General features: G+C 42.2%; 1 long non-coding RNA gene across 4 annotated transcripts; it reads right to left on the bottom strand.

The window, feature by feature from the left end:
• Positions 1 to 1,954: 1,954 nt before the first annotated feature.
• LOC138427849 (uncharacterized) lies at positions 1,955 to 72,384 on the bottom strand. Of its 4 annotated transcripts, none has more exons than XR_011252196.1 (5): positions 70,860 to 72,384; positions 65,814 to 66,018; positions 24,902 to 24,987; positions 5,353 to 6,003; positions 1,955 to 4,713 (listed from the first exon to the last, which is right to left on the bottom strand). It is a non-coding gene; the product is annotated as an uncharacterized lncRNA (long non-coding RNA). The 4 variants fall into 4 exon arrangements; XR_011252195.1 differs by lacking the exons at positions 1,955 to 4,713; positions 5,353 to 6,003; positions 24,902 to 24,987 and adding exons at positions 57,065 to 57,385; positions 58,428 to 58,528; positions 58,614 to 58,852; XR_011252194.1 differs by lacking the exon at positions 24,902 to 24,987.
• Positions 72,385 to 121,896: the final 49,512 nt, after the last annotated feature.

The following is a 121,896-nucleotide window of genomic DNA, read 5'->3' as shown; positions in this document are numbered from 1 at the left end:
AATATCTTCCTTAAAACTCCAGCCTTATTTTGATCACAAGCTTCTCTTTTGATGGACTATGGCATGGTGCCAAATAAAGCCAGGAAGAAAATCAGTAATGCCTGATAGAGGAGCCTAGACAGGAAACAAATCAAACCACCTCAATTTGAACAGTATCTGGTCAATCACTTCTAAATGACAGCACTGCAAGAAAGTACAAGCTATTGATTTGGGGCTGGCTTTTATATTTTTTAAAAAAAGTTCCTTTGTCAAACTGGAGTTTCAAAAGACATCTGTCACTGAGATAGAGCAGGTGTCTTTAGATATCACTTGGAAGAGAAGTAGGTGGCAGGGCTTCCCCAGGGGCACAGTGGTAAGGAATCCACCTGCAATGCTTGAGCCTCTGAAGACACAGGTTTGATCCTTAGGTTGGGAAGATCCCCTGGAGCGGGGCATGGCAACCCACTCCAGTACTCTTGCCTGAAGAATTTCATGGACAGAGGAGCCTGGCAGGTTATAGGCCATGGATTTGCAAAAAGTGGGACACAACTAAAGCAACTTACCACGCGTGCACGCGGGTGGCGAACTAAAGATCGTATACAAATATACAATCTTGTATGTGGATCTTGCTATAAATAGGCTATTTTCTTAGCAGTTCCCAAATGTATAATAAAGAAATAAACTAAAATCTGATCTAAATTATTATCAGGATCTGCAGAGCCAGTGGCTAAATCTAGATGCCAATCAAAGTCAAGGCCAGAGAAATAATTATTGCTGTCGTTTAGTCATAGTCATGTCCAGCTCTTTGTGATCCCATGGACTATAGCCCTCCAGGCTCCTCTGTCTATGGGATTTCCCAGGCAAGAATCCTGGAGTGGGTTTACCATTTCCTGCTCCAGGGGGTCTTTCCAACCCAGGGATCGAACCCGAGGCTCCTGCATCACAGGGAGATTCTTTACCACTGAACCACCAAGGAAGCCAAAGAAATAATACGCATACACAAACTTGGTCAAGAGAATAAAGAATGAGTGTCACTGAACCCATGAATGACAAAATACTTTTCTTTGTTTCAAACCTACCTCCAGGTACAGGAATATTCACGATGAATGTAGAGCAGTCTTGCTGAAGATCTTAAGCCATCCAAACCATCAGATGCATGTCACTTCTAGTGAAGGCAACTGAAAACTTAGAATATGCAGCCTTTAATATGAGATCCTTTTCTTCTGCAAGAAAATACCACAATGCCCACCCCTAGACTAAATGGTCAACTAGTGGCCCTACAGAGAGAAACCAAGACCAGTGACTTCAGTAGCCACAAAGAGGTGTAATTATTGTTTGTGAACAATTTAGATTAAACTCTGGCACATCTACAGTTGGGAGAACAAGTAAAAAACTATTTTATCATATGCCTCTACCTTCACAGTCATTTTTAAAATGTTTTGCCTTGTGTTCCTTAAGTAACATATCCCCCCATTCTCATGATCGTCAGGAAGAGAAAATTGGTCCTCGTGGTCTACAAGCCCTGTTTCATAAACAGGAGCCTGTCTTAGCAAGTGCTTTCTCAAGACAACATCATCAAAGAAATATTTATCCTTGAAAATAGAAACATCAATAGAACATAATTAATTAATTTCTTAATTTTTGTCTCCCCTGCTGTGGAAATTAATCTGCATTTGCATTTTAGAAAGAGCTTTGATTTTGCCTAGGGCGGGGGCAGAATCTGCACTGCATCAAGGAGTGGAAGTGGTGGCTCTATAGGAATTATTGGCTGCACAAGGAGCTATGAGGGAGGAGAGCTGGGAAGAGGAAACGAAGCAAGGTGGGACCGGGTCTCTGGGAGGAGGGGGAGGGCTAAGTCCAGCTAAATTCCCCATCCTGCTACATCGGCTTCCCCATTCAGGCTGCATTCTTGGGTTCTAGGTGTTTCCTGAATGTCAAGCTCTGGTCCTTTCCCAAATTCATAGAAAAAAAAAGGTTTTTTTTTTTTTTTTTTTTTAATTTACTAGCAAGTGACAATACTACTTCATAGCAGGTATTTCATATAAGATACTCATGTAGAACTGAGAGTCAGACACACAAAGGAAAACAGAAGGACAAAGAGAGAGGAAGCAGTGTGAGAAGACCTGCCCATAGGCAAAGCCTTCTAAATTATAAAAAAAAAAATAATCAAGGGTAATGAAGACATACATATGGCCAACAGGCACATGGAAAAATATTGTGTGTGAGCGTGCTCAGTTTTGACTCTTTGCAACCCAGTGGACTGTATTCCACATGGGGAATTATTACAGAAATGCAAATCAAAACAACAGTGAGGTACCCCCTCACACTGGTCAGAATAGCCATTATCAAAAAATCTACAAACAACAAACGCTGGAGAGGGTGTGGAGAAAAGGGAACCCTGTTACCCTATTGGTGGGAATGTAAGTTGATACAGTCATTATGGAGAACAGTATGGAGATTCCTTAAGAAAGTAAAAAATAGACTTGCTACATGATCCTGCAATCCCACTCTGGAGAATAGATCTGGAAAAAGATGAAAATTCTAATTCCAAAAGATAACACGCACCACAATGCTTATATTAGCACTATTCACAACAGCTAAGAAATAGTAGTTACCTAAATGTCATTGGAAGAACTGATGCTGAGGCTGAAACTCCAGTACTTTGGACACCTCATGTGAAGAGTTGACTCATTGGAAAAGACTCTGACGCTGGGAGGGATTGGGGGCAGGAAGAGAAGGGGACGACCGAGGATGAGATGGCTGGATGGCATCACTGACTTGATGGACATGAGTTTGGATGAACTCCGGGAGCTGGTGATGGACAGGGAGGCCTGGCGTGCTGCGATTCATGGGGTCGCAAAGAGTCGGACACGACTGAGTGACTGGATTGAACTGAACTGAAGTGTCCACCAACAGAGGAAGGAATAAACAAGATGTGGTGTGTGTGTATACGCCCGCAGTGGAATATTACTCAGCTGTATAAAGAATGAAATAATGTCATTTGCAGCAACACTGATGGACCTAGAGATTATCACACTAAGTGAAGTAAGTCAGAGAAAGACAAACACCATGTACTGATAATATCACTTATGTGTGAATCTAAAAAAATAATAATATAAATCCATTTATTTACAAAACAGAAACAGACTCACAGATATAGAAAACAAACCTAAGGTTACCACAGGGGGAAAGGGAAGAGAGGGACAGATTAGGAGTACAGGAGTAACAGACAGATGCTGCTGTATATAAAATAGATGAACAATGATGATTTATTGTATAGCACAAAGAACAATAATATCTTATAATAACCTATAAAGGAAAAGAATCTGAAGCTGTACACCAGAAACTAAGAGAATACTGTTAATCAAATACAGTTAGTTTTGTAAAATGTTTTAAAAACAATTTCCTCAAGGGCAACATACTATGTTCCCTGTGAATAAATGTGGTTTTACTTTCCCTAAAAAAAAAAAAAAAAAAAACAGGAAGGAAATGAACCTCCACAGCAAAGATGGGCAGAGGAGTGTTGGAGATCCAGCTGGATGGGTTGAGATGGAAGAAGTTCCCACAAGTTGCTGAGATCGCGAACTGGGGCCCTGAGACTGCAGAGAGCAGAGCAAGCTTTGGCCATGATGATTCAGGGTCCAGGAGCAAAGATGGGGAAATAGGATCCAGCCATGGACTGTTCTATGGGGAAACTGGTGGCCTCACCTGGGGGCGACTCATGCAGACACTTGATATGTTCCCCTGTCTAGAGAGGAATGTGAAAAGGGCCGCAGTTTAGCAACTAAACACAAGCCCCACAAGCATAATGAGACTAAAATTAGAGCATGGGAAAGAGAGCACAAAAAGCAGGGAATCAACCTGACGGGAGCAGAGAGCATTTACAGAGAAGGGACCCAAGTGTTCTCATGTACGGGCATCCTGGACATTTGAAGTCAGTTAATCATTTCTGACTCATTAGAAAAGACCCTGATGCTGGGAAAGATTGAAGGAAGGAGGAGAGAAGGGGATGACAGAGGACGAGATCGTTGGATGACGTCAGCGATTCAATGAAAGTGAGTTTGAGCAAGCTCCAAGAGACGGTGAAGGAATTGAAGCCTGGCTGCACTCCATGGGGTCACAAAGAGTCGGACACAACTGAGCAAATGAACCACAACAAATCAGTCCTGAAATTTCTGATCTGGTGGACTTCTCCAGAGGAAGACAGGACCTGTCCTCATCTGTAAGGGTAATAATCTCCTTTGCTGAGTATGTTATTTGCTGTGATCTGATGATATCATATGTGATATGATATAAGTCTGTGCCTCCATCAAACTGCAGCATTAAAATTATGTAAGACTTTGGGGTAGAAGGACAAGTCAAAAGCCACAATTGCTGTATTTACACAACACAGATACATTTCAAAAGGAAATATAAGCAATGCCCTTGCATTTTGCAAAAGCAATCCCATTGAAACATAAAGAAGTTTACACAGTCTTCATCACGCTGCAAGATGTTTTCATCACGCTGCAAGATGTTTTCATTTGTTTGGTCCATGTCCCAAACTGCATTTTGTTTTCAACTTCTGCTCATTCTCTTTTGTTTGTGAAGGGCTATGTCAGGCTGAGTCTCCTTTTCGTCAAACATCCCAGTTCCAAATGAATTATTGATTAGAGAAAGAGGAATGCTATCATCTGGGTGCCTGGCAGTCTTCCTTGGTTCCAGTCGCTTGCTTACCATCAGTTCTTTCTTTTTCTGAAAAGCAAACATATTAAGTTAAAGGAAGGAGGGAGCAGAGTGTGGAATGGTGGGTTTGGAAGGGAAATGGTGAAGGCATAGAGCTGATGGCATCCTATCAAGGTGGTGATATAAGAGGAACTGGCTGTGTCAGTCAGAAAGATCCACTACAATCAAGGGCTTCCATAGGTGATGGCTGGTAAAGTATTGATAGCATCAGAGGTTTTGAAACACGGAAGTCAAAAAGGGCTAGAAGAGTAATCAAAAGAACAGCCCTTGGCTATAAACTTGACTGTGGCTCTGAGCCTAAATAGAAAACCATGCCAAGAGTTTGGGATAATCTGTGTAAGATAGTGTAGGGGAAAAAAAAAAAAAGTAATATATGTTTATGAGTGGGATAAAGTTGGATAAATCTGAAATGCTCCTAGGCTGAGTCACACACCAGGGCAAAGAGGACTAGAACTAACCATAGGAAAGAAACAGGAAGTAGCCTGGAAGAAATCTGAGGCTGAGGAATTTTTCCTTCTGTAGGGCAAGCACACCCAAGGAAACAGATATTTTGCAATAAAGGGGAAGTCCAGAGATGAAATGATATATTCGCAAATCCTGAAACTATTCCAACAACCCTGAGAAGCCCTTATCAGCAGTACTTCTTACCTTAGCAGACCAGGCAGCAGTTTTCCATCTGAGATGGTGCACAGTGAAGGGAAAAGAAAAAGAGCATCCACTGGGGTCTGTGCAAGGTGTCATCCTGGTCATTCTGATCCTAGAAGTACAGTGGCTGATTTTCCCAGTAATAACGAAGACAATAGTTTGGCTTCTTCCTTTCCAAAGATCAGGGGAAGCATTTCTCCCCAGTAAGGAGTCAGGCCATTACAAGTGATACATCAATTATTGTGATGTCGAAGACTCAAATTTCAGCAATGATCTCCAAGATCCTATAGCCAAAGATGCCAGTGATCCAGAACCATCAGGAAAAGCAACATAAGAAGTTTTTATGGGAAAAGCTTCACAGGAAAAGCTGTGAAGTTTCTTAAGTCCACTGGGCCTGGAAAAGGCCCAGCCAGGAAAGCCACATTAGGGAGACAAAGGTAGGAGGTGGACTCCAATGTGGTCCTATAAATTAATCCTAGACAGAGTATTAACCTCATGTATTTCTGAGACCTCTTCAGCTTGCAAAAAAATGCTTCTGTAGGCATTATATCATATAATTTCTGAACTCAAGGGTCCTGTCTTCAAGATCAGGCCCCACCAGTTCTTAGCCATGGTGATCTTGGTCCAGTCACCTCTATTAATTAGTGTTCTTATCTGCAAAACAGGGATGATAAAGCTATTGACTTCCAACATTAACATAAGGATTAAGTGAGATGATATGCAGATGATACCTGAAAAAAAAATAGTAAGTACTCAATATATTTGACCTAGTTTTTAAAGTTATTATTAAACCTCACACTAACGCTCTGAGGTGGCAGGGCAGGTATTACCATCCTCATGTTACAATGAGGAAACATAGGTGCAGAAAATTACTTGCCCAACCCTATGAACGAAATGGCAACCCACTCCAGTATTCTTGCCTGGAAAATCTCATGGATAGAGGAGCCTGGTAGACTACAGTTCATGGGGTTGCAAAGAGTCGGACACGACTGAGCGACTAAACTTTCTAAAACTTTAAACCCTATAATCACATAGCCCCTCAAAGCAAGAGACTAGGAAGCATGTTGCGCAATCAGGAATCAGAGTGCTCAGGGCTTCCCTGGTGGCTCAGTGGTAAAGAATCCACCTGCCAATGCAGGAGACGCAGGTTCAATCCCTGATCCTGGAAGATTCCACATGCCTTGGAGCACCTGAGCCCATGCCCCACAACTACTGAGCCTGTGCTCTAGAGCCCAGGAGCCACAACCCCTGAACCTGAATGCCCTAGAGCCCCTGCTCCACAATGAGAGAAGCCGCCACAATGAAAAGCCCACGCATCACAAGTAGAGAGTTGTCCATATCCTCCTCAACTAGAGAAAAGCCCACATAACAACGTAGACTCAGCGCAGGCAAAAATAAAGTAATTTTTTTTAAATTGTATAAAAGTAAGAGTGCTCAGACAGTGGCTCCTCGCATTGTGTGTCCAGGTGACCCATCTGGGGATGGGTCAGAGGAGAAAATGAGTTTCAGATTTTTAAACCAAAGGAAAATTTGATAGAAAGTCTTCCAGCATTTTCTTTGCCTCTCAGATTCAGGACCATTCTGATTCCCACTGAGGAAGTTTTAAGTTATAGAATCGGGAGGATCTCAGGAGATAGTCAGGTGCCAAAAGGAAAGGGGAGGATGGTACCCACGGGAGGAAGATGTACCACAATCGAAGCCTGGACACCCTCGATCACACATGCGGTGCTGAGGAGGACTTCTTGCCACGAACCAGCAGAGCCACGTGCATGTGGCTGAGTTTGGTCCCATCTCTCAGCTCATACTGTAAAACATCGGGACTTTCTAGAATCCCTGTGGACTGACTCATTGTGGAGAGAACTGAGTACTCCTTAAAGCACCCAAAACTTCTTTAAAAATATATTTCTTATTACCCTTGTAAAGAAAATGTGTTAATAGGTCACAGTTATCTTGGCTTCCTAAGCAGAGTACATTGAAGACAACTCAACCTCTCCTTGACAACTCAAAGACATCACCATGAAAATGAAGTCGTGTCCAACTCTTAGCAACCCCATGGACTGTAGCCCGCCAGGCTCCTCCATCCATGGGATTTTCCAGGCAAGAATACTGGAGTGGGTTCCCATTTCCTTCTCCATGGGTTCTTCCTGACCCTAGGATCAAACCTGGACCTCCCACATTTCAGGCAGACTCTTTACCTGAACATCCATTATTATCCCAGGTTGTATATAGTCATTCTCTTGGGATATTTTGAAGTGTAGTAGAAATGGGTTTCCACCAAGCTAAATAATTCCAGATCACTGTACTTTCTTGGCCCTTCTCTGTGCTTCTTTTAATATTATTTTCGCCTTGTCTCTTAACACCATCTTTTCTTTTGCCTGCCTTTATCTGTCTCTTGTCCTCTCCAAACCCCTTTAACTTGCCTTTTCTCATCTACTAAGACAGCCAAGCTCTATAAAATAGGTTGTAAAGTAAGCACAAATAACACCTTTAAAGGGTAAATTTTATGATATGTGAATTATATCTCAATAAAGCTATTTTAAAAGTGAATTGCAGACTGTAAAATCTTACAAAAGGTGAGATATCACATCATTCTGTTTATATTGATAATAAACCATCTCACTCTTTTATTTAAGCATTAAAAAAGTACGAATAGGCTCCAAGTGAGGACTTAGAATTTTTCCATAAGTAATATGTCTGAGCGTTAAGGTATGGTCCTTCAGCCACCTATTTTTATTTACTTGACATTGGGGCATAGTTCTTAATCCTGTAAGTAAAGCTTATTTTAGAGAGATGTAGTATGACTCTAGATTTTGTTTTATTATTACAGTCTCTCCTCTTTTCCCTTGTTCACTCATTTGACATTTTTAATAGAATGGCCTACTATGTGCTAGGCTCTAGAAATGAAGATAAGTCTCTAAGTGACTCAGATTTTCTTTGTGCGGACTTTAGGTGTAAATCTGTAGGAAGTATGAGTTTTGATCTCTTTGATTTGCAATCTCCTAACATCTCCTTGACTCTCAAATCCATTCAGCCCCCAGGAAACCATCATAACTACCACCTGGGAAGCCAGCCCCCTGCTGGAAATCTGGTGCTGAGTGGGTGTTCTGGATCTGAGGAGAATGCCAAGGAAGTGAACAAGAACTACTTTCCCTTCTTTCTTTCTTTTGGAGATGAGAACTTTTAACACTCCCTTAACACATTTCACATATACAGTACAGTATTTCTGTTGGCTTGTTTTACAGTTTACATTATTTATGTATTTATTTTTAATTGAAGGATAATTGCTTTCGAATATTGTATTGATTTTTTCTGCCATACATCCACATGAATCAGCCAAAGGTATATATATATATATGTCCCCTGCCTCTTGACCCTCCCTCCCACCCCTCTAGGTAGTCACAAGGCCCTGGATTGAGTCTGCATCACACAGCAAATTCTCACTGACCATCTAGTGTACATAGGTAATGCACATGTTTCCATGCTACTTTCTCAATCTGCCCCACCCTCTCCTTTCCCCACTGTGTTTACAAGTCTGGAGAACTACTTTCAACTGTTGCCTTCTCTAGTATTTTTCCATGGAGCAGCACCTAGAACTCTGTTACTCCAAGTATTGTTCAGATCAGCAGCATCAGTGTCACCTGGTAGCGTGTAAGAAATACAGAATCTTAAACTCCACCCAAGACCTATTAAATTAGAATCAGCCCTTTGAAAAGATGCTCAAGTGACTCATATGCTCATTAAAGTTTGAAGAGCACCGAGCTAGGAAATACTGTGCAGAAGCATGCCTGAAACACCTGGCACTTTACCCTCTGCAGTAACCACATTTTTCAGAGCTCTGAATGACAATGCCAAACGTGAGAGGCCACCACTTGACACGGGGGCACATCCCATCAGCCAGAAGGCAGAGATGGTCTGGCTGATGCCGAGCAGATGTTCAGCATATTTCCTGAGCAGTCAGAGACCAATTCTGTTCTCTTCACCATGCCTGTCAGGTTCAATAACTCTTTTCCAGTGACTCATCTCTCCATACATATGTGTTGTAATTTTCTTTAAAGACCAGCTTGTCAGCAGCATTCAAAGCTGGGTGTTTTTCCTTTGTTGCAAAACTTCATCCATATTCCTGGAAACACCCCCCAGCTCAAATTCAGCTCTAGTCTTCCTGACACCATTTCATTCATCCAGTCATTCACTTGAAAAGCACTTACTGAGTGAACTATGTGCCAGGCACTGCCAGCATCTTCTGCATTTTCCATTCGGTGACCACCACGTAAACCATTCTGTTTCCACATCTTATATAAGACTGGGAATATATTTTTGAAGTGTGAAATATGACTCCGATCCTTAATTAACTAGTACGTGCACTGAGTAGGCAAGATTAATAATTTTGAAGTTCGTGGAGAGCAAATTTTCAAGGACACAAATGGATGCTATGTGCTGTGCTGGAAACAGCACTGGGTGTGCCTCAGTCAGAAGACCTGGGACCAGGTTCTGGTTCCTCCATTAACCTACTTCAGAGTCTTCAGCAAGTTTTTCTGCCCCTCTTGTACTCAGTTTTCTCAGTTACTAAAAAGGTGTTGAGTCATCTGATCTAATAAGAATTCCCACTTGTATTCAATACCCAAATGCCCAAGGACGGACCCTAAACTACATACGTGAACTCTGATTGAATTCAAGGTTAGAAAGCCTAGGGTCAACAGGAGGCTATATGTTATCATGATTAAGAGCTCTGACTTTGAACATCCCTGGTGGTCCAGTGCGTAAGAATCCACCTGCTAATTCAGGGGACACAGGTTCGATCCCTGGCCCGGGAAGATTCCATATGCCTTGGTGGAGCTAAGCCCAGGTGCCACAGCTACTGAGCCCATGCCCGAGAGCCTGTACTCCACAAGAGAAGCCATCACAATGAGAATCCCATGCACCACAGCTAGCCCCAGCACAGCGACGAAGACCCAGCACAGACAAAGAAAATAATTTAAAAATTTTTAAGTTCTGGCTTTGATATCAGACAGACCTAGGTTCAAATCCTTGATATGGTATAAGCTTAGTAGCCTTGAGGCCCTTCACAAGTCACTCAATCTCTTTGATCCTCGGTTTTCTCCTTTGTAAAGTGGGGGTAATAATAGTACTCACCTCATAGGATTATCATGAGAATTAAATGGATTAATTCATGGAAAGCCCTAGCACAGAGCCTGGTGTAAAGGATGGGCTAATAGATGATAAGGGTCATGTTGATGGTGATGATGGTGGTATTTTGAGGTTGTTTTGAAGCAGCTGGCCTTTCCAGTAAGGATAAACGTCAAAACTAGGTTGGAAGAACTAACAGGAAATATGGGATAAACTAGAAGGAAACTGACCAGCTGGCAGCATAGAAGAAAAGAACGAGAAGAGGTAGGGAAGATGGGAACACTGGGTTAAGCCGATGGACCACTTTGTTGACCAGAATGGACAGGGAAGACTTGGTTTCATAGAAACAGCTGGATATGATGGGGCATTGCTTAAGTACAGTGACTCTGGCATCTCTGTCCAGACAAGAAGTTGAGAGACTAAAGAAAAGGAGATCAGCTTTGTGCCTACTGGGTGGTCACTCCTGGGTTTAATGCTGACAGCTGGACAATAGGGCAAAAACTCAGGAAGGAAAAGCCATACTCCTCTGTAGCCCACCAAGTGTCTCTTCAAAGAGTCTCCCCAAGAAATTCCTTTCCATCTCCCACACGCACATGTTTAGCATTTCTTCCCGCCCCAATTAACACTGGAGGAAACACAGGACCATGCCCATGTGTGTGAAGGTATGCAAGAAGCTGAGCTCACATCCTGTCTGTGAGTTCTGAGTCAGAGAATCCCGTAAGAGGATATTGAGGGTTACTGAGTAGGCCATGTCACTTTCAGCCTGGCTGTAGTCAGAGATCTAGCTGGATAAGAACAGGAACCAAGCCCTCCAGGCACGGCAGGGCCTTGGCAGCACCATGTGGTTGCTATTACTGAGTCTGAACAGTGAGCTGAGTGCTTGTGGAGGCTGTGTCCCTCCTCCTCTCCTTCAGAGTCTTCACTCCAGGGCTGTCCACGAAGAACAGAGACCGCCCGTCCCAGCCATGGGAGGCAAATCCTGTTCCCTAGAAACACCCCGGAGGTGGAATTAGGAAATAACTTGGCCTAATTACAGACCAAATTGACCCGAACTTAGCTCCTGGGGCTATCACTGATTGTCCCTCGGCATGCTTCACTTGGGTTTGGTGCATTCTAGGGGATCGGCTCTTCTCCACAGCTTCCTGGATGACAAACACCACCGTATACTAGAAACAAAGAAACTACCATGGTGTATACAGAGCTGTGCCTGGAAAGGTAGGACCCCCGAGGGAAGACAGTTAATACCACCATCCCCAACACAGGACCACACTTCACACCGCCCCCACTGGAGTCAAGTTGTACTTCAACTTCCACAACACTAATAATCTTCTGCCGAAGGGAAACAGAAAGTGATGGGAGGTAGAAGCAAGTTCCGAAAGCAATACATGTGGCCTTATACTGAAGGCTATACCCAGGTGAAGAACTGAGGCAATTACTCAAGTAAAGAACGGAATGGTTTCTTTGAGGCCATCACAGGAAGAGCCTCCTCAATCTTTCTCTTAAGTCTTGTATTCAACAAGCAATTACTGAGGGCTGGCTGTATCAGTCTTAGTCCCAGATGCTTTGATGAATTCCACAAAGCTCCCGATAATCTACACAGCAGATGTGGCAGAGGGAGAAACAGAAGACTTCCCCGAGGCAATGATATTTGCATGGAATCTGGAACGATGAGCAGAGTGTCCCGGTCAGAGGAGGAGTTCAGGTGGAGAAAACTGCAACTGGAAAGGCCTAACTGGAGATAGCCCATTGCAGGGGTAGCAGGGGAAGGACGTGCCCGCCTGCAGCCCAGCAAATACAATGTTCCTAGCGAGCAAAGTTCCATCCTTCCAGATCTTAGCTCAGTCTCCCCTTCTCCCACCCTAATGTTCCTGAAGGTATCTTCCACAATCGAGAGTGACTGGTTATCCTTGAAGTGAGCATCTCTTTGTTATTAAATGGATTTCCCTCTCTGTTCTTTGCTGATCCCACCCCTCCCTAGATCACAGCCCTCATAACTAGCAGTAACAGCACTAAAACTTCAGCATTATCATCAGAGAAACTGAGATCTTACTTTCTAAATGGAAACTTAGAATCAGTGGTCCAATTCAGTAGTACACAAAATGACGTGGCCAGAGCCTAAAGGTCCACAGTGATGCCAGAGGGGCTGCCTCAAGAAGCACAGTAAAGACCATGAGGACTTTACCGTGAGCAGCTCTATTCCTATCCCTCTTTTAAACTGTGCTTCTGTGTAAAAATCTCCAAAACAAGGACGGGGCCGAGAAACTATGAATGCATATAGGTTTGAGTGCACACTACACGGTAACACTTGCTATGCTGGGAGGTATGGTTCCCCAAATGGGTAAGGCCCAGATCTTGCCCTCGAAACACACAAAATCAAAAAGACAAACAACGAATTTTTACAGTCTCTAGGGAGGCAGCTACAAAGAAACAAGAACACAGATCCTAAGCCAGGTTATGTAAACGCTAAGACGTGTGGCCAAGGACAAGTTACCTAATTCTCTGGGCCTCTGTTTTTTCACCTATAAAATAGGTGCAATAATTGTACCTCCCTTGTTGGGCAGTAAATACGAACATAGTAAGCAAATATATCTTAGGCACTAGCATGCCTTAGAAAGGAGTGTGACGTGTGTGAGCACTGTGTAATGTTTTAAGAACAATAATGAAGTGAGTGCGTTCATGAGCCAAATGCTAAAGGTGGGAGAGGCACCCAGAAGCAGGAATAATTGATTCTGTTGGGGGAGTCAGTTAAGGCCTAAGGAAGGTGATTAATTGGTTCTAGATCCTGAAGTTTGCTGGGCAGAAGAGCAATGGAAGAGTTCTCTAGGTTTAGGAAACAACGCTGGCAAAGTTCTTCCAAGTCTTGTGTCCTGATTTGAGATGGATTCCTAGTAAAAGTTTTAGAAAGCTGTCGACATTGAATGAGGCTTAGCAGAACATTTCATAAACTATCTTGCAGCAAAGAGTACAGAATTATCCGATATCAGGGCGGTGATAGGCTGGCAAATGTTTAACCGACTGGGAAGTGGGGGAGGCCTGATTTGTAGCATTTGCAAGTTTCTGCAATATAAATACTCCCAACATAGTTGATTTCAAGCTATCAGAGTTGTCAACAGACTCATAAAATTCCTGAAAATGTAACACTCAACTTTCAGAAGCCAGTAGAAGCAGGCTCCAGCACACCACAGCAGTAGAAGCATTGAGAAATACAGGGCTTGAGCCCCCCTTACTCGGCGCCACTGGACAGTGGAGACCTCAGACCTGACCTTCCACTCAGAGTGCAGCAGCAAGTAAAATCTTTTGAAATGGCCAAGCCCTCCTACTCATTCAATGTCGTGACTACTGAATCTGGCACGAGTTTTATTTGCCAGAAACAGAATCCACCCTGGCTCATTTAATTAGGAGGAGGATATTTTGAATTTTATTTTATGAAAAGCAGTTTAGGCATCCAATAGCAACACCCAAGACCAGCATGAGAAAACCCAAGCTCTCAAAGGCAGAAAGTCCCCACTCAGTCCCCATCGCAGGGCCCTTCCACCGGCACCAAAGCCTCTCGTGCATCAGGAATTGAAGACCCCTAGGGAGCTGTCACTTCTGCTGCTGCCTTCACGGAATGCCAGGCACCAGTGCCCAAAGGAAAGGGCCACACTCACACAAGCCCATTTGTTCCTGTGATCCCTGTTCTCTGAATGAATGACTCTACTGGGAGCTTGGGATCTACAGGATTTTGGTCCCACGCTGCCTCTTAGCAGCACTGGAGTCTGGGTGTGAACTCTGAGGCTCCTGGGGTAATAAGACTCAGCAGGAGTATTTCCCCCAGTTGGAATAACTGCACAAAATTTGGCAGGCACAAATTTCCACGAACTCCGCTGAGATTACTTTCAGGTCCTTTTCTGTCTTATACAAAAAGGTTACCCCTGAAACTGTTTTCTGCAAAGGCAAATGTCAAAGGCAAAGGTCACCTGGTACATATTATGACTGCATTCTTGCCTTTCAGACAATAGAAAATAGAAAATTAGGTGTATCCCACTGTTTCTACATAATCACCTACACACAATATTACAAAGTCTAGAGCCATGCTTTGGAATCACAGATCTGGTTCCCTAGCCTTTCTAGGACTCAGTTTTGTCATCTCTCCTGCTGCTGCAGCTGAGTCACTTCAGTCGTGTCCGACTCTGTGTGACCCCATAGACGGCAGCCCACCAGGCTCCCCTGTCCCAGGGATTCTCCAGGCAAGAACACTGGAGTGGATTGCCATTTCCTTCTCCAATGCATGAAAGTGAGAAGTGAAAGTGAAATCGTGTCCGACTCTTAGTGATCCCATGGACTGCAGCCTACCAGGCTCCTCCATCCATGGGATTTTCCAGGCAAGAGTACTGGAGTGGGGTGCCATTGCCTTCCAATATAATAATACGACACCTCTTGGTTGTGGTGAGGATTCAATGAAATCTGCTGCGTTAAGGAACCTGTTATCACAGTGGAGCTGAAAACCTTGTGAAACTTTCTGTAAAGGGGATCATGGTCTAGTGGAATGGGTGTGAACACTGGTGTCAAACAGATCAAGTAAAGGATATGACTTGAGTTCCCATTTTCTCGTCTGTAAGATAAAGCTAATAGTAACTTCTGTCTTATAGAGCTGTTGTGAAGATTACAAATAATGTGCCATGTCTAGCACAAGATCGAGCTTATAATAACTGCTCAATTAATGGCAGTCATTGTCATTATTATTACTATTATTTATGTCATTATATAGCGCAACCTAAGTGAGAACATCAGCTATTCCCAACTTGATTGGCTTCTCAGAAACTAGTGGTAACTTGATTATGAACTTAAGAAGTGGCAGAGTTTTATATATATATATTAAATTGTCATTTGTATCATGCACTCCTGTTTATAAAGCATATTCATTATTTCATCTGCATATAAGGCTTGCCAGTCTTATGAGGCCAGCCAAACATCCCTACGAGATCAGTAGTATTATACTGCTTTGCCCCCATCATCAGAAGAGTCTGCCTCAGAGAAACTAAGTCACTTGTCTAAGTTACACAGTGAATCAGTGATAAAGCCAAGGCCACATGGAGATTTTCTGGGTTTCTGGGAAGTGCTCTTTCCACCACTTCATGCCAGAAACAAACTTTATTCATCTATTTCTCCACTTAATCAACAAACTTTTATTTATTGCCTTTTATGTATCAGTCACTGTGCTAAATAGGTTGTGCTGATCCAAAGATGAATAAAAGAAAGCACTTGGCTTCTAACACAATTTAAGAAAACATCCCCTTCACACACCCAGGGAATTTACAAGAAAATACTTTTAGCAATTATATGACTCTTAATGTTTTTAAAAATTGTATTTGCAAATGAGATGATCAAATTTTCAGTGGTACAACTGCTCTCACTTGAGCCACAGCATATAAAATTAATATAATAACATTAAAAAGCAACATTAAAATCATCACAGTGAGTTTTTTCAAAAAATTACTTTTCAGCTTAAAAGTTGTTTCATTTTTTAAAAATTAACTTTATTGCTAATGAGACCAGCTAATTTGCCAAAAAGAGTCTAAATATGATGCTGGTACATACTGTTTACAACACACAGATTCAAAGAAAAAAAAAAAAACTCTTGGCTTTTTTTGGGTCCAGATCTTAGACAGCTTTCCCTCCAGCTTTGCTTTGAACCCAGCCACTGTGAGAATGTGAGAAGAGGATATAAAGCACTGTGGTTTCCAGAATGTTCTGTCCTTGGAAGATCTCCATTCAGCGTTTTTGGCAAAATGTCCCATTAATTCCCCTTTGACTAAGGCACTTTGGGGTCAGATGAACTTGGGGTCTATGGGGATTACAGAAAAGGGACTGGGTGCAGAGTTCACGCCAAGGCTACATGTTTCTGAAACTTGGGGTGAAGCCAGGCTCAGCTACAGGGATTTAGAAGGGAGTTAGCTCAAGGAAGATTTTCCCTAATAAAAGAATTTTGAAGTTAATATTGTTGTTCTTTTTTTTTTAAACCAATAATAATAGTGCCTGCCACTGACCAAGGAACAAGTATGTATGAGCACTTTATATATACTATTTCTTTTTAAATTTTATTTATTATTTTTTATTGAAGCATAGCTGATCCATAGTATTGTGGTAGTTTCAGGTATACAGCAAAGAGATTCACATAGATATAGATATCCTTTTATATTCTTTTCCATCATGAGTTATTACAAGATGTTGAACACAGTTCCCTGTGCCATACAGCAAATCCTTGTTGTCTAAACATACACGCTTTCTAATCCTTATAAATAATAATGTTGCAAGGTATTATAATTTCTGTTTTACAGATGATAGAACTGAGGCTCAGGAGGTAGGCAATTTTTCAAAAGTCACATAACAAGAGGCAGAAGATGGCATTTAATGCCAAGATCTGCTTACTCCAGTTTTCTCTGTGTCTCTGCTACTTTATCTGACATCTTCTCCACAAAATAACAAGTCTAGTTTTAAATATATATGGCTATACAGGAAATTTCAATTGCTGGTCTAAACATATTTACTAATTATCACCTACACACCCAGCTCTATATGAGGCACTCAGGAATTGAGAAGAATTCCTGTTTTGGCATATTTCTTGACTTAGGAAAAATTTTCCTCTGTATCCTGTTCCCTTATTTTCCTATGATCTGTTTTTCTAGCTACTAGACATAATACAGAAAATTAGAAGCTTCTTTCTATGGCTTGGGAGAGGTAAATGAAAGATTTTGTTTAGTCAAAAATCATAATAATATCAATGGCCCATTTGAATCTCACAGATCTCAAACAACATAATTTGTGTCAAAATAACAATTTTTAAGAAGTATCTCATCCAGAAACTTAAACCACTGTATTTGCATTATTTTTAAAGAATTACCACATCTTCCCCTACTGTATTTAACACTGCAAAGTTTGCTGTTAAACTTCCTAAAAAGAATACCCTGAGACATTTTGCCAGAATTGACAGTAGATTCATATCATCGTGAGCAGGGCATTTGAATTGTGCTGTTCACTTACCCTCAGGCACAGAGTAATGGGTAGAGGGGACAATATGGGAGTGGGCAAGGAATAGTATTTTGAAAAAGCACATTCAATATTTAATACAATATTCTATTTAGAAAGTGAAATATATTGCTTTCATAATACAAACTTAGAAAATGAAGCTTGCCAATAACTTCTTTGCTAGTGGGGTATGAGCATGAAAAAGTTAGCCTGAGAAATGCCACTCCACACATGTAGAGGAACTCTTCAGCTTACCCTTCAGTCTTTTTTCTTTTTTTTTTTTTTCTTGTAAGGCATGCTTTTCATTTATTGTGTTTTCATTTAACATAATGTGTGCCTGGTGCCCTATACATAAATGAACTCATTAACATCAGGCATAATGCTTATTAGTTCTTTTTTAAATGTGCATAAATTTTTTAAAAAATGAAAAAAAGTTTTTAATTTCACTTTTATTTTTTTAACACTAAAAAACATTTTGTATTCAGGTACAGCCAATTAACGATGTTGTGATAGTTTCAGGTGAACAGTGAGGTTACACTTCAGTCTTAATTCCATAGCCAAATTCTCAAATCCATTGCAAAGACTCGTTCCATTTGTAAAACTTTAAGTGGTCATTTTAGTGACTCCATCGTAGATGCTTGTTTGGCTTTGTTTGTTTCATTTTATCTTCTGCACTTAAAGGAGAAATAAACCAAAGCTCTCTTTCCCCTAAATGGCCTGAGAGGGAGAAAATATGTATAAATTATGTTCTAATGGATTATCGAAGATTCCTACACATCCACCTGAATTCCACCCAACTTTCAAAGCAAAAAGCATAGGGTATACCCACTTCATAAAGAAACAGCATCTGGTAAATCGACTTCCGATTTCATGTAATTGAAAATAGGTCCAAGCCACCAACGACACTGGGTCAGTGTGCACTGTTTTTCTCCCCGCCACTTTCTACCTCCATCACTAGGAAGAGTTTCACTTGGCCAACTCACCAGTTTCTAAAGAGTCTTATTCACCAGCTCTGTTAAGAGTAGAGCCTCAGGGGACTTTTAAGATGCTTTCATAGTCTACAACTAGTTTGTTAGACTACTGGCAAAAATCAGTACTGTACTAAAAGGAAGGAAGGAGGGGAAGGAAAGAAGAAGAAGAAGAAGAGGCAAAGGGAGGAAGAGAGGGAGAGAGGACAAGGACCACACAGTTGGCAAGGGGTGTAAATCCAGCTTTCTGATGGCAAAGTGCAATAAATCAGATCCAGAGCAGCAAAAGGATATGAAGTGACCAAAAGCGAAGATATAGCCAAGTAACTGAAGAGCATTAGACTCGGGCCTTATATTGAGGAGAAAACATTTGACATTGTCACCAGTATTGATTTATTCAATAAGCAATTTCAATAAGTCATAGTATTTTTGATTCCCTTTAGCAGTTTCTTATTAATATTTTAATATTAACAAGGGGCATTGTTTAGGGCCATTAATGTGGAAAGGGCGGAGGTATAATTGTAACAAAGAGGTATAGACCACTCGAGATCCAAATACGAAGCAGGAAGCAATTCCAAATCCCAGAAGGAAAATGACTCTTGGAAGAGATGGATGGCCCATTGATGCCTGTGTAATTTTAAGTATGGCACCTTTAAAAATTTTTATTTACTTATTTTTATTTTGGACTGCGTTGGGTCTTCATTGCTGTGCCCAGGCTTCCTCTGGTTGCAGCAAGTGGGAGCTCCTCCCCAGCTGCGGTGTGCAGGCTTCTCATTGCAGGCTCTTGTTGCAGAGCATGGGCTCTAGAATGCGAGCTCAATAATTGTGGTGCATGTCCCAGCCACCCCACAGCATATGGGATCCTCCCAGATCAGGGATCAAACCTGCGTCCCCAAAATTGGAGGGTGGATTCCCAACCACTGAACCACCAGGGACATCCCAACTATGGTTGTTTTATGTGTTTTATGATTACCTAAGACTTTTAACTCTCTTAAATTAACTCTCCACCCAGGACGGACAGGTCATGGTGGAAAGGTCTCACAAAACATGGTCCACTGGAGAAGGGAATGGCAAACCACTTCAGTATTCTTGCCTTGAGAACCCCATGAACAGTATGAAAAGGCAAAAAGATGGGATATTGAAAGATGAACTCCCCAGGTTGGGAGGTGCCCAATATGCTACTGGAGATCAGTGGAGAAATAACTCCAGAGAGAATGAAGAGATGAAGCCAAAGGAAAAACAACACGCAGTTGTGAATATGACTGGTGATGGAAGTAAAGTCCGATACTGTAAAGAACAATATTGCATAGGAACCTGGAATGTCAAGTCCCTGAATCAAGGCAAACTGGAAGTGGTCAAAAGGAGATGGCAAGAGTGAACATTGACATTTTAGGAATCAGTGAACGATAATGGACTAGAATGGGTGAATTTAACTCAGATGACCATTACGTCTACTACTGTGGGTAAGAATCCCTTAGAAGAAAGTAGCCCTCATAGTCAACAGAAGAGTCCAAACTGCAGTACTTGGATGCAATCTCAAAAAAGACAGAATGATCTCTGTTCATTTCCAAGGCAAATCATTCAATATCACGGTAATCCAAGTCTATGCCCCGACCAGCAATGCTGAAGAAGCTGAAGCTGAATGGTTCTGTGAAGATCTACAAGACCTAGAACTAACACCCAAAAAAGACATCCTTTTCACTATAGGGATTGGAATGCAAAAGTAGGAAGCCAAGAGATACCTGGGGTAACAGGCAAATTTGGCCTTGGAGTACAAGACAAAGCAGGTCAAAGACTAACAGAGTTTGGCCAAGAGAATGCACTGGCCATAGCAAACAACCTCTTCCAACCGTACAAGAGAAGGCTACATATGGACATCACCAGACAATCAATGCCAAAATCAGATTGATTACATTCTTTGCAACCAAGATTGAGAAGCTCTATACAGTCAGGAAAAACAAGACTGGAAGCTGACGGTGGCTCAGATCATGAACTCCTTATTGCCAAACGCAGACTTAAATTGGAAAAAAAAATAGGGAAAACCACTAGACCATTCAGGTATGACCTAAATCAAATCCCTTACGATTATACAGTGGGAATGACAAATAGATTCAAGAGATTAGATCTGATAGACAGAGTGCCTGAAGAACTATGGATGGAGGTTCATGACAATGTACAGGAGGGAGGGATCAAGACCATCCCCAAGAAAAAGAAATGCAAAAAAGCAAAATGGTTGTCTGAGGAGGCCTTACAAATAGCTGAGAAAAGAAGAGAAGCTAAAGGCAAAGGAGAAAAGAAAAGATAAAAGGAAAGATATACCCATTTGAATGCAGAGTTCCAGAGAATAGCAAGTAGAGATAAGAAAGCCTTCCTCGGTGATCAATGCAAAGAAATAGAGGAAAACAATAGAATGGGAAAGACTAGAGATCTCTTCAAGAAAATTAGAGATACCGAGGAAATATTTCATACAAAGATGGGCACAATTAAGAACAGACATTGTATGGACCTAACAAAAGCAGAAGATATTAAGAAGAGGTGGCAAGAATACGCAGAAGAACTATACAAAAAAGATCTTCATGACCCAGATAATCACGATGGTGCGATCACTCACCTAGAGCCAGACATCCTGGAATGTGAAGTCAAGTGGGCCTTAGAAAGCATCACTACGAACAAAGCTAGTGGAGGTGATGGAATTCCAGTTGAGCTATTTCAAATCCTAAAAGATGGTGCTGTGAAAGTGCTGCACTCAATATGCCAGAAAATTTGGAAATTCAGCAATGGTCACAAGACTGGAAAAGCTCGGTTTTCATCCCAATCCCAAAGAAAGGCAATGCCAAAGAATGCTCAAACTACCACACAATTACACTCATCTCATACGCTAACAAAGTAATGCTCAAAATTCTCCAAGCCAGGCTTCAGCAATACATGAACAATGAACATTCAGATGTTCAAGCTGGATTTAGAAAGGGCAGAGGAACCAGAGATCAAATTGCCAACATCCGCGGGATCATCGAAAAAGCAAGAGAGTTCCAGAAAAACATCTACTTCTGCTTCATTAACTATGCCAAAACCCTTGACTGTGTGGATCACAACAAACTCTGGAAAATTCTGAAAGAGATGGGAATACCAGAACACCTGACCTGCCTCCTGGGAAATCTGTATGCAGGTCAAGAAGCAACAGTTAGAACTGGACATGGAACAACAGACTGGTTCCAAATAGGAAAAGGAGTACGTCAAGGCTGTATATTGTCACCCTGCTTATTTAACTTCTATGCAGAGTACATCATGAGAAATGCTGGGCTGGATGAAGCACAGCTGGAATCAAGATTGCTGGGAGAAATATCAATAACCTCAGATATGCAGATGACACCACCCTTATGGGAGAAATTGAAGAGGGACTAAAGAGCCTCTTGATGAAAGTGAAAGAGGAGAGTGAAAAATTTGGCTTAAAACTCAACATTCAGAAAACGAAGATCATGATATCTGGCCCCATTACTTCATGGGAAATAGATGGGGAAACAACGGAAACAGTGACAGACTTTATTTTTGGGGGCTCTAAAATCACTGCAGATGGTGACTGCAGCCATGAAATTAAAAGATGCTTGCTCCTTGGAAGAAAAGCTATGACCAACCTAGATAGCATATTAAAAAGCAGAGACATTACTTTGTCAACAAAAGTCTGTCTATTCAAAGCTATTCCAGTATTCATGTATGGATGTGAGAGTTGGACTATAAAGAAAGCTGAGCTCCAAAGAATTGATGCTTTTGAACTGTGGTGTTGGAGAAGACTCTTGAGAGTCCCTTGATGGCAAGAAGATCCAACCAGTCCATCCGAAAGGAAATCAGTCCTGAATATTCATTGGAAGGACTGATGCTGAGGCTGAAACTCCAATACTTTGGCCGCCTAATCTGAAGAACTGACTCATTGGAAAAGACCCTAATGCTAGGAAAGACTGAAGGCAGGAGAAGGGGATGACAGAGGATGAGATGGTAGAACAGCATCAGCAACTTGATGGACATGAGTTTGAGTAACAGTGACTCAATGGACACGAGTTTGAGTAAGTTCTGGGAGTCGCTGATGGGCAGGGAAACCTGGCGTGTTACAGTCCATCGGCTTGCAAAGAGTTGGATATGACTGAGCGACTGAACTGACTGAAGACTTGATTTGAATAAATGTTTCCACTGCTGAAAAGAAACAAAGTTCAAAAATACTACATGAACATCATTACAACAGAACAATCTTCTTCTTGAGAATAATTTTTAAAACTGGATAGAATACTAAAATAAAACATTTCATTAAAAGTATTAAAGAACATACAAAAATAGTACAGATTTCTTAGGACAACATCTAGGATAAGGCAGAACCCAAAAGATAAGCTCAACACTCAAAGTTGCTTAATCCTAAGGGCATTTGCCAAATTTAAAGTAAAAGCTATAAATCCATACTGGAGTTGTGGATTTGCGGGCAAGATAACTAAAAGTCAAAGTGCAGAGCCTTCCTTGTACAGTCTGTGAGGATGTATATTCACGTAGCCATTAGGGAAAATAGTATGGGGGGTGGTTCTCAAAAAATATAAATAGAACTGCCATTTGATCCAGTCATTTCTCTTCTGGAAATACATCCAAAATAAGTGAAATCACTATCTCAATGAGATACTTGCAATCCCATGTTCACTGCAGCATTATTCTCAATAGCCACAATTTGGAAACAATTTATGATATTATTATGAACATAAACAATTTAAAAGAAACTGCATTTAAATCATAAGAATTAATAGTAGGATATGAAATCAACACACACAAAAATTGTAGTTTATAGTCCACCAATAAAAACTAGAAAATAAAGTTATTTAAAGATACCCTGTATGACAGCGTCAAAAACTAAGCACAATTAAGCATCAATTTCCTAAGAATAAATCTAGAAAAAGTGTGTGACCTCTATGGGAAAAACTAGAAATCTTTACTGAGAGTCATTGAAGAAAAGAGATATATGGTCCATGTTCTTAAACGGGAAAACTTACTGCAAAAATGTCAGTTCCCACATTGTTTTGAAAGTCATTGTGATTCCAATCAAAAGTTCAACAAGATATTCTTGTCCTTTTTGACTAGCTTGTTCTGAAGTTTATATGGAAATCCAAAGGAAAAAGAAGAGGAAAAAGCTTAGAACTTTTAGAGGAAGTTTACAACTTTAGAACTTTTAGAACTAGTTAGAACTTTTTAGAGGAAAAACTCTCCAAACTAGTTTTTCTTAGGGAAGAAAAACAAGGTGAGAGAATTAACTCTACCAGTTCCCAAGCCTTATTTTAAAGACGGTGTAGTAACTATAAAAACTGTAGTTAACTAAGAGAGTGTAGTATTGGTCTGAGGATACATAAATGAAACTACAAAACAGGAGAATTCGGGACTAGACACGTGCATATATAGATCTGATGTATGAAAGGCGGTACTGCAGACGAGTGGGAAAAGGGTGGTCTTTTAACAAGTTGTAATGGAACAATTGGGTATTTGTGGAGAAAACTGCCAATGGACCCCTAACTCATGCCATATGTAAAAATCAACTCCCAGAAGATTATAGAGCTAAATGTGAAAGACAAAACTATAAACTTTCAAAAGAAAATAAAAGAGATCTTTGTGACCTTGGGGTAGAGAACGATTTCTTGAACAATATGTGAAAAGCAATACCCATAACGAGTATTAAATGAATAATTACATACATATATACAAAGGGTGTGTGTATATATATATTTCATATATATATACACACACATGCTTAGAACAGTATTTGGCACTTCATAAGCACTCAGTAAAATTAGCTGTCTTAATAATAATTTGCATTATTGTTATTATTAGGCTGGGATTCTTTTCTCCTATTATATCAGAATCAAAAATGCAACCCAAAAAAAGTGTATCAGAAATTACTCAGTGATTACCAGTTAATTCAGCATTTTGTGAGCTTCTGATGACTGTGAATATCCAGGCTAAGTCAGAGGCCCCTGACCCCTAACACCCATTTTCTAAAATGGCAGGTGCTCACTTTGTCCACTACAGAACCATTGAAACTGCAACATTTCAAAGGCAGACAGGCAAACCAAGGATAAAGTTGCAAGCACCTTTCTGTACCACAATCTGTCATGCTCTAATATAAAAGTGCTTTGGGAAGCAACCTAAAAAAGAACACTTTAAATTTTGCAAATGGACGAAGTTTCCAGTGTAATGCTTGAGGTCTCATTCATAATGACCACGGATGGAGACACAGCCACAACGCAGCCTCTACACCTGCCTTCAAAATATACTCATTGGGGTGTCAGACTAGGTGAATGCCAACATCCCTCCTAATCCTAGAATGTCAGAATTCCATTGGCCAATAACACATTTAAAATGTAGGAAGTGAAACTGAAAATAATCGACAAAGATTCAATTAGAGTGTTTACTCAAAACTTTGTAAGGCCTACCCCAGCAATCCAGTGGTTAAGACTTCACCATCCAATGCAGGGGAGATGGTTCAATCCCTAGTTGGGGAGGTAAGATCCCAAGTGCCCTGTGGTCAAAAAGCAAGACATAAAACAGAAGCAATATTGTAACAAATTCAATAAAGACTTTAAAAATGGTCTACATTAAAAAAAAAAAAAGGATGGTCCACATTTTAAAAAAAACAAAAAACTTCATAGTGAGTGTCAACGCTGGAACTCTCTACTCCACGAGCCACTTACTTTGCCTTGATTGGAGGGCTTTCCTCTGATTAACTTTCTTCCAGCACTGACTTGGACTCACTTTCCTGAGAGGGTTTGATTCTTAATTTTCCAGTTTGCTCTAATGAGCTTCTCTGAGCCTGCCTCTCCAAACTAGCTGAACCAAATCTGTGCCTCCTCCTCCTATAGAGATTACATTGCAGTTCAGTTTTTCAGAATCTCCAGCTTTTTCAGATTGCAATTACCAGCTACCCTGGGCCGTCTCCATTTCAATTCCAGCCTCCATTTAAAGAAAAAGAAAGAAGAAGAAGAAGAAAAGAAGGATGATATTCCTTTCAATTAACATTTTGCAAAAGCAATCACTTCACGTCTTCAGTCTGTGTAGGGTTGGGGAATGTGAAGGGGCTCATGACATCATACAGTGGCTAAAATGAAACACTGGGAGTCGTGTCACTAGGGACAGTTCCTGCAAAACCAGAATGTCTAGTCACTTTGACCTACAGCAAAAAGTATCAAATAACTAGGACAGCGCTCGTGCAAACAGCTGATCTAGTCATTGAACCCTAACACGGTCTCTGGGTTCTCTGGAGCCACATTCAAATCAACCAATTAAAGAAGTGATCTGGGACAAGAGAGAAATTCCCTCTTTTAGTGTTTATTTTTCTTTTTTCTCAAAAGGACCTGGGAACATGGTGATGGAAGGGATAGCACTCTGACCAATGTGAGGAATTCCCAACTTAGAAAAATCAGCAGAATCTTTTCTCCCTAAGTAAGGTGAAACCAGGCTTCTCTGGTGGCTCAGATGGTAAAGAATCTGCCCACAACACAGGAGACCTGGGTTCGATCCCTGGGTTGGGAAGATCCCTTGGACAAAGGAATGACAACCCACTCCAGTATTCTTGCCTGGAGAATTCCACGGACAGAGGAGCCTGGTGGGCTATAGTCCTCAGAGTCACAAAGAGTCAGACATGACTAGCAACTAACACTTGCCAATTTTCAGATGAAACCGCTTTATCTCTTGAGCCACTGCTGCAGGAAGACAGACTCATGACAACCTCATGGGAGAGGGCCTCCTTCCTGCCAGGGTGTGGCTGGTTTGCAAAAAGACTATGATAGCATTTTAATGGGCAAAATAAAATCCCTGGTCAACAACCAGACTCCTCCTAGTCTTCTATCAGAACAGTTGTGCCAAAGAGCTGTCAGCAACTAAGGGCTCACCCAGCTGGTCTGGTGAGACCACCAGGTAGAACAAGCTGATGATTAATAAAAATAATACAATTGCTATTATTTTTGCTACTATAACTCAGTGGCAGTTCCTTTACTGAGCACTGTATTAGCTAGTTTAATAGTCCCAGTAACCCTAGAAAGAGCTTTGATGAGTATCCCCATTTTTCAAATAAAGAAACAGAGGCTTCGAGATATTACAAAATTTGCCAAGGTCACAGAACTAGAATACTGCTATGTCTGATCAACAATACATCCACGACACATCCCTCCTATGCAGCATCTCTGCCCAAGCTTTATTTTTTGACCTTCCTTCCTTCTGAATGATTGCATCAAGATGCCCTTATTTATAAGGTGTCTAAGAGTCAAGATCTAAGAACATATCCTCTCTTTATTTGGATAAAATCTCATTATTTAAAAAAATTAACATGTGATCTCTTTGGGCCCCCTACTACACCTTACTGAGCAGGTAAGGCAGGCTTTTTTGTCTGTTTTTAAACTCCCTTTGAAAATCCATTCGGTGACTAAACATTCCCAATGATTAAATTTTTAGAAGTTTCTTGCAAAACAGCAACTGACAAGATAGAGTAAGTTGACAATTTTACCCATTAGCAGAAGGAAAACAGAATTGCCATTTGTTTGGAGCAGTGTCTGAATGTGGCCTGGGAGAGGAAAATGCATTATGAAACCACAGGGACGAGAGCCAGCACCACCCCAAGTAGCTCAGAGACTCTGGGGCACAGGGAATGTTTTTGGGTGTTTTCTCTGCCTTGTCTCTACAGGCTTTTGAAAGCTAAGACCAAATACAATAAGTACTTCAGGAAGAGAGAGCCATTTGGGAAATAGACAATTTTCCTAAATTCCTTCTCTCCTAATTTTTACTCCAATTTCTAAGTAACAACATGTAATGCACGCTCTGCAGGAACTCAGAGGAGTGACCAAATCTCTGCTCCTCTACTCATTAGCTGTAGGACCTATAGGAAGTTACTTTATCAATCTGAGCCTCAGTAATTTCATCTAAAGAATGGGGATATGGGTTGAGAAAATTAAATAAAATAATACATAGAAAAAGCTTGGCATAATTCTTGATAAATATGAAGCACTGAAGGACATACAGAAAACTAAGATCATGGCATCCAGTCCCATCACTTCATGGCAAATAGATGGAGAAACAGTGGAAACAGTGTCAGACTCTATTTTTTGGGTCTCCAAAATCACTGCAGATGGTGACTGCAGCCATGAAATTAAAAGACTCTTACTCCTTGGAAGGAAAGTTATGACCAACCTAGACAGCATATTCAAAAGCAGAGACATTACTTTGTCAACAAGGGTCCATCTAGTCAAGGCTATGGTTTTTCCAATGGTCATGTATGGGTGGAGAGTTGGACTATCAAGAAAGCTGAGTGCAGAATTGGTGTTTTTGAACTCTTGTGTTGGAGAAGACTCTTGAGAGTCCCTTGGACTACAAGGAGATCCAAACCAGTCCATCCTAAAGGAGATCAGGCCTGGGTGTTCATTAGAAGGACTGATGTTGAAGCTGAAGCTCCAATACTTTGGCCACCTATTGTGAAGAGCTGACTCATTTGAAAAGACCCTGATGCTGGGAAAGAGTGAGGGCAGGAGGAGAAGGGGATGACAGAGGATGAGATGGTTGGATGGCATCACCAACTCAATGGACATGGATTTAGGTGGACTCCAGGAGTTGGTGTCTGATGTCTCTCAGACATGACTGAGAGACTGAACCGAACTGAAGGACATAATTCTCATTTCTATCATTTCAGTTCAGGTCAGTTCAGTTGCTCAGTCGTGTCCAACTCTTTGCAACCCCATGAATCGCAACACGCCAGGCCTCCCGGTCCATCACCAACTCCCAGAGTTCACTCAGACTCATGTCCATCGAGTTGGTGATGCCATCCAGCCATCTCATCCTCTGTCGTCCCCTTCTCCTCCTGCCCTCAATCCCTCCCAGCATGAGTCTTTTTCAGTGAGTCAGCTCTTCGCATGAGGTGGCCAAAGTACTGGAGTTTCAGCCTTAGCATCATTCCTTCCAAAGAACACCCAGGACCGATCTTCTTTAGAATGGACTGGTTGGATCTCCTTGCAGTCCAAGGGACTCTCAGGAGTCTTCTCCAACACCACAGTTCAAAAGCATCAATTCTTTGGCGCTCACCTTTCTTCACTGTCCAACTCTCACATCCATACATGACCACTGGAAAAACCATAGCCTTGACTAGATGGACCTTTGTTGGCAAAGTAATGTCTCTGCTTTTGAATATGCTGTCTAGGTTCTAGGTTGGTCATAACTTTCCTTCCAAGGAGTAAGAGTCTTTTAATTTCATGGCTGCAATCACCATCTGCAGTGATTTGGGAGCCCAAAAAATTAAAGTCTGGCACTGTTTCCACTGTTTACCCATCTATTTGCCATGAAGTGATGGGACCAGATGCCATGATCTTGGTTTTCTGAATGTTGAGCTTTAAGCCAAATTTTTCACTCTCCTCTTTCACTTTCATCAACAGGCTTTTTAGTTCCTCTTCACTTTCTATCATAAGGGTGGTGTCATCTACATATCTGAGGTTATTGATATTTCTCCTTCTCCTGGCCATCTTGATTCCAGCTTCTGCTTCTTCCAGCCCAACGTTTCTCATGATGTATTCTGCATATAAGTTAAATAAGCAGGGAGACAATATACAGCCTTGACCTACTCCTTTTCCTATTTGGAACCAGTCTGTTGTTCCATGTCCACTTCTAACTGTTGCTTCCTGACTTGCATATAGGTTTCTCAAGAGGCAGGTCAGGTGGTCTGGTATTCCCATCTCTTTCAGAATTTTCCACAGTTTATTGTGATCGACACAGTCAAAGGCTTTGGCATAGTCAATAAAGCAGAAATAGATCACTAGTAAACTTTAATATTTGATAAAAATTTGTGAATAAGGCATAACTGATACAAACTGTAATACACCACCTTTTCATTAAAGCTGGCATTTTGGTAGCCATATTGCTATAAAAGCTACCACTTACCACCTCTCAATTCTCCACCATGCCAGGTGATAGGAGAGATGTTTTAGACTATGATTTATCCATCTCCCATCATGCAATTCACTCAGTCCTTTTGGTTTGATCTCCGTGATATGGACCGAATCCATCTCGTCTCCCTTTCCACGCCTCCATCATGTCTTGTCAGGAAGTTTGCTGTAGTCTCCCAGGTGACTTTGCTAACTTTCGTACTACACAGTCCATTCCATATTCTGCGCCAGAGTAACCCTCTAAAACACAAATCATGTTACTTCCTGCTAAGAGTCTTTAGTAATCCCATATAATCTGCAGGATAAAGTGGAAACTCTTTAGCATGTATAGGAAGCTCCATCTGATACAAACTCTGGTGAAACTCTTCTGATTTGTTTATTTGTTTTCCCTTCAATAACCTTCTTTTTAAAATGTACAGAATTCCCTAAACACATGTTGTTAAAAGCACATATATATAAGTCTTCCTTTAAAACTCAAAAAACTTTTTTTTTTCTTTTTCCTTTTTTTTTTTTTTGGCCAGGCAGCTTGCAGTATCTTAGTTCCCAGACCAGGGATTGAGTTATGATAGCACACAGTCCTAACCACTGAACCGCCAGGGAATTTCCTCATGAGAACTCTTTGAAGCTTATTATTTTTATAAACTCTTACTAGTCCCTCCTTACTTATAAGGAACCAGGACAAAAGAAAAGGGGGGAAAAAAAAAACAGAAGAAGAAATTGGGTCCCTGGTCAGAACTCTGCACACTGCTTTCACTGCCAAGGTCCTAGATTCAATCCCTGGTCAGGGAACAAAGATCCTCACAAGCCAAAAACAAAGGTAGGAACCAGGGGGACTAGGTCAGGTAACTAACTTGCCCAGGTCACACAGCTTGTTGCATGGTCAAGATCTGAACCAGGCTACACGATCTGTGCTCTCATTCCATCTATCTTCCTCGAGTGCTCTCTACCAGCAGCATTTGACTAACACCTTGACTAACACCTCACATTCACACCTCAACTCAAGAAACACCTCTTATGTGACCCTTCTTCTGGATCCCAGCTCAGAACAGACCGCTCCTGTTATCGTGACTCTTCTGCGGCTTGTATAGTTGTCTGTCCTAGTACCTGTCATTCCCTAGTGTGCAGTTGTATGAATATTTAACATGCCTCTCTCCCTTCCTAGACTATAAATCCTTAAGAATGGGAAGAGTGTTTATTATTCTTTGCACCCTAAATGTTTAGCACAGTGTCAAGCACATAATAGGTGTTTAATAAATGTTTGCAGGATAAATGGTTAAAAGAATGGAGTTGGTGATGGACACGGAGGCCTGGCGTGCTGCGATTCATGGGGTTGCAAATAGTCGGACACGACTGAGCCACTGAACTGAACTGAACAAGTTTACAGTAAGTTAGTTGCTTTAATGGAAACAATGATGTAAAAATAAAATGAGTTTTTAAGGCAATTAAATCAATTTAAATTACTTGGGAACCAAACCCACTCAGTGTATTTTCCCCAAACTTTACCCCTCAGACAAAAGATTCTTTTCTCTTCCTTTTCAGGACCTATTTTATTAAAAAGGTAGCCCGTATTTGCTGCCTCATCAGCAAACCAGAGCTGTTTCATAAAAAAGAACAGAAAGGAATCACTGTACTTTTTCATACTTTTCTTATACTATTTATATCCTGTAATGTGAGATAGCTTTTTCTCTCTCCTTTCCCATTAGATCTGAAGATCTCAAGGAGAAGAGAGACCTTGAGCATAAGTACTTTAACATCTCTGCAGCCTCTACAAAGGAGCCTTCAACATGCTAAGTACTTAATGACTGTTTATCGAATAAGTGAAAGAAATGAAATAAGCAAGTAAACTAGCTACTACCCAATGCCTCCTGAAGCATATTACTGAGATGTACTAGGTTTTAAAATTTTATTTGATGCCAAAGGTTAATGATCCTCTTTAGACTTAAGCTGCTGGAATCATTTAATTTTTCTGTACTTGATCCAGATGTGAAATTCCAACCAACATCAAATGAAAGCTTGATTAAACAGATCAAGAACAACATGTGTGATAGATGTGAATTCCCTCTAGGGTGAGATGTAGGTCTGGAAACCAGAAGACTTGACTCTACAGAGCTCAAAGTTCTTGAAAGAGCCTATGTCCTATGCCTAAAGAAAAACAATGTATACTTCATCTCCCAAAGAAGAAACAGGTCAAGTTCAGAGACACAGAAGTATCTAGATCAAGTCACCAGATTCTGAGTCTTCCTTTCCTCCTTGATATTTCCCATTCCTTAATTTATTTTTCCTCTTAAATTTTGTATTTATTCCCACCACAAGAAAAAATGGAGAATTTAACAGTATTGTGAAAATAGCTCTAAACTAAGGAAGCAAAAGGACAAAGCAGTTTCAGCTTCCAGGATTATTCTATCTTCTCAGAAGCTCTTGCTGCCCTTGAAGCTGGTTTCCTGGAGCAGCGAAGATTCCTGGGATTCTGCAAGCAAGCTCGAGTTATCTGGTGAGTGATCAGAAGGCTCCTGGGAGGAGGCCCAGCTGGGATTTCTTCCAAACCATGTCTGCACCACCTGTAACTCTTCACTGCATATGCTTGCCAGAAGATCGTCCCAAGTCCAGGGGGATGGGGAAAGTTGCCATTCCATAAAGAACCACCAGCCAGCTTTGGCAGAGAAAGGCATCCTTATGCATTGGGAAGGAGTCAGAGCTTCCAGCTAAGGGCACCTCGCCAGCCCTGGTATGCAGTTCTGGGACTTGTGCCCACCAAGCCTGCCCCAACTTGCCCAGGAGAGAGAGAGGCCAGGGAACGATGCAAAAGGTGTTCTCTCCCCAACCCCCTCCAGTTCCAGCCAGCTCCAGGCTCCTTTGAAGTCCTGGGCCAGAAGACATGGCCAGTACTGATGCTGAAGTTTTTTTCCATGAGCCTCTGGTATTTGAGTTCTCTTTCTCTCTGTCTCTGAGTCTGGAAGGCAGACCAATGTAAATCAAAAAGCAGAGGCTTTGGAAGCAGATAAACCTTGATTCAAATCCTGGCTGGGACATGCACTAGGTTTACAAGCCCACCAAAATTATTTGATTTCTCTGAATCTTGGCATTCTTATTTCTGCAATATCATTAATCTAACCCAGAATTTCTCAAACTCAGCACTCTTGACATTTTAGACTGGATACATTTTTGTGGGTTGGGGCAGGGGTGGGGGATGGGGGTCTGTCCTGTGCATTATAAAATGTTTAACAGCATCCCTGACCTACCTATTAGTTACTAGTCACTCTTCGCCTTCTGACTGTGACAATCAAAAACAATTCTAGACTGGCTGATGTAGGGCTAAATTGCCCAGTCAAGAATCAGTCACCTCATCTCATCCTTACGATTGCTGTTTGTATACATATTATTGCAAATATAGAGTATGATTGTTGCGGTTGTTTACTCTCTAAGTTGTGTCTGACTCTTTTGCAAACCATGGACTGTAGCCCGCCAGGCTCCTCTCTCCATGAGATTTTCCAGGCAAGAATACTGGAGTGGGTTGCCATTTCCATCTCCAGGGGATCTTCCCAACCCAGGGATCAAACTTGAGTCCCCTGCACTGGCAGGCAGATTCTTTACCCCACTGAGCCCTCAGGGAAGCCCATAGAGTATGACACCTGTGAATGAGTGAATGAAAAGCACCCCAGAATTACTAACTCCCATAACAGATGTCATCACTGCCCCTCCCAGATCTCCTTAGCATCCACCTCCACACACTGATGGCTGCTTCTAATGATCACCTGGACTCCCTGGCCTTGGGAATATGATTAGTCAGTAAACAGGGCAGCCCTTAACTACTGACAGGCAAGGAGTTGGTGAGATAAACACTCTAGCCTCCGAGTCCTTTAGCTGAGAGAATTGTGTTCTAAATTCCCCAGTGGGCTCAGGCTCCATGGCCAGGGTGGCAGCTGGCTACATAACACATCTCTTCTCTTTCTTCACTTTCTTGCTCTCCCACAGTACCTCTTAGTGTCACTTCCCAAACTCTTTGCACAACTTCTCCCATCTTGCGTGTGTTTCTATATTCCAGTAATTAATATATAAACACTGTGACTATTATTTCTGTAAATGCCCTGCCTTGTTAATTCATTGGACTTCTCATGAGTATTTACTCAGGTCACAGTATTTGAAAAAAAAAAAAAATTTTTTTTTTTAATACTGCAAATAAGCTACTGTCCTTCTCTGGAGACTGCTGAAAATAATGATCAACACATCCCAGACAGTCTCAGTGCAGGTAAAACAATGAGTCTAGGATCGTCACTTCTCACTTGGCCCTGAGCCCGATCTACCCACCACAATGCTGCCACACAGCTTCTTCTGAAATCACATCAGTTCACGTCTGCCATGAGCCCAGCCGTCTCTGCTGCTGTAACATCAGGACCTAAAACCACTTGGCACATGGTGGGTACCCAGGAATACCCACTGAATTACTGAATGAATATGATTCTTGTGCTTACAATCTTTGGATGCCATGTTATCAGTAAAAGACAAAGATCAAATTCTTTGAAACAGTATACAAGGCAGGGTCTTGGTGACTTGGTCTCTGCCTCCCTCTCCAACTTCACTCCTCACCACTTACCCATTCTACTTTACCCCAAAATACACACATGCACTGTTCGTTAGCTGTCCCATACTATCTGCGATTCCTAGAAGGGTATGTTCTTTTTACAGCTGTGCTGCTCTCAACTGGGGATCTCTTTGGGTTTTCTCCCTATAGACACCTTCCGGTTCTTCTTGGGGCTGTTCAACTCTGACTTCCTCAGGGTGGGGAGGTGGAGGGTCTCCCTGATCTTTTTGAGTAAAGATAGCCCTTCTCTCCTCCCATTAGGCTATTGTCCTATGGGGGTCGCTTCTTAATCTGACCCATCAGAGAGAGTACCTTGAAATTCAGGGCCATGTCCTGGATTTGGAGGTATACCCAATGTCTGATATATTTCACATGCTGAGAAAATAAAGTGTGTGCATTAATCAAAGGATTTGATTGTTCTCTGTATTAATAGTCTAAAGAGGCTTTAGTGTGTGAATTAACCAGGATTCTCCAGAGAAGCAGAACCAATAGGATATATATAGATGTATAGAAAGAGATTTATTCTGAGGGATTGGCTCACATGATTATAGAGGCTGAGAAGTCCCACCATCTGCCGTCTGCAAGCTGGAGACCCAGAAAAGCTGGTGGCGTAATTCAAGTCCAAACCCAAAGGCCTGAGAACCAGAGTAAATCCCCCTCTGAGTTGGAAGGCTTGAGAACCAAGAACGCTGATATCTGAAGGCAGGAGAAGATGGATATACTCTCAGAGAGAAAATTCTTTCTGTCACCATTCGGTTCTATTAAGGCCTTCAAATGATTGCATGTGGCCCACTGATATTGGTGGGAGAGATCTTCTTTACTCAGTCTACTGATTCAAATATGTATCTCCTTCCCAATCATCCTCACAGACGCACTCAGAAATAGTATTTTATCAACCATCTGAGCATCTCTTAACTCAGTTGACACATAAAATTAACCATCACAGTATGTAACCTTCATTCCCTTAAATCAGCTACTAATTTCTCCATAGAAAGAATTTTCGATAAATCCCAGGGATTCCCTGACTGCTCACCAGAAAGATAAACCATAGGTACATGAACCACAAATATCTAAGCCTCTTAGAGTTACGATTTAGCTATACTAATAATGGGAAGAAACTACTGCCTTGGCCAAGGAAGAATGTGACCTACCACCCAAGCTTGAGAAGGCTCAGTGTACGAACACACTCCTCCTACACTGTACAAGCAAGTGGGGCCTGTCATAACAGCCCAGGAAAGCTGTTTTGAAGGTGTGCTCTTCACTGAACTGAGCCCTTGCAGCCTAGAAGAACATCTTCAAGATGGGATTCTTACAAATTCCACACCAGAGTTTCTGGTTAGGACTAGTGAGCTGGCTTCATGGAAACAGAAGGTAGAAAATAAGGACAGAAGAAGATGTACTGGGTCTGCTCCAAAGGCCCAATTATCCTCTTTAGAGAGAAGGCTCTAGCTGGGACAAAGTGACCCCTTCCCCGCACCTCCCTATTACAATCTTCCACCCTCACCTTCCCAAAACAAAACTTATTGAATGCTCCAGGCATTTCCTTTCGAAAACAGCCCTGAGACTTGAATAACATTTAATTGTACGAAGAAAAAATCATAATGGCAATGAAGAACATTAGAGGACAGTTTTCATAATATTGATTCAATCATGCAAGCACAAAGTGTCTACTTATGTAACCACCTCATACACTAAGAGGGGCTTCTTTGTCCCTGAAGATAATATTTATAAGGTGTACCAAGACAAAGTCAAATGCTGAATATGGTCTCTAAAAAATGATAGACACTGACATGACATGAAATCTCCTGAATCCTGTCAGTAAGATAACTGAGGTTTCTCTTGCTGAGCTAAGAATCAACCAAATTTATTTTCAACGAAGTAGGAGACACAGGTCTTCTACCATCTTCTACCTGGACCATCTTCAACTATATTTCCAACTTGCTAACCTTTGAATATCCTATTGACATCTTGTTTATTTCAAAAAAGTAGTATTCTACCACTACCTAATGCCCCCAGTTCTCCAAGCCTTTCAATCATCAGACCCTCTCTCTTCCCTTACAGAAACTAAAATGAAATATAAATTTTGTTTTTTCTTCCTCTGTTTCTACTTGACCATCAGTTCAGTTCAGTCACTCAGTTGTGTCTGACTCTTGGCGACCCCATGAATTGCAGCACGCCAGGCCTCCCTGTCCATCACCAACTCCCAGAGTTCACTCAGACTCTCGTCCATCGATCAGTGATGCCATCCAGCCATCTCATCCTCTGCCGTCCCCTTCTACTCCTGCCCCCAATCCCTCCCAGCATCAGAGTCTTTTCCAATGAGTCAACTCTTCGCATGAAGTGGCCAAAGTACTGGAGTTTCAGCTTTAGCATCATTCCTTCCAAAGAAATCCCAGGGCTGATCTCCTTCAGAATGGGCTGGTTGGATCTCCTTGCAGTCCAAGGGACTCTCAAGAGTCTTCTCCAACACCACAGTTCAAAAGCATCAATTCTTCAGCGCTCAGCCTTCTTCATAGTCCAACTCTCACATCCATACATGACCACAGGAAACACCATAGCCTTGACTAGACAGACCTTTGTTGGCAAAGTAATGTCTCTGCTTTTGAATATACTATCTAGGTTGGTCATAACTTTGCTTCCAAGGAGTAAGTGTCTTTTAATTTCATGGCTGCAATCATCATCTGCAGTGATTTTGGAGGCCAAAAAATAAAGTCTGACACTGTTTCCACTGTTTCCCCATCTATTTCCTGTGAAGTGATGGGACCAGATGCCATGATCTTGGTTTTCTGAATGTTGAGCTTTAGGCCAACTTTTTCACTCTCCTCTTTCATTTTCATCAAGAGGCTTTTTAGTTCCTCTTCACTTTCTGCCATAAGGGTGGTGTCATCTGCACATCTGAGGTTATTGATATTTCTCCCGGCAATCTTGATTCCAGCTTGTGCTTCTTCCAGCCCAGTGTTTCTCATGATGTACTCTGCATAGAAGTTAAATAAGCAGGGAGACAATATACAGCCTTGACATACTTCTTTTCCTATTTGGAATCAGTCTGTTGTTCCATGTCCACTTCTAACTGCTGCTTCCTGACCTGCATACAGATTTCTCAAGAGGCAGGTTAGGTGGTCTGATATTCCCATCTCTCTCAGAATTTTCCACAGTTTATTGTGATCCACACAGTCAAAGGTGTTGGCATAGTCAATAAAGCAGAAATAGATGTTTCACATGATAACATATACTATCCCAACTATACTTCCACAGTATAATCTAAGTAGCACAGAGGAGTCTCCTTAATTCAACAGGTAATTATTTATGATCCGTTTCCAGGAGCTAGTCAATTCAAGACCATGAAAGTTCCATGTGGAAATAAGTGCAAAGATTGAAATTTTCTCAGAAAAAAAAAAAAAAATCACCGAACTACCAAATGCCTAAGCTGGAAGAAATCTCCAGATACCACAAAATTAGTTAGCTCACTCAATGGTTGAAGATACTTTCTTAAAAGTCAGGGAAGACATTTGAGATGCTCAAGTCCCAATAACAGAGAAGATGAGCCATGTCAGGACTCAAGTTTCCTGACACTCACACTATGCTCCACAGTACCTGTCATCAAGTCTTCCCATTACTGAATCCCTCAGTTTCCCAAATCAGCTGGCCTGGCACTGGTGGTCCCAAGCATTGCCAATATGTTTTAATCAACAGAAAAGAGACAATCTCCAGGAAGAGTTCAATGTCCTTTTCCTTGCAAGTACTAAATCATCCCTTGTCTCTTGGTTTTATTTTAGTCGCTAAGCTATGTCCAACTCTTTTGCAACCCCATGGACTGGAGCCCACTGGGCTCCTCTGTCCAGGCTCCTCTTGCCTCTGATTTCCCAGGCAAGGATACTAGAGTGGGTTGCCATTCCCTTCTCCAGGGGATCTTCCCAACCCAGGGATCAAACCCACATCTCTTGCATTGGCAGGCAAGTTCTTTACCACTGAGCCACCAAGGCAGCCCTTCTCACGTCTCTTTCCTACCAATACATACATGTGGGCTTTATCAGAATGCTCAAAAAGTTTTTATCCAGAACCATACAGATATTGAATTAAGTAATTAGGGACAGAGTAGAGACTGGATCCCACTTCTCCTGACTCTGTAGAGGATAATTTCCACTCCTTTGAAGTCTCCCATATCCCAATGTTCCTTCAGAGTGATCTCAAAGAGGAAATGATGCACTCCCACATTTGAGATTCAAACTCATCATTCTAAAGCCAAGATGCTATATATTACCCCCTCCTACATGTCTAACATTAGCCAAGACAATCTCCTGGAACCTTCCTGGGACCAACTTTTCCTGCTAAAGACAAACATGAATCTAGCTAAAGTAACTGCTACTGCTGTTATAAAAATATATTATTACTTGTAGGACTCCACAGAATAGGAGGCAATTCTTTTTTTTATGCGCTGTAGTAACAAGGATGGTTAAATGTCATCTTTATTTTGACCATATTTCAGGGGAAGGCATTAATGCCACATTCTACCTAAATAGGTTTTTATGATACCAAAGACCAGTGCCTTTCCCTGTTATTTTCTGTTGATGGACAAAAGGCTCCAAAATGGTTTTAAAAAAATAGTGCAACCAAAATGGGTTTTAAAAAAATAGTGCACTTGAGATTGAGTGCAATCTCAAGGGAAAAACTCAAATTCTGACAAAAAACTATAGGGTAAGGAACTTGGCAAAATTGTATCAATAACACTAGTGATTTAAACTTGGTTTTAACTTTAACTCATGGTTCTGACACTTTCCATCTCAAAAAATCTCCATCCTTGACTAATAACCTCAAATTCTATGTGGTTTTCTTACTCTTTGGAATGTCAGGCCTAGTATGTGATGAATAGCCCAGGCTTTACACAGTTCAGCAGGTGAATTCAGACAAATGGTATGCCCAGAAAGACAGTTCTTTTACCAAAAAGAGAAAATAAAGAAATGTTCCTGCTTATGTTATGCTGGTAAAGAGAGTATGATTCAGCACAGCTTGTTTAGAAAGTACAATGGTGAAACCAAGTCAGAGCCGAAAGACTTTCCATCCCTTTAACAGTCAATTCCAGAAATAACACCTAGAAAGATAGTATTAGTAAGATGTTCATTCCAGTGGAAGCCAGAATGGGGGATAAGGCGGCAGAGGGGTGGTTATACACGTGAGAAAATGAAGATGTCCATTACCCTGTTGACTGAACCAGGAGAAGGGCTGAGCGGCAAAAACTGGGGGGAAAAAACTCCACGCCCAACAATAGAGATGCGATGCAGTAAAACAGTGCCCATTTGATTAATAAGTATAAACAGTAATTATGAAACCTGTGTAGAAACCTAGAAAAATATTTTGAATGAAATACTAGGGAACACAAAGTAGTTATCATCTTAGTCCATTTGGGCTGCTATAGCAAAGTAGTATAGACTGGGTAGCTTTTAGCAACAGAAATTTATTTCGCACAGTAGTCTGAGAAGCCCAAGATCCAGGTGCCAGCATAGTCGTGTTCTGGTGAGAGCCCTCTTTTCCATTCATTGGTGTCACATGGTGAAGGGCTTAGGAATCTCTCTGGAGCCTTTTTGTAAATATGGCACGGGGATTTTTTGTTTTCTCAAGTGGGATATAGTTTCTCGACCAGGGATTGAACTCGAGACTCCTGCATTGAAAGGCGAGTTCTTCTAGACCACCAGGAAAGTCCCCTCTCTGGAGCCTCTTTTATAAGGTCATTCATGGGGGCTCCACCTTTATGGCTTAAGTACCTCCCAAAGGCCCACCTCCTAATACCATCACATCAGGCATTAGGATTTCAACATATGAATTTTAAGGAGCCACAGACACTCAGACCATAGCAAGTATGTATATTTCAATTGCAATAATTTGAAAAACTGCCATTGTCCTGCCTATAAGCTTTCATCACTGGTTCCCTACTGCCACCAAGTTTAGCACATGTCGTGTCCAGCTCTTTTGCAACTCCAGGGGCTGTAGCCAGCCAAGCTCCTCTGTCCATGGGATTTCCCAGGCAAGAATACTGGAGTAGATAGCCATTCCCCTCTCCCGGGGATCTTCCCAACCCAGGGACTGAACCCTCATCTCCTGCACTGGCAAGCAGCTGAGCCATAGCCTCCCTAAAAATGGCTACTAGGTCCTGTTTTGTTTGGTCGCCCCATCCTCTAAGAGCTCTAGTTCTATTTAGAAACCTTTGAAATTGCCCAAACATGTCACTCTTCTGCAATGAGCTGAATCATTACTTCTTCAAGAGGGTTTCATGACCTTCCTTACTAGAAGACTCCCCTTCTCAGCGTTTTCACACTGCACTGCAATTGCCTATGTACGCTTCAGCTACCCCAAGAGGACAGAGAGCTCACTTCTAGAACTGAGGTCTTGTCTCCTTTACTCCCATCTCTATCCCACCACAGTGCCTGGCGTGCAGAGGGGAGATCCACAAATCACACATCTAAGCACACAACAGGTGCATAAAACAAGCTAACAAGCTGAGGAAATATGTTTTATTCCCTTGCCTCAGCTAACAGACCTTCATAATGACCTGGAAGATCAAGTTCAAGTCTCAAACCCCTCAGAGTTCCTCAGTGAGCAAGAGAAGGGGGTCCCTAACCCAAGGCCATACTCCATCTCCTCCAACCCCTGGCTCTCTCCCACATTGCGAGGGGCCTTGTTCACACATACACAGACCCCTCGGACCGTATGTCCAAGCTGTACCCACCGCCCCTGCCACAACTGCCTCTTCAAGCCCCTCAGAACTCAGAGTGTACACCAACATCATGGTGGACTCCTGGGAAGTCAGGCCTAGAGAATAAGCTTGGGTGCAGAAGCGGGTGCAGGGCTATGTGGGCAGGAATTCAGGGTCCTGGCACCTGAAGTACATAGGGGCATGGGCTCTGAATGGAACATAGTTCCTCAGCCCTGCAGAACCCTTGCCCTGCGTGGAGGGGGCACAGTGGAAGGAGGCCCGCACAGGCAGAGCCCAGGTGAGTGCAGTCCCTTCTGAGTGTCACCAGGACCTTTTCAGAGAAGATGCCCAGAAAGAAACCCCTGATGCAATTTCTCCGTGGTCCAGTGGTTAAGGTTCCACACTTCCAATTCAGGAGTGCAGGTTCAGTCCCTGATTGCGGAACTAAGCCATGTAGTGTGGCCAACACATTGTTTAAAAAAATAAAATGAAGCATTTTTAAAGCATTTTAAAAGAAGAAGAAAAAAAAACACCAAGAACATGAGCATACATGTCCCCTCCCTGAAATGTGGGCTTTTCAACTGAAACAGCCCTCCAGACCCACCGAGGATGACCATCCCATAGACTGCCAAGCACCAGGAAGATGCCGCATGACACACTGAGACATCGGGAAGGGCACAACAAGGTGACCCGGGGAGACTTCTCAGCCCTCTCCTGCACTCATTTGGTAAATTAGAGAAGAGAGCGAAAACTGGAAGGGACTCTAGGCTCACATTATCTCTGGATGATTTGCTCCATGTAAATAATAAGAACTTTATGGTAGCAAGCAGATTGTACATTATCATTAGTATGAGTTCAGCCTGCTTTATGGCTCCTCAGCTGGTTGGAAACATATTTTTAGTTCTAATATCAAAATGTGTCAGAATTTGCTTTGCTAAAGCCAACAGAATGATACAGGTCAGATCAATTATTATGAAAAATTCAATTAAGAAAGTGCCATATGTGGCACTATAAAAAAGACCGCAACAGCACATATGGCTGAAAAGAAGCGGTGACATCAACATCATCCTGTCCTTCAGTCCTTGTCACTGTGGCCACTCAGAATGGGAAACCTCCCGCATCCTTCTCCATGCCAGCCTCATCCTCTCCTCCATGTCCCCAAACCTCCTATTTTCTTCCGTCACCCCAAACCAGGCCACCAGGCAACCAGTTTAACTCTGCTGTCTGCAGAGGACTTGGTGAACAGGGCTTTGGTATCTTCCTCTGTGGCTGTGTGTGGAGTTGTTTTTTAGTCACCAAGCCATGTCCAACCCTTTTGTGATCCCGAGGACTACGACCCACCAGGCTCCTCTATACATGGGATTTCGTAGGCAAGAATACCGGGGTGGGTTGCCATTTACTTCTCCAGGGGATCTTCCCAGTCCAGGGATCAAACTCACATCTCCTGCATTTCCTGCATTAGTAGGCCGATTCTTTACCACTGAGCCACCAGGGAAGCCCCATTAGTATCTTCCCTGCATGAGTGGTCAGAGGTTAGGGACACCAGCTCTGGGATCCAACACACTGGATTTCAGTCCCTTTACTACTTCAGGTGACAATGAGGAATTTATTTAATCCCTTTAAGCCTCAATTCTCTTATCTAAAAATGGGGATAATAGCATCAGCTCTCTCTTGTATCTGTTTAGTAAACTAAATGAGATAATGCATGTTAAAGTACTGAGCATGGTGTCTGGCAAATAGTAAACACTCAACCTGTATTACTTATCATGTTTAGTTTTCTGTCATTGACAAGCAGCAGGTGAAGTGGAAAGGTTTCCAGTTTAAGTCAGGAAATCTGGACCTGCCACAAGCTCTAAGACTTTGCGGGTAGTCAGTTCACCTCTCTGGACCTCCATTTCCTCATCAGCAAATGGGAAGTCACCGTACCCATCTAGCAGAGTTGTTTCAGGCTTCAGTGAAATACTGCACAGGGAAAGTGCTTACAAACTATTACGTGATATGGAAGCAGAATTTAATGTAATCATCTCCAAGTTAGCCCTGAGCCTCTGGAAATACTGGGCAGATGCCATCTACACGAGTTTGTTCAGAATATGCACTGTCCAGGCAGTTGAGTAATACCTAAAAGCATCCTGAGTCTAGCAACGCAAAGCAAAAATGAGTCACAGAAACGTGGAAGCCTGAGCTCAGAAGGGTCCGGAGATACACAGCAGAGCCAGATTCAGAAAGGCATTGTCTGACTTCTTGTATTTAATAGCTTGTGCCCACCTGCTTGCTGTCCCTTCAGTCATGTCCGACCCTTTGAGACCCCATGGACTCTAGCCCACCAGGCTCCTCTGTCCATGGGATTCTCCAGGCAAGAATACTGGAGTGGGTTGCCATGCCCTCCTCCAGGGAATCTTCACACTTAATAGCTTAGCATCTTTCAAATAGATATATTTGAAAGTATAATTTTTTTAAAAGGCCCCCAAATTGATATGCAATCATATGGCTTCCTGTCAAGTCTACAGTCTATAATGATTTTGTCCCTTGAAACCAGAACCCAAGAGATAAACCAGTGTGGGGTTACTGTGCCGCACCACAATGGCTGCCGTGCTCAGGCTGGCCAGACCTGGCCTCAGAGTTTTACTGATAGAGGCAGCCAGCAATCTGACCACTTGGCTCAGGCTGTGGAATTTTTCAACCTTCTGGTCCGCAGCTCTTGGCTAACAATTACGCACTCTGCAGGCCCTTCCAGCCTGGTCATTCTCCAAAGCAAAGTGAACTGATTATTTACACACAACTCTTTCTTCTTGGCCTCTGAGGCCTGGGATGTGTTATGCATTTTTTATCCCGAATCTCTTAAGGAAAGCACTGAGGAGGTACAACACAGGACCGTGGAAAGGGGGAAAGAGCTTTGAAGAAAGTGAAAGAAAGGAGGAGGGCAGCCTCTCTGGCCTGACCCTGCTTTGCCTCTTCAGGTGAAGGAAGAGGAAGGGTGGCGTTAAGGTTGCACCAGAGCGGTTCTGAGGAGGAAGCAGTTTGGGGAAGCGGTCGCTGGCAAAGCTCAAGGCAGCTGCCAACTCCTGCAGGAGGCAGCCTCATCCGCCTGGGGATGCTTGGCCTCAACAGGCCACGGAAATGGCGGAGTCCTGCTCCTTTGGTGTCGCCAAGGGCCTGCAGGCGGTGACTCCTGGAGCAGGAGACGCAAGCACAGGCCGAGGGAGACAGGCCCCGCCGGGGTGGCGCTGGAGGCCCAGCCTCTTCTCCTCGCTCTGGTCCCCACCTCGGTTTCCTCTTAGCTGTGGCTAAAGACACAAACCACACGAAACAAAAAAGCCCTCACCTCACATGTGTAACAGCAACATTTTTATTCAGTGTGGGGGGATGAGGGGATTACAGCTAAGCACCTCCGGCCCCTGAGTCTCCTCTTCCCTGTCGGCTCGTGCCTCAGGGTTCTCTCCTCCCGGCCCTCTCCTCCCCACGTGCCCTGTGAGCTGCCGTTCTCCCTTTTGGCCTCTGGCCTCCTGCTGCCCTCTTTTTCCTGTCTCAGACCCTTTCCCTGGAAATCCCTCTCTCTCTGGCCCCCTTTTCTCTCAGTACCCCATTCTCTCTCCAGTGCTTCGTCTATCTTTCCTGCCTCCAGCCCATCCCTTTGAAATGCCCTGATGGGGACTTTCTGACTTCCATGTGTCTGGCTTCTAGGGACTTTAACCCTAGTGTAATCTTACACACGGAGCTGTCAAAAGGCCTTGATACTAGAGGAGAAAGAATAAAGGAGAGGACCGTGGTGGTTCAAGTTTAAATAAAGAAAATGAGTGTCATGATAAAACAATTTTACTAATAAACTTTTAACTTAAATTAATAAATTTATTAATAAACTTTTAAAGAATACTTCTCATATTTCTTTGTAGCCTCCCTGGAGCCTAGCATTGTGCCTAACACATGAAAAACACTAAGTAAATTATTGGTGGAGTAAGTTGACGAAAGAGTTGAAAGAACAAATAGTGAAACAAAATGTGGTTTCATTTCGTTTGAGCATGTACAGCCGTAGTGTCAAGTGAACCAGAGAACTGACATGCCCATCTTTAGAGACTCTTGGAAAACCTCTAATGAAGAAACATATTCACTAATAATTAGCATAAACATTATTAAAATCTAAATGCTGCTGCTAAGGTTTGCCCTCTTCCACAGTTTAACATTTCTCTTGTTTACTAATTTTCTTGGCAAACCCTCTTTTATAAATACACGTAGAATCCCAATTTGCAAGTTCTGTACATAAAGCCTAGGGCTCTGCACTCATCCCATGACAACACCAGGTTACTTTCCATCCCCTCTGCACCCACCTGGTTCATCCACTTGATTGATCTAACTCACCCTTTCAACAAACTTTTTATAGCTTTTTGTTTTGCCAACTTTTATGCTGTGTGCTTTACACATACCAGCTCAATGAATCCATACCACACTCCAAAGAAGGAACAGCTTTTCTCTCTGCTTTTCAGATGAGGAAACTGAGGCTGAAGCTGTTCAAGTAGGTTCACTGACCATCCAAGCTTGCCCACCTCCTTGGGGGTTCCACAACCAAGGGCTTGCAGTTTTCCTACTAGGACGGTCCAGGGCAAGCTGTCCCAGTTTGCTTGGGGCTGCAGAGTTTCCCAGGACATGGGACTCTCAATGCTAAAATGGGACAGCTAAGCTAAGTCACTTTAGTCATGTCCGACTCTGTGCGACCCCATAGACGGCAGCCCACCAGGCTCCCCTGTCCCTGGGAAAGTCTCATGCAAATTGGATGACGTGGACACCTGACCCAAGCCATGTGCTTGAGGTCACACAGCTGCTAAACATTAGAGTAGGATTCCAAGTACCCCTGGTCTGATGTCAAGGCTCTACTTTTACCTACCCTGTTTCATCCAGCCAATCTTTCATTTCTGACTGCTTCTCACAGTCACCTTGTACCCCAAATGTCACCTCACCAAAAATCTCTCTTCCCCTGAAACCAACTGTGCTGATCCCCCTCTACTGAAGTTACCCAAAAGCATCCTGAGTCACTTCCAAATCTCCCCAATTCTCCCCTCCCTTGCTGCTCCCATCACCGCCACCTTCATCATGTCTCCTGCCCCTGAATTCCTGGAGCCAAAAGGCCTCTCTGCCTCCAAGGATCCTCCCTGCACAGAACCCTGAGATGAATTCTCTAGAATGTAGACCTGAAAGAGAATCATGGGACAACCTTGCGTTGGCATGTTGAGCAGCTAAGACAAACAGAATGAAAGGGCAGAGCCCGCTCCAACACCTCATCTTCCTAACCTTTGGTGAGTGTGCCTTCCAAGGCACCTCACCCTGCCTCTCCTGTGCTTCCCCTGGGCCTCCAAGCAAGTCCAAACTGTGTATCTGGAACATTCCAGCCTCCCTGCTCTCTCTGCTCGGATAGGTTGGTCTGGCCCTCGCAGACCTCTGCTCACTTCCACACACTCTGCTCTTGTCCACCCTGCCCTCCCTCCATCACTGAGAAGGTCTTTATTGAGCATCTACCATGAGCGAATCCTCACACTGGGGAACACATCCCCAAGGAGACCCAGCCCCCCCTCAACTAAGTGGCTTGCCTGCTCCCACACATTCACCTCCTCGCAACCCATTCTCCTGACTCCTTTTCCTCATCACTTTCCAGAACACACAGTGTTTATACCGTGACTTTTGTCATTCAGGCTTTTCAGTCTCATTTTCCGTCTGCTCCATGTAGGTGGGTCTTGATTTCTTAATAAGATGGACCAGTTTCAGATGTCATAGTACTGACAAGCCTTTCTTCCTATTCCCCACAATACATCTGGCTTTCTACTGGGTATATGCTTGAGAATGACGCATTGAGCTGAATTAAATTGGTCACAACAGATTCTCTGTCACAGACAACCCTAGGCAGCAATTCTTTTTTCTCTGATTCCAGTTTACACAGCGGTCATTCTGCCAAAGAAAACCTCGACTGGATACTCTTCGCACCGCAGTCCAGGAGGGAAAGGGCTGACATCCAGTTGACCCACTAACACTGCTTTATTCTACCACCACCGGGGAGAAGCCTACCTCCCTGTCATGCTCACCCACCTCCCACAGACAGTTCAAAGAACCTAATCACCTGAATCTTCTGAATCCTCCGCCACCTTCCACCTCCTCAGCAAACGCACATTCCACCTCAAATACTGAACCACAACTTAGATTTTTAAAGTTCAAGAGTTAAGAAGAACTAGCAATTGACTCATTTCTCCTCGACTCAAAGAACTATGTGGGTTCTCTAGAGCAGCCCTGACACCCTTTGTGTGCACCAGTTCACAAAGCCAGGGCAGTCCAAGGGGATTCCTACTTCCCTAACCAAGCTGAACTGAGTACCATAAATTGCACAGCCTTGATGTGTGACCTTGAGCCAGTAAGTCATCTCACTGCTCTGGGCTCAGGAGTCTGCAGCTACAAAGGGAGGGACCGCTTCTCTGCAGGTTCTCCAGGGACCCCTGAGCACACGCATTTTCTGACTCTAATTTCCTTCTCCCTCCTGGGCTGCCTCCCCAGCACAACCTGTTCAGAAAACAACTCCAGCCCCAACAAGTCTCCTGCTACCCGCTCAGCTCTTCCATTGCCAGAATAAAAGGTAGAAAGACATTAAGTTCCAGTCTAAGAAAAGCTCATGAAAACTGCTAGTTACTCCCTCAGTCAAAGGGCAAACAAGCCCCTGGGGTTCTCAGCTGTCCTGTGGATGCTAGGGTACCCAAGGTTGGAGAAAAATGAGAAGACTGAGCAGGAACATGAAAAATGGGGAAAAACGAAAAGAGTGAGCAGGGACATTTGATCAGGTCTGGGCTCAGACACAGGAAGCCTGGCTAACAATGACCTGACACCCTCCCCACCAGAATCTGAGGGCTCTTCCTTGAAGAAGCTGAGCAAGTCGAGTCTTGGCTGCTGGCTGGGAAATGAAAAGTCATCTTCAGGAGAAAAGGCAGCTGCTGGCCACCAAGGGAGCGTGGATGTGCATGCCAAGTGTTCTCGACAGTGAGAGAAACTGACCAGCAGGGTTTGATCAGATGAGGTATGCGTTTCTCTTGATGGTTCAATGCTTTTACATTGAATATTTGGAAATATCTAAAAACCATGGCGCCTCAAAGATGGAAGACAACCTTCCCTTATAAATACAACCCCTGTTAAAGCTATTAGAGTTTGTGAATATATATTAGGAAAAACTGCACCAAGATAAGGAGAGAGCAGGGTTGGATGGTGAGCAAGAACCAAATTCCTGGCAGCCAAAGTATAATCCCATAGAAAAACGGATGCTAGCCATGCAATAGACCCTCCAGTAGACTGTGATTTGGAAAGAAGCAGCGAATGAGGACGGAGAAGGCAATGGCACCCCACTCCAGTACTCTTGCCTGGAAAATCCCATGGACAGAGGAGCCTGGTAGGCTGCAGTCCACGGGGTCTCGAAGAGTCGGACAAGACCGAGCGACTTCACTTTCACTTTTCACTTCCATGCATTGGAGAAGGAAATGGCAGCCCACTCCAGTGTTCTTGCCTGGAGAATCCCAGGGACGGGGGAGCCTGGTGGGCTGCCGTCTATGGGGTCACACAGAGTCGGACACGACTGAAGCGACTTAGCAGCAGCAGCAGCAGCGAATGAGGAGGGGTCCGGCATAACCTCAGACAACCCCTCTAGGCTCTCTGGCTTCTACCTTTCCATGTTTTGTGACTTCATTTTCATTCATTTTTTTTTTCCCCACATGTATTTACTGAACACCCGACACAAGTCAGGCGTTTTTCTCAGAACAGATGAAACAGATAAGGGTCTGCTCGAACAGACTTAAGTCAGACAATAAACAAAGGGAAAGCCCATGAATGAAGGAGATCGTTTTAGATTATACTAAATAGCCTATGAGTAAAAAAAGGCAAAGAATCATTGATGGAGAATGACCTGGTGCAAGGACTGCTTTAAAGAGAGGAGTCAAACTAGACCTCTGCAAGGAAAGCTCGGAGCTAATTTATGAGCACAGAGAAGCCAGACTTGAGAAGATGCTAGAGAAAGGCAACCTGAGCAGAGAGAAGGGAATGCAAAGGGCCCCAGGAAGAGCAGAAGGGCCGAGGGGACCTGGAGCTTGAGGGGTCTGTCTGGATATAGGAGGAGAAGGGTGGAAGCCCCAGGACAGGTCCTGTGGGCCCTTGAGAGCCACAGTGAAGGAAAATCAAAGTGGGCAGCCATCGGGTATAGTGTCACGGAGAGAAGTCTCTTCCCTGAGCTGGGGAGGCTATTTCTCCAAGGAGAGAAACTCTGGCGAGGGAGCTCAGCCCACAGGGATGTAAGCTCAGCACTTACAGTGAAGAACCACCAGATGGCTCCATGAGAAGACTGCCCAGCACCGCCTCCTGCCATTGCTGACGCCTTTCCTGTCTAAGGTAGAAGCACTTTTCCCACCAAACAAAAGCTTCTTTAGCAAACTGCCACTTTGCTTTTTTTTTTTTTCTTTTAAACAAAAGAAACCAATAGCAACCAGTACAACGGAGTGGCTCTGGTGACTTAACATCTCTGCATCCTACTGGCTGAAAGAGGAAGCTCCTACTCACCAGGGGGGCCACTAGATGATTCATTCCCAAGCTCCCACTTTTCAAAGCACTGTGCCCACCCCAACTGGCTAGGTCGCTCTCCTTTCCGGATACACAATCCTAGAAAAAGAGAACTGCCGGTAGCCAGGCCACAGGCCAAGCTCCAACTGTCCAAGAAACAGATTTGCCCAAGAAGTAATGGTTCTAGGCCTTTAGGACCTCCAGTGATGGTGTGCAAGACAACATGGGGCTGGAGGGGGAAGAGGAGCAGAATGTAAAGGCCAGGCAGGATGTTTGCTATATTATTACCAAATTTCCTCTCACTAGTATCTTTTTTTTTTTCAATAAACACAAGAACTGCTGCAGACCTCCTAACAAGCACCAGCCCTAGAAACAGAGTTATGCAATATGAAAGAAAGGGTGTCAGTGACCAGCACGCAGGTCTGGAACCAGGAAGCAAAAGTCTGCAGGACTTATCAGTGAGTCAGCTGAATCCATCAACGGCTCAGGGGCCTCCCAGGAGTGTGAATGGGGAAAAAAACAGTCAGCCTCTGTCTTTAAGAAGCTTACAGTCTAAAGTTGGCATGGGAATTCTCACTCAATGAAATTTTTTTTTTCCCTCTCTATCTGTTGGAACTAGCCTCTCCCACCCTCAATTTCCAATAGTCCTTGGTACACATTATAGTTGTGTTTGACCTATGTCTCTCAATAGATAGGGAGTCCCTGAGTTCAGCCCACATGTCATCCACATCTGTGTCCCCCAGCACCTCCCACACAGACTGAGAGATAAATATGTATAGATAGTGAGAATTTATAGATACAAAGAGAGAGGGAGAATTTGTTTCACAGTATTGTTCTCAAAACTCTGCTCGCCAGCTTTCCCTGACATGGTACACACACACACACACACACACACACACACACACACACACACACATAAAGGATATATGCATCATGGTCTAGCAGCTCATTTTCACAACTCCCATTGGAGCAAATTCAAGATAAAGAAGTGACCCAGGCACATGAAGCTGTATGATGACTTTTCTATCTGCCTGACCCAAAAAAATAAAAAGCCAGGAAGGGCTCTTGATGAATTGCTTTCAGCAGGGAGGAAGAAGGATCTGCTGTGCGAGCCCATCATGCTTCCATGAACAGTCACCAGTGCCCTTTCTCCAGCAACATCTGGAAGGACACTCCTCTATATACAGCTCACAGACGGTCACTGTTGAAAAAATGTTCTTCCTGCCCCTGCTTTACTGGCAGTACAGGGTGTTTGGGGCCAGACTGGCACCCCAAAGAGCCTTGCATGGTAAATTTGTCGCCACTGGCTGCATCTTCCTCTCTCATTGCTCTAATCGCCTATCTCCCCTGGGGGCATGACCCCTTTAAATGGCTACCAGTTTCCAACTTGTTTGGTCAAAATCTGCTAGCCTGGAGGTCAGATCCTCTTCAGCTTAAACTTCCCCTTTCTTGCAATAACTTCCCTGAATTCCCACCATCACGTTTCCATAGTACTCTGAACTTCCAGCCCTTCTCACCCTTATAATTGCTTAATTGAATTTGAATTAAATATTTGTTTATCACCAGAGCAAGACAGCTGAGCCCTCTGTGTGTAGGGAGCAGATCTTTTTTGTTCAAGCACTCAAAGGAGTGGCTGGCACCAAGTAAGTCCTCATGACTCATTTGGAGACTGGCTGACTTGATTACTCTGGCCCCAATTAACCATTTGGGTTTCATCTCCTGACTCCTCCGGATACACACCAATGTTCCGTCTAAATAGACGATTCTTTAAAATCTCTCTTTACTTTCCTATCCCTATGACTTTGGTCATGCAATTTCTTCTTTTTGGATAATGGATATTATTTTCCATCCCACATAAAAAGCAATCAGACAATCAGAAAAAGAAAAAAAAACTTAAGAATACTTTTTACTGAGATACAATTTCACATATCACAAAATCAACTGATGATTTTTATTGTATTCCCAGCCACCATCACCAATTCTAGAACATTGCCATCACCCCAAAAGAAACCTGGTACCCACCCATTGGTATCACTCCCTATTCTTCTCCTCCCCCAGCTTCTGTCAATCACTAATCCACCTTTTGTCTCAACAGATTTGTCTGTCCTAGATATTTCATTTAAATAAAATCATACAATATGTACAGTTTCTTTCACTTATATTATTTTCAACATTCATGCATATCATACTGTAGATCAGTACTTCATTCTTCCTTATGGCTGAATAGTATATACTCCATTGTATGACTACATTATGTTTTATCTATTCATTCATCAATTGATGAACATTTGGGTTGTTTACACTTTGGAGCTATTATGAATAATGCTGCTGTGAATATTTGTGTGCAAGCTTGTGAACATACGTTTTTAATTATCTTGGGTTTATATCTAGGAGTGGAATTGTTGGAGAGTTGACTCATTGGAGAAGACTCTGAGGCTGGGAGGGATTGGGGGCAGGAGGAAAAGGGGATGACAGAGGATGAAATGGCTGGATGGCATCACTGACTCGATGGACATGAGTTTGAGTGAACTCTGGGAGTTGGTGATGGACAGGGAGGCCTGTGTGCTGCAGTTCATGGGGTCACAATGAGTCGGACACTTCTGAGCGAGTGAACTGACTGGCTGATGGTAACTCTGTCTAACTTTGTAAGGAACTGCCAAACTGTTTTTCCAAAGTGGCTGTACCTTTTCTACACTCAACTGCAGGGTATGAAGATTCCTTGCCAACATGTTATCTGTCATTGTTGATTATTATTATCACCCAAACCAGTGAATATGGAGTAGTATCTCACGTGTTTTTTATTTGAATTTCTCTGATAACTAATGATATTGAGTATTTTTTCATGTGCTTATTGGTTAATTGTTTTATTTGGAGAAGTATTTATTCAAGTCCTTTGCTACTGTTAAGTGGGTTATTTTTCTTTTTATTGTTGAGTTGTAAGAATTTTTTATATGTTCTGGATGTGTGAGATCCTTATCAGATCTTTGCAATATGACTTGCAAATATCTACCATTCTGCGGGTTGACTTTTCACTTCCTTGACAGTGTCTTTGAAGCACAAAGGTTGAATTTTACAAAAGCCCAACTTATTCTTTGGTTTCTTGTGCTTAAGGTACCTATCTAAGTATAATTCTAATCCAAGAATTCCCTGTGTAAATCCAAGGTTTCAAGATTTACACCTTACAAGGTGTTTTTCTTTTAAGAGTTTGATAGTCTAGCTCTTATATTTAGGTCTTTGATCAATTTTGAGTTAACTTTCATGTACGGTGTAAGAGGGTCCAGATTAATTCTTTCACATGTGGATATCTAGTCATCTCAGGACCTTTTTTTTTTAAAGACTATTCTTTCCCTACTGAATTGTCTTGGCAAGAAGAAACATTTTGAAATAATCCTGATCTAAAAGTATGCCGTGGTAAAGACAACAACCACTGTAGTCTGAGGGATGATAGTCAGGAATGCAGAGGTTGATTGGGTTATTTTAGGCAGAAATAACTATGTATAAATTCCATAAGCACCATCTCAGTCCACCTCTTTCTATATGTAGTAATGGTTCTTAACCTTGTCTAGGATAAATAAGCCAACAAAATTGCGGGCTTTTGCAAATACGCAACATTCTGCTTAAAATGTTAAGGAGTTCATAGCCCACAAGCCTCCCCACAGACCCTAAGCAAGGAATCTCTGCTCCACTCTCCTTCCCACAAAGTTCATCTACTGCTGAGAACTCCAGCCAACACTCCACGAAGCAACAGACTCACTGTGCTTTTATTGTTCATGTGTATCCTACTCTCTCCTTAGAGCTACACATTTCCACCTAACTCCTAGATATGCACACCACATCACCAAGCATCTCAAATTCAGCACTTTCAACTCGTCATCTTCATCTTCCCTCCCCCAGCCCAGCTCATAGCCCCAGCTTCCCTTTTTCTGGTCACAGAACCATTCTTCCCATCACCCAGGCTCAAACCTCAAAGTCGTCTTCACTTCTTGTTCCCTGCACCAGCCCTCCTCCACCATCCCGTCAGTGTCCAGGTTTGCACAGCTTTCATTCTGAGCACCTATCAGTACTCTGCCTGGTTGTTGCAATATGCCTCTGGCCTTGCTTGTTTCTTTCTCTTTTTTTTTCCCTCCAGTTTTACTGAGATATAATTGACATACAGCACTGTGCTAAGTTCAAGGTGTATAGCATAGTGGTTTGATTCACATACATCATGAAACAAGTATCACAGTAAAGCTTAGTGAACATCCATCATCTCATGTAGACACAACGTTAAAGGAATAGAAATTTTTTTCTTGTGACAAGAACTCAGGATTTACTCTCTTAGCAACTTTCATATATGACATACAGCACTGTTAATTGTGTTAATCATGTATGTTCTATCCCTAGTGCTTATTTATCTTATAATTATTTTTATTCAAAAATATGCTTCAACCCACCTAGTTCTTTGTGGATCCAGTTCATCATAACAGGTTAAGTGGCACAAGAGCTTAAATAAGTCACATGTAAGAATGACTGTCTTCAAGGTGGGGCTAGAATTAATAAATAGATTTTTACCCAGGTCCTTCTAGTTTCCAAGAATTGGAATACAAAGGAACACAGAGATAGAATTCCTGCCCTCAGGGAGCTTACCATTTTAATCACAAAGATCAGGGCCACACACAGCAGACTTGGCCTGGAGATCTGCTAGTCCTCCAGGAACTACATTAGGACTTTTTCAGCCTCTGAGTTTAGGGTTTTTCCAACCTTCTATTCCATCTCCCAGACGACAAAGACATGGAAGCGTAAGGAAGCAGCTTTGGAGTCTGATCACTTCTACCACTGTCTGGAGACTCATAGTCCTCAGACTTCCCACTGACATGAACCAAACACACTCCAGTTCTGCTTTCTCTCTGTCTCAAAAACACTTCAGGATGGGGAAAGGGAGTGATCATAAATAATTGCCATGTGTTCTTCTGCAACCAGAACACAGAAATATGAACTATTGCAGCTATTGCAATCTGCATGGGACCACAAGTACTGTTTTAATTTAGTCCTTGCATTTAAACAGCATTTTTGGATTTGCAGTATTCTTTCACATACACCTTGCAAAGTAGGGGAAGCCTCAATCACTCCGTGGGTAAAGAATCTACCTGCAATGCAGGAGCCTTAGAAGACATGGATTTGATCCCTGGGACAGGAAGATCCCCTGGAGGAGAAAATGGCAACCCACTCCAGTATTCTTGCCGGGAAAATCCTATGGACAGAGGATCCTGGAGGGCCACGGTCCAAAGACTCACAAAGAGTCTGACATAACTGAGCGAACACACATATATGTTTGAGCGGTAGAAATTATTCCTGTTGGTTTATCAGTGAAGAAATGAAACCTCCAAGAGTTTGCATGATTTACCCAAAATCACACAATTTGTGAGGTTCTTTGACAGGGAACTTTAGGGAAGCTCTTTAAAAAGAAGTGGATGGTGAAGGTGGGGAAGGGACACCTTTGCCTTTCTCTTCATCCAGCTTTTTGCCTGGAATTCAGACATTAAAGCTGTAATTCAAGCAGCCGTATTGTAACTTTGAACTTGAAAGCCATGCAAAAAGAATGGCAAAGCAGAAAAACAGAAATAGCCTTGGCCGCTGACATCTTGCAAACATCAGAACTGAACAGCCTTCCATTGTTTTTTTTTTCTTTGTTATGTGTTTAAAATACTATAGTTGGGTCTGTTTCTAACAGCCATAACCATTCTTTGGTGCCTCAGCATTATCTATAATTGGGCAAAACTAGTATCAATCACCAAATGATGTTACATCATTATAATTGTGCCTGGGAGTCACTCTCTTCCCATTCCTAACGGGAACATATACTATCCTTTCCCACTTAAGCCATTAAAATGACAATTGTATAGAATATAGATGCAGATTTCTAAACCTATGATATATCTAATGGCATATAGCCTATGATTGAAATCATGCAAAATGTCTATATATGAAAAGACTAAAATCTAATACCTGAAATAAATATATGATATAAACTTTTTAGTATATAGAAATTAAAATAGAAATTTAAGTTGGCAGAACCCTGGTTAGTTTTTTAAATCCTATTTTCAAAATTATCCTTAATATTGTTGCCTTATCCTTTTAAATAGAGCATTAAAAGATTTTTTTAAATTACCAGATTCTCCAAAGTATCACCTCTGCTATTTAGTTACTACTAAACAAATTTATTTTTGCCCAGGAGGGGTAAGACAATATAGCTTCTGAGTATACGAGGCCATCCTTCCCTATGATGATACATATTTTAGGAATGGGAAGAATTATAATCCATATTCACATTTTTAAAACAAAACTAGAGAATGAAGGGCATCTCCTTGAACTTGGTACACTTCAAAGGTTATCTGAAGAAGGCCCCAGGTGGCTGGGTAGATTCTTGAGGCCTTTGGTGGGATCACATCACACAGGAGTGGCCTTGCCAGCCCACACTTCTACTTCTTCATTCAAGAGCATGTGGGAGATGGGACTAGTTTCTAATGTCTGTCCTTTGATCTCAATTTTTCACTTCCTTTTGGCATGAACCCTCACTGGGGACAGTTCAGGGTTCTGTACACCCACTTTCTCACCTTGATGGTATTTCTGGTCTCCTCAGAGAATGTTACACTTGACACTTGTTTCCTTTCTGAGTTCTTCTATATTATGCAGCTTCTCATGGGATTTACCCTCGCCCTCCTTCATATTAAGCTGCAGGTGATGTGGGGCCATTCATTTCAATGGAGGACTAACCAAGCTTACCTAAGCATTTGAGGAGCAGAAAGGGTGAAGTGGGAAGGAGCGAGGGGGAGGGGGAAATGGGTGTACACTTGTGTTCCATGTAGAGTGTGCTGCACGCCATCCTCTTCCTGAACCTTTACCTACGTCCTTCATCCTACCATGACTTCTTCATGGGGCATGTCATTGAATTATTATCGCTAGTATACAAAGGAGAAAGTTGAGGCTTTTCAAGTTAACCAACTAGACAAGTTAACACAGTTAGAAAATGGCTGCGAAAAATAGGTGAGTTCACAATGTTATGTGCCAGCCTGAATGGGAGAGAGTTTGGGGGGAGAAAGGTTACATACACATGCATGTCTGAGTCCCTTTGCTATTCACCTGAAACTACCACGACATTTTTTATCAGCTATACCCAAATACAAAATAAAAGTTTAAAGTTTGGGGGGAAAAATGAGTTCAACTGTTTAACCTCAAAGTCATTGGTCTTTCTATTACATTTGCAATGGATTTACCAGCCAGCCAAGTGCCCTGAAAACTTTCAATTAATTTTCTAGTTTAGATTACTGACTATTCATGTAAGAAAACACGCTGTATTTAGGTAAAAGTGAAAAAATACCACTTAGCCATAGAAAGCAGCACCACACTCACAGACTACCTCTGATGCTAAATTGTCAGGTTCAAATACAGACCTTGCCACTGTGTGACCTTGGGCAAGTTTCTTAACTTCTCTGTGCCTTGGGCTCTTTATCTGTAAAATGGGAATGAGAATATCCCTACCTATAAGATTGTTATGAGAATTGAATGAGAAGGGAGTTATAACACACATAAACACTATCCTTGAAGGGCAACAAGAGGAACAGATAGGTTCTAGTCCAAAAGTTTGAGGGGTGTGGAAGCTCTGCCATTCTTGGATATTTATAAATCCAAAGTCCCACCTTACAGAACCAGGATTTACTTTTCATAGTACTCTTTCTCCAGGTGTATTTGAGTGAGTAACCCTAATGCTGGAGCAAGTTTTCTGGCTTTGGGGAAGGCTCCTTTAGGAGAGGGGGTATCTGGTACTCAGAAATCCCTCCCCGCCCACAAACCCAGTGCAACAAGCAAGGGGACTTGAGGATGATTTAATCCTGCTACATCTTTTTGCTCAGTGTTTTAAAGAGTCAAGAGGATTTTTTTCCATTGGTAATTTGCATGTCGTTCCCACGATTACATTTTGAAGTAGATGAGTAATATTTAGAAATAGAAGGCTTTCCACTTCTAGTTCCTCTCATTGGTATGTGATGTAGGCAAGTCACACATACTGTTCGGGTTGAGTCTTGCTTTCTACCAGATGGAGAACCATTCATCAAATGAATAATTACTACATCTTTTCAAATACAGTCAATTGCATTTTGCTAAAAATGTCTTGTCCAACCTCCTCTCCCCCCTGCCAAAAAAAAAAAGCAAGAATAATTAACAAACTGAACAACAAGACGTACTTACCTACAATCAAGAACAGAAGACTGAGTAGGTCATTCTGCCCGCGTGGGTGTCCCACCAGCCTTTGAATCTCTGATATATAATTGCCTATGAGGGTTTAGCTGAAAACCAGGAGACTAGGTACTAAAGTTGCATGTGACATAGGTACATAGGAAAAATGGCTACATCTCTAAAAGGATATATTTTCTACTTTAACTAGAAGAAGGTGCCCAGGAGAAAGTAATAAAGTGATTAATCAGGAATCATTGGACCAGGGCTGACTCTGCTATGGAGATTTCATGAAACAGTTTAAAAACAACAACAAAAAAAGTTTTGTTAATGAAAATTACCAACTTTTTTTTTTCAAATAAAAATTACAGAAATGTTGCTATCTACCATCACCACATTCAATAAAGAAAACAGACATTTTACTAACTAATATAGAAATAAGAGGTATTGGGTTGGCCAAAATGTTCCTTTGGGTTTTTCTGTAAGCCAATACTTAATTTTAGACTAAAAGACAGTTCTTAAAATCAAATAAATTTAGTGATGTGAAAACCTCACGACTTTGCCTTACTTTTCTCACTTCCCCATGAATCAGTGAACTCTATCCCTTCCTGGCACCAGTCCAAGAAATAGTATTTGGGAATGACTGCTCTAGTGAAGGGTCTTTCTTCTGGCTCATTCGTGTGACCCAGGGCAAACTACTCTGCTTCCCTGAGGTTCAGTGACCAGCCATGAAATGGAAATAATGTGTGTTTGCCTGGCCTACTTCACAGGATTGCAGTCAGAAAAGACATGGTAACATATACAAAACAGCTCTGGAAATGGTGAAAAACTATACACATGTTCAGGATTGTTATTCTTTTCAACATAAGTTATATACTTATTCCCAAATTCCTGGGATTAGATGATTGCACTATAAGATTGTTCATTTCAGAGACACACCAAATGCCAGACGCTAACACATTTTCTCCACTAAGAAAAGAAAACATGAATTGATAGCTTACCGTGGATACTAGGAACATCATTCAAAAATCATCCAGTATCAAGGGATATTTGTTTAGGTCCATCCTTAAGACTCTAGTGGCTCAGACGGTAAAGCGTCTGTCTGCAATGCAGGAGACCCGGATTCGATCCCTGGGTTGGGAAGATTCCCTGGAGAAGGAAATGGCAGCCCACCCCAGTATTCTTGCCTGGAAAATCCCATGGACCACGGAGCCTGCTGGGTTACCGTCCATGGAGTTGCAAAGAGTTGGACACGACTGAGTGACTTCACTTCACTTTAAGACTGAGCAGATTCATCTAAACCAAGTCACATGAATGGGAGCTTTTACCATTTTAAAGATTTCAACAGAAGTTTCACAGACTCGATTCAATACTTCACAGACAGCATATTTTACTCATCTCTGCATCCACAGAACTGGGAACAACGCTGGGAACAGAACAGGGAATTGGTGAATGCTGGATAAATGAAGAAACCTAGGATCTGGGCCCCAAGAAGGCATTTTCCAATTTATTGCTCTACTGCCCTCACCAATAAACTGGGAAGAAAACTACTAACCCACAAATACAAATAGTTTCTATTAAAGACAATCCAAAAAAAAAAAAAGGTAAAAAAAAAAGTATGTTACTGATGGGGATGTAAAATGGTACAGCCACTTTGGAAAAACAGCTTGGTAGGTTCTTACAAAATTAAAAAGTAGAATTACCATATAACCCAATAGTTCTACTCCTAGATATATACCCAAGAGAAGTGAAAATATTCATTCATACAATGAGTTATAAACAAATGTTCATATCAACATTATTCATAAAAACCAAAAAGTATAAATGACCCCAAAGTCCATCAGATGGTTAATGGATGAAGATAATATGGCATATCCATATAACATATAGTGAAATGTCATTTGGCAATGAAAAATGAAGTGCTGTTATAAGCTACAATATGGATGAACCTTGAAAACATTATGCTAAGTGAAAAAAGCCGGACACGACAGATCACACACAGTATGATTTCATAACATGAAAAGTCCAGAATGGACTAATCCATAAAGACAAAAAATAGATTGGTGGTTGACAAGGGATGAAGGGGTGGGGTTCAAAACTGCTAGTATGTATGGGGTTTCCTTTTAGGGTGATGAAAATATTCTGGAATTAGATAGTTTTTATAATTATACAACATAAGGACTATACTAAAAACCACCAAAGTACACAATTTAAAACAGTTGACTTTTATGTTATATGAATTATATTTCAATGAAAAAGAATATACAAGTATAAAAGGCTACAAGAAACAGGAAAATTAGGAGCAATGAGTGGAATTATATTTTCTCAAATCAGACATAAAGAAATTAGTTCTCAGTTATGTTTCCTGTGCTTAAAAAAAAAGCCCTCATCTGCCAGGGCTATTTATTTGAATTTGTGTCAGTAAATCTGTTCCTCTCACAGCAGCTGGCAGATAATAGGCACTCAATAAATGGTGGATAGATGAACATATATGAGAACCCCACATTCCTCACATTTCCTAATAGACAAGACTTTTTTAATATGTTAATTGTGGGAAATAGCAGGAAATCCTGGCAGACTTTGTTCCCCAAATCAGAAAGAATCAGTATAGTGGCCCTGCTCAGCACCAAACAAGCAACAGAATCCTTGACCAGAGGGTTCTTGAGACTGCTGCTGCTGCTAAGTCGCTTCAGTGGTGTCCGACTCTGTGCAGCCCCATAGACAGCGGCCCACCAGGCTCTGCCGTCCCTGGGATTTCCCTGGCAAGAACACTGGAGTGGGTTGCCATTTCCTTCTCCAATGCAGGAAAGTGAAAAGTGAAAGTGAAGTCGTGTCCGACTCTTTGCGACCCCATGGCCTGCAGCCCACCAGGCTCCTCCATCCATGGGACTGTCCAGGCAAGAGTACTGGAGTGGGGTGCCATTGCGTTCTCCATCTTGAGACTAAAGAAGATCAAGAAAGTTTTACTCAATGAATGAAGCTTGATCAAGAATTCCCAAATTTTTAGATGCCTTTCAGTTATAACAAGAAAAATCTTAAAATCAAAAAGCTCCCCAAATAAAATTTACTAGACTTCCTTACATAGTTATTCTCTATATAACTTATTTAGGTAAAGAAGAGAATAGTACAGAGCAGGTTAATTCTAGCCAGGAATAGAAACTCCAAAAGGATTTGGTGTAACGATATTGAAAAGACTCAATCAGCTGAGACTTGCTGAACCCCCATGAATAGTTCCAATGGCCCAGGGAATTGTATTTCTAATGGATAGCTGATCTGGGACTTCATAACACATATAAACGGAATTCTTCATTTACAAAAGAAGAAACCAAGAACCAGGGACACAATGGGACCAATCTGAGACCACCCTGCTGGTTAGGATCTGAGTTAAACCTAGAACCCAGACATTTTTACTTCTGATTTTGTCTTTTCCTCCTGCTGGAATTCTATACATCATGCTGTTCTCAAACCACGTGGAACACACTGAGAAAATTTTGGAATTTTAATGCGGTGAAGGTAACCATAATGGGTTTCTTCCAGATTCACAAATTTTATAAATATTGTGAGTGAAGGTTTGACCCAAGTTTAAAAGAAAAAAATATTTCCTACTTGCCTATAAGCTTCTCACAGTGGAAGGGATGCTTGGAACTATTTAAAAAGTTGCCATTCTTCCCATAAATTTAGCTATCCCCTTCAGGTGGGCAAATTCATCCCTGGGCAGACAACTTCAGTGAATGCCATTCATGCTTCAAGTTGGTGAGGGGGTGGGAAAAAGCCAGCTTTGACTTCAGGCTTTGCCAAGAACAAGTCATATAATTTATAGCAGAACTAAGGAAGGTATAATCTGCAAATTGGCTGTGTATTTATTTTTCTAAGACATAAGTGAAGTGTTCTTGGGAGGTAACACCACATGGCAAAATATAAGCTCTTTTGGAGGCAGGGGAACTTTAAAAAAACACACTCACACAATTTCATGAGGAGAAGCTGTGGAAGCCAGCGTGGAGAGCAGTGGTTGGTTTTGCCTGCCCAGTACCCATTTGGCCTTCTTTTGACAAAAATGCCCGAGTTGAACTTTGAAGACTATCCACCCCTCTTGTCCCTCTTGGACAGAGCTAAAATTTGCCCCTGACAGTCCTCATCAGCTCAAAGGATGGTCCTGTGATTGATACTCAGGACGTCAGAACATTCTATACCCTATACATGTGATTCAGCCAGGGACGGCCACATGGAAAAGCCAAACCAATGGGACTCTGCAGCAGACTAAGTAGCTTCAGTCATGTCCGACCGACTCTTTTGTGACCCCCATAGACTGTGGCTCGCCAGGCTCCTCTGTCCATGGGGATTCTCCCGGCAGGAACACTGGAGTGGGGTGCCATTCCCTTCTCCAGGGGGTCTTACTGACCCAGGGATGAAATGGCATCTCTTAGGTCTCCTACAAGCTCTTCACCACTAGCACCTCCTGGGAGGCCCAATGAGTCTTGACTGCTGAATTTTTAACAAAACTTTGGAAAAGAAGGCTCTCTTGCCCTTTATTCAGGAAATCAACCCTGAACATTCATTAGAAGGACTGATGCTGAAGCTCCAATACTTTGGCCACCTGATGCAAAGAACTGACTCATTGGAAAAGACCCTGATGCTGGGAAAGATTGAAGGCAGGAGAATGGGATGACAGAAGATGAGATGGTTGGATGTCATCACTGACGCAGCGGACATGAGTTTGAGCAAACTCTAGGAGATGGTGAAGGACAGGGAAGCCTGGCACACTTGCAGTCCGTGGGGTCATTGGACACGTTGAGTGACTGAACAACAACGTGCCACTCAAATCACCAACTGTGAGAAGTACCAGAGGTGACCACATCGAATACGTAATGGTAAGTGAAGGAAACACAGAGCAGAGCAGAGCCAAGATACAGTGATCAAGAACAAGGTGGGCAAGAGGGAAACCTGTTTCCTGCCTTCCTGAAGTGAGAGCTACCTCTGAGCTTTAGTCGCATCACCTTTTTGCTTATACCTAGCAAGTTTGGTTTGCCATTTGCCGCAGAGACAGACAGTACCGTGCAATAGTACGATGCAGGCTCTCGAAATGCAGAAATGAAAGTGTGGATGTCAGTTCAGCCACTTTCTAGTTATGAGACCTTAAGCAAGTTATGTAATCTCTCTAAATGGCAGGTTTCTTATCTACACTATCTGATTCTGGGATCAGTGAGTCAATAGTCTCTCCAAAGCACTTGTTAGAGTTACTGACATGTAATTCATGTACAACAAATGTGAGTTACAATTTTTAACAAACAAACTGTAATAAAAGCAACCCAATGTCTGCTATTACAAGATTAAAGCTACTACAATATTATTTCATTTTCACTGAGCTTCCCAGGTGTCACTAGTGGTTAAAAAAAAAAAAAAAAAAAACAGCCTGCCAATTCTGGAGCCACAAGAGACATGAGTTTGATCTCTGGGTCGGGAAGATCCCCTGGAGGAAGACATGGTAACCCACTCCAGTATTTTTGCTTGGAAAATCCCACGGACAGAGGAGCCTGGAGGGCTACAGTCCACAGGATCACAAAGAGTCGGATATGGCTGATGACTTAGCACAGCACACAAGCTTCACTAGTACATGAGGGAAACCTGACTTTTAAATAGCTTACCACAAGGAAGCATAGAAATGGACCTAAACATCATTTTTATCATATTTTCTCTTATTTCTAAAGAGTTTTAAATAACATGGTAAAAAATGCTTGCAGTAGCATACTGAGAGACTGACTATGGACTGCTTTAATATAACCCATGCTCTATTTGGCAACTACATTAAAAAAAGCAAAACGAAATCTTTAAACCCGTGCACCAGAAATCCTGGAAGAAGTTGCAATAAAACAGGAGAATGAGATAGATATCACCTGATATTTAGACTTTTCCTCTACATTTCTCTATTTTCCCAGTGTATGTCAAAGAACATTGACTGTACTTCTGTTTCGAAGGTTTCACTGTCTACTTGTTCCACAATCACATCATTAGGCTTTTAGAACGTTGGTTTAAGAATTGGAGAATCACAGAGTATTAGACGTGAAACAAACAATAGAGAGCATTTTATCAGATTCTTTCATCTTACAAAAGGGAAAAACTTGTCGAAGATCAAATAGCTAGACACTGGCACCATGGAAATTACAGGCTAACATTCCTACTGATTCAGAAAACTCCTTGAGAGAGACACTATTGATTGACCACATCACCTAGGCTAATTCTGCTAATCTTTTAAGGACTTGTTTAAATATCATTTCCTCCAAAAACCTTTCCCTAGGCATCAACTAGAAGATATTCTCCCAACTTTCAATTCCCAGAGCACCTGATTTTTTTTTACTTTTATTGTCATTATTATTCCACAGATGTGTATGTCTTCTTTATTAGTCAATAAATTCTTTGAAAGAGGATTTGCATCTTTTTCATATCTGTGCCTTCAGCATGTGACACCAGGCTTCGGTACATAGTAACCACTTGATAAATGGTTACTGCAAAACAGGCTATCCTATCGCCTAGGACCTATTGAATCCAAATGGCTTAGTTTGGAAATAGGACTAAATTGCACAGACAAACTCATCACTATGGGATCCTTCCTGAGTAGTAGAAAGATGGTACTTCCTAGCCCCACTGCAATTGGAAGCGACTATATGACTAGTTTTGGCCAGAAGAGAGTAAGCAGAAGTGATGTGTGTTACTCCCATGCTGGCGCAGTGAATAACCCTTGTGAGATCCTTCAGTTTTATGTCCCCTTATCTCAGCATCCCAGAAGCCATATGCTAAGAAGAAGGGGCCATAAAAGGCAGCAGTCATCACATGGAGGGGAGCCACACTTCAGAGTCACTGAGGCTTATTTAGATCAGGCTTTGTGAGTAAAAAAGATGTCTTTGTTACAAGTCACCAAGATCCCAGGGTTACTTTCTTGTTGTTGTATAGTCCAGCTGATCCTAGATAATAGCCAGACTAAAACACAGATCTTGTGACAGGGATTTTTGATGGCAATTCATTATCTCTTTATTCCTTACTAACAGAAGCTGGGGTAATATGCCTAAACTGAAAAATTACATTCTATTACTTTACAGTGCACTATGTTACATACTAGCTACATAGTGGCCAAGAGGATATCTGCTTAGTCACTTAGGCGTGGCCAACTCTTTGCAGTCCCATGGACTATAGCCCATCAGGCTTCTCTGTGTGGAATTTTCCAGTCAAGAATACTGGAGTGGGTTGCCATTTCCTTCTCCAAACAGGATATAAGTAAAAGCTATTAATATGTTTTTCAAGAAGTCTTCCCTTTTGTTTCCTGATAAGAATTTATATGTAATGACTGGAGCTTCAGCAGCCTTCTTAAATCATGAGGAGTCCTTGACAGTAAAAGTCACAAACTAAGGGTGGTGGGGCAGAAAGACAGAATGAGCCTGGATTCCTGATGGCACTGTGGAGTTACAGTATTAAGCAATGACTGCCTTACCTCTGTGTTCTTGTTTAAGAGAACTGAACCCTTAGGCTTCCCTGTTGACTCAATGGTGAACGCAGGAGATATGGGTTCCATCTCTGGTCGGGGAAGGTCCCACATACGGTGGAGCCATGAAGCCCACTGAGCCTGCGCTCTAGAACCCAGGAGACATAACCACTGAGCCCAAGTGCCACAACTGCTAAAGTCTGTGCCTAAAACCCATGCTCCACTAAGAGAAGCCACCGCAGTGAGAAGCCTGCATACGGCAACGATGAGTATCCCCCACTTGCCACAACTAGATAAAAGCCCTCACAGCAATGAAGCCCCAGCATAGCCAAAAATAAATAAATAATTTTTTAAAAAGAGAAAATTAAACCCTTATGTTCTTAAGCACTGTAGCTAAATCTTTGTTACTAGCAAACAAATGTAACTCTTAATTGGCATAGCCCTTACATCACATATTCTAAACTATTAATAGTACCCTTGTACTGAAGAGTAAGAGAGAAGGTAGCAAACAGCACTGCCTAACACCTAACCCAAGTTGGGAAAGAATGGTATTCTATTTGATTTTGCTTTGATCTTCTGAGGAACTGAAAAAGAAAAATGAACTCTCATTAAATCACATCTTTTTAAAAGATACTTTTTTCACATTAGCAAATTCTGAAGGAAACATAACCAAAATTACATTTTCCCAACGTAATCATAAGTCTCTTCACTGTGAAAACATGTGAAGGATGAGGTTTAGTTCATTTTAAAATGAAAAAAAAATTAAAGTAAAAGTGATTTGATATTTCACATTATTAAGAAAAAATTTAAATAGGAGGCATTCTTCTAAGGGAAGCTGAATTTTGAGAGAGCAGGAGAATTTAAATGCTGGAGATTTTAAAAGCTGTTTTGGTGAAGCATTTTTTATTCTTCTTACCACTGGTGATTTTCTCAGGGACTCGTCCACCTTTAATAATGCTTCATTATGTACGTGCCTGCTATTACTGTAACAAGAAGTGTTACAATTGACTCCAAAGAAAAGACTTAATATTCAGGATCACCAAGAGCTTCTTCTTTTCTGCTTTTCTTCCTGGACCAAAATGTTGGCTCACTTCATCTCAGCTACATATGCTTCTCAAAATCTGGATTTTTATAAAACAAAACAAAAACACATTTTTTTTAAAAAGATGCAACCAATATCTCCATCAAGTTTGCATATTCAAATTGACACTAAAAAAATAACATAAAAATCTGTCCCTCTGTTAATGGATACAAACTCCATCTTTCTAAGCTATATGATTCAGATTTTTATAAGATTAGGAGAGGGCTTCTCTCATGGCTCAGTGGTAAAGAATCTGCCTGCCAGTGAAGGAGACATGGGTTTGATCCCTGGTCCTGGAAGATTTTACACGCTGCAGGGCAACTAAAGCCATGGGCAACAACCCTTGAGTTTATGCTCTAGAGCCAGTGAGTTGCAACTACTGACCCCTGCACTCACAGAGTCTGTGCTCCACAGTGAGAAGCCTACGAATCGCAACTAGAAAGTCTCCCCCACCCACCATAACTAGAGAAAGCCCATGAAGCGAAGAAAGCCCAGCACAGCCAAAAATAAGTGGATAAATAAATAAAATTTTAAACAGATCAGGAGACTCTTTTCACCCTTCATGGTCGATGGGGAATCTGAAATGGCAAGTACTTCCAACATCAGGCATTTCAGGCCACCTGAACCAGTGACAACTATAAACACAGGGCAAGGGACACACGCCCCAAAGAAGGATTTCATGGTCTGCCGTGAAATACAGCAGAGCAGAGTACTCCTCTCCCAGTGTGAAATTTCTCAGGAAGTCTTTCACCCATCAGTTTTCCCAGAAAACATTCTCATGAGTTGCCCTTTCACACCCTATCTTCCGAGTTGTCCAGCGCTGGGCTTTCAGGATAGAATGGGAGTATGACGAGGCAGCAGTTATTTTAAATCTGAATATGACAAAGCATCTTTTCAGTGGGAAAACCACGTTGTTTCTAAAATAATCCTCATTTCAATGCAAAGCTTCTTAGACCACAAAGATTACGAGTCCCAGCATTCACCTGAAAATTGGAAGGCTTTAGGTAACCTTACTAGTTTTTATACCCATCCCTGGATTGCATAGAAGGGTTAAAATTCAAGAATAAAATAAAAACAGAAAAGCCCGAATTCCTCTGACTAACACTGCTACCAGCTGTGTAAAATTGGACGAGTTATTAAATCTCTCTTAGCCTCCATTTCTTCGCATGTGAAATGAAAGTGATAGTCCTACCTTAACGGCTGCTGTGAGGGCTGAAGAAGATGATGTGGATAAAGCACTTAATGCAATGCCCAGCACATAGTAAGCACTCAATAAACATTAGATATTGCTAAAGTATTCCTCTTTAGCTGACAGAACTCTGCGAAGAATCACTGAAGGACAAATCCAGAAATTCTTGGAATTATTGCCAGATGCAGAGACGAACTGGGCCTCTGTGGGTTTTGGCCATTCTGAACAGCAGCACTTGGTCCAAGTGGGTAAGCCAGGCACACAGCCTGCAGATCTGGGCTCTAAGATCCACCCACAGGAATTTTAAACTACATTTGGCAAACGGATGCCTATTTTGCGTCTCCATCTACCATGCCGCCCAGAGTGACTAAATCCTTTACAATAAACTGTTCCAGATTGCAACCTTTCTTCCCCCCACTAGACATGCATAAAAATGAATCCATATGTGTATGTGAAGTAGCAGTTCCAAAAATAATGGTGGCTTTAAATACTGTGGGATTATAGGAGAGAGGAAATGGTCCTGAAGTAAGATGGTTAGGAAAGACTTCATTAAGAAAATGAGATTTGATCTGGGTTTTGACGGGTGAGTAGGAGTTAGATGTGTGGAGTAGAAAGAGAGATGACCTTGAGTAGAGTAGAGCATGACAAAGTTACAGAGGTAGCAATGAGCAGGTGGGAACAGTGGGCAATGACCAGAGCTGAGGGGCTGTGTAAAGAAATGTAGGGATGGAGCGGGAGGCCAGCTTGTGCTGATATAAGGAACTGAGGATCACGGAATAAGAAAGGGACCTGATAGGGTCATATTCATCTCTGTGCCATAGAAGAGTGCCTGACAGAGAGTAGTGCCCAATAAATACCCGAGTGAATTAGTGGATGCATATAGGAAATAAAATGGCATTTTGATTTACTTGGCTGAATACATTAGAGGAAAAAGTTGAGTCTTGCAGATTAAGGAGGAAGTTACTACAGATCAGAACCTGAGGTGATAGAGAACTGAACTAAAACAGTGGCCACGAAGAAGAGTTAGGAATCAACAGGAGAAATGTGATGAAAGAAGAATTTCAAGGACCCGGAGATTGGCTGAATAGAGGAAGGAAGGTGAATTGAGGTTTGGAGTGCTTGAGGTTTGGAGCCGTAGTCGTTGGCTAAAATGGCCAGATATCCAATGTCATAAGAAACTAGGGTAAGGGTGAGCAGGGGAAGGTGCAAGAAGTCCAGTTTTGAGTATTTAAGGTGATGCGAGGATGGCCAAGTGCCCTCGTCTTGTCCTCATCTGGAGATGCAAGTCTAGAAACGAGTTAACATCACTGGAACACACTTCCGTCCTACCTTGAATCCTGAAAGGCTGCCTTCCGTGGGTTTTGCCCTACATCAGTCAAGGGGTTAACTCCAGTTCACAGGAACTAACACCTCCCACTCACCTCCCTGTCTGGGTTAGAGCCCTGCTCCGTACCTCTATCTGTCACAGGTGATCACTCCCCTCCCAGTCCTTCTTGCTTCTTATCAGTGTCCCCTCCCAGGACTTAATGCTTCACACTTTTGTTTCCACTACACAAATAAAGGCGTGGTACACAGAGGTTCACTCTATGAGGACAATTTCTTGAATGAATGAACAAGCTCTCTGTCCATCCACTCCGAGATAAATTAGAGTCAGTCTCTGCCTCACTCTCATGTTCTATGAACTCACAGAAGGTACCACAGGCTTCCAGTGGTTCATCCAACTGGCTTTTCTAAAAGCCATCTTCATTGAGGATGAAGGCAAATGACCTGTGTCCCTTAAGCAGGCACTTCAGCTGAGATTCTTTGAATAATGCCCAGCCAAGACTGTGCTGAAAAAATCAGGAGCACCCAGCATAAGTAGTTTTAACTCCCAAGGATGCCTTCCCCTTCTAATTAACTATGTTTCCATCTATTTCATCATTTACGATTGAAGAGCTCTGGCATTGGTGTCAGACAGACAGGTTGGATTCCCTTTCTCACCACTCGTTAGCTATGTGATTTTGGAGCAATATGTCTTGCCCCTCTGAGCCTCAATTCTTTCATCTGTAAAATGGGAATCTGAATAACTATATAACAGTGCTATTGTGAGGTTGAAGTGCCTTGAGATACCTTAAAATGGTATCAAGTGTGCTGTTGCTGCTGCTAAGTCGCTTCAGTCGTGTCCGACTCTATGCGACCCCATAGACGGCAGCCCATGAGGCTTCCCCGTCCCTGGGATTCTCCAGGCAAGAGCACTGGAGTGGGCTGCCATTTCCTTCTCCAGGTATCAAGTGTAAAGGCTGTAATATTGGTGGTGTCTTGTCTTTCACAATAAGAAATAATTATTTCATTGTGATAGGATATTAAAACAGAAATTTTCCCAAGACACATTTAAAAGGGAGGTACTAGATAAAATGTACATGATGAGTTCAAAAAAGTGTAGTGGTTCTTATTCACTACCTGACCCACTAAGTTCATTTCTATTATAAGAATACTAGAGATGTGCTTCACAGGATGCAAAGAAAATGTGCAGATGATGGCTGGACTGTGCTGACTCTTGGTAGAGTGTAGAAAATGATAGAAGGAGTAGATTACAGACCCAGATTTCACACAGAGCCTAGGCAGCCAGCAAGAGAAACGTGTGAGGTATGATTCATGACACAATGCTTCCTGCCACAACGCTGAGAACCCATTTTCAACAGATTCTGTGGGCATAGCATCCACAATGTTCCCTTCTAACCCCAAAACTGGACTCTCAGATGCTGCCTGAGACCGTAAGAGGCCCTTGGACAATTCTTCCACTTAGCACCGGTCTCTTAAATACTCGGTGTTACATGTCATATAAAGCACATTCTCACGGAAGCTGTGAAATAGAAACTTTCAAAAGATAAGCTCATGTTGAACTGCACAACTTGTCTCATTTCATAATTCTAAACTTTCATAACCTGCCTTTCCTGGGTGTAACTGGCATGATGAAAGCCCCATGTGATTTGCTCAACACAGTGCTAGGAAGGACTCAACAAGATTCTTAGGCGAATTGAATCCATCTTTGAAGAACACGCAGAGCTTGATTTGGGATCAGTTTAAGAATTCAGAGGTTTCCTTTCACGTCCTCAAATTTTCCCTTGGCTCTCCATCTCCTCCACCTTCCCCACTCCAGGCTGCCCTGCACCCACCTGCCTCAGAGGACCCCAGCTTATTTTCTACAGCTGGGGACCCTTGGCTATCTCTTATCTCCCATCTCTCTTGTATCTTCAATCAGATTATCTCCCCTATGACCTGGAAAAAGAGCTCAGATCCCCTCTATTCTAAAAATAAAATTAAAGGAAAGCAAAACTACCAAGAAAACTTCTTCAGCCCTCCTCTCCTCTCAAGTGCATCCAATTTCTCAACTCATATCACCTACCAGTGGTTCATAAATGATGCTCTGTGGACTGGCTGCAGTTGAACTATCTGTACCAGTTTCCCAGGTACAACCACTACAAATATGAATCACAGGGTCTGATGTGGGGCCTAGGAATTTTATTTTTCAGGTTCCCTCCAAGTGATGAGGATGTTCAGCCAAATTTTTAAACCACTGGTTTATCCTCACTGTATTTATTTCATCACCACCCACTCCAAACACCCACCAAGCCGACTTGATCACAACTGGTCTCTCGAGTCACTGCTAACTTCTAACCGCCCTGTGCAGTTACACAGTGCTGGGAACTCACCGTTTTCAGGGCTCATTCCTGGCTTTTCTGTGGCAGTCAAGGTGGAAACAAGGCTCCATTTTCCTGAAATTTTCTTCTCCTTTTTCTGTTGTGAACCTTCTCGTGGCACTCTTATCACGGGGGCCAGTACCCCATGTCTTTCACTGCAGCCACTTCCTCCTTCCACCCAACATGTGAGCATAAGCAAGACTGAGAGGATGGCTTCCTGCTGCTCCATATGGGAGACCTCACAGTCCAATCACTTTAACGATCCTTGACACTAACTTCCACATACATTCTCCCGCTCAAGTGATTGCACTCTTGAGCTGGATAGTCACCTTCATCTGTATTTTCCTCCTTCATCTGAGCCGGTCTCAAAGTCACCATTTTCCTCCCAATCATCCTTCCAGAAATCCATGCTTCGGTCAACATCATCGTTCCTCCAATAATCTATCTTCACAATGTTACCATATCTCTCACTTTTCTGTGCCTTGTTCCCACACACTCATGCTTTCTGACTCTTCCTTTGTGATATTCACCATTTTTACTTCTTGCGTATCTGTCCGCCAGCCCCAATCCTTTACCTGAGCCATCTCCTCTGCCCGACATCCCCACCCACCTCTCGTCTCCATGTCTCTCACTTCTAGATGTCCTTTAGATTCCAAACCCAATGCCACCCCTTTCCTGAAGTTTTATGTCATGTCCACTCTAGTAAGGCCATGTCTCCTTCCTCTGATCACCATTAACATTTAACTTCCATTCTGTTCAGGTAGCACTCACTACTTGCTACCCAGTGATACTATTTCTTGCTCATATTTTGTTCCTACCCCTGGATAATGAGAGTTTGGGGGTGGCAAAGACTCTGCCTTATTATCTCTTAAAACCCCATCTTATAGTACTATTCCTATGTTTTATAAATTTTAATGACCACAATAATAGAAACAAAAGACTTTTGCTGCCTCAAGCAAGAATAAGCCTAGTCATTTGCATGAAAGGTGAAAGGCTAAAGGACTGAATTCCATTCAGCAACTAGAGAAGCTCGTGCATCCACCGCCCTGTTGGCACAATATATGTGAGTACTCCTCCCTTTATCCCAGGCTAGTGTGTCCAGCCATTATGTCCCAACTCAGCAGAATGGCACCTGGCATCGAGACAAACACCCATCCTGGCTGTGCTGGGAAGCGATGAGTCCTAACATCTCTTATGGCCTTCTCACCTGGCTTAGTCTGCTGTCCTGGAAGGACCCACCCAGCTGGGCAAACCCTTCTTCTCATTTCCATTCTCTGCTGTTCTTCACCAGTGCAGAGCTGAAGGACTAGGTCCCAGTCATTAATTCAAAACAAGTAAACACAGCCCAGAGGAAGGCATGATTGTGTTCCAGGTGCCTCTACAGAGGATCAGAAAGAGTGAATAATAGCTGCTGAATTTTAAGCATTGTCCCAACAGATGGAAACCATGGTCAACAGGTCCAACTGCCTCCAGCACTATAACGTCACTTCCTTATGAACAGGATCTGGTGATGCAAAGCAGGAGTTGGTTTAGCAACAGGATATGTCTGTGCTCCCTCCCACCTCCTCATGACATATCCCTGTGTGTGTGTGTGTGTGTGTGTGCATGCTCACATGTTAGTTGCTCAGTCGTGTCTAACCCTTTGCACCTTTGCAACCCCATGAACTGTAGCCAGTCCTCCTCCGTAACCAGCCAGCCTGTAACAGAGGAGGCTGTCCATGGGATCCTCCAGGCAAGAACACTGGAGTGAGTTGCCATTTCCTTCTTCAGAGGATCTTCCCCTCCCAGGCATCAAACCCAGTTCTCCTGCATTGCAGGAGGAATCTTTACCATCTGAGCCACCAGGGAAGCTCCTTGACAAACCCTTACCCAGGGGCAAAAGAACCAAGCGAAGTTAGTGGTTTGTACTATGGCAACCATGTAAAACAGGTATGTCACAGCCAACCCAATTTCTAATCCTCTTGTAAATTGCAAAAGAGTAACTTTAGGTAAAAGCTTTCTGGTCATCACTATCTAGTCTTTTTCTGTATTTTTTTTTAAATTTTCCTACAATGTTCATGCCTTACCTATGCAATTACAACAAATAATAAAATGCAACTTTTTAATTGGAAAAGAAGCATACATATATAGAGAAATATCTCCAGCCATTAACATCAGTTATCCTTGTTGAGTCAGATGCTCCATTTTGGTTTGGGAAGTCTGCCGACCCTGTAAGGCCAGGCCAACCCATTGCCCTGGGCCCTCGAACTTTCTCTAACCATGAATGCTAGGGAATGAGGTGTTCGGAAACCAGGAGCACAAAATGTCCCAAGCGATTCCCCAGAAAAAGTACTTTCAAACTCAAGTGACTTAAGGCAACTGTGATCCCCTCCAAGACATGTCAAACAGATTGGCTCTGCATGCTGGGCTCATCCTCTCAACCTTAAAATGTCATCTGTGGATGCTTTCTGGAAGGAGACACTCTTCCTAGGGCATGTGTGTGGATGCCTGCCTGTTTTGATACCCTAATTTAGACAGTGATTAGCGGAGAGGAGAGAAATTAGTCAGATACATTTCTAGAGGAGTCCTAAGATATTTAAAAGAATGAAGTGAACCTCTAGGTTACTAATTTGGAAAGATCTTCAAGGCATATTAAGCAGAAATCAATGTGAACATTATGATCCCATTTTTGTTAAAAGAATAAAACTATATTTCTGATATACAAACACAGGGAAAAAGTCAAACATAAAAGAGATTATCTCTTTCTTGGAAAAGGACAACTGCGGCATGGTAAGTGGGAGTGTTCATTTTGCACTGCATGACTTTTTATAAGAAGGATAGAGTAATGGATATGCATAATTCGAAAAATTAAGATATTATTTAAAAGAATATAAGTATCTAGTCAAGGATAATAAATGATCTAGGTAACTTTCTATCTAGGCCTGAAAATGACTAAAATAACTTTTAGGTGGGGAGAAAAAAAATGACTTCAAGTAATTTACCTTATTTATCCAATCCACTAGCAAGTCCATTGGACTTGTCCACAAAATACATGTTGGATTCAAGTGCTGCTCATCACCTCCCCTGCTCCCCTCGTCTAAGCTTCATCATCAGTCACATGCATGATGGCAATGGCTTCCTGACTGTTCTCCTGTCCTTGGACTTGTACAGTCTGTTTTCCATACTCTTCATCCTCTAAGAGACTAAAGGTTTTTCATGTTACTCAGGGGAAAAGCCTAAAGTCTAACTGTGAGGGCAAAGGCCTTTGAGCCTCTGGCTCTCTCTCCAACCCCATCTCCTACCATACTGGCCTCTTTGCTTTTTACTAACCACTCTAGGTACTCTCCTGCCTTTGGGCCTTTGCACTTACTATTTCCTTCACCTAAAATGCTCTCTCCTCAGATTTCCCCACCATCTATCCCTTCACTTCCTTCACGTCTCTGCTCAAATTCCATCCTCAAGGCGCTCCCAGACTGTCCTGAATACTCCCAGTTCATTTTCCTGTTTTATTTTTTGCTATCATCAAACAAACTGCATATTTTATGTCTTATTTGTTTATTGCCTGTCTCTCCTTTTAGACAAGAAAATCTCCTTTCAGATGGAGTTTTCTTGATAGAGGTGGTGCTTTATTTGCTTGATTGTTTGGCTTTCCCCCCAGCTTCATTGAGATGTAATTGACATACAGCATTGTATACATTTAAGGTGTTGGTTTGATACTCATATGCAGCAAGCGATTACCAGCATAGCAATAGTGAACACCTCCACTCTGTCATATAATTACCAATTCTTCTTTGTGGTGGGAACATTTAAAATCTACTCTTTTTATTGACTTGCTTCTTTTTAGTCAGTTTAGTTCACTGCTGTATGTATCCCAGCATCTTGGTCCATCTGTGGCCCTTACGAGGTGTTCACTGATGTTTTGAGGAATGAATAAAGTTTGAACAAGCCTCTTGATTTACATCCTTAACTGGAGATTCAAGCTAGTTTCTTCTCGTGTAGATATAGTGGACATTTTCCCTCTCTCTGTGAATAATGTTAAAAGATGAATGCCTCAAAAAGCCTGAGCTTTCTGCACACTTGTCAGGAAGGTGTCATACAGATGACCACAGCATCTCTTGTGCCGGAGGCCCTTCCCTCTGTAGGCTCTGTCTGTAGGGCCTCAGAGCCTGGCTCACAAATCCACGGTGTCAGGAGCTGCCACCCACACCCACCACCCTAGCAGAGGAAAGAGGCCATGCCCAGGTACAGAGCTGGCCGAACTGTTTCACTCACTACAGAAAGAAAGCCCAGCTCCAGTCAACAGAAGCAGGCTGGCCTGTGGAGCAGCAAGAAGAAAACAGAAACGGTTTAAAAAATATTAGAAAAAGGGAAGGATAATAAAAGCCACTGTACACACAACATTTAGAAAAGACTCCTGCTAGAAAGAACATCTTGAGGGTGAGTGTATCCAAAGTCTCAGAAAGTATCAAATATCCTAAAACCACTCCTTGTCCTCTGCTTGTCACCAACATGAGCAGTGGTGTGTTGTCTAAGCCCAGGCGTGTTGTTTCTCAGACACTCCCGCTCAGGACTCACATGGGGTCTACATACCTGAGGCAGCGTGATGACGTGGACACACGGGGGCCCTGAGTTCAGACATACACTTGCTCCAACCCTGTCTCTATCCCTTTTTTAAGGCAATCTTTGTTCATTCATTTTCGTTTCGGTTGCTCTGCATCTTCGTGAGTGAATTCCGGTTTTCTCTAGTTGTGGCAAGAGGGGGATACTCTCTAGTAGCTGTGCAAAGTCTTTTCATTGTGGTGGCTTCTCTTGTCATGCACAGGCCCTGGGCATACAGGCTTCAGTAGTTGCTCACAGACTTTGTTGTCCCAGTGCATGTGGAATCTTCCCAGACCAGGGATCAAACCCATGTCCCCTGCAGTGGCAGGTAGATTCTTAACCCACTGGACTACCAGGGAAGTCCTTGCCTCTACATTTGCTAATGACTTCACTTTGGACAAGTTGCTTCAACTTTGGGAAACTTCCTTCCCTTGAATATCAAAAGGAATGGGAATAATGTATCTATCTTGCAGGCAGGAAATTTTGTAGATTACAACTTACATATTTTTTATTTGTGCACATATTTGTATACATACACTTATAACATTTATATATACATAATTATTTAGGTATATATTTAATTATTTATTTATGTACAACTGGCAAACAGTGACCCTTCAATAATTAGTAGCAGTGGTCTATCATAATTGTCAGTAGTACCACTAGTGATATGTTAATGATAAATCTTAGCCCTTGCACATACAATTTAAATTTAACCTGGAGTATCCAGGGTTTTGTTTGCTATGTTTTGTTTCCGTTTGTTTTGTTATTTTATTCCTCAGGAGCTATCAGACTGCCTTTGTCCTCACTACATTTAAGGTCTAGTTCTTCCTCAAAGAATCCAAGTGTCTATGGCCAGTGAGCAGGACAATGAAATTAGAAAGTCACTTCCCTGCTGGCTCAGATGGTAAAGAAGCTGCCTGCAATGCTGGAGACCCGGGTTCAATCCCTGGATTGGGAAGATCCCACACAGAAAGAAATGGCAACCCACTCCAGTATTCTTGCCTGGAGAATCCCATGGACAGAGGAGCCTGGAGGGCTACAGTCCATGGGGTGGCAAAGAGTCAGACACGACTCAGCAACTAACATTTTCTCTTTGGCTTCCATGGTCTTTTTTTACTGAGGCTGAATTAAAGGTGAAATCCCGGGGAAGATCTGCGGCCATGTGTCGTCTTGTAAAACTCAAAGGAGGACCTGAAGAGAAATAAGTGAGATGGATAAAAACACTGTTCGATATCACTTATAAAGTGTTAGTCCTTCAATTGGGTTCGACTCTTTTGGACTCCATGGACTGTAACCCACCAGGATCCTCTGTCCACAGAATTATCCAAGCAAGAATACTAGAGTGGGTTGTCATTTCCTTCTCCAGGGTATCTTCCCAAGCAGGGTTTGAATCCAGGTCTCCTGCACGGCAAGCAAATTCTTTACTAAGCCTATCAGACAGGGAATCCTATCGCTTCTATGTGGAATCTAAAAAATACAACAAACTGGTAAAGATGACATAAAAGAAAGAGACTCACAGATATAGAGAACAAACTAGTGGTTATGTGGGGGAACAGGAAGGAGCAAGGTAGCGGTTGGGGAGTGAAAGGTACAAACTACTGGGTGTAAGACAGGTTACAAGGACATGTTGTCATTGTTACAACATGGGGAATACAGCTGATATTCTACATTAACTGTAAATGGAAAGTCATCTTTTAAAATCGTATAAAAATTTTTTCAATTTTAAATAAGAATAAGTATTAAAACTGATTTTTAAAAATTATGTAACCTGTAATAAATGTTAGTCATTCTAGTAGAATAAATAACTCATTATCCTCATGAAAAAAAAAGGGGGGGCAGGACCTGAATCTGATCAAGTCGTTCTTCTTAAAATGCTCAGGCGATCTTCCAGTTGCTCTTTGGACAAAGACTAGGGTCCTTCTCCAGGACCTCCAGGCCTTTCCGATCTGGCCCTTCCTCGTCTCTCCACCCTTCCTGGCTAACCTCTCTCTAGCCACCCTGACCTTCTGCCTCTCTCTTGTCTCCTCTGCCAAGAACAGGCCTTGCTCCCATCTCTTCATGGCCTGACCCCTTCGGGTTCCAACGGAAATGTCATTTTTTAAAAGGAAGATTTCCTGAACCTCCAGACTAGATTAGGCTCCCTCAGGGGCTTATGGAGACCTCTGGTTTCCTTCATAGATGTCATATAGCTATGAACTCATTATTTGTGTGATTCCACTGAATGTCTACCACGCCTAGACACTAAGGTTCTTGAGGGCAGTAACCCTGTCGTCCTTTCTCATGGCTGAAGCAGTCCCCAGAGCTTATCAGGGCTGGTCATAGAAACATGCTTCATAAATATTTGTTGAATGGATGAGTGGAGTCATGCCTGGGTGGATGGATGCTGTTTTAGTCTAGTGGCCCCCAGTTGGGATCTCTGTAAACTCCCTCTGGGGAATGTGGGTCATTCTGAGAGACAGATGGGCTGTAAACAGCAATCCTCTGAAAAGTGGAAGCCAAATAATGTGTACTGATGGAAGGAAGACCTAATCACTACATTCACCGGGCTTGTCAGCCACGAAGCAACTCCATCAACAGAGGACAGACATGCACTGCCAGTGGTGAGTGTGGGAATAGGACCTCTATCACACTTCCTGGGTGGCTCAGCAGTAAAGAATCCCCCTGCCGATGCAGGAGATGTGAGTTCAGTCTCTGGATTGGGAAGATCCTCTGGAGAAGGAAATGGCAACTCACTCCAGTATTCTTGCCTGGGAAATCCTGTGGACAACGGAGTCTGGTGGGCTACAGCCCATGGAGTCACAAAAGAGTTGGACATAACTTAGCAGCTAAACAACAACAACCGAATCCCAGGGCAAGAGCTTCCCTCACAGAGGAGCCCTGCCCTGTCCAATACAGCCTAGGCAATGGCCACATGTGACTAGCAAGCCCTTGGAATGTGGCCCAGGGGACCAAGGAACTGATTTTTAAGTGCTATTTTATTCTGCTGGAGAAGGAAATGGCAACCCACTCCAGTATTCTTGCCTGGAGAATCCCATGGACAGAGGAGCTTGGTGGGCTACAGTCCAGGGGGTCGCAAAGAGTCGGACACAATAACTGACATTTAAACATAAAACTGTTATTAGAAAAAATTTCAGTATATTTGGAACAACTTGGGTAGGTAAAACTACTCTTTTAACTGTAAATTTTAGGCTGTCTAAACAGATTAGATATGTCTTAATGAAAATTTAACATCCCATGTGAAGTGTAACATATACCAAATTTCAAAGACAATACCCTCAAAAGGTGAAATTTCTCATTAATAAGTTGTATATTAATTGCATACTGAAAAATATTTTAGAAAAATTAAAGAAATGCATCTTTAAAATTAATTTTATTGGATTCTTTTTCTCTTCTCAGCGTGGCTGTTTAGAAATGTTTAAATTACCTATGTAGCCTTTATTTCTTTTGGACACTGTTTCTCTAGACTGCTGATTTAAATCAAGAAAAATGAAAAAACATATTCCTTTCAAACCAGAGACCATAAGTACTAAACAGACATCACTGTGGCCCGTATTTGGAAGGAGGACACAACTGAAAGGAGAGTCTCCCTTCTTTAAGTGAAAAAAATTATCATATTAAATCGTGAAATGGTAGACACCTGTGTTACATCAGGCATTGTGAAAAAGAAGCATGATTTATCCTCTTCCACAGAGAGCTGTAATGTTCCTCACTGCAATAGTTTGGACCATGAGGGAGTTGTAGATTGTAGAGACAGCTTCTTTGAGACTGAGCTGCCTGGAATATCAGCTGAACTGGTAATGAAATGATGATGGTGACTATAAATTACTTTGTTCATTTGAAGAACATTTCCTCCATAGATCTCACAGGCTTTCACAAATGCTAATTAAATCTTTCACGATAGTCTACAAGGTCAAAATCTCACCTTGTTTTTTTTTTTTTTGACTGGTGAGAAAGCAGACTGTGGTGATTTGCCTACAGCCACAGAACAAAGTCATCAAGACTAAGGAGGCCAGACACACAGTCACTGAGCTGGGCTGCTCACCCAGCTCACTGCTCCAAAGATGCCAGCCAGTTAATCACAATAATTGTTCCTGCTTCCTGGAGTGCCAACCTCCACTACCTTTGAAACAGCCCCTTCCTCATTTAAAAAGGAGGAAGAGTCTTAGATATGTGACAAAGAAACTGGTTTTATCACACACTTTTTCAGTGGAGAAGAAATGTTAGAAAACAAAGTTTAGGCAGGGTAATTTTTTTACTGTTTCTTTGTAGAAGGGGTGATTTGGAGCCTTTTAGCTCAAAATATGGTCCACTGATCAGCAGAGTTGCCCTCTTGTTAGAAATGCAGAATCTCAGGCCTCACTCCAGAACTACTAAAATGGGCATTTTCACAAGCTCCAAGAGGCATGTGCACGATAGGTTGAAGCCGCTTCACCCGCACACAACGTCTGTCCCTTTCTCAATCTCATTGTTTCTCTCTCTCTCCCTCATACACAACCACAAGCACATCTCTGCAGAATTGCCCCTTTGTAAGGTTCTCAATTTCTCCTCTCCACTGACACCTGTTTGCACATCGATGTCCAACTCAAGGCACCTTCAACTTTAGGCAACCTTAGCACTCCGGTCCTCAACCATTGGACTCGGAGGGTTGTGCAAACTTGAATGCCTACAGAGGCCAGCCGTGTAACGTGGATGAATGTCAAGAGCAATGTTCATTTCAGAAAGGAATCTTGTGTGTGTATGTGTGTGTGTGTAATGTAAAATGATCTAATTTTTTATTTTTTAACCATTTTTTAAAGTATAGTTGATCTACAAAGTTATGTTAGTTTCAGGTGTACAGCAAAGTGATTCAGTTATACATGTATATATGTTCTTTTTCAGATTATTTTCTATTGTATGTTATTACAAGATACTGAATATAGTTCCCTGAGCTATACAGTAGGTCCTTTTTGTTTATTTTATACAAAGAAGTGTGTATCTGTTAATCCCAAGCTCCTCATTTATTTCTCCTGGCCCTGCCGCTATCCCCTTTGGTAACAATAAGCTTGTCTTCAGAAAGGTATCCTAACTTGTATTCTTCTAGTTCAGATGTATTTGGTTTCTTTACTATAAACCACTTAGGGTCATCATTACCATCACAAAGTAATATGTTCATGATCATTTTTTGTAAAACATGGTCTTATCTTTTGCTCTCCATTTTTGATAGAAAGAAAAGGTAAAAGAAATAGTTCATATTTCCCTGAGCACTACTATACCAGCAAACTATACAGACCAACACAGCTTCATTGCTTCTGCCCCCTTTCCCCAGGAGTGGAAGGCCCTGTGTGGATGGAGAGGCAGCTCGTGGGAGGGGGTGAGCCACCACTGCTCCAGCCATTGTCTCCAGGCGGGAATTTGAGGCCATTTTACCAGATCCTCCCATTTCTGAAAGAGAAGCCGGAAATCTGGATTTTTATGTGAAATCTCCCATTTTTTTAATGTTGGCAATTAATTCAATTTCTTTAAACATTGTGCAGGCCAAAAAAAACATCTGCAAGCCAAAATCTACACTCTCTGGACTGTGGTTTCCATGTGTCTTAGAGCAAAGTCTCAAAAAAGAGTGTGTTACTGTTTTAGTTGGGGGTAGATGTCCACTCATGGTCCTATCCAGCGGGGTCAGGGTGTGGAATCAACCACAAGAAGCATAGGCTAAGCCCACCCTTCAACAGGGACTGGGGCCTGGAGGCCAGCTCCCAAGAAGCAGATGTGAGTTGGGTGGTTACCCCAACATGTATGTTAGGTTGATAAATATATAAATAGGAGATTCAGAGTAACAGTCATCCAGACACTTTATTAAAATCAGGCATACGAGGGCTGGTTGCCTCGTGGCTCTGCAGTAAAGAATCCGCCTGCCAAGCAGGAAACGAGGTTCGATCCCTGGATCAGGAAGATCCCCTGGAGAAGTAAATGGCAGCCCACTCCAGTATTCTTGCCTGGAGAATTCCATGGACGGAAGAGCCTAGCAGGCTACAGTCCATAAGTTTTCTGAGAGTCGGATGCAACTGAGCGCATGGTGGATGTGCTCCATCCACTAATATCCCGGGAATAGTGGGATATAAATTCACCCTTTTTAAAGCATGGTTCTATGCATTTTGACATATATACACAGCCTTATAATCATGACCACAATCAAGATACAGAAATGTTCTATCACCCCTAAATTTCCCATGTGCCCCTTTGTGGAGAGCCCCTACTTCTAGCCCCTGGCAACCACTAATCTGTTCTCTGTCCCTTTAGGTCTGCCTTTTTCCAGTATGTCATATAAACAGAATCATACAGCTTATAGCCTTTTGAGTCTGGCTTCTTTCACTCAATATAATGTGTTAGAGATTTAACCATGATGTTACGTGTATCAGTGGCTCATCTCTTTATTGCAGAGTAACTCTACGTTGTACAGATGACCCACAATTTGTTTACTCACTCACCAATTAAAATATTTGGTGATTGCAAATAAAACCACTATAAACATTCACATGGAAATGTCAGTGTCAATATAGCTTTCATTTCTTTTGGGTAACTACCTTGGAGTGGGATTTCTAGGTCTTACGGTAAGCACGTGTGCTGAGTTGCTTAAGTTATGTTCATCTCTGTGAGACCCTATGGACAGCAGCCTGCCAGGCTCTTCTGTCCATGGGATTCTCCAGGCAAAAATACTAGAGTGAGTTGCTGTGTCCTCCTCCAGGGGATCTTCCCAACCCAGGGATCAAATCTGTCTTTCTTATGTCTACCAGCATTGGCAGGTGGCTTCTTTACCACTAGCACCACCTGGGAAGCCCAATGGTAAGGATATGCTTAACTAAATAAGAAATTAAAAAACTGTTTTCCAAAGTGACTGAACCATTTGATAGTCTCAACAGCAATGTTTGAGCGTTCTCATGGTTCTGTATGCTCTCCAGCACTTGTCACTGTCAGCATTTTACTTTGGTTTTATTTTGCTTTGTCTCAGCCCTTCTCGTAGGTGTGTAGCACATACCCATCTTTGATGGATTGTGCCAAGCATGCAGAATATCGTCCTCTAAATCTATGGTCTCAGTATAAACAATTAAAAATTATTTCTGATATCATATCTTATCCTGACACAGACCAACCCATCCATCTTTAGTACCTTCACATGTGTAATAAGGTAAGGGGTTTTTAATTCCTCCAGACGCAAATCCTACCGACACAACTTATGGTCGTTCTGCTACCAAACCTCGAGAGATGATGCATAAGTGCCAAAAAGAAAAGATGACTTTGAACTGCTCTTTCACCACTTAAAAATAATGCTGCAACCAAATGTAAACAGAAAAGAAATGGTCAGATTCAGGTTACATATTAATGGGGTTTGGTCAGGCGGGGCTGAGGCACAGCTGTAGAAAACACTTTTTACTTATCACAGTTTCCAAACCTCCCTACCTGGACAGGAGTTGACTGGATTCACAAGAGAGCTTTTGAAAAGATGCAGAGAAGACAAGCAGCGCCCATTTCCTGGCAATAAATTTTAAAGGTTGCTAGAACATTCCAGAGATTTTCACTTCGCATTCCTCTGGCCAACATATCAGCAATCTGCCAATCCTGGAAAAAAAAAAAATCAGTGTTTTTGCATCTTAATCTCACAAATATCTTTAAAAATACCTTCCCTCATGGCCTCCATGTCAGACAAATTCAATTTTTTCCATTTTTTTAAAACCACAGAAATATAATGTTGCTTAATTCATGCAAGATCGAGTTAACTGGAGTGAAAGTAAATTTTCAGATAGTTTGTTTGGCCCACTCTTCCTTACCAAATGATTCCATTTTTGAAGTGGTCCTGTGATTCTATTCTCTTATTACAGAAGTGTCCAACAAAATAAAGTAACTCAGTTCAGAAATTATATAAAAGCAAAACTATTAGTCTAAAAATAAGGATTTGCTAGATTGTGTCATTAACCCCAATTCCTCACCCATCACTGTATCCATATGCCTTTTGTCACATCTTCCCACAAAGGGGCAAAGCCTAGCTTGCCTCCCATGGACTTGGGTTCAGTCATGTGACAGTCTTTGGCTTCAGCCATGTGATGGTCTTTGGCTCACAGAATGGATCAGAAGTGATGGTGTGCTGAGAAGAGGCTTTCAGAGGCCTCATGTGTTTCTGCTCATCTCCTTGTACCTCTGCCATCACTATGAGATAAGCATGTTCCAAGCAGCCTACTGGCACCAGGAAGACAAGGAGAGAGGCATGGAGCAGAGCTCGGTCAGCTGCTGCAGCCCCAGGTGACCCACAGACCTACATGGAGAATCAGAACTGTCCTGTCAAGTCCAGCCTGTATAAGCTGAACACTCACCAATCTGATATGTGAGCCATAATAAATGTCTTCTCAGCCACTGAGCTCTAGACTGGTTTATCAAGTAGCATCTGGTCCCATCACTTCATGGCAAATAGATGGGGGAAAATGGAAACAGTGAGAGACTTTATTTTCTTGGGGTCCAAAATCACTGCAGATGCTGACAGCAGCCATGAAATTAAAAGACACTTTCTCCTTGGAAGAAAAGCTATGACAAACCTAGACAGCATATTAAAAGGCAGAGACATTACTTTGTCAACAAAGGTCCATATAGTCAAAGCTATGGTTTTTCCAGTAGTAATGTACAGATGTAAGAGTTAGACCATAATGAAGGCTGAGCACTGAAAAATTGATGCTTTTGAACTGTGGTGCTGGAGAAGACTCTTGAGAGTCCCTTAGACTGCAAGATCAAACCAATCACTCCTAAAAGAAATCAACCCTGAAAACTCATTGGAAGGACTGAAGCTGAAGCTCCAATCCTTTGGCCACCTGATGCAAAGAGCCGACTCATTGCAAAAGACTCTGATGCTGGGAAAGATTGAGGGCAGGAGAAAAAGGTGGCAACAGAAGATGAGATAATTGGATGGCATCATGCACTCAATGGACATGAGTTTGAGCAAGTTCCAGGAGACAGTGAAGGACAGGGAAGACTTGCGTGCTGCAGTCCATGGGGTCACAAAGAGTTGGACATGACTGAGCAATCAAACAACAAAAGCCAACTGTTATGAGCACATTTCTAAATTATTAAAGGAAAAATAATACCAGTTACCTAATATCTTTAATGCTGCCTACTTTCCATAAGGGGTCAATTTGTAAAAGGAGAAACTTGGGAGATGTCCCAGGTTGGCTGAAGTCCCTCATAGTTCCATGTAGCCCTATTCAGCGAGCCAGCCAATACTTCCCTTCATTGTTGCTCATGGAAGAGGACAGGATCTGAAGTCCACTGTAGAACCATGGACCATTCATTCCATTTCCAACTCTTCCTCTCGGTTTTGATATCTTTCTACAGCAGTGGTTTTTCAGCAAGGGGTTTTTGCTCTACAAAGGACATCTTGACAACATCTTAGAACATTTTGGCTTGTCACAGCTGGGTAGGGGAGATGGTGATATTAGCATCTAGTGGGTCAAAGGAAGTGCTTCTGTTAAGCCCCATGGCATTACAGAGCAACCCAACAACAAAGAATCATCTGAACCAATATGTCAACAGTGCCAGGTTGAGCTACTCTGTTTTACGGTTTAAGCTAGCATTATTTGATATTTCCCCTTATGAGGGTATATAAGTTTGAGTCTGAGGAACTGTATGGTAAAATTGTATTAAATATGTAAAAATTATCCTTTTTAAAAATTCAAGCCAACTTTTTGTATACAATGTGCACTATATATAAATGCAAACTTTCTTCAAAGTATAAATGACTCTTTTCCATAAATGTCCTGAGCAAATAATAATTGATTGAACAAAACTTTCTTTTGTATATTTCTGACCATCTAGAAATAATTAGTAGTACCTCAATTTAGCAGTCAAGAAAATGCCACTGTATTCCAAATATTTTTGAATAAATAAATAAGCAAAGTATCCATTCCTGATGGGCCCTTCACCCCAACCCTCCAAGGGTGCTAGAGTTTTAAAATGTGGCAGTCACAAGGGTTGGGATACGAGGCCATTTTGAGTGAAATTGCTATATTATGACAATATCTTTTAGTGTTTCAGTAACTAAACCCTCTTAATGACATCCTAGGGAGACCAGCTTATATTGAATTCTAGCCTCAATATTTGGGTCTGTGCCAAGAAAAATAACCCGCTCCTCAGAATCATAGAATTGATGGGGGTCATCAGGCTGGCGAGTCAACTGTGGTTGAAATATAGGTGTGGAATAGTACATATATCTGATGAAAGTCTGTATTTGGCTAGGATGTCTAAAATAATGAAGCTGGTAAAGCTGAGAGAGACTCATGAGGTTAATAACTGAAGGTTTTTAATCCATAGATGTGTTTGGTAGGTTTTGTGTATTTTTTAAGCTACAAGGAGCTTTATAATAAACTGGAAACTCAATCAGAGAAAAGACCCAGGATGGTCTGCTCAAGATTTGCAAAGATGAAGAGAAAATTAGTCTAATAGAATAGCATTTCAAATCACAAACAAAGGATGAGGTTACAGGGGAAGAGCCATAAAGCCAGAGTTAAACTAAAGGGCCCCAAAAGGGGACAGGTGAGACAGAATTACCAGGATCTATGGTTGGTGTGGTCATTCCTCAGCCATGATCCATGATAGAACAACACAGTTGGCAGTCAAAATTTGATTGGTTAGAAGAATTAAAGCCACAGGAGTAGCCTAACCTAGAATTGAGGCTGAACCCTGAGATAATATTTTTAAAGAGCCTGATGATCATCAACTTGTGCCAACCTTTAAACACATACAGTATTGCTAACATAACTTGACTCGGGAACCAGAGCACAGTATTCAATCCATGCAGTGACAGCACTTTAAATTGATGGTAACATTTTGCTCTGGCAGTAGATTTAATCTATGCTTCACAAAGCCATGAGATTCATCAGAGACCCACACCAGAAGGAAAGAGAGAGGGGCCAAATATGGGGGTATCTGAGCTTGCTACCCTCACTGCAATCAGCAAAGCCCCTACTTTTTCTGTTTTAAACACTGGAGCCTCTGCCTAAATTATCATCTGAAAAAGTAGATTATGCTGCTGGAAAAAGACCTTGGGAAGGAATATTACTGGAGAATGAAAGAAGTCAAACTGTGACCCCAGGGCCAAGAGGCTTTTAGGCTGAGGCACTGGGAATTTTTCTAAGCAAAGCAATACTATGAAAAGGGAAGCAGACCTGTCTGTTGGATGGCTCCTCCTCGATTTCATTCATGTTGGGAAAGCCCATATAATGTATTGTCCTAACTGGTACACTTTTGAGAATGAAATGGGGGGGTCTATGAAAATTTACTGGTTGAGACAACAGGCATAATCCCCCAAGACAGCCCTGGGCAAACCCGACTGTTTGGTCACCGTAATTAAAACAGGTACTGGCCACGTTGACAGGTTTTAGTGAGAAAGACAGACCCATTTCTAAGTCTTTCTTCAGTGTGAATTGCTGTCACATTGACTAAAGACAGTTCCAATAAAGAAGTTAATTTATACAATTGGATTGAGCATGCATACCAAGGCTTTTTTTCCCCCCTTCACTAAATTGGAGTAGAAAGAGGAAACCTCCTTAAAGTTTCTTTAATATTAATGTCATAATTTTATATTACAGACCCACCCCTCCCCTGGCCATGAAAACAGACAGAGCAGATTTTGGGGGACTGTCAACCTGAAGTCAGTAAAATGACAAGAAAACTTAGTTGGTATGCCTTTGCTCATGGACGGTTCCCAGGAATAGATTTGGTTACACCATTAACCAATCTCCAAAGCCCACAATCACTGCTCTGATTACAGATGTGTGCATTCGTACCCCTCCTCTATTACCACTGCTGGCCACCACCGTATGCCCAACCCCAAAGCCATTCAGGTTCTGTTTGGGTGATAGTTAACACGTCTAACCACTTCACCGAAAGACCAACAAGAGGAAACCACCAGTGAGAGAGAAAGTTAGCTTATTACAAGTGCTGGCCACCTCACACCTTGTGTTTGTTCACTAACTTTGCCAGAAAGTTCCCTTCTGACAGCCTAATTTACAACTTTCTCTGAGCTGCCAAATCACTGCCCAGTAGACTTCTCCTGTTACTCCTGCTCTGCTCCTCATTGACGGCCTTCTCTTGGAGCATTAAACAAAAATGCTCAGACCAAGCAAAAGTGTGACCCACATCAGGCACAAATAATCTACCTGTCACTCACCAGCTACACTTGGCAATTGGCAACAATAATGCGGGCGGCCAAGTAATTATAGCAGGGAAGTTGGAAGAAGAAATTTATGAGTTTCAATCTAAATGCTTGGCATGCTGTATCACTAGAAAAACTGAGATTCTAAAAGTCAGGAACAGAGAACTGTAAAAAGTGTATAGATTAAAGGCTCTGAGTTACATATCAGGGGTCTTGTCACTGTCAAAAAAATATTTTATTTCCTAGGCATATATGGTTCCTTGCCCTCAAGTTGTTCCCTTGGATGTTTTGCTGAAGAATACACAAACTCAGGAGAAATTATTAAAAGCCAGCAAACCGGAGTGGAAGATGGCAGAGGAATAGGATGGGGAGACCACTTTCTCCCCCACAAATTCATCAAAAGAACATTTAAACGCTTACTAAATTCCGCAAAACAACTTCTGAATGCCGGCAGAGGACATCAGGCACCCAGAAAAGCAGTCCATTGTCTCAAAAGGAGGTAGGAAAAAATATAAAAGACAAAAAAAGAGACAAAAGAGGTGAGCTTTGTCCCAGGAAGGGAGTCTTAAAAAGAGAGAAGTTTCCAAACACCAGGAAACACTCTCACTGCCGAATCTGTGGCGAGCCTTGGAAGCACAGAGGGCAACATAACAGGGAGGGAAAATAAATAAATAATTAAAACCCACAGATTACAAGCCCAGTGGTAACTCCTCCAGCGGAGAAGCAGCGCAGACGCCTGCACCTGCCACTAGCAAGCGGGGGCTGGGCAGGGAGGCGCAGGGCTGAATGTCCCGAGGGCAATCTGAGCGAACTAACTTGGGCTAGCAAACCAGACTGTGGGATAGCTACCACACGAAAAGCCAGCCCTAACCTAAGACACCACCAGGCCCATGCACAGAACAAAGGACTGAACAGAGATAGCCGGCTGCAGACCATCCCCCTCCAGTGACAGGCAGCCAGAGCTGGAAGAGGGCAATCACAGCCCAAGAGAGACATTATCTACCAAACTGCAAGCAGGCTTCTTTGCTAACTATGACTTCTTGAGGTTCTGGACTGTCAACATCCACCTGAGAAGGTGCGCTGGTTGTACACCCAGAAAACCTAGCGGCAGGGACAGCGGAGGTGGTAAGTCGCAGCAACCGCGCTCGCCAAACACCTCATCACCTGAGCTGCTTGAACCTGGGAAGGGCACAAAACACAGGCCCAACCGAGTCTGTGCCTCTGAGGACTACCCGAGTACCTGAACCTGAGCGGCTTAGACCTGGGAGATGCATGCAGCCCAGGGCTGGCCTCAGACAGTTCCCAGTGAACCTGAGCAGGGTGGGCAGGGAGGGCACACGTACCGTGAGTGGGGGCAGGCCCAGTGTGGCTGAAACACTGCAAGCACACACCAGTGTTACTTGTTTGCAGTGTCCCTCCCTCCCCACAATGCAACTGAACAAATGAGCCTAAAAAAAGTGTCCACCACTGCCCACATTGTGTTAGGGTGGAAATCAGACACTGAAGAGACCAGCAAACAGAAGAACCTAAAACAGAGGGAACTGCCTTGGAAGTGACAGGTGCAATAGATTAAAACCCTGTAGTTAGTACCGACTACATAGGAAGGGGCCTATAGGTCTTGAGAAATATAAGCAGGACCAAGGAACTATCTGAAAATGAACTGACCCCACAATACCACAACAACACCAGAGAAAGTCCTAGATATATTTTTACTATTTTTATGATCATTCTTTTCTTTTTATTTTTTTAATTTTTAAGTCTTCTATTATTTCTTTAATTTTCATTTTTATAACCTACTATTACTTTGCAAAAAAAAGGACCCTATTTTTTTAAAGCAAACTTCATATATATATATATTTTTATAATTTTTGTGACTTTGTTTTTTTTTTCTTCTTTTCTTTAATATTGTATCTTTGAAAATCCAACTTCTACTCTAGATTTTTAATCTTTGCTTTTGGTATTTGTTATCAATTTTGTACCTTTAAGAACCCAATCTTCAGTACCCATTTTTACTTGGGAGCAAGATTACTGGCTTGACTGCTCTCTCCCACTTTGGACTATCCTTTTTCTCCACCAGGTTGCCTCTGTCTCCTCTCTACCTGCTCTCTTCTCTACCCATGTCTGTGAATCTCTGTGTGTACCAGACGGTGGAGAACACTTAGGGAACTGATTACTGGCTGGATCTGTCTCTCTCCTTTTGATTCCCCCCTTTTATCCTCCTGGCCACCTCTGTCTCCTTCCTCCCGCTTCTCTTCTCTGTATAACTCCGTGAACATCTCTGAGTGGTCCAGTTGTGGAGTGCATATAAGGAAGTGATTACTGGCTAGCTTGCTCTCTCCTCTATTGATTCCACCTCATCTCATTTGGGTCACCTCTAACTCCCTCCTCCCTCTTCTCTTCTCCATGTAACTCTGTGAACCTCTCTGGGTGTCCCTCAATGTGGAGAAACTTTTCATCTTTAACCTAGATGTTTTATCAACAGGGCTGTATAGAAGGAGAAGTCTTGAGACTACTGTAAAAATAAGACTGAAAACCAGAAGCAGGAGGCTTAAGTCCAAACCCTGAGAAAACCAGAGAACTCCTGACTCAAGGGAACATTAATTGACAGGAGCTCATCAAACACCTCCATACCTACACTGAAACCAAGCACCACCCAAGGACCAACAAGTTCCAGAGCAAGACATACCATGCAAATTCTCCAGCAACACAGGAACACAGCCCTGAGCTCCAACATAGAGGCTGCCCAAAGTTACTCCAAAACCATTGACATCTCATAACTCATTACTGGACACTTCATTGCACTCCAGAGAGAAGAAATCCAGCTCCGCCCACCAGAACACCAACACAAGCTTCCCTAACCAAGAAACCTTGACAAGCCACTGATTCATCCCCACCCACAGTGAGGAAACTCCACAATAAAAAGAACTCCACAAACTGCCAGAATACAGAAAGGCCACCCCAAACTCAGCAATATAAACAAGATGAAGAGACAGAGGAATACCTAGCAGGTAAAGGAACAGGATAAGTGCCCACCAAACAAAACAAAAGAGGAAGAGATAGGGAATCTACCTGATAAAGCATTCCAAATAATGATAGTGAAAATGATCCAAAATCTTGAAATCAAAATGGAATCACAGATAAATAGCCTGGAGACAAAGGACCTAGAAGAAATAAAAAAGAGTCAATATATAAGGAATAATGCAATAAATGAGATCAAAAACACTCCGGAGGCAACAAATAGTAGAATAACAGAGGCAGAAAATAGGATTAGTGAAGTAGAAGATAGAATGGTAGAAATAAATGAATTAGAGAGGAAAAAAGAAAAACGAATTAAAAGAAATGAGGACAATCTCAGAGACCTCCAGGACAGTGTTAAATGCCCCAACATTCGAATCATAGGAGTCCCAGAAGAAGAAGACAAAAAGAAAGACCATGAGAAAATACTTGAGGAAATAATAGTTGAAAACTTCCCTAAAATGGGGAAGGAAATAATCACCCAAGTCCAAGAAACCCAGAGAATCCCAAACAGGATAAACCCAAGGCGAAACACCCCAGTTGAGTTTAGTTCAGTTCAGTCGCTCAGTCGTGTCCGACTCTTTGCGACCCCATGAATCGCAGCATGCCAGGCCTCCCTGTCCATCACCAACTCCCGGAGTTCACTCAGACTCGTGTCCATCGAGTCAGTGATGCCATCCAGCCATCTCATCCTCTGTTGTCCCCTTCTCCTCCTGCCCCCAATCCCTCCCAGAATCAGAGTCTTTTCCAATGAGTCAACCCTTTGCATGAGGTGGCCAAAGTACTGGAGTTTCAGCTTTAGCATCATTCCTTCCAAAGAAATCCCAGGGCTGATCTCCTTCAGAATGGACTGATTGGATCTCCATGCAGTCCAAGGGACTCTCAAGAGTCTTCTCCAACACCAGAGTTCAAAAGCATCAATTCTTCGGCACTCAGCTTTCTTCTCAGTCCAACTCTCACATCCATACATGACCACTGGAAAAACCATAGCCTTGACTAGATGGACCTTTGTTGGCAAAGTAATGTCTCTGCTTTTCAATATGCTGTCTAGGTTGGTCATAACTTTCCTTCCAAGGAGTAAGCGTCTTTTCATTTCATGGCTGCAGTCACCATCTGCAGTGATTTTGGAGCCCCCCAAAATGAAGTCTGACACTGTTTCCACTGTCTCCCCATCTATTCCCCATAAAGTGATGGGACCAGATGCCACGATCTTAGTTTTCTGAATGTTGAGCTTTAAGCCAACTTTTTTCCTCTCCTCTTTCACTTTCAACAAGAGGCTTTCTAGTTCCTCTTCGCTTTCTGCCATAAGGGTGGTGTCATCTGCATATCTGAGGTTATTGATATTTCTCCTGGCAATCTTGATTCCAGCTTGTGTTTCTTCCAGTCCAGTGTTTCTCATGATGTACTCTGCATATAAGTTAAATAAGCAGGGTGACAATATACAGCCTTGACGAACTCCTTTTCCTATTTGGAACCAATCTGTTCCATGTCCAGTTCTAACTGTTGCTTCCTGACCTGCATATAGGTTTCTCAAGAGGCAGATCAGTTAGCTCTGGTATTCCCATCTCTTTCAGAATTTTCCCCAAGACATATGTTAATCAAATTAACAAAGATCAAACACAAAGAACAAATATTAAAAGCAGCAAGGAAAAAACAACAAACACACAAAGGGATTCCCATAAGGATAACAGCTGATCTTTCAATAGAAACTCTTCAGGCCAGGAGGGAATGACAAGACATATGTAAAGTGATGAAAGAAAATAACCTACAGCCCAGATTACTGTACCCAGAAGGATCTCATTCAAATATGAAGGAGAAATCAAAAGATTTACAGACAAGCAAAAGCTGAGGGAATTCAGCACCACCAAACCAACTCTCCAACAAATTCTAAAGGATCTTCTCTAGACAGAAAATGCAAAAAGGGTGTATAAACTCGAACCCAAAACAATAAAGTAAATGGCAACAGGATCATACTTATCAATAATTACCTTAAACGTAAATGGGTTGAATGCCCCAACCAAAAGACAAAGACTGGCTGAATGGATACAAAAACAAGACCCCTATATATGTTGTCTACAAGAGACCCATCTCAAAACAGGGGACACATACAGACTGAAAGTGAAGGGCTGGAAAAAGATATTCCATGCAAATAGAGACCAAAAGAAAGCAGGAGTAGCAATACTCATATCAGATAAAATAGACTTTAAAACAAAGGCTGTGAAAAGAGACAAAGAAGGACACTACATAATGATCAAAGGATCAACCCAAGAAGAAGATATGACAATTATAAATACATATGCACCCAACATAGGAACACCACAATATGTCAGACAAATGCTGACAAGTATGAAAGGGGAAATTAACAATAACACAATAATAGTGGGAGACTTTAATACCCCACTCACACCTATGGATAGATCAACTAAACAGAAAATTAACAAGGAAACATAAACTTTAAATGATACAATAGACCAGTTAGACTTAATTGATATCTATAGGACATTTCACCCCAAAACAATGAATTTCACCTTTTTCTCAAGTGCACACGGAATCTTCTCCAGGATAGATCACATCCTGGGCCATAAATCTAAACTTGATAAATTCAAAAAAATCAAAATCATTCCAAGCATCTTTTCTGACCACAATGCAGTAAGATTAGATCTCAATTACAGGAGAAAAATGATTAAAAATTCCAACATATGGAGGCTGAACAACACGCTGCTGAGTATCCAACAAATCACAGAAGAAATCAAAAAGAAACCAAAATATGCATAGAAACGAAGGAAAATGAAAACACAACAACCCAAAACCTGTGGGACACTGTAGAAGAAGTGCTAAGGGGAAAGTTCATAGCAATACAGGCATACCTCAAGAAACAAGAAAAAAGTCAAACAGATAACCAAACTCTACACCTAAAGCAACTAGAAAAGGAAGAAATGGAGAACCCCAGGGTTAGTAGAAGGAAAGAAATCTTAAAAATTAGGGCAGAAATAAATGCAAAAGAAACAAAAGAGACCATAGCAAAAATCAACAAGGCCAAAAGCTGGTTCTTTGAAAGGATAAATAAAATTGATAAACCATTAGCCAGACTCATCAAGAAGCAAAGAGAGAAAAATCAAATCAATAAAATGAGAAATGAAAATGGAGAGATCACAACAGACAACACAGAAATACAAAGGATCATAAGAGACTATCAGCAATTATATGCCAATAAAATGGACAACGTGGAAGAAATGGACAAATTCTTAGAAAAGTACAACTTTCCAAAACTGAACCAGGAAGAAATAGAAAATATTAACAGACCCATCACAAGCATGGAAATTGAAACTGTAATCAGAATCTTCCAGCAAACAAAAGCCCAGATCCAGACGGCTTCACAGCTGAATTCTACCAAAAATTTCGAGAAGAGCTAACACCTATCCTCCTCAAACTCTTCCAGAAAATTGCGGAGGAAGGTAAACTTCCAAACTCATTCTATGAGGCCACCATCACCCTAATACCAAAACCTGACAAAGACGCCACTAAAAAAGAAAACTACAGGTCAATATCACTGATGAACATAGATGCAAAAATCCTCAACAAAATTCTAGCAATCAGAATCCAACAGCACATTAAAAAGATCATACATCATGACCAAGTGGGCTTTATCCCAGAGATGCAAGGATTCTTCAATATCCACAAATCAATCAATGTAATACACCACATTAACAAATTGAAAAATAAAAGCCATATGATTATCTCAATAGATGCAGAGAAGGCCTTTGACAAAATTCAACATCCATTTATGGTAAAAACTCTCCAGAAAGCAGGAATAGAAGGAACATACCTCAACATAATAAAAGCTATCTATGACAAACCCACAGCAAACATTATCCTCAATGGTGAAAAATTGAAAGCATTTCTCCTAAAGTCAGGAACAAGAAGACAAGGGTGCCCACTTTCACCGCTACTATTCAACATAGTTCTGAAAGTTTTGGCCGCAGCAATCAGAGCAGAAAAAGAAATAAAAGGAATCAAAATTGGAAAAGAAGAAGTAAAACTCTCACTGTTTGCAGATGACATGATCCTCTACATAGAAAACCCTAAAGACTCCACCAAAAAATTGCTAGAGCTAATCAATGAATATAGTAAAGTTGCAGGATATAAAATCAACACACAGAAATCCCTTGCATTCCTATACACTAATAATGAGAAAATAGAAAGAGAAATTGAGGAAACAATTCCATTCACCATTGCAATGAAAAGAATAAAATACTTAGGAATATATCTACCTAAAGAAACTAAAGACCTATATATAGAAAACTATAAAACACTGGTGAAAGAAATCAAAGAGGACACTAATAGATGGAGAAATATACCATGTTCATGGATTGGAAGAATCAATATAGTGAAAATGAGTATACTACCCAAAGCAATGTATACATTCAATGCAATCCCTATCAAGCTACCAATGGTATTTTTCACAGAGCTAGAACAAATAATTTCACAATTTGTATGGAAATACAAAAACCTTGAACAGCCAAAGCAATCTTGAGAAAGAAGAATGGAACTGGAGGAATCAACCTGCCTGACTTCAGGCTCTACTACAAAGCCACAGTCATCAAGACAGTATGGTATTGGCACAAAGACAAAAATATAGATCAATGGAACAAAATAGAAAGCCCAGAGATAAATCCACGCACCTATGGACACCTTATCTTTGACAAAGGAGGCAAGAATATACAATGGATTAAAGACAATCTCTTTAACAGGTGGTGCTGGGAAAACTGGTCAACCACTTGTAAAAGAATGAAACTAGAATATTTTCTAACACCACACACAAAAATAAACTCAAAATGGATTAAAGATCTAAATGTAAGACCAGAAACTATAAAACTCCTAGAGGAGAACATAGGCAAAACACTCTCCAACATACATCACAGCAGGATCCTCTATGACCCGCCTCCCAGTATACTGGAAATAAAAGCAAAAATAAACAAATGGGACCTAATTAAACTTAAAAGCTTCTGCACAACAAGGGAAAATATAAGCAAGGTGAAAAGAAAGCCTTCGGAATGGGAGAAAATAATAGCAAATGAAGCAACTGACAAACAACTAATCTCAAAAATATACAAGCAACTCCTGCAGCTCAATTCCAGAAAAATAAATGACCCAAAAAATGGGTCAAAGAACTAAATAGACATTTCTCCAAAGAAGACATACAGATGGCTAACAAACACATGAAAAGATGCTCAACATCACTCATTGTCAGAGAAATGCACATCAAAACCACAATGAGGTACCATTTTACATCAATCAGAATGGCTGTGGTCCAAAAGTCTACAAGCAATAAATGCTGGAGAGGGTGTGGAGAAAAGGGAACCCTCTTACACTGTTGGTGGGAATGCAAACTAGTACAGCCACTATGGAGAACAGTGTGGAGATTCCTTAAAAAAACTGGAAATAGAACTGCCTTATGACTCAGCAATGCCACTGCTGGGCATACACACCAAGGAAACCAGAATTGAAAGAGACATGTGTACCCCAATGTTCATTGTAGCACTGTTTATAATAGCCAGGACATGGAAGCAACCTAGATGTCCATCAGCAGATGAATGGATAAGAAAGCCGTGGTACATATACACAATGGAGTATTACTCAGCCATTAAAAAGAATACATTTGAATCAGTTCTAATGAGGTGGATGAAACTGGAGCCTATTATACAGAGTGAAGTAAGCCAGAAAGGAAAACATCAATACAGTATACTAACACATATATATGGAATTTAGAAAGATGGTAACGATAACCCTGTATGCAAGACAGCAAAAGAGACACAGATGTATAGAACAGTCTTTTGGACTCTGTGGGAGAGGGAGAGGGTGGGATGATTTGGGAGAATGGCATTGAAACATGTGTAATATTATATATGAAACGAATCACCAGTCCAGGTTCGATACATGATATTGGATTCTTGGGGCTGGTACACTGGGATGACCCAGAGGGATGGTAAGGGGAGTGAGGAGGGAGGGGGGGTTCAGGATGGGGAACGTGTGTATACCTGTGGTGGATTCATGTTGATGTATGGCAAAAACCAATACAATATTGTAAAGTAATTAACCTCCAATTAAAATAAATAAATTTATATTTAAAAAAGAACTTAATAATAATAAAAATAAAAACCAGCAAGCCACTAGTACCAGAACCAAACCAACACAAATATCACTGCCCAAAATGCCTTCATGATGACCATCTCCATGTGGTGAAATTAAGGTTGGTTTTTATTTAGTTCCTGCTGGCTTTCTGTATTTTTTTAATTTTCTCCTATAAACACATGTCTTTTGTAATTAGAAAAATATAAACGTTGATAGAAAAAGTTTCCAGAATTAGGATTCAAATGCAAATGATGACAAAGCCCACTCTCTACCACTCCTCACAGCCTCTCCCCTACATCCTTCTTTTACACCCTTATCTATTTTATTTTTATTTAATAAACAGGTAAATCAAGATGAATGTGTGCCAAATGCTTTAAGCATTTTAAATGTCTTAACTTACTTAAGCCTCACATCAACTCTGTGATGTGGGTTCATATTCTCTGAGAATATGTGCGGTTCATATTCTCATGCCACAGATGAGAAAGCTGAAGCACAGAAAAGTTAGGTAACTCACCTAAGCTGGCACAGCTAACTAGTGGCAAAACTGGGACTCTTCCCCTGGCAGTCTGGCTCCAGAGTCTATACTCTTAATTTCTCTGCTAAGCTGCCTAAACCTTCTACTTAAGATCAGTCCTCTCTGGTGCTCAAATTCTTTTCCAACCTGGCCAGGCCCCCATCGCCTGTGTCAGAGCAGGGCAGTTAGGCCAACAAGCATTTTTAATAAGAGAATGGCCTAGCCGGATTACTAGCATAATCAGCTCTAGCCTCAAAGCTGCGGATGAAAAGCTGCAGATGAAATCAACTCCTGTCAGTGTCTATGACGGTGAGAAATAAAAGATATGATGGATCCTGCTGCCTGAGAAAAATTATCACCACAGAATCATTTTTCTCATCTCATCCAGCACAAACTTAAGTTCCTTGGAAATATTGTTGCTTCTTCAATTGGTCCCTGGTTTTCTATTTTTCTCAGTGTTACCTTCTCAGCCCACTCCTCCCCCCCACCCACCCACATACACACAAGCCAGCCACATCCTTCTCTATAAAGGGACTCCCCACACTGAGCCAGACAGCTGACCTCCCTAGACCCCAGATTTTCATCTGTAAATTCAGGAGTTTGAACTGAGGCTCTCCAAGTAGAATACCACCTGTCATTTGTGGAGGGAGTTGCAGTCTGTAAGCTACTTCCACATCCATTATCTCATTCTGTCCCTTAATGACCCTAGACAGTAGACACAAGAGGTAGATTACCATCAGTTTTCCAGGTGAGGATACTGAGGTTTCTCTGTAGCAGAAAAGAAAACCCAGATCCACTGATTAGAAGCTCAGGGGGCCTTCCTTTTCACCCTTCAGCATCCCTAAGGGTCTTTTCAAGTTCACAGTCTATATTTCTGCACCTGCCTCCTAAGTCCCTGGCCCTCACTAGGGCAGCCCTCTTTGTAAGCTGAAGCTAGTTGCTGCAGCAACCTAACTCCCAGAGACATGTAAGAAACTCACCTGGTACCTAAAGTCTGCAGTAATGAAAGTTCTCCCTTTAAGTCTCATCCCCATGAGTCTGGACCATCAGAGCCAGCCTCTGAAACCATGAACAGATGTCAGCTTTGTTCTGGGTTTTCTGGAAGTCACATCTGGTTGGCCTCACCCCAGCCTGTTCCTTCCCTCCACAGCTGGTCATCATGGGGCTGTGGGACCACCAACCCGTGAGGGTGTTGGGCGGGGGCAGGTGGTGAGAGAACTGAAGGATTATCTGGATCCTGGGTGGGCTCACCCTCTGGCTTTCATTTGTCTCTATGTATATGCAGGCTAAGTTGCTTCGGCCATGTCCAACTCTTTTGCAACCCCAAGGATTGTAGCCTGCCAGGCTCCTCTATCAGTGGGGATTCTCCAGGCAAGAATACTGTAGTGGGTTGCCATTTCCTTCTCCAGGAGACCTTCCTGATTCAGGGATCAAACTGGTGTCTCTTATGTCTCCTGCATTAGCAGGGAGTTCTTTACCACTAGCAACACCTTTATGTATATCTGATGTGTTATTTACACGTGTACTGTGTCATGCATGTTTAGCCTTCCAGGAGCTCCTTACCTACATAACATAAGTCCTTGGCTGAAGATGGGAAAAATGGATGTGATTCAAACTGCATGGCAGCTAGGTCAGTATGAAGACTTATAATACAAAAAGTTTAGGGCTAAAAGTTTGCACCCTAATTATAGTAAAAATAAACCTCACTTGTCTGAAACATTTCTATTTTACACCTGTTGTCCTGTTGTAATTTTTAATAGCAGCCTCTTTCACTCTCAAAAGTTCCCTACTTTGGGCAGTTATTATATGAATACACTATCTTTGATGTGAGATCAAAGACCACAAAACTACAGAATCTCTAAACAGAAAGGCATGCTAAAGACCTTTAAGCTCAACATCCCTTCCAGTGCTTGGAATCCCCTTTTAAACACAACAGACTTTAAGCTCTATTAAGCAGCCCATTTGGACTCACAGCTTCATAAAGATTTTGAAGTCACTTCATCTGTGTCTTTTTTTGTCTCAGAAGTTCATAGAGTTAGTGTGCAGTACATTGTGGTAAGACATTCTAGTCTCCAGTAGATTCATGTTGAATACAAGGTTGAGAAACAGAGATTAGTTCCTCTCTTATAAGTAAATTGGTCAAGGTTCTACAAGCTAGGCACCTCCTGGTGGTGCAGTGGCTATGATTCTGTGCTCCCAATGCAGGGTGCCCAGTTTCAATCCCTGTTCAGGGAACTAGATCCCATATGCTATAGCTAAAAATCCTGCATATAGCAAAAAAAGATCCCATTACTACAAGTAAGACCCAGCACAGCCAAATATACAAATATTTTTGTAAGAAAGAGTCTACAAGCTAACATCCATCAGTAAGACTGGGATTTGAACTCTACTCATGACAACCCACTCCAATATTCTTGCCTGGAGAATTCCCATGGACAGAGAAGCCTGGTGGGCTACAGTCCATGGGGTCTCAAAGAGTCGGACATGACTGAACAACTAAGCAGAGCACACTTTCTGACCTCGAAGGAAGGCCCTGCATGTTGCTCCTAGTAGTGTCCGTGGCCTCCCACTTGGCCCACCTCCCCATTTCCTGCCTCTAGTTGGTACTTGTGGTGGGAAATCAAATACTGTCAAAGATAGCTCTCACCAGACAACCTTATGCCAGGCAACCTCTCCCACAATCTGTCGATTCCCGAAGAACACACTTCTTCAAAGAAGGGTAGAGACAGAGCACCCCGCTGAAGAAATTCCATTACAACCTCCAGTTTACAAGTGTCTGCTTTGCACACAGTCCAGATCTAACGTGAAATGGCACTGAATGGCGAACAAAGTTATTAAATAATTTCAATGTTCTGTTTCCTTTTGAGGGAAAGACAAGAGCTGAAAAAGAGAAGGAGAAAGGGGCCTTGGAGCAGCTCTGTTGCCTTAGAGTGACTCTGCTACGGCCCCATTTCCTGCCTGGGCTATCACTTCAGAGCAAGTGTTTTCTTCTGTGAAGACACTTCAAAGGTTCTGGGAGACAGATGCTCTTGTGACTGGACCTAGTGCGTAGCGGAAAGTCTGGGGAGAATGACAAAGCATTTCTCATGCCCCATGGGCTGGGAAGTGCTCCACAGCCACATGGCAGATATGAGTGGGCAGAGCTGCTGGGGACCAGCCCCAGAGGAGGTGGCCAAGGGAGGAACTAGCCAGGGATGACTGTAGTGGTCGCTTGCAGAGGTTCACAGGTGAGGCCAAGGTTGGGGGTGATGGGAAACTAGCATCACCCCATAAAATAAAGTCTGAGGAAACTATGAGCAAAGCAAGAGTGAATTGAAACACTGCCAGCCACGAAGTTGAAGTTCAGCTGTGGGTGTGCAAGTTCGTGTGTGTGCAAGTGTTCCCATGTCCTCTGATACTGTTTCTACTCATCATTCTAGCTTGCCTACCACAGGCTTGGTCCCCATCCTGATGGAGAGTACAGTGTCAGGGACTCTGTAAGCTCACTTCCTTGACTCTAGGTTTTGAGGCAATGTGGCCAAGTGGAAAGAGACAGAACAGCTCAGCGAGCATGTTCAAGCTCTTTCACACCTATTAGGATCTTAGGTAGGATTTTCTAAAGTGCAGTCCTTTTAGTATCATGCGGTGAAGATATTTTGCTTTAACTGTTTTGTAACTATTTAATGTGTGAGTAGCCCACTGTATGCCAGCTTCCCAGGTGGCACAGTGGTAAAGTCAGCCTGCCAGTACACAGATGTAACAGACACGGGTTCAACCCTGGGTTGGGAAGATCCCCAGGAGTAGGAAATGGCAACCTGCTCCGTATTCTTGCCTGGAAAATTCCATAGGCAGAGGAGCCTGTCAGGCTACAGTCCATGGGGTCACAAAGCATCAGACATGACTTAGCAACTGGGTACACACACGCGTGCTCACGCACACACACACACACACACACGCACCCTACTAGAGACAGTGTTTTCATGGATTTTATGGCTTAAGCAAGGAAAAATAGTAAATCAATTTTTTTTTAAATTAAGCAAATCATAGTGGAGGTGGTACAAAGAAAAAGCAGAGATTGTGAAAAAACAATTCGAAGAACTGAGTTTTTCAAATCCCTAAGATAATGTGTGTGAAAATTAAAATTCATGGGGCCCATAGAAATAAAAGAGGTCAGAATTATCCCTCAGTGAGCACTGGTTCCCTCATGCATTCAGACAACAATGAAGGAAGCAATGATCTAGTAAAGAGTACTGCCCTGGCTACATATGCCCTTGCAGACAGCTTAGCCATCATTCAGAAGTCACTACATATGTGCCGATGCCATGGGAAGCTGACAAAGAGTTAGACCTAGTCCCTGGCCTAAAAAGAGTATAATTTAGTAGGAAAGAAAAGACGAGCACACAAATAACTGTAAAATGAGATAAGCTCCAAAGAGGAGGTACAAAGTCCCTATAGGAGGTACTCAAAGGATGGATAAGTCACGCCTGTTGGGCAAGGTCAAGAAAGACTTCATGGAGATTTGAGATAAGCCTGGAAAGATGGGTAGGATTTCAGTGACCCAGAAAACAGAGGGTGGTGGATACAGGAGACATTCCAGAGAAGGAGAAACACTTGAGCAATGGTATGAAGACTGGGAAGTGTATCAGGATGATAAGTCCCTTCTATTTAACTGAGATGTTGAATACAAACTGGGCAGAGGATGAGATGTTCAGTTCAGTCGTTCAGTCATGTCCAACTCTTTGAGACCCCAGGGACTGCAGCATGCCAGACTTCCCTGTCCATTACCAACTCACAGAGTTTATTCAAACTTACGTCCATTGAGTTGGTGATGCCATCCAGCCATCTCATCCTGTGTCATTCCCTTCTCTTCCTGCCTTCAATCTTTCCCAGCATCAGGGTCTTTTCCAATGAGTAAGTTTTTTGCATCAGGTGGGAAAACTATTGGAGTTTCAGCATCAGCATCAGTCCTTCCAATGAATATTCAGGACTGATTTCCTGTAGGATAGACTGGTTGAATCTCCATGCCATCAAGGGACTCTCAAGAGTCTTCTCCAACACCACAGTTCAAAAGCATCAAGTCTTTGGTGCTAAACTTTCTTTGTAGTCCAACTCTCACATCCATACATGACTACTGGAAAAACCAAAGTTTTGACTAGACCAACCTTTGGTGACAAAGTAATGTCTCTGCTTTTTAATATGCTATCTAGATTGGTCATGACTTTTCTTCCAAGAAGCAAGCGTCTTTTAATTTCATGGCTGCAGTCACATCTGCAGTGATTTTGGAGCCCAAAAATTAAAGACTCACTGTTGCACTGTTTCCCCATCTATTTGCCATGAAGTGCCTCTTGAGAAACCTGTATGCAGGTCAGGAAGCAACAGTTAGAACTAGACATGGAACAACAGACTGGTTCCAAACAGGAAAAGGAGTATGTCAAGGCTGTATATTGTCACCCTGCTTATTTAACTTATATCAGAGTACATCATGAGAAATGCTGGGCTGAAAGAAGCACAAGCTGGAATCAAGATTGCTGGGAGAAATATCAATAACCTCATATATGCAGATGGCACCACCCTTATGGCAGAAAGTGAAGAGGAACTCAAAAGCCTCTTGATGAAAGTGAAAGAGGAGAGTGAAAAAGTTGGCTTAAAGCTCAACATTCAGAAAATGAAGATCATGGCATCTGGTCCCATCACTTCATGGGAAATAGATGGGGAAACAGTGGAAACAGTGTCAGACTTTATCTTTTTGGGCTCCAAAATCACTGCAGATTGTGACTGCAGCCGTGATATTAAAAACCACTTACTCCTTGGAAGAAAAGTTATGACCAACCTAGATAGCATATTCAAAAGCAGAGACATTACTTTGCCAACAAAGGTCCATTTAGTCAAGGCTATGGTTTTTCCAGCAGTCATGTATGGATGCGAGAGTTGGACTGTGAAGAAAGCTGAGCGCTGCAGAATTGATGCCTTGGAACTGTGGTGTTGGAGAAGAGTCTTGAGAGTCCCTTGGACTGCAAGGAGATCCAACCAGTCCATTCTAAAGGAGATCAGCCCTGGGTGTTCTTTGGAAGTACTGATGTTAAAGCTGAAACTCCAATACTTTGGCCACCTCATGCAAAGAGTTGCCTCATTGGAACAGACTCTGATGCTGGGAGGGATTGGAGGCAGGAGGAAAAGGGGGCAACAGAGGATGAGATGGCTGGATGGGATCACCGACTCGATTGATGTGAGTTTGGGTGAATTCCGGGAATTGGTGATGGACAGGGAGGCCTGGCGTGCTGCAATTCATGGGGTCACAAAGAGTCAGACTTGACTGAGCAACTGAACTGAACTGATGGGACCAGATGCCATGATTTTAGTTTTCTGAATGTTGAGCTTTAAGCCAACTTTTTCGCTCTCCTCTTTCACTTTCATCAAGAGGCTCTTTAGTTCCTCTTCACTTTCTGCCATAAATGTGGTGTCATCTGCATATCTGAGGTTATTGACATTTCTCCCAGCAATCTTGATTCCAGCTTGTGCTTCATCCAGTCCAGCATTTCTCATGATAGACTATGCATAGAAGTTAAATAAGCAGGGTGACAATATACAGCCTTGATGTACTTCTTTCCTGATTTGGAACCAGTCTGTTGTTCCATGTCCAGTTTGAACTTGTGCTTCTTGACCTGCATACAGATATCTCAGGAGGCAGGTCATTCTCGTCTCTTTCAGAATTTTCCACAGTTTATTGTGATCCACACAAAGGTTTTGGCATGGTCAATAAAGCAAAAGTAGATGTTTTTCCAGAACTCTTTTGCTTTTTCAATGATCCAACAAATGTTGACAATTTGATCTCTGGTTCCTCTGCCTCTTCTAAAACCAGCTTGAACATATGGAAGTTCATGGTTCATGTACTGTTGAAGCCTGGCTTGGAGAATTTTGACCATTACTTGTTAGCGTGTGAGATGAGTGCAATTGTGCGGTAGTTTGAACATTTTTTGGCATTGCCTTTCTTTGGGATTGGAATGAAAACTGACATTTTCCAGTTCTGTGCCCATTGCTGAGTTTTCCAAATTTGCTGGCATGTTGAATGCAGCATTTTCACAGCATCATCTTTTAGGATTTGAAATAGCTCAACTGGAATTCCACCACCTCCACTAGTTTTGTTCATAGTGATACTTCCTAAGGCCCATCTGACTTCACATTCTAGGATATCTGGCTCTAGGTGAGTGATCACACCATCTTGATTACCTAAGTCATGAAGATCTTTTTTGTATAGTTCTTCTGTGTATTCTTGCCACCTCTTCTTAATATGTTGTGCTTCTGTTAGGTCCATACTATTTCTGTCCTTTATTGTGCCATCTTTGCATGAAAAGTTCCCTCGGTATCTCTAATTTTCTTGAAGAAATCTTTAGTCTTTCCCATTCTATTGTTTTCCTCTATTTCTTTGCATTGGTCGCTGAGGAAGGCTTTCTTATCTCTTCTTGCTATTCTTTGGAACTCTGCATTCAAATAGGTATATCTTTCCTTTCCTCCTTTGCCTTTTGCTTCTCTTCTTTTCATAGCTATTTGTAAGGCTTCCTTAGACAACCATTTTGCCTTTTTGCATTTCTTTTTCTCGAGGATGTTCTTGATCACTGCCTCCTGTACAATGTCATGAACCTCCATCCATAGGTCTTTAGGCACTCTATCAGATCTAATCCCTTGAGTCTATTTCTCACTTCTACTGTAAGGGATTTGATTTAGGTCATATCTGAATGGTCTAGTGGTTTTCCCTACTATTTTCAATTTAAGTCTGAATTTAGCAATAAGGAGTTCATGATCTGAGCCACCATCAGCTCCCGGTGTTGTTTTTGCTGACAGTATAGAGCTTCTCCATCTTTGGCTGCAAAGAATATAATCAGTCTGATTATGATATTGACCGTCTGGTAATGTCCATGTGTAGAGTCTTCTCTTGTGTTATTGGAAGAGGGTGTTTGCTATGACCAGTGTGTTCTCTTGGCAAAACTCTGTTAGCCTTTGTGCTGCTTCATTTTGTACTCCAAGACCAAATATGCCTGTTACTCCAGGTATTTCTTGACTTCCTACTTTTGCATTCCAGTCCCTTATAATGAAAAGGACATTTTTTAGGATGAGATGGGGTTAGAGTAAAACAGGTCTTGAAGAGCAGACATTGTACTTTGTTTAGTGGAAATAGTATCGGGGGTAATGGGAGAGTTTAAAACATGACTTGATCTGCGCTAGAGGAAACTACACCTGTAAGGGGAGAAGAAGAGGCTATTGTCACCCCAGCCCTAGTTATTGTGATTGACTAGTAGACGTGTAACACAATGCGAGTTTGGAGGACCAAAATAATAACTTTTCAGAAAAACTGTCTAGGGCCTGGAAATTTATTATAGGTAGAGAGCTGAATAGGGAAGATCTAAGGAAAACTAGACAACTGGACCCCTCCCATTCTTCTGATATCTATTAATAATTCATTAATTATATTATAATAAATATATTAATATTATATACTACCTTACACATTCTGTATGTATAAATATATGAATATATATCTATAATATATACAACATGTTCTATAAATAATATAGAATTCAATATACTACATATAATGAACCATTGCCATTTCATCTGTTAAATCTTGACTTTTTGCTGTGCTTGGATTTGCATGTGTGAATGTGCAGATAACAAACCACCTATTTTTCTTTTCCAAAATAAGGATCATCTTCTTGGTCTTCTTTTCCTTTCACCACCACCCCTTGTCTTTTATCCTGAACATCCTTCTCTCTTGATGCTAATGTGGTCCCCAAAGGCATTTATCTGTCTATTATATCACTTACAGGTGTTTGCTTTGGCCTACAACTTCAGTATATATAATATTTATATATGTATTATAACACATACATATATTTGAAACAAATTTTTGCAGATATGATTAAAGTTACAGACCCTGAGTAGGGAAGAATATCTTGGATCAGCCACGCGGGCCCAACCTTACACTTGGGTCCTTTAAAGTGGACTGCTGCCCAGTGCTCAGTTGTGTCTGACTCTGCAAATCTATGTACTGTAGCCAGCCAGGCTCCTCTGTCCATGGGATTTCTCAGGCAAGAATACTGGAGTGGGTTGCTATTTCCTCCCCCAAGGGATCTTCCTGACCCAGGGATAGAACCCACATCTCCTGCACTGCAGGCAGATTCTTTATCCTCTGAGCCATGGAGGAAAACCACTTCTTTTTCCCAATTGGGATCAGAGAGAGAGAGACTGAGGACAGAGACAGGGTCGTGGAGATGTGATGTGGCTGGCTTTGGAGATGGAAGAACTTGGGCAGCCTATAGATATTGGAAAAGGCAAGGACACAAGCTCAACCCTAGAGCCTGCAGAAGGATGCAGCCATAGGGCATGCAGAAATGCTGCTGCCTGCCTGGCTTGCTTCCTCCTCTACTAGGAGGCTAACAGCCCGAGGATGTCACTCAAACTCTCTGAGTCTCCTTGGCCTTAGCTAAAATAGGGGTGATACCTTGTCACAGAGGGTCAGGAGGCTCAGTCAAATCTCAAATCTTTTGTTCCTTGCTACTCATGCACAGGCCAGTCAGTAGGAAGTGTCAGGGCTTCTGCGAAATAGCTAAGTCAACATCATTTTATCAGATCATGTTCCTTCTCTGTTCAAAAGCTTTTGGAGGCTCTTCTTCTTACTCATAAGCCATCCTAAAGACTTCCCCTGTTCTCCAAGTCTTCATCACAATCTGACCCCATTTCCACTCTGACTGTCTCTCTTTCTACTCTTCTTGCCAACTTTGCTCCAGTCATACTGGCCACCTTGCTGTTTAGAGGGCACACCAGGCAGCTTCCAGCCTCAGAACATCTGCACTTATTTTCTCTTTCTAGAATCCGCTTCTCCCATAGCCATGTGGCTTTCTCCCTCAACTGCTTCAGATCTTCATTCAAATATACTTTTTCCCCCTAATAACCCAACTTAACACTGCAGGACCCCCAACCATACACTCCTCAACTCCCTCCTCTATTTTAGTTTCCTCCACAGCATTTTGTCTTTTCACATAACACATATTTTGTTTGTTTTGTTTACAACAAAATACATTCCATTGGAAGGTAAGCTCTATGAGGGCTTTCCATGGGAGACATATAAGAGGTACATCATAAACATTTGTTGGATAAATAAGTCAGTGTGTTCATAAATCTATAATCAAGAAATCAATAGCAGCAGTGTCTCCAGCTAAAGACCTCTCCTTTCACTTATGGATGAAAAAATGAAATCAAAAGAATGGTAATAGACCTGTCATTGAACAATGAAGCTGCAGCAAAGATCAAGTTGTTGACTAATCTTGCTGAGTCCAACTAGCTCACAGGAGGAATAAAAATGTGGTCAAGGGCCCAAGACCCAGCTTGTCTCCTGGACAGAGAGAACCCAGAGAGAGCCAGCCTTCTGACTTCCCATTCTTCCTGCTTTCGACCGGTCTCTAAAAACCATAAGAAACAGTTTGTCTCAGTATTTCAATACTTCCGCTTCCAGGCCTAGGAAAGAGCAGGAAGTGTGGGGGCGTGTGAAAATTTGCAGAAAAGAAGAATTAAACCCACTACACGTAAAGGACTCAAAGACTTCCTCTGTCACCTGTTATAGCACACGAGCTTTAATGTGCTTTCACTGAGCCTAGGGGGACTGTTCTCAGGCAGAAAACCAAAATCCAAAGTATGAGTGTTGATCCTCATTCATCCAACACAAACTTATTCCAGGACAACTGTGTGCCCAGAAGAAGACAGATATGATCCTTGTCCAAGTGAGCTTACACTTCATGGTGGTGTAATGTTAGCAGGCTAAACTCAGTTTAGGATCTACCATCTCAGTAGCCAGGCTGAGTTTTCAAAAGTGTCCCCAAGGGGTGCCTTAGACTGTGAGGAGTTATACATAAGTTTTAAGGCAAGCTTTCGAATCAGGCCTATGAAGACTCCAGCCTTGGCTATGTTGCACTTACTAGCTATATGTAAACTTCCTAAAGGAAGGGCTGTGTTTATTTCATTTACCATTCTATCCCCAGCACTTAGCATAGTGCCCAATACTCTTAACAAATACTTGCTGCTTAAAAAAATTGAACTCTCAAAGCCTTCGTTTCCTCATTTGTAAACTGGGAGCATAAACCCCACTTCATGGAACTACATGAGGATAACACATTGTGCACGTTAAGGGCTTACACAGTGCCAGGCCCATGATAAGCATTCATATAATGAACTGCCATTTGGGTAGCAAAGGTGGTGATCTGATTGTTGAGGAGGTTTAGTTAGCACTGGGTAAATCGAAGCACATTCCTCTCCCTAAGGATTTGTTCAGTCTCAAACCCTGGACTAAGCAAGGGCTTGATTAGTTGGATTAAGGCGATCCATTTCTGCTAGAAAAGTCTTGTTCAAATTGAGCCAGAAACTCTGGAAAGGGGAAGAGCGTGTTTTACATCCCAGCTGGGGGGGCGACTGGCAGCAGAACTGAAAGAGCATGACTCAGCACAGCCGGCATGGGGGGCTGAGGCCCCGCCCTCTCTGCTGTGGGCCTGGAGCGGGGAGGGGACTAGGTTGAACTGCACCTGATAAGTGGATTGCAAAGAGCAAGAGGAGGCAGCTGGAACATTTTCCCAGCCATTCCTCGGTTAGACTCTCAAAGTCAAAAAACAAAAAGGAAATAAAACGCTAAATGTCCTTTCCCTAACAACCTGTCTTCACATGCAGCACAGCTAAGTGTCCCTTGAAGTTCAGTAGTCCATTTCCTCAGTAGGTCTACAGGGCCATCTGCCAATGTGCAGGGGTTTAATAAAGACTAAAGGTCTTTCTAGAAGCTGAGAACCCTAGGATTCCTTCAAAGCTTTGGACATTCAGCTCAGAATCTCCTTGGTTACCAGGAATGGGTCTCAGAGCTTCAAGCCAAGCCATACTTTCTGAAAAACTGTGCTCTTTCTAATACTTCTCATTATGGTGATAATATAAATGAGATTTCTTCCAGAAATGAAAACAAAGAGCCTCTAGGTAGTTTGGCATCAAAAATATCTTGATGCCAAAGATGTTTGTGAAAGAGATCCACAGGAATAAGATCAGTTCAGTTCAGTTCAGTTGCTCAGTCGTGTCTGACTCTTTGCAACCCCATGAATCGCAGCACACCAGGCCTCCCTGTCCATCACCAACTCCCGGAGTTCACTCAGACTCACATCCATCGAGTCAGTGATGCCATCCAGCCATCTCATCCTCTGTCGTCACCTTCTCCGCCCGCCCCCAATCCCTCCCAGCATCAGAGTCTTTTCCAATGAGTCGACTCTTCGCATGAGGTGGGAACAAGCATTTCAGAAGTGCTTGATGATGCAGATGAGTTTCCTGTGGTAGAAATGGAGAATGTCTTCTCAAAGAAACAGAAAATGCAATGACAATGATTTCAAGTAACAGTCAGTATTAGTGGCTTTAGCCATATATGTTACCTTTTCCTTATTTTAGACATCTAGCTTTAACTGCTCTAATAAACAGCAGCGATTTGATTAGCAAGGGTTAACAAGCTGAGCACTGAAGAACTGATGCTTTTGAACTATGGTGTGGGAGAAGACTCTTGAGAGTTCCTTGGACAGCAAGGAGATCCAACCAGTCCATCCTAAAGGAAATCAGTCCTGAATATTCATTGGAAGGACTAACGATGAAGCTGAAACTTCAATACTTTGGCCACCTGATGCAAAGAACTGACTCATTGGAAAAGACCCTGATGCTGGGAAAGATTGAAGGCAGGAAGAGAATGGGATGACGGAGGATGAGATGGTTGGATGGCATCACCGACTCAATGGACATGGGTTTGGGTGGACTCCGGGAGCTGGTGATGGACAGGGAAGCCTGGCATGCTGCAGTTCATAGGGTCGAGAAGAGTTGGACACTATTGAGTGAGTGAACTGAACTGAACAGGTTCTTCGGATTTTTGCAAGGACTATGTGGTGGAGAAGACTCCTGAGTTCCACTTCTCTAAATAACTGACTATTCCTCAGCATCCTTCTGTAAAGCCACCACAGCTGTGGGGGAGGAGAGACATTTCAGGAATAGCTCAGAGCAAAGTACCAATTAAAAAACTTCTCACAAAGCAAGCAGCATTCATCACCCCCTTCAGCCTTTGACTGAGGCCCTACTGTATGCAACTCTCTGTGTTAGCTATTGGGAATACAGAGTGACTGAAGATGGGGCCCCAGCCCTGTAAAAGGCCTCTAGGTACGCAGATAAATGCAATGAATCATTGTGGGTGGTAACCCAAGCATATGAAAAGTGATGAGGTTGGGTGAGTCAGAATGAATCTTAAAGGATGATCAGGAATCCACCGACCCAAGACACAATGGAGCAGTGGAGCAGATACACAAGCTCTGCTTCCTTCAGGGCTTTGCTTTATGGAGAAAAGTGGCCTGAATCATATAAAGGGACCCGCAGTTGCCTTCAGAAGGATACAATGATGCATCTTGTCCTAAGGTCATTATTTTTGCTTCTATAGCTAGAGAGAATTTTTCTCAGACGTCTCTTGGGTGAGCATCCCAGGCAGCTACTTCCGGGGCCATTGGTGGTACAACTGGACCAGAAGGGAGGAGGGTGTGAATACAGCAATAGCTCTGCTGTGAGCAAGGTGACCTCACCCCTCCTCCCAATCTTAGGTTTGAAATTGAGAAACCCAGAGATGACCACAGCCTCAGGCCACTTTGTGCAAAAATGGGAAATGTCACTTATCAGGTCCTCCCCTGTGTCAAACCAGAATCGTCAGCCTATAGATTCGGGAACTAAGTGGCTTGATCATTTTGCATGTAAGCTGTATGCATTGGTCCAAAGGAGACCCATGAGCAACAATTCAATTTAGAGTTCACTGAACCCTCTGGTTTGGGAAGGAAATTGCTGGTAATCAATTGCAGCAAGCACACAGGCTCAGGGCCAGGAAGAGAAAAATCACTTTAATGGGCAAAGCAGATGTTGCTAAACTCATTGCAAAAGTGAGATGGGCATGGAGCCAGGCCTTGCATGAGAGATGCTGATCTGTTCTTCTGAATGAAGAAAGCAGAGATACTTCAAAAGGGGGTTTCTACAAGGGAAGCCAGAGGTCTCTGTCCCTATTAGCTTGAATAAAAGAAAATGCAGAGTGCTCAGGTGTCCCATACACCACAGGACTTAACACTGTTAACATCTCATAAGGATTTTAAGCAAATCCAGAATACTAGCTAAAAACCACCAGGGGAGTCTTCGTTCTGTTAAGATGGCTATGTGGTATAATGCAAAGAACATGGGCTTTTTTGGCATCAGACCTCTTTTTTCCATCAATTAGCTGATTCCACCATCAAGAACTTGCATGACCTTGGGCGAAGTTCTTACTGTTTCAGCCTCAGTTTTCTCAACTGTGAAATGGGCCAAATCTGACTTAGCATCTGAGAACAGTAGTGAGCATTAATGCTGATGTCTGTAAAGTACCATAAAGAAACACAGTTAAGCAAAAACCTGTTTTCAGAGCCCTGACAAACCTGATACCATTAGGATGTAAGAGAATTTGTTCCTGGTGGAATGGGGAGGTGGGAGAGGGGGAATCTCTGGTCATCTAGCTTTGCCACTGCCTCTCTGTGACAAATCGCTTCACAGACCAAATGTTTCTTTGTATGTTTAGGTGGATAAAATATCTCTCAAACATATAAGAGTTCAGAGAGTATACTATCAAGACCCAAGGAAGGCCGTCATGTACACTAAAAATGTTTTCATAAAGTAGCTTCTACTCTAAGTCCCCGAAAAAAGAGTCAATTCTGAATCCCCAAATTTGAAAGGTTCCTTCCTTATCTAATTCCCACTCATTCTTTGAGGGTGAGCCATACCCCTCCTCTGAGAATCATCACAGATTCACTATCTAACTTATTGCCCTATTTTTGACATTGCCTTTGCTTTCATCAGCTGATTTAAACCCCTCCCAGAACAAGATAGGTTCAATGTCAAACATACTCATTAAAAACTTTAAGCACTACTTACTCAGCCCTTTGGCCTGCAATAGGAAACTGTCTCACATAACTCTTTACCTGAATCACGTTGATCTCCCCAAAATCTTTTGTAACTTTCTGGAGTTCAGATATTGATCGTTAACTATTTAACATCTCCAAACCAGAAGGCAGAAAGACTCAAGGGTTCCCTGATTTGACTACCTGTGCTTCCTCTTACCTTTTCTAAGCCTTACTTCTCTCTTCTGTAAACTGCAAATAATCACCGTGCCTTTCTCCTGGGGCTTATGTGAAGAGTTTCTTAACTCACTCTTGTACAGGGCTTCCCTGGAGGCTCAGATGGTAGTCTGCGTGCAGTACGGGAGACCTGGGTTTGATCCCTAGGTGGAGAAGATCCCCTGGAGAAGGGAATGGCTACCCATTCCAGTATTCTTGCCTGGAGAATTCCACTGACAGAGGAGCCTGGCGGCTTACAGGCTATGGTGTCACAAAGAGTCAGACAGGACTGAATGACTAACACTTTCACTTTTTCATCCAGGGCCTAGCACTGCTGTGTTAGGTGAGTGGAAACAGTCACTCTTCCAGAAGCTTCTTCACCCAGAAAGGCTAGCCCGTGGTGTAAATACCTAGAATATTGACTGCAGTCACATCCTCTGAGATTTCCAAACTTCAGGCCATTTCCGGAAAGTGGCCCCTCTTCAGAAAGCTACATCCCACTGAAAACTGGTTTCCAAGTTGTCATCAGCTTTAGCATGTCCCTGATAAGTTAGCAAAGCTCCCAAGGGACTTCGGCAGTGAATTTCTGGGGGCTAGTGAGAGGAGGATGTTTACCAGAGCGCAAAGGCCAGGTCCAGAGCAGAGAACATGTTGGCCCAGATAGATCTCAGAGAAGACATTTTTGCCAAGCACAGACTCCATTCTCAGGTTCTGAAGTCAGCGTCAGAAACTAAACAAACCTTCCCGGGTTCACATTTGTTTACTTTTAGCAAAATGCAACTTCCTGTTTGAAAGGAAAAGGGGCAGTAAAGCTTTCTATAGCCTCTGGGACATAAAGTCTCCCTTCGAAACAATTGATCTGTTAGGCGTAAATGAATCAAACCCACACAATGGGGATCTCCTTTCCCCTCAAAATGTTCACGTTTTAATAGGGAAAGTGCTCGGCAAACCAAAACAAATATTTTTTTCGACTGTTGGCCCGGGAGGATTGTTTAGGCCGTTTCTTCTTCTGAGAGTAAGAAAAACAGACATTAGGAGAGAGCCAGGCTACATGTGCTGTGTCAGGAATGTCACTTTGGACACACTTGGAGGCTGAAATTTCGGTTACACAGAAGGACAGAAAGTTTAAGTTCCCACAGTCACTCAGACTACATTCCCCAGCATGAAGAGAGAACAACTGGGTCTTTCATTAAATGCCTATGTCCCCAGCCACGCCCTCCAGGGTCCCGAAATTCCCTTGGATGGTCCCACGACCTGCACTTGGGTTTGAACACCCACCAACAGCCCCTCACAAATCCATCATAAGCCTTTTACAAGGACCCTAGATTACTGACTCTGTATGTGAGGGGTGAGCAGAAGCATCTGAAATTAATTTTTAGAGCAGCTAGCAAAGTTAGCATAAACCTTGGGTTTATTTATAATCCAAGTGCTCTCTATAAATCTTGGGTCTTTGTGACATAAAATATTAAATTTGTAAAGACCTTCAAAATCATCGGGTCAACGCTTCCACATTCACCCATGCACAGGCACATAAATAATACAGATGAAGAGGGAAGCAGTCTGGGGAAGCTTCTTCCCTGGGTTGTAAACTTCTTGCTCCTTAGAGCAAGAGCTATTCTACATATCTGCGTGTTCTCCATCAGAGATCTATAAACCCAGGATGGGAAGAAAGTGGTGAATGCGCAAGCGCTGGTCTGCAAAGTCAGAGACAGCACACAGGCCTTCTGACTTTCAGCCTTGTGTGTTCCCCACAGCCCCGCCTCCTGTGTATCCCCAAGATTGTAATCTCCTGGTGGGCTGGGGAGGTAGCTTACTGTTCTTTTGGACCATCAAATCCTAGGCATTGAACTCTGCAAGCACTTGATAAAAGTATTTTGAGTAAGTAAAGAATTAGTGACTGATTGAGTAGATAAGCACAAATTTATGAATGAGATCCCTAAGCAACTTTCTCAAGTGATTCCAACATTCTTCCTGAAAGGGGACATTCCTTCCTTCTCTAGGATGCTGGGATTAAGGAGAAGTGGATTTGCGCGTGTTCTGTGCCACCTTTGAAGCTTTCCTCTTGGCTTAGATGACCATAAAAATGAGAGGCAGTTACGACAGGAGATCTCACCCTCACTACAGTGCTTCCAGGTTTTTTTCCCCAAACCAAATCCATCGTCGACTTCAACTTTTAACACAGGGATCCATCATGGACCCATCTTGATCTCTCCCTCATCTCTGGCTCCCATCTGCTGACCCATTTTACCTTCAGTCTCCCTACCAAAGTGAGCATCTCCAGGTTTGGAAACTTAATGAGGTCCAAACCCGGGCATGCTGTGGTCTCCATCTAAAATATTCTGCCCTAACCATGACCACTACCATTACCACAGTCACCTCAACCACTACTACCATCATCATTTTCACCACCACCACCATCACTCACCACCATTTCCATTCAAAACCAACCCCCCTCCACCACCATCACTGCCCCTCCCCCACCACTATCTTCCAGTGACCACTACCTCTTTAAACTTGAAAAAAATGTCTCCTTCCTCTCTTAAGAGCCAGCTCAAATGGAACTTCCTAAATCCCTCCTGAATTTAGGGCCAAGTCCCTCTTTAAACTCCAAATGTCACTTTTTCTCAACTATGTAATTGCCATCAAGCACGTTGCCTTGTGGTTTATTCGTTTGCATGTCCTTTCTAATAGCTCATACCCTCTGTTGGGCCCTGGATCCCTGACTCAAAGGAAACCTTTAGGGAGAGTCCGAACACAGATCTCAGAGCAACGAGGGTCAAGAGGAAGGAAATGTACAAGGACTGGTGGCACAAACTCTGAGGTGGGGCCCACCTCCCCAAGCAAAGGCCAGAGGGGTTCAAGAGTGACTGACCTCGCCCCCAAGCAAAACTGTGGTCTGACAGTTTTTACAACCTGCCTCTTCTATCTTCTGGGTTTCTTGTTTCCATTCTAACAATCTGCAAGCAAAATTACACAGCACCTGTTCAGAACCAAGACGGCAGGCATGTTGGGGAGATAAATAACCAGGCCTGTCTCACACAGGATTGGTATAGGGTAGGATAGGATTCTATGGGAAAGGTATTTGGAGGTTAAGGAATCCTCCAAGAGGAAGTAAGGTTTAAACTGGGTAAGGTAAAAAGAGAAGAGTCCATGACTAGGACAAAGTCCGTGATTTTTTGGTTTGTGAACATAAGAAGCTGATTACCATAGAGCTCCCTGAACTTTCCTTTCCCATTGCCTGGAATGCTCTGTCCACAAATCCTTATATGGATGGCTTCTCTTTACCTAGGTCTCAGCTCCGATGTCACCCCCACAGAGAAGCTTTCCAAAACCACTCAACCTAAAGAATCATTTGCAAACATGCTAGCACAGTGCTTCTCAAACATTGACATGTGTAGAAATCCTAGAAAGATTGAGGAGAGAGGTCTTATTAAAATGCAGATTCAGATACGGTAGGTCTGGGGTGTTTCCTGAGCTTCTGCATTTTAATGAGCTTATCAGTGACGTGCTGGCAATCCAGGGATCATACTGGTAGCTCTAGCATATCAATGTGTCTGATTTCCTTCATGTCATGATTTTCTGATTTCCTTCATAGCACTTATCACAATATGAAACTATCTTGTTAATTGTTTCTATTGTTTTCACAAACACTCAAACCATCCCCACTGGAATATGAGTTTCATGAAATTAGGTATGTTTTTCTCTTTGTACTACTGTATCTCTAGGACCTGGCATATAGTAATAGCATATTAAATATGAATGAATGACCAGGAGTATGGCCTTCAAGCTCAGGGCTACACCTCCCCCACACCCTGCTGCTGCTGTTGCTAAGTTGCTTCAGTCATGTACCACTCTTTGCAACCCTATGGACCATAGTCCACCAGACTCCTCTGTCTATTCTCCAAGCAAGAATACTGGAGTAGGTTGCCATGCCCTCCTCCAGGGGATCTTCCTGACGCAGGGATAAAACTTGTGTCTCTTAAGTCTCCTGCATTGGCAGGCAGGTTCCTTACCACTAGCAGCACCTGGGAAGCCCTTCCAACACCCTAGGCTTCTATTAAAGCAGGGCATCAGCACTTCATGCCAAACACCACTGTAGGAAATCTTGAGAATCAACGAATGCCACCACTGTGGGTCAGCGTGTAGCCAGGGTTTCATGGTTCCTTCCTCTTTGTTTTACCCCGCATCCACCATGAGCTCATCCCAGCTCTAAGAACATGCCGTCTTTTCTCACTCAGCTTCCAATAAAAGACTTTGTTGTTTCTAGTCAAAGCTACCCTCCCCATCTGAACCCTGCTTCAGTGGAATTCTTGGATTCTGCAGTCTTTGCTTTAACCTGTCTGGCTTTTCAAGGTCCTGGACTGACAACCAACCTGTGCTCTGATGTTGCTCTTTAAAAATCTTCCCTCTAGTATGAATCTCATTCTGCTGCTCAAGGAGACTTTCAATGAAAGATTGAGCGAACTTTCTAAATTTTCATTTTTTTCAAACTAGATTCCTTTTTCTCAACCCCCTCATTTTTCTCCCTGACTCCAGTGGGCACAGCATTTTGGAGCATCCCCTCAAGGTCAAGAGCCAGGCCTGGTATGGGGAATTCCAGAGGCAGACATGACTTCAGTCCCTGGAGACCATAGAGCTCATCTCATCACAAAGGAAAGCAGCCTACACGCACAAAGAGAAACCGCATCCCAATGAAACATGTATAAAGTACCAGATGGGCGGTACAGGACCCCAGTGTGCCTTGCAGAAGGGAGTGGGCCGTGCAAGCCCACTTTGTTGACACTGCTTTGCCCTCCTGGTTCTTCCCAGTGACCATTCCTTGTCAGTCATTTTACAGCAAGACTTGCTTTCCTTGCTTCTCAATGTTGAAATGCTCTGGGTTTAGCTATGGGCCTTTTCTCTTCCATCTTTATACGTTCCTGCTCTGGGAAATCTCAGCTGCTTGCATGACTTTAAGTACTATCTCTACTGCCAACTGCCAGATTTCTATCTCTACCCCAGACTCTTCTTTGAACAACTGGGTTGTACAATCAACTATTTGCTTAATAGAACCACATTGATGTTTTACCAATATCTCAAGTTTAACATATCAAAACTGAAATCTTGGATTCCAACTCTCTCTCTCACACACACACATACTGATGGATACCACCCTCAATTAAATTCTATTCTTCACCTAGTTTTCCATTTAAATAGTTGTTCAGGAAAACAAAATAATTGAAATTGTCTTTATTCTCCTTTCATGCTTCCCTTACATCCAAACTGAATCAGTTAGAAATTTAGTAATTTATAAAAAATTTAGTAATGTATAAATAATATTTAACTTGCATGTCCCCCCAGCCACTGTCCCCTCCCCCAGTATATTCTGCAGAACCATGATAGAGTCTCCCCATAACTTCTTTGTTGGTGAAAGCGTATATTAATGCTTCATTTCACTTTTATAATTTTCTGTGCTTTCCAAATTTTCTATAATAAACATGTATTGCTTTCATAATCAGAAAACAATAATTCTAAAATATTCAGTTGGTTAAAAGGGTAGAGGCAATTTGTATGCCAGCCGTGGGGTAATGCCAAGCTTGTGGGCTTTTCTTGTCTTTGGTTTCTCTCAGAGATTTGTTGCTGTGACTTTGGATTGGGTCTGGGGGTGTTGCAGCTGAAACAATCACAGAAGGAACTGCTAACTTTGGATTCAGTGAGTCCTGGCGCCTGACACTGAAAAGTCACTTTATCCCATGTCTTTGGTTTCTTCATCAAATAAGTCTTCTGACTCTCACATTAGCTACTCAGTGGTTTTCAAAGTGTGTTTCTTGGAGCTTTGTGGGGCTCTTGAGAAAAGGTAGGGACAAAGATTTGAGCTCCTCTACCTCTCCTTCCAGCAGCAGAAATCCACAAATACCTATTTCTCATATTGGATTTTGGTGTAAGCTTTATACATTGGATTTTTGTTGTTGTTGTATCAGGCTTCCCTGGTAGCTCAGATGGTAAAGAGCCTGCTTGCAATGCAGGAGACCTGGGTTTGATCCCTGGGTGGGGAAGATCCCCTGGAGGAGAATATGGTAACCCACTCCAGTATTGTTGCCTGGAGAATCCCCATGAACAGAGGAGCCTGGCGGGCTGTAGTCTGTGGGATTGCAAAGAGTCAGGCACAACTGAGTGACTAACCACACATTGTTTATTTTGTTTTACTTTTAACATGAGAGAGGGGGGACTAATACAAGGTAGCAATTCACTTTTCTAGATAATTAAGTTACTTCCAGCTCTAACTTTTCACGAAGATTCTAGTTCCCTTCTGGTAGAAATCAATACAGGCGTAAACTGGGTGCAACTTAAAACTCCTTTTGCTATGGGCCTCAAGGAACTTCCTAAAGATTCTCCAAGGATCAAGGTGTCCTAATGGAATAGCATATACCAGCTCAGCTACAGCAGTAAATGAATTTGGACAAAGTATTTAACCTCCCATGTGTCAATCGCCTCATCTATAAGATAGGGATCATGCCACCTATCCATTGTACTGGATACATGGGAAATGAAATTATAGCACTTACACAAAAATGCCTAACACATACCAAGAAATATAACGGTAGCCTACATATATTTCCTGACTTCTTTCTATATGCCAGGACCCATGTTATATATCAAGGATACAGACCATCACTCAATTTGCACACAGGCCTATGAGATAGGCACTTTTTTACTGTCTATTATTGCCACCACAATAGAGACTGAGACTTAATGAAGTTAAGTGATTCCTTTATCAGTTTTTGCACAGAACTTGGGTTTGAACCTAGGTAGTGAGACTCACGGGGCTGTGGGATTAAATGAATCACTGTCACAACAATATTAACCGCAACTCATAGTTTGAGTGCCGGCTTAATGGTACCCACTGATATTAAAACTTTGACTCATTTAATCCTCAGATCAATCCAATAAAGCAAACCCTGCTTTTACAGACTGAGGGACTGATGGGCAGAGACCCTAAGTGCTACTATCTCTCTACTGACTTTTTAAAGTTGATTGTTTAGAACCGGCTTTTCAATTCCTCAGGTAGTTTCTCTTCTAGACATCAGAAGCATATACAATTGTCTAATTGATCCTTCTGAAAGCATGGGATAAGAATTATCCTCTAAAATGAGAACTCCCAGCAGAGGGGGTGCATTCACTCGGGATTTACCACAGCGAAGGGCAATTAACCAAGACCCTTTCTCCTCCCACCCTCCACCACCATCCAGTAGTGGGTCCTGCAATCTCACCTCCTGAATATGTCTTTAATTCCTCCCTTCCTTTCCATCCTGCCACTTTAATCTGAGCCATTTGTCTCTTAATGGCCTCCTAATTCCCTTACTCCAACCCTGACCTCTTTCCTATTCCTCTTAAACCCACCCTCCGCACTTCAATTTCCCCATTAAATGGCTTCTCCATGACCTACAGAATATAAAGTCCATGCCTTCACATTGGTCTCTAGCTTCATTTCCTAGTCTAAAATATTTATTCTAATAGCAAAAATCACTCATATTGTCATTTCCCAACTTTCTGTCTTTTTATATGCTCTCTCTGCATAAACCCTTCTCTCTGCATGTAACTAATTCTTGCTTTTCCTGTAAAGCCAGGTTGATACACACTCCTCTCTGCTAGGCTCCTAGTAAACCCTGTATTCTCAGCACATGGAGTTGCAGGTATCTGTTTACAGACTGCTTACCCCACCACACCATCCATTTCCTGAAGGCAGCCACAGCAATGCTTTATTCTTCTCTGTGTCCATGACCCTCAGTACAGCCTGCGCATATGGTAAACATGAAATAAATATTTATTTAAAAATCAAACCAAAGTCAGGGCATGAGAGATTGTGATGGGCCATGTGTAACCTTGTAGTATTTTGTTAGCTATAATTAATACTCAGTAAATGCTCCTAAGTTTGAATAATTCTATCAAGTAGCTAATGTGAGCCATTTGCTTTCTTTGTTTTTTATTTGATAAAGGTTTTTAAATTTATTTTATTAAAGTCTAGTTGATTTACAATGTTGTGTTAATTTCTGCTGTAGAGCAAAGTGATTCAACTATGCGTATAAATACTTTCTTTTTCATATTCTTTCCCATTATTGTTTGTCACAGGATATTGAATATAGTTTCCTGTGCGATGCAATAGGACCTTGTTGTTTATGCATTCTATATGTAACAGTTTGCATCTGCTAATCCCAAACTCTCAATCTATCCCCCACCCCTCTTTCCTTTGGCAACCATAAGTCTATGAACCATTTGTACTCCAAAGCACTGTGTCTCATTTCATTTTCAGGATAGTCTTATGAGTTAGATGCCATTACTGTCCTCACTTTATAGATGCAAGAGCTGAGAGAAATTAAGCCATTTCCTAGGGTCATGGACCTAGAATGTAGTAGGCAAGCGGTTTCAATCTGATTCTAGGGTCAATTCTCAACCAGTAATGACAAGGTTATAAAGCCAACCAAAAGCATCTATCATAAACTCAAGGCAAGAGCTGCCAGTGCTGCATACAGACGGCGAAAACAAGGGTGTAATATCCATCTTAGAAAGAGAACCAAGAGAGATTTATAATCAGCATAAGCTATCAGGGCAGGGCTGGTGTCAAGAAGAGGGTCACCTGGCCTACACCCCTGTATGTAGTTCGATTCTAGAAAACAATTTGATGCTATGGCCACATCCATTTAAGCCGCTGTTTAGCAGTTAAAAGGAAAGGCCCTGGAGTCAAACAGCCCAAGGTTGCAATCTCAATCCCATCAATTTTTAGCAGCAAGTGAATAATCTTCTCCAAACTGCTATCCTCCTCTGTGAACCTGAGATATTGAGACCTAACTGGTTTTGAGGTTTAAAGGAAATAATATTAAGTAGCTAGTGATGTGCCTGACACCGAGAAGGCACTCAAAATAGCTGCTATTATTATTGTGATCTTTACTATTCTTATGCAAGTGCCAAATCAGAAATCATTCCAGAGGGACTTTCCTGGCGGTCCAGTGGTTAAGACTTCACACTGCCAATGCAGGAGCATGGGTTCAATCCCTTGTGGGGGAACTAAGATTGCACATCCTGAACAGCCAAAAAGAAAGAAAGGAAATCATTCCAGGAAGGGGGAGGTCACATAATATACATGTGTGTATGTGTGTGTTTCTGTGTGTGTGTGTTAGTTGCTAGTTGTGTCCAACTCTTTGCAATTCCACGGACTGTAGCCCACCAGACTCTTCTGTCCATTGGATTCTCCAGGCAAGAATACTGGAGTGGATTGCCATTCCCTTCTCCAGGGGATCTTCCTGACTAAGTGATCAAATCCAGGTCTCCTGGATTGCAGGCAGATTCTTTACTGTCTGAGCCACCGAGAAAGCCCTACACCATATACATGGGTACCGGGAATCCACCCCTCTCTCTGGGGGTGGGGGTCCATTGTGATCTGTGAAGACGTCCTCAGAGCTTTTTACAGCCAAAGAGTGCTGATTGCATGTTCTTCAAGAGTGGTGGGAACAGCTC

The sequence above is a fragment of the Ovis canadensis genome, chromosome 22, assembly GCF_042477335.2.
Source record: "Ovis canadensis isolate MfBH-ARS-UI-01 breed Bighorn chromosome 22, ARS-UI_OviCan_v2, whole genome shotgun sequence".
Lineage (NCBI taxonomy): Eukaryota > Metazoa > Chordata > Mammalia > Artiodactyla > Bovidae > Ovis > Ovis canadensis.
The sequence above is the reverse complement of the archived record's forward strand: the minus strand, read 5'-3'. Positions and strand labels throughout refer to the sequence as shown.